Source organism: Daphnia magna, linkage group LG2 (assembly GCF_020631705.1).
Source record: "Daphnia magna isolate NIES linkage group LG2, ASM2063170v1.1, whole genome shotgun sequence".
Classification (NCBI taxonomy): domain Eukaryota; kingdom Metazoa; phylum Arthropoda; class Branchiopoda; order Diplostraca; family Daphniidae; genus Daphnia; species Daphnia magna.
Window position 1 is genome coordinate 2232463 of NC_059183.1, and position 121896 is coordinate 2354358.

Below are 121896 nucleotides of genomic sequence, written 5' to 3' on the forward strand. Positions count from 1 at the left end.
AGGAGTCCGTCGTACATTTTACTGGCCCTCAAGGATTCAAACCCGTGCAAAAAAAAGCTAGGCACCAGCTAACTTCCAGCTTGGCAAGAAGAGCTGGTTAACTTGCCATAACTTGCCGTCCGCTAAGTTGGTTTTGCACCAAAACCCACTAGAGAATCAGAAAGGTGCGTGCAAGGAGGAAATTCCATAGGTGGAATCTTGGTGGAAAGATTTTATGTTGAATTTAAGCTATATAATAAACAGGTAACGGCAACGTATTCTTAATTTTGATTAGCTCTCCTTTAATTTTTATCGTTATATTGGCCAAAATAATACAATGAAACCAAAGAATGGATTTGTTTTCGTCAACTACTTTATTAGAAACCAGCTTGTATCAACTCATATTGCGATGATGATTTATGATGATGCGATCAAACCGCGAAGGAAAAGCAATGGAAAAGGCATAAGAAAAGGCCATACAAAAAAAGGCAAAAGCTGGCACAATGATACGATTCAACCGCGGAAAAAAGCAATGAAAGGCATTAAAAAGGCCATACAAAAAAAAGCAAAAGCTGGCACAATTATGCGATCAAATCGCGAAAAAAAAGCAATGAGGACATAAAGAAAGCCATACGAAAAAAGGCGAAAGCTGGCATTCTGGCCTAACAATATATTAACGATCCGGGTTAAAATTCAAATTGACTTGGGGTGGCATGTGTTTCCTTTACAGGCCCAAGCCTGTCTCATCTTTCTCTTGCGAGTGTTGGTGTGGCATTCAAGCAGGTGATGTCCCACTGCAGCATGGACAGTGGCTTCTTCAATAACTGCTCCGTCGTGCCATGCTGACCAACGACTTGCGATAAAACCTATTTAAAAAACGAAATAAATTTTTTTTACGATTAAAAACAAAGCCAAGCATCCACCTGATGCAACATTTAATATATCGTTGGGAAATTTTTTCTTTGGAATTGTTCCAGTCTTTGTTGGGCACACTTTTCCTGTGCGGGAATACTCAGCAAGCTCGGCCGGGGAATAGAAGGCATCCTAGATTGTTGCAACCATGTTGTTCAAATCCTTTTCGGTCTTTCCGAGCCGCGCCGCAATCAAAATTCTCCGCATTCAGGCGCGGGTAACTGAAATGTTTGCGTGGAAGGGGACCTATGATGTAGAACCATTCCATTAGATAATTCGTCACTTTACATATTAATAAACAATAATTTACCATTAAATAATCCGGATTACTTCCACGGGGACTGCTACTTGCCGTTGGGGTGCTTGAAAAATGCGATGGCTGCTGGCTTACTATCGCCTGAAGCTTCCCCATGTTTTCCTCAAAACCTAGGAAAACATAAACAAAGTGTTATTACCAGGCTGAAAAAAGCTGTATTGCAATGATACCTACTTGATGCGAGTTGAATGATGAGATCATCTGACTGCTTCCTTTTTTCCATCGACTCCATCTTTTCACGCGGCTCCATTGCCTTGCTTTCACGGTTGACTAGTTGGATCGCATCTGGTCCAGCTCTTTTTCCAACGCAGAGATTTTGCTTTTATAAGCCTCCATGGTACTGTTTCCATTTTCTGTCCGCTGTTCTTCCAGCTCACGAATTTTTGCCTTCAGTTCTTCGTTTTCCTAAAATTAAATGATTGCATAAAATTGAGTTTGAGTTTTACAAAATAATATACCTTTTCAAAATGAAAACGCCTAAAGCTCTGGTCTTGTTGGGACGAATAAGAAAGCTGACGGTGGCTTCGGCTTACAACTTTTTTTTTAGGCTGTACGTGATCCATAGCAAGTTTTCCTCCAAGTCCAGTTTCCTCTGTCGGAGGAAATCTTTGTCATCTGTGTGGGTATAGAAAATATTTCTTAAGACAATTTCTGAAAAACTTATAAGGCTAGAGACAATGTTTAAAAAACAATTTCAAGATGTTAATTAACTGTTAAACAGTCGTTTTATAGGCTAGATACTAATCAAACTTACCTGAAAAGCACATTGGAACACCAACCCGGTGATAACAGTCCTCAATATTGTTGATGTACGACTTAAGGTTCCAATGTGATGAATCACCCTTTGGCCGTCTATCAGTAAAAACAAGGTACGTTACTCTTCTGTAAGAACTTTGAAACTAAATAAGTTTAAACTAGTTACCTAACCACTACTTGTCTCTTACTTTCAATTCACAATGACAAAAGAGCCAGGACATCCTTCTTATCTTCGCAGAGTGTTGGTTTAAAAATTGCAGACACTGACGCAATACCAGGTGGCTGCTTAGTGAAATCAAACAACACCATGAGGAAATACACATTTTGTACAGAGGTAGCTTTAGCCATTATAACCTGCATTGTAAAACAAGTTGTAGCATTATATCTACCAAAACCCTAAGCAATGATTTATAGAAAAGATATAAGCACAAGTAAGTCTAAATAACATTTGTTCTTACCCTTGAGATTTATGCTTTGTGATTAGGCTCACAGAAAAGGTCACCTACTGCTAAAACATTCAGAAACTAGCTATTTCTCTTCGTTCACAGAGTTATTTCAGCAACTACACATAACTGGACGCTTGAAATTGCTCTCTAGAGACTTGTATGGAGGGAAATTTAGGCGCCATCCTTTCGAACGTTGCCGGAGAAATCTATTTCTGGTATTAGAATAGAAAGAGACTATGTATTTACATTTTTCACGGAAATTAATTTTTTAATATAAAAAAATTATTATTGTTATTAATTATTTAAATGGTTTATGTAAATGCTCCACAGTAAAGCAGTCACGTATGAATCAGAGTTTGAATATTTCGAATTTTTGTATAAGAGAACATTTCTTTTACTGGCAATGTCGTGCTGTTTGGGTATTGAAATGAGCCAAGACAAAAATAATGTAAACAAACGTTCAAAGAGTTGCCCTTTAACCAGCGAACGAGTAAGTTGTGTCTCAATACACTCACATACCGAGAGATCTATTAAAAAAAAAAAAAAAAAAAAAACGCCCCCATAGTGACGAAGTTGCACAAACCCCCCCTGTGATTACCGGCCCTCAGGGGTACGGCAACCACACGCCACTTACCTCAATCAACAATCAACCTACTCAAAATGTCATCATATCGTCCACCGATTAACAGCCCGACTTCAAGACCATACGCGGAGGGCAGAGAAGAGGATTGGCCGCCCCTCACCAACAACCATCATCACTTAACCCCGGTAAATGTACCCTCTGTTATCCTCAGAGTCACCGATGGCAAAGCAAACTTCCGACAAATGGACATGACCGAACTCAAAAAAATAGTGCAAGACATCATCTGCCAGGTTGGAACGCCAAAACACTCAGATACGCCACGTGGAGGAGACCTGTTCATATTTCCTGTCCATTTTTCCCAACAAGAGGCCCTCCTAAAACTGTCTACAGCAGCAAACAGATCCATCCAAGCCAGTCTACCCAATTCATCCACAGGGAAAAAAGGTGTCATTTATAGGGTCCCTTTGTCAGAATCAGAAGACGAGCTACTTGACGCACTCTGCCACCAAGGCGCCGTAAAAGTCGAACGCTTCTACAAAATCTCGGATGGTGTCAAAGAACCCATGGGTACGGTATGCATTACCTTCGACCGACCAGTGCCTGCCCGACTGACCATTGTTGCCCTGAGCTTCACAGTTTCAACATATTACCCCAACCCATACAAATGTACAAAATGTTTGAAAATCGGACACACGAAGAATCACTGCTCTAGTCCCGACACCAGCTGCAGAAACTGCGGGGAGGCTCACGATCCGTCGGTAACATGCTCCCAGAAATGCGTTAACTGTCACAGCCCAGACCACACCTCAGAAACTAAACTTTGCCCAGCATATATCGAGCTCACATCCATAATCAAGTATGCCACGGACAATAACATCACCATCAAAGAGGCCCGCTCTCGAACATGCAAAACACCCGTTGCCATTGCTAGTCGTCCAAACCAACCCATTACCAGTCAAAGGGACCTTGAGACAATAGACCACTTAAAAAATACCGTCCTACAGCTACAAGAAGAGCTTAAGTCTCTTAAAAGAGACGTCATCAGGCCCATCGAGATATAACTAAACAAGGTATCCATAGACGCCGCTTCCAACAAAAATAGAATCGATAAATTTGAAAAGGCGTTCTCAGATCGCTTTGAGAAGCTAGAAAATCTCATTATATCTCGTCTCCCGACCCCAGCAGCAGCCGACCTTGTCGCGACCATTGAAGATGACCTCATTGGTCCAGACCCAACAAGCCTCAAGCGGCCCACCCAACCTACCCAACAAACTTCGCAAATCCCCCAACCCACCCAACAAACTTCGCAAATTCAAACCAGAAAAAGCTATACGTATCAGCCCATTACCACCGACATGGCCAGCAAAAAGAAAAAAACCACCTAATGCCTAACATCACCTATGTGCAATGGAATGCGAGAGGATTAACAAAAGCAAGACTGGAAGAATTTCGTAATTTTGTAACATCATCTAAGCCATCAATCATCCTCCTGTGCGAAACCTTTTGGAACAAAAATTTTTCAGTGAAGTTCAGATCATATAGTGTTATTAATAAAAATAGATTGGATAGACATGGTGGAGGCGTGGCCATATTTATTCATAACTCTATACCATACAGACAGCTCCCGATCGCCAACACACCAACAATAGAAGCCATCGGAATCTCCATCCACACCAAAGATCTGGGCGTCGTCGACATCATATCCGCTTACTGCCCTCAGGGGAACTGCACTACGGAAGAAATAAACAAATTAATTGACAGAAACAATAACTTCATAGTAGGCGGAGACTTCAACGCTCATCATGGGATGTGGAGCCACCTAACTCCTAACAGAAGCGGCAAATCCATCCACAGCGCCCTAATGAAGTCACCCACAGCCACACTGATCACACCCCACTCACTGGAAACTTATGTCCATCCATCGACAGGTCGTGCATCTACAATCGACCTCACAATAAGCTCCCCTAACATCGCCTGCGACGCATCAATAACCGTCGGCCCATACCTTGGCAGTGACCACCTGCCAATCATTATCAACACCTCACTGTCTCCAAAAGATCCAATTATCCCCGCTCCTAAATGGATTTTAAACGATGACCACTGGCACGAATGGAATGCAGCTATTGCGAATAAACTTAATAACGAAAAGTTTATCGAAATAAAAACCCCGCAAGAATCTTACGACCTTTTCTACAATACCTTATTGGAAACAAGCCACAAGTTTTTCAGAAGGACCAAGCCCACGCATCAAATCAACCCAGAAAAATGCAAACCCTGGTGGACGGAAAACTGCAACGACGCCGTTAAGGAAACACGTCGGGCACTCGCTGAATGGAGATCAGATCCATTTTCCAAAGAAAAAATGATTGCCTGGAAGAAAAAAGAAGCAGTTAAAAGAAAAACCATCATAAACGCAAAAAAAAAAACGCCTGGGAAAAATTCATAACGGGCCTCAACCCCCAAAAAGGGCAGAAAACGCTATGGAACTTCACCAAAGCTATGACCAGCCGGAGTTTCAACAATTCAGCAACCGGGCAAGACCTATACAGATCATCGGGTGCCGTAGTTACCGACTCGAAAGAAAAAGCAAACCTTCTGATTGAGGCATTCCTTGGCGAGGAAAACGTCCGCCCCACAACCAACAGAGATACCGATACCGCAATAACAGGTGCGTTGGAATCAGAGGAAGGTAGTAGCCTGAACTCCCCGATCACTACTGAGGAAATCAACAAGGCCCTTACAAAACTAAAAAGCAACGCAACAGGACCAGATACAATCCACAACAAGATGCTCGCGAACTTATCCCTCACCAATCGTGAATTCCTGCGACACCTCTTCAACATTCTACTGTTCCACGGTATCACCCCACAGGCATGGAAAGAAGCAACAATAATCCCTATTCTAAAACCAAACAAACAGCAAAACGACCCGACATCGTTCCGCCCAATTTCCCTCACATCATGCCTCGGTAAAATCATGGAGCGTGTCATCAACAACCGTTTAAGCTGGCACCTAGAAACCCGGGACCTTCTACAGCCCACACAGGCAGGCTTCCGACCAGGTAGTAGTACCATCGATCATATAAAATCTCTAGAAAACGATGCGATGATGGGCTTTGGCAACAAACTCTCGACATTTGTGGTCTTCCTCGACATGGCCAAAGCATACGATCGCACCAACACTAACGGCGTCCTCTTTAAACTTAGCAAGATGAGCGTAAAAGGGAAAATACTAAAATGGATCAAATCTTTCTTAACAGAAAGGACAGCAAAAGTCAGAGTCGGGAATCAATTCTCAGACGCCCGCACGCTTACCAAAGGAGTCCCACAAGGAGCAGTCTTAAGCCCCACCTTGTTCAATGTCATGATGAGTGACCTCCCAAACCCTCCTCGAAGCATCACTACTCTAACATACGCCGATGACGTTGCAATCTACACTATAGCGAAAACCGCACACCAAGCCGAACAATCCCTCCAACCTTACCTCGACAAACTTTACAAGTGGGGGAAAAAATGGGACCTAGAATTCTTGGCAGAAAAATCCACCCTCCTTACCCTTTCACGCTCACGAAAGTGCCCTAGTAACCCACTCCTATTCATACATGGAAGACGCATACCAGCCTCAACATCCGCAAAATTCTTGGGCATAACTTTCGACAGAAAACTATCATGGCGGGCCCACATCGAGGAAATTGTATCCAGCTGCCTGAAAAAGAAGAATCTTTTTAACATTCTTATTAATCACAGATACAGCCCCGATACCCACACACTGGCAACCTTGTACAAAACTATTATCCGAAGCAAGATCGACTACGGCATAATTGCCTATGGGGGAGCCAGCGCCTCTAACTTATCGAAAATTGACGTAGCCACCCGCAGCATCCTCCGCTTGATTCTCGGTTCTATCAAATCAACACCAACGGAAATACTCTACTCGGATCTCGGGATAGAACCTACCAAAATACGCATGAGCTGGCTAGCGGCACGCTACGTAATCAAATTAGGCAACAAACCCCTAAATTCAACGTACAAACGGGTACAGCCTCACCTCTCCAACCCGAAAGTATGGCCACCAAGAAGCATCCCAACCATGTCCCTCGTGCTCAGAGACATATCTTCACTCGACTGCACCCGATTTTTATTCAAGGAAGACCCGATGTACACACACCAACGTAAACCACCACCACCCTGGTTTACACCGCCCCATAAAACACTATGGTTCCCTATGAAGAAGACAGAAGCTATCCGAAAACCCAGCAAAAGCCCGTGAGATTTTCCACAACATAACCGCCCAAATCCCGCCATCGTCATGGATTGGATACACAGACGGCTCAGTCAACCCGGACTCAGCAGCCTGTGCCTTCACTTTCCCCAAGATAAATGTATACGGAACATTTTTCCTCACCAAAGGTTCCAGTATTTTATCAGCCGAGCTGCATGGTATAAAAAAAGCACTTGAAGCAAGCTACCACCATGATACCACCCCAGAAGAAGTCTACATTTTTAGCGACTCTAGAGCAGCCTTACTGGCAATTAATGCCACATCCAAAGACAGCCAAAACCCAGCCTTACTAGACATATGGGATACCTTACACGCACTAAGAACAGCTGGAACGTTAACATACCTTACATGGATCCCAAGCCACATAAGAATTTATGGCAATGAGCTGGCCGATAAACTTGCTAACAACATGGATGACATCCCGTCTCAGAACCAGATCCATAATCCACTCACATCCTGTGAGATCATAGCCCTGTACAAGAAGAATTGGTCTGGGACAACTCTGAACTCACTTAAAGTATGTGGCAAACCTTGTGTAACTGCAAAAACCAGACTGGGCATCACGGAATGGTACCATCACCCTCACAGACTCATAAACACAGCTCTTCACCGTCTCAGGTCTGACCACAATAGACTAAATGCATACATCAGCAGAATTGACATGGATACAGATCCACTCTGCCGGCATGGATGCCAGGACATTGAGAATGCAAACCATTTTCTCACCACCTGTGAGAAATACACAAACGAATACCTGCCAATTAAGAAGTTCTTCCAAGATAATAACCTTACCTGGTGCTCCAGCAACATACTAGGCCTCAATTTCACACTTAGAAAAAGCCTACAACTCCTCATCCGTGACCAACTAGTGCAATTTATATCCTACACGAAGATCTACCTCATAGTCTGATAATCCAAGAATGCCTGGATCCTAGGGAAGACAAAAACGAAAACACAAAAAAAACAAAAAACAAAAAACAAACAAATAAAAAAAGTTAGTGAACAACAATCACCCACCCAAGAAACAAAGACACACAAATACTCTCCTGCAAAACAGTCGCCAACGCGTGGTCAACACATCATTAGTAGAGAAAAGTATCCAACAACCCATCACACAAACGCACTATAACACAAAAAAAAAAAAAAAAAAAAAAAAAAAAGAAAAGGCCATAGCCACCTAGATCAAATACAAAACTGGTAGTGGTAATGGGCCAACTTCTGCAACACCCGCGCCACCGCTTGGCATCGTCTGCAGAAGAAACCTCTAATTAAAAAAAAAATCGTTCAAAAACAATTTACTGTATTGATTAGTGGATTATGCATTTAGTTTTGTATTTTCTCTAGGCTCGTGAAAAAAATACAAATGGCTAACAACAGTGTGAGGGGGTCAACAAGATGGACAAACCAAAGGAAGGCTATAAGGCTAGCCGACGAAGACTTAGAAAAAATTTGTCAATCTGTCACAATTAACGTACCTTTATTAGTCATGAATACAAACAAAAATTCTGTCCAGGTACATCCCTAACACCAACGTTTGCAAATTCGATTAGTTTCTACAATCAGTTTCATTATTTGGATACAGGTAAACCTATTGGATGTGTGTGACTTAGCTGAAGAAGATGAATCTGTCGGGCTGTCAGCAGAGGCAGTAGAGGCCAACACTGTGATATCAGGGTCCAATAATTTCTCTGAAGTGGATGGGGATGACGAACATTGTTTCCTGCATGATGATGAACCAAATGATAATAATTTTTTTATTTGCATTGCTTTTAATATCCGAGATGGTCTGACCAAAACTGCTTTACAACACCATTTAAATATTTTGACACTTGCAACTGGTGCAACATACAAACGTTTACAAAGCACACATCGTCTACTGTCAAAATACAGCCATCTTAAGACCCAAATTGAGAAGATTAATGTCTGTAAACATAACCTTTGTCAAAAGGTTTTAGTAACTACAAACGGGCTTCCGAATGAAATGCAGCCTTGAGGCCATAAGCAGCTACGAACATTGAATGGACAATGCTACATTCTACGATTGCTGATCGAACAGCAACTGGTTTATTTTATTGCGCACCATGGACTATCATCACTGACAGAATGGAGCAGTGTCGATCCTGAAATTCGAAGTCACGTTTATTCCGGTGGCCTCTATCGCGATATTCGTGAAAAGGGATTAATTGACGGGAATACGGTGACCATACAGATAAATACGGATAGTGCTCGGTGTTTTAAAGTATACAACCTATTATAAATTAGTGTCTTATGAGCAAGATAGGTCCTACTATTAAAAAAAAATTTATTTTTTATAGGTCAGTAAATTTGGATTTTGGCCACTTATGGGTATTATTAACGAGGCCCCGTATAAAATCAGACGAAACTACATGATTCTTTTTGCCCTCTGGTACGGAAATAAAAAGCCACCAGCTGAAGCATATTTTGATGACCCAATCACGGACCAAAAAAGTTTTGAAGCCGAAGGATTCCTCGTTAGCGAAAAAAGGTAAAAAGTTCGTGTGTTGGTAATTTCTACTGATACGGTAGCAAGGCCATTGGTTTGGAATACTACGCAATTTAACGGGGAAATCGGGTATAATTTTTGTCTGATGCCCGGAATGAGAGTACCTAGAAATAAGGGAAATGTCCGCGTATACCCTCTGCCGTCGATGGAATTCATTTCCCCCCTAAGAACCATAGCTCAACATCTTAGTGATGCGGACAATGCCCTTGAGGTAGGAAAGCGTGTAAATGGAATTAAAGGACCTACACCGTTTCAAAACCTGCCAAACTTCGACTTCGTTAAGGCTTGTGTTCCCGAATTCATGCATTCCTGTTGCCAAGGTGTTATTAAGCTAATGATAAGGCTTTTGTTCGGCAAAACATACATGAAGAAACCATGGTACATTGACAACATGATAGGCATCGTGAATGCCCGCCTCAACAAAATCAAACCTCCCTATGAAATCACGCGATCTACTGGGGACTGGCATTCCAAACTGGAAAGCATCCATGTTCCGCGCATTAGGCCTTTATTATTTTCAAATTCTTGAAGGGTTACTAGTCGATTTCTTGTTAATTTACCCCAATCAGTTCTTGATTGGGGTTGTCTATGGACAACATCAACATTTATTCCTGAATGGTTCAACGGGCAACTTCTTACTGTTTGTAATGGGACTCAGTCACAGGCAGAGAAAATAGCACATACCTATCTTTTGAAGCTTGCTGTACGAGACGAAGTCATCACTCTTTTGAATTCAATAAATGCCATTATCCCCCCCCCACAGTATTGAGTCTTTTAATAGAGCTTCTTCATTAGCCAGTAGATACTAGAGAAGAGCTTATAGAAAAAAAAATGCTTGTTAACGAAGGAGCAATTAAACTTTTGGGTACCCCAGGGGAACGGGACTGAGACATTACCGAAAAAAAACGCGCTATGGTCCGTTCTTGCGAACACCTGGCCTTCTCATATGGATTTTGCTAAATTTAATCGGTGTCGATTTTATTCAAGGTTCCAAGTGCAGAATTCTAATTCAATATTCACGACAATGAGTTACACAAAATCTTCGAAAAGAATTAATTACTGCGTGTTACTAAAAGATGGGTGTTTTTTAGCGATTAATGCCACTGTACTAATAGATGCGGTTTCCAATGGGGAGCGATCATTTATAATGGACAAAAAGATGGGAGTACTATCAAAGTATCGCTACGTTCCCCAAAAAATAGGTACAATTGAATTTTCCCCTTTCCCTGGGCATACTGTCAAACTTGTAGATGTCGATAGCAGCTTGACTGCTTACGATGCAAAAGAAATTCTTTCAAAGTGCGTTGTAGCTTTAAATAATTCACTAACTGACACTTACGTACTTACTACCCTTGTAAACCATTTTGAAACAGACTGAGCAATAAAAGATGTTTTCCCGCTATTTCGTTACCTCTTAGTATGTGACCTTTTTTGAGTAAAAAAAGAAACTAAAAAAAAAACAAGTTAAAGATTATTATTTTTATTCATCAAGTAACAAACTAAGTATTGACAAAGCAATAGCATAAATATATATAGAATTTAAAAAAATTACACAACCAAAATAACACCTTGCTGCAAGCTAGGATTTCTGCTTCCATGATCCAGATTGCTAATTTCCAGTTAAGGGTTTCCTATGGAGTGCCGATGACTGAACCAAAGGTGGCGCATGGCATACATACGTAAAAAACAGCTTGTGGCAAGATAGCCGCTCTAAATCTATTTTTGATCATATGGATGAAAATCGTGCTAATGCTAATCAGCTGCCTTAATTTGTGCTCGATCTTGCCGCGAAGTTGAATCATATTTTATTGAGGCAACAATTGGGAGACACGAAGACCCTTTGCAATAGTGAAAGGCACGTCAAGATCGATACCCTCACCTTTCTTTTTTATCAAGAAAAGCACCTTGTATAATCGTCAACTCTGTTCCGTGTGAACGCACCTTTTGACACGAACATCTTCCGGGGTGGAGTCGACCGCCTGTCCTTTTTCCAACGGCTTTGCAAAACGTTTTCTGAATTCTGCTTTCGTACCCAGTTGTCCAGGCTTAACAAACTGAACCATTGTATAGAATTCGAACAGACTATTTAAAGATGTAAGATTTTGAAATATTTCATACCCCAAAATCAATACTCCTCCGATATTCAGCCATTTTTTAATTTTTGTTTCTCTCGTTTTACTCGTTTTACTGCTAGCTAATTCGCAAACGTTCAGAGTCGTGAATGTGTCACCAGGAAGCCAGATCCTGAACTCGATTTCCCAGTTTAAGACCGTGCTAAGTGGACACACCACCATTACACGATTTACCTACGTGAAAATTTAAAAAGAAAGAATTTATAGAAAAGAAAATATTTTAAATACTATATTATTGATCATAATACAACTATGCTTGTTACCTGACATAAAAAAAAGAAAACTAAAAAAAAACTAGTTAAAGATTATTATTATTATTCATCAAGTAACACACTAAGTATTGACAAAGCAATAACATCAATATATATACAATGTATATCAATATACAATCAATATACACCTTGTATAATCGTCAACTCTGTTCCGTGTGAACGCACCTTTTCTGAAATTGGGATAATCACAACAGATCGCCGTCAACGCCTTAGTTATTGAAAGCAGGTCTCCCCGTGCCTATTTCTCGGATCCAAAATTTTAAAATATTTTCTGAAGAAAATTTATAAATATTTCCATGGTTCCTTCGTGTAAAATATTGTAGCGGGGGAAAAAGGAGATTGGTTATCTTTTCACAGAGATGAATGAGACCTCTCCTTGGAGAACGCTGCGATCGTGGTGAAGAAATTATCAGGAGAAGTTCGCTCTAAAGAAGATACGGAGATACATAATCCGGAGGGGACTAATTCGCGTGATGGTATACAAGTTTTTCCCAAATCTGCGTTAGATGAGTCTCCATCGGATGAGCTCCATTAGAGAAGTTTCCTGGTTTCCATAGGGGTCTTCAGACGCTTCTCCAAGTCTGGGTAAATTGTTATTCGCTTTTTGATTTCCGTAAAACATTGTCTAGCTTAAGTCATCACTTGTTGTATTATTTCTTGTTTGTGACAAATACAACATCCCTGTTACAAAATCTTTTTTTATTTAATTTTTGTCAATTTTGGTCGAATTTTAAATGTACTGCTACGTGAATTTTTTGATGTAAAATATTATGTTATTTTTCGAATAACTCGTTATTCTTATTACAAATTCTACTACTCATTGCTGGAAATTGAACCTGAACAATATGTGTACTAAGCAGCGGCGATGTCAATGTGAACGGCTATGTGAACTGTAATGCACCTGAGGGGATTTCACAGGTCTGACATTCTTTGTTGACCATCTTAACTTAATTTACTCTTGAGCCAGCATGTTACACTTATCATCCCATTAAAAAAAAAACGATTTTAATAGCCACAACATATTCTAGTAGCAATGTAATGGGCATAATAATGGTAAAATATACCCACATAATAATTTAATGCAGTAACTCATCCAAAATCTGTCTTACTAGGAAGTGCAGTACTGGACCGTCAAAGGACGGTATAAGGACGTGCTTAAGCCACGGTCGTTTTAAAAAAATAAAAAACGTCCCTCAGAAGACGTCTTATTTTGATTCAGTTCTTTAAAAGCCACGTTGCCACAATTAACAGCGCAGCGTTGGGGTTCAACTTTGTAAGAACTACGTACAGTATCCTGCACAAAAAGGTGAACACCGATTTGTTTTGAAAAAGCCTTCTGTGGGTAGAAAATATGAATAGTTTACCTTTTTAAGGAGAGGTAGGGCGGTTTTGGCGCAAAATCCTCATAAAGGGGGTTGGGTAATGTCAGTCCAGACACTTTTTTTTTGCCCTAGGTGTTAAATGTCTGGAAAAAAGTGTAGACTGTATCATCGGTAGACTCCCCTACCCCCCGGCTAAGTAGAACTATTTTTGCAATACAAAATAGAGTCTTTCCATTACTCGTTATTGTAATTATCGGGTCGGGTAATCGGGTAGCATATGGAAACACAAAATTATTTTTATCAGTATGCTAGCTATCTGTTAATAAATTGTTAGTGGCTTATTGGATACGTTTCCGTCGGCGACGCGAGAGTTCCGTGTTCAAAGCTTATTTGCGTTAATAGTATTCAGAACAAATCTAACTATTGAATATATTTAAATAAAATTTTGATAAGATATATAATATTTAAAATTTTGAAAAAAGTATTTATATACGATTAATGATTATTTCATTCGTAAACAATTACACTTTTTTCATGAACGCAATAATTTTGTAAACAGTTCTCTCATACAAGTCTAGAACGCGGATCTCCCGCGTCGCTGACGGAAACGTATCCAACAACCCACTTTCAATTTGATAACTGACAGCTAGCATACTGATAAAATAATTTTGTGTTTCCATATGCTACCCGATTACCCGACCCGATAATGACAATAACGAGTAATGGAAAGACTCTATTTTGTATTGCAAAAATAGTTCTACTTAGCCGGTGGGGGGGGGTAGGGGAGTCTACCAATGATACAGTCTACACTTTTCCAGACATTTAATACCTAGGGCAAAAAAAAAGGTGTCTGGACTGACATTACCCAACCCCCTTATAATGATTTTGCGCCAAAACCGCCCTAGCTCTCCTTAAAAAGGTAAACTATTCATATTTTCTACCCACAGATGGTTTTTTCAAAACAAATCGGTGTTCACCTTTTTGTGCAGGATACTGTACACTCCCATAAATAATAATCTAGAATCGCTTTTTTCTATACCTAGTGATTGGTTAAGAGGAAGAAGCTCTGTCTACGATGCGGGAGTCCAATGATCGAAACTCATAACAATTATGTTTCTCTTCTGGTATTCTGGTCAAAGAGCGTAAAGTGTCGTTTTATTAAATGTTAAATTTTATTCAAAAATCTATTTCTTAATGATGAAAGCCAAAACTATTTCACCGTATAATTTGTCAGTCTAAAAATACCTATAATATAATTGAATGTTTCGTATATGGTAGACTTTTCGATTGTCATGCGGTAGACCCGTACGATTCCAATAACATGATCAGTTTTTTAGCTTTTTTTTTAGAACCGCAAAAAGTCGTCCTATTGAATGCCAAAATGAGAGCTTTGGTGCAGAGGTGTGAAAAAGCGGTTTTATCTCCCTTGAAACGGTAATCCAGTGTCGTGGCGAGGTAGAAAATAGGGTTGGTTTGAAAACGATTGACCAAAGCGTTTCTTATGTTGGTTTACAATTCAGACATAACCTCTTTGAATTTCTTTCTCTTCGTCGGAGTGGGTTGCAAAGGGGGAACCGCTAATGACTCATCCAATGGTGGACCCATGTTTCCAACGACAAACTCCTCGTATTGGTCATAGTTATTCGTAACGTTCCATGTGGATTCACTTTCATCTTCTGATGGAATTTCTACTTCTAAACTATCGATGCAAAGACCAATAAGAGTGTCGACGGTAGGAATCTTCCACGACAAGGTGGGATTTTTCTCCCCTTGTAGCATATCTGTTGCCGTTTTAAACAGCTCAAGAAAGTTTACAAGAGTCACGATGTTTTTCTTTTCTTTGACAGAGAAGAGAAGCTCCCGTTTGTCCGTCCCCACAAGAAGTGCTTCAATCACAGCGAAATTTAAAGAAATTTACTTCATCATAATACAGGTAGCGTTCCATCTTGTCGGCACACTTTTCTTCAGTAAGGTAGCCGATACCTGGTAATCTTTTTCGATTAGTTCTAAATAATTATGGTCGCCAAGCAGTATTCCAATGCCGGCTACTTCTTCTTCAATCAATTCATCGTCTTCTTCAATGTCGCTTGCGATGTATGTTGGTGGTTCTTCATTCACATTCTCTGGCTCCTTTTTCCGGTCTTTTCTAGTTGAGAAAATTCTCTTTCTATAAGTTCTTTTTGCCCTGCTTCTCTTTTATTTTTTGTTTCTTCCATGAGTTCTTTTTGTATTTTGGCAAAAGCGTATTTCTTGAACCTGAAATGTTTTACGATATCTTTGCTTTTTTCAATTAAGGCTAATACTTCAGGACACTTTTGTAAACCGTCTTTAGCGACAGCTAAGTTTAAACCATGGGCGAAACAAGAGAAATGTACAACTCCCAGTATTCGTAGAGCTAACAGAATGTTAGCACCGTTGTCTGAAATAAAAAAAATTTTCATCAATGGAATTCCGAATTCCTTCAAAATATTCCTGAGTTCATCTTCTATATTTTTTCCGTATGACGCAAAGGAAAGTGACGGGTTGAGAGGACGTAGCACTTTGGTTTTGCGTTTTTCACAAAATGGACGGTCACCGTCATGTATGCAAAATGTTTGTGGTCATCTACCCACATGTCAGTTGTCAGACCTAAAAATCCAACAGACTTCAGTTCATTGATGATAATAACTTTCAAGTTGGCATTAGCATTCAGAATATACGAACGGATAAAAGGTAGTCCTGTGAGGAATTTTGTAGTTATTCAACGTACTAATAAGGCTCCTGAATCCTTCCCCCATTACAACGTTTGTTGACATCATATCTTTGAATATGAAGTGAGTTACTGCTTTGTTGATCTTCTTATTTTCTCCCTTCGAAATTTGGTTTTTCTTTGGCCTAAGTGTATCTGCACTGATCCTAGGTTTTTTGGGTCAATTGCATCTATGTGAACTTTTTTAAGGTGATAACCCATGGAAGTGGTGTTTGTGGATACGGTCTCATTTCAGAATTTGCAATTAGCTACAACCTTGTGGTTTTGCTCTTGGGTAAAATGGTTCCATACCAAAAACTTTTTACTTCTTGCTGGTGTTTCTTTTCTTTTCTAACAGTATACTTTCAGTACCATGCTGTGAACCCTCATTTTGTTCTGTTTCTTCTGCTTGTTGAGATTGTTCAAGTGGGTGAGAATCAATTTGTTCTGCCATGGTTGTGTCACTCTACCAACGATAACAAATTAATAAAAATCTGAGTGTTAGGTGGGATGAACACAAACGAGTTTCATTTCATTAAATGCCTTGCCACACTTTGACACACTAGTGAGACTATTAGTAATCATATCCAATGCTATCAGAAAAACTGTTTAATGCTGCTTTCGCTGACGCTTCGCTGACAAAAACAATGTAACATCAATAAAATTTTGAAAAAAACCTTTTCATAAGTACCTTATGCCTTATCAGCGCCACAGTGCAGCGTATGAAGAAACTAGGCATGGGCGCTAGGAGGCTTGACATAACCGATGACCCCCCCCCCCAAAAAAAAAGATGTTGGTAAAAGGCCATTTTTGGGGGAAATTTAACCATATTAACCATTAAAAAATTGCCGGTTAACGGGGTTAAACATCCCCCCCCCCAAAAAAACAATCCTAAACGGTTTAACTGGTTAAATAAATAAAAACGGTAGGGGAGACCGGACCCATCTTGGACACTGTATCATGTTGGACAGTGACGGGAAAATTAGTTTAAAAAGTTCTAAGAATCCAATTTTTACACCGTATGTTTCCATTTATGAAATCTTCCACTGTAGAAAATTTCATGTATCCCTGACTGTCATTTCACTAGATATTTAGAAAAAAAACACGCGAAAAAAACGCAAATTTTTTTTGTTCTTTTACTGGCGTTGGACCGATTTTGAGTTATATCGTCAAAAAAATTTTTTTGAATCTGTCATTAGACAAATTACTTTCGCCCAATATTTTTGAAATAGTTTTTTACATTTTTTTTTCCCTTTCTGGACCTTGTCTAACCTGGAACAGGGGTTTGTCCAATCCCACCCCGGCTCGGCTCCAAATTACCAAAAAATTGAATTCGATGTAACTTCTACAGTTTTGAAGTTACATCGTTGAAAAAAATCAAGGGGATGCAAAGACCACAATTGATTGATCCTGAAAAAAAAATAAAATTGCTTTAAAAAAAATTGAGATATAAGGGGGAAACCAGAACTGTCCAAGATCGGTCCGGTCCCCCCTAACTGCTTTGGTGACCATAAAAATCCGTGTATTAGAACAATTTTTGTCGATCATTAACACCTGCTAAAATCATCTTTAAGTCGTCCTTGTAGGATTTACGGAGAGAATAAAGAAATTCTAGTGGTGCCGTTAGGATGAATAAATATCCTTTAAAAGACGCCAGTGTGCTGTGTGGGTTTGAACGTCAATACGGAATAACAAGGAATTTTTTTTTGTGAATGAACAAGCCTTCTTTTATGTAATATGGGGAGGAGGTTGCCCCCAGATGTTATGCACGATATTTTGAAAAAGGCATTCTTCCTAAAGTAATCCAAGTAAAAACTTTCATTCATTGCATCAAGTTAAAATGATTTACTTTAAACACGCTGAATTACATTTTGAAGCATTTTAAGTACGGAAACAGAGAAGTAGTTGATAAGCTATGCGCAATTGACTACTAACAACTCATTGAGGGAAAGATGAATCAGTCTGCCGTTCAGCTGTGCCTACTAGCCATTATTTTGCCCTCATTTTCTTGAAGAATCGAATCCTGTATGGCGTTGTTCGACCACGTTTCTCGACATTTATGATGCATTTTTTTAGATTTAGTGTCTGAATTTGAAATGCTCAAACTAGAATTGTCGATCAAGGCATTTTGCATGGCGTACACAGACCATTTTTTTCAATCATTCAAAAGAAACAACCCTAAATCAAAACTAAAATGTAAAATCATTCCTAAAATTCATCATTTTGTGCACAACCCGAGATTCACTAGGTTACTAGGCCCTTAATCCATTAATGCCTTAAAAAGTTTCATGTTAAATATAATTAAACACATCTTCATCTATTGCTAAATACAAGAACTTTGAAACATCATCTATCATTCGTAGAACATACAGTACCCGCCCTTAGTATCCGATCATCCGATTCATTTTTCTCCCCCTTGGAGCTGGATTCGTTTTTTTCTTTTTTATGAGGGACACTTTTTGCATGTTTTTCAAAATGAAAAAATAAAAAATTGCCTTTCGCCTTTCGAGGCGCGAATCCAGCGCCTCAAGTGTAAACGAGGTAAACTATGTCTTACGGGGAAAATCATAGTACCCTCTTCCCTTTAAAAAATCCCCTTTCCCAAAGTATTTAATTTTAAGTATAAATACAGATAAGGGTAAATAGCTGATTAAATATATTATTTGACCTCATAATTTTGGGAACTAGAAAATATTTCAATGTATTAAAGAAAAATTTAATAATTCATGCCACTATGTCATTTGGCAACCCATTGGTAGAAAGCGGTGTTCGGATATTTGTTGACTAGCACGCTAGTCAACAAATCTTGTAAGTAAAAATTTAAAAAAAAAATTCTGTATAGCATATTGTTTATTTAACACTAGAACATTTTTTGTTTCTTTATCTTAATTTTAATTGCCCTATTTCCCTATCCGCGCTACACACGTTGCGCCATAAGACGCTGGGTTAAATGGCCTTAGTGTTCGGATACTAATGGCGGGTACTGTAATATTAATCTAATTGTTTGTTTTTTTTTTTGGGGGGGTTACTCTCCGCGATATATATATTTAAATCTGCATCTATATTGAATGGCAATACCGAAGTTTTAATTTCGCCGTTCTTGCTTTTTGTGGCAATACCGTCGCTTGAGTCGTGATTGTTGTTATTGCAGCTTACATTTGGTAGTTTTTGTTACGTAGAGTTAGATATTAATAGGTATTTAAGATGCCGAAACGGAAAACTAGCGCTCTTTGGGACTACTTTGAAGATATTAAGGTTGATGATAGACGTGTATGGAGATGTGTACTGTTTAGGGGAACCCGTGATTTCAAGGAAAATATAAGTAATCTCTGGTCTCTTCTGGCGAACAGCAAAGATGAACAACACATTGAGGCACACAACTCCATAAAAGATAAATGTCACCTACCCTGAAAAATAACGAAGAAAACTGACCACCGAGCCGAAAGGCTTTTGGATATTGACACAGATGTCGGAAATGAGAATTCCTAAATACCTGAAGATGGCCTAATGTCTGCTTTGACTTCGGCGGCATCAATGGCGTGTAACTCAACGTCGTCGTCAACTGATAAATAATGTTTACATGCTTAATAGTTTGTGTTTCATACAAAATTTAATTTGGTGAAACCTATGAGTTGAGGTATATGCTAAATTTGATTTTAAGTTTGAATTGGAAGTGATTTTTTGCCTTGGGTTTGTATATTTCTCGATCCATGCAACCGTTGTCGTTGGTCGATCAAAAGTATTTTAGAGATTTCGTTCTTCATACCGATCCATGACTGACAATACCGTGTCGTAATACGATGACACATACCATTTTACCAAACTTGTATAGGTATTCCAATTTACATTTATCTTTCGTATTAGTATGGGCTCTGTTATAAGTATAAAATTTTAAATGTAGGGAAGCAAAGGGAAAATTCTTAAAAGAGTTGGAAGGCGTCCAACAAGTTGCGCTAACCACTGACTGCTGGACTTCCATGAATGTTACATAATGAAGGTTACATGGCGGTTACCGTTCATTATTTATCGGATGAACTTAAAATGGTTTCTCGTGTTCTAAACACGATAATGATCGAAGAAAGTCACACAGCAGTGAATTTAGCCATAGCACACAAAAAAATTCAAATTAATGGAATTTGATGAAATATTTCAGCGGTAGTTACAGATGATGCTGCAAATATTGTAAAAGGTAATTTTAAACCACAAATTTTATAACGCTTATTTTTTTAACGAAGAAACCTTTTAACAAGAAAGGTTTTATCTTTTTAGGCTGTAAGTAACATCAACAATTGGAAGCATGTGCCCGCTTTGCTCACACACTGAGCATAGCAGTAAAGGATGCAGTTTTGGAAAACAATGATTTCAAAGCAAATTTAACAAATTATCGTGCTATCGTCACTTAGTTTCATCAAAGCAATCCCGCATCCATGAAACTAAATGCGCTATGCACCGGTGAAAAATCGAAATTTCAAGAAGAAGTCAGCACACGATGGAACTCATCATATATCATGATTCAAAGTCTTTTGACGGGCTATTTTTCTAGCCGGTTTTCGCAAACCTTCATTTTAGAATATCTGTTTTCTACAGTTAAGCGGAGCCCGTTAAAGGTCTCTTTAGCCATTCAAAAATTATGGACACACAAAATATTTAGCGGGTGAAGAAGCGCGACGCAGGATTTTAAAGGTCCTGAACTAGGGAGGTCCGCTCCCTAGGCTCTTCCACAATACAAGTGAAGATAAAAGAGAAAATCAGACAGATATACCACGGATCAAGCCTGTCGTGTTTTGAATGTCACCTTTTCTTCTTCAAGGTTGCAATCCCCCTGGAATAATTAATACCGATTGCGGTAAAGTAGCTTCCGGTTGAAAAGCTGAAAGTCGCTGTTACGCCGAAGTACGGTGACGATATAAAATTTGTACTGCTGATAGGGAATGTAAAGAAAAACGCCAAGTGTTCGAGTCAACCGAGGAAAAACCACTCCCTGAGAAAGCCAGGGTGACGCAAAATTTCGCAGGGTTTTCAAGGGGTTGCGAAGTTTTACTAAACCCACTACCACCTTGCGTTAATGCAGACGAGATCAGTTGCTTCTTCAACTAATTCGGTTAGAACCATCTGTTGATGTCGAAAAAACCATTTCCAAAACGAACCACCCAACTGTTTGGAAACCTTGGTCGACCCGACTCCAACTTTGCGACCAACGATTGCAGAATGAAACGCCCATTCGTCTGAGAAAAAAAGGAAAAAAGTAGAAGAAAGGGGAATCAAATTAAACCCAACCGATTAATCGATCTCCATAAAATTTTCGACTAATTGTGATGCCTTTTCTTCTTCACGTGGAAACTTAAAATTTATAGTTGCAGAATTAATATTGTTTGTCCTTTTCTTTTTCTTTAGGTTGGAGTTCTACTGAAACAGAAGCCCACTGTGTGGGATGAGTGGGTGCTGAGTGTGCCCCACTCAGCTAAAACAACTCAACACATACACACAAATTCTTGCTTGTCAGATTTTCTTCTTCACATGCCATCTAGTGGTTATGGAAACAAATTTTGACGAAAATTGAAATTTCACGAAATACTCCTCAAAACTGAATGAATAACATGTAGTAGTCAGAAATTAAACATTTTTGGGATTTAGTTTCCGTCAGTTTTTACCAATAACTGAACACCTATGATATCTGTCAGTCAAAAACAAATTTATTATTAACAAATTTATTCAAAAATGTTGCCAAAAATTCAATAAAATTCATGAGATATGCCATCAAGTGCTCGCACATGAAAAAGCATGTTAATTTGTCACGAAATCGTTACTTTTCTGTCACCTTTATCCAATAGCGTTTTCACGTGGGCTTTTTTAATCGCTCAGAAAAAAACCACGCTCAGAGCTGAATTCTTCAAAACTCCTCTTGGAGTGGCACACAATCTGACAACGAGCAATTTTTTCGTTCGACCACCGAAATAGTCATTTTAAAGGTCCAAGTGTTTCCAAACAAAAATTAATCAGCTACTTCTACTTTATGCAAATTACAAATAAAAAATTTTTTTCCAAAGTTCATCAAGACCTTTTATTAGCTGAACTCATGACAGCTCCTTATACGCGCGTAATAGTTAATCAGTAATAACTACCTAGCAAATTATCTATTGAAGTATATCCGGATTCTTCGATATCGTTATATTTAACATCCAGTGTGTCTTCAGAAACGGAACAGGTAATGTATTATCAATTGTACTTGGCAAACAGAGCCAAGAAGCCAAAAATTAATAATTATTCGGAAATTCTGTATTTGTGCATTTACACAAATCAAGATGTATATAATATAAAATTTATTTTGTAACTTTGTTGTCAATTCTTTTTTTGTTGTAGTTCCGAAAGATCTTTAGCTTTACAAGAAGTGTTACTTACGACCCGATCGAAATGTTTGCAAGCTCAGATTACTGTACCAAAAATTATAATCATGTAGGGTCCCCAAAAGTAACATTCGAAGAACACATCTTATGATTCTTATGGTAAAAGTATTCTGCAGCTTAATGGTTACAATTGGGAATTGATGTATAGAAAGTTAGAGATACTAAGGTTTGCAGGTAACAAATCCGCAATAAGAGATTTTTTAGTCGTTTTGGAATAGGGGAGAGTACTTAGCATAAATGTATGTATGTCAAAAGTTCAAGATTTCTTGATACACGTCGCACCTGTAATCAAGTTGCCTTCAACTGATGAACAGAAAGAATAGACAGCGGCATCGTTTAAGACAGTATTTAATGGACAGAAATTAATTGTATTATGTGATTTACTGCAGTTCTTGCATTTCCTTTCTGTACATCAGATATGGCAGCGACGTTCAAGTAAACCAAAGAGAAACTGCTATGGTAGCAGATGGTTATTGTGTCGTACGTGACTGCGGTGGATTTTTAAAGCACACATTTTTATATTCTCTAAATTTAACATGGAATTCATGTAAAAATAGGCAGGAAAAATCAGGAAAACCCAAAAGAATTTTTTCGATCTTTAAAAGTAATCCATTCGTGTTTAGGCTAATTTGGGCACTTCTTGTAGGTGTTTCAGTGTGTCAGATTTTGGGTGTGAGTTTCTATATCTATTTGAAATAAGAAGGGCAAGACGGGTCTTCACTTGGTGTTTCGTTACAGAACAATGTTGTAAAACCGGCAAAAATCTGAAGCCAAATCTGTTAGCCGTCCAGTGTTTCGGATTTTCTAAATTTGCCGGATTTGACTCAAATCCAAATCATTGCGTGTGTTTGGAAATCCGTTCCAAATCCTAAGCTCGAAAAAATCAGCAAAATCCAATCCAAATCAAATCCAAATCCAAATCCAAATCCAAATCATTTTAAATTGGAGAAAATCCGATCCAAATCCGATCCAAATCAGATCCAAATCCAATCCAATTCACAATCTATTGTTAATTTTATGATTGCAACATGAAACACATTCTTTTACATATTTCTGTGTCAAGGTAAAAATGTTTAAAGTTTCCTTTTAATTTTTTTGACTTTAATCCCTAATTTAACATCAAATAAAAACCCAAGACTTAATTGGATTAGTTAACTTTTTAATAGAAGTTTTGCTAAAAAGTCTGTTCGACTTTTGATTTCTTACAAAATCCATATTTTAAAAAAAACTATAATAACAGGTTCCTTTAGATTTCTTAAGTTGGATAAAATCTTTTTATTTCTGAGTATTCTGACTGACAATGGTGAAAACTCTGAAAAGAGCAAAAAAACAAAGAGTTAGCCACAATTCATCATTTTTGTTTGACAGGAGTCACAGGACTCATAAGTTTCATATTTCGCTTTATGAAAAGCATTTTTGCGAAGAGAGGAGGCTTAATGCGATTTCTTTTAGCCGATGCAATGTCCGTGGCGGTGCTAAAGACCCGTTCGATCTCTCCTCCCGAAGCGGGCACCCCGAAGAGCTCCCTTGCTATCAAAGCCAACAACGGGAATCGATGGGCGTTTACTTTCCAATAACCCAAGGGACTAAAGCGCAAGTCAGAAGGACAATCATTGTCAGGAGAATCTGGACCACTTGACTGGTACACTGGTTCTGAGAGGTAGAGTTCAAATTCATCAAGGACCTTTGATGCGCTAGCAGATTGAGCCCTTTTCTGGATGACCGTTGAAAATAGAGCCCGAGTCAAGGTTTGGCGCTTAGACGGAGGTGAATTCATTGCCCTACCTGCCGTGCCCTCTTGAATTTCTTGGGAGTCTCCTAAATTATAAAAACCAAATGTTCAATATTATGAATTCGTTTTTCGGTTAAAAATGGTCCTTACGCAAATGTTTGTATCGGTATTCCAGTTCGGATCTAATGGACTGCAAGACATCGTTCTCGACAAGACCAGATGACTGAATCCACTTCGATTTGAATCTTGGGTCCAACGTGGCCCCTAGAGTAGATAATCCATATAAAGATGAAAATTATGTCAGCGACAAAGCCATTAGAAAATTAGGGTTTCTACCTAGAACAAAGAAATTGTCCTTGAGACAACCATTCATACGCTCGACGATAGAAGTTTTCAATGCTTCGGCAACCTTCTTGCATTCTTTCGAGGTGATGGAACTGCAATCTGTATTGAGCTTCGGATCTAGAGTTACTCTATTTGACACATCCAAATAGGCGGGGATGACAAGTCCGATGGTCTCATTGGCTTTCTGGAAAGCATCAGTGGCTTATTTGATTGGTCCAAGAAGAAGTAGAAGCTCTTTAAGCATCTTAATCTGACTCTGGGACAAACTGCCGTGCTTCTTGCAGACATTTAACTTTTCTTGGAGTGAGGGGCAGATTTCGATGGCGTGCATAAGCTTTTCGATGAGATGATATTGAGAGTTCCACCTGGTGTTATTCATCATGGGAAGCCGAAAGTGGACATGCTTGTCAAGTGTTTCGCAGTCCAGAACGCTCTTTCGAACAGAACTCACTATCTTAGAGGCCAGTTTTAAGGCTGAAGAAATTGATGTTCCCTGAATTAAATAAAAAAATTGGCAACAGATTTTCCAGAAAAATATTAAACTAATAGGTCTTACATTTGAGGCTTTTAAACCATCTTTAACACTTAGTTGAATAATGTGTGCAACACATGACGAGCGGAATCGCGAAACCAGGGACGGTCTATTTTCGGAAGTCGTAAAGTATTCATCAAAGATTTCTTCAAGATCAAACTGAAGTTGAATGTATTCTTGATCCTCGCCATCTACCGAAACTACTCCCCACAACTCGGTTTCCTCGTCGAACTCCAATTCCAAGTCAACCCAACCGTCAACATCGTCGTCATCGTCGTCATCATCGTCACACTCGTCAGTGTCGTCGGTCATAGGCATTCCACCGCGAGATGGTGCAGCCTCCCAGCTGGGTAGACTGGTAGAGAAAGCAGACTTCATGTTCGATGCGTTATCTGTCATGACACGGATGACCTAAGTTTAAAAAAAGAAATAATGTAATAAAAAAAAATATATATATATATATATATATCTTCCAAATGCTGTTAGTTTTTATCGTTAAATAGGGGAACATGTATTTACCTTGTTGGTAATATTCCATTCTGTCACAACCGACTCATACTCGGCAAAAATTGCTGCACCGGTATGCCTGCCTAGCATAGGCCGTAGACTTAAGAAAGCGTTGAACGGCTCGTAATCCTCGGTCACGCCCGTGCAGGAAATGTCTAGGTACCCCCGCATAGTTTTCGAAGACCACAAGTCCATTATAATGGAGGTGGAACTGACACGTTCCAGCTTGTCCCTTAATGCAGCCTTCGTTTCTTCAAAAAGCTCATCGATAAGCTTTCGGAGCTTTTCTGGGGACGGTATTTTGTAATCAGGATACAAAGCCTACAATAAAAGAAATAATGTATAAACACAGGTCATAGAAAAGTAATTTTGAGTATGAGGTCTAGTTTTACTTACCAAAATTAACGATCGGAAGCCTTGCCTCCTGACAATATTGAGCGGAAGATTGTCCGTAATCACCATCTGGCACAGAAGCCTATCCAGCTGCACCTTCCTTCCACGGCTGGGAACTCGAGGGGAGACAAATGACCTGATTGATGGTTGCTTCGACTCCTTAGAGGACTAAAAAGAATCCCATTCTTCTTTGTGGAATCTTTGGAGGTGTCGAATAAAGTTGGAAAATGAGCTCTTGATGCCCATGTGGTACTTGTTGTCAAGGCAGAGGTTGCACTTTGCATAGACTCGCTCCTTAGTCTTTCTCCAGTTTGAATAGAAGTGGCAGCGATAAGCTGGCCACTTCACACATTGGCTATCTGGCATGGCCACCGAGTCTTTTGGAGTCTGAGGTGCAGCTTCAGATACAGTTTCAGACTCAGGTTCATCTTATAATAAAAATAATTGTAGTTAATATTAAACGTGTCATAATTAAGATGGTTGTAAATACCTAATAAAGCTTCATCGAGTGTTTCACAATCATCTTCTTCATTATCAGCTCTAGGTTCTGGCATCGAACTCGAGCTAGCCCTGTTGGTAAGGCTGGCCCCTTTATGGGCACGGGATCGTCATTGCATTTAGATGCAAGTCATGAAACTAACAAAAAATACCAAAAAGATTAGAAATGTAAGTACAAGAGTCACAATAACTATTTTTTAGTGACCATAAAATAAAGATATGGCTGCCTAGTGCCTAGTGGAAAAAACGGCTAACTGGTAGCATTCCTTACCTTCTAATAGTTTTAACATACGATGACGAAATCACGAAATTTTTCAATCTAATAAAACGGTAAAGAGTATATGTCTGGTCTTACACACGATGGAGGTAAGAGGATCAAGTGCAGAGTCTGCAGACGACAAGAAAGGTAAATACTAAACAGTGGCTGGGTGGTACAGGAAAAAAATTCTAAATTGGAAAAAAATCTGAAACAAATCTTTTTAAAGGATTTGGATTTGGATTTGAAAAAATCCGGGTTTTTTTGGGGGGGATCAAATCCGATCCAAATCCAAGCCATTGAAAAATAAAGCAAATCCAAATCCCTTAAAAATCCAGGAGGATTTGGATTTGACTGGATTTGGATTTGATTTGAAAAAAAAAATCCGAAACAAACGGCTAAGCCGTCTCAGTCCCATTCCAAATGAATTGAATTCTATAAATTCCAAAAACTTGGAAAATCTATACAGAATATTGCTCTGTATACGAAGGACTCTGAAGTAGTAATACTTTTTTAGTCGCTTATGAATGGAAACGAGTGCTATTTGTATTTAGCTCATGGTCTTTTAATCTTCGAGTTACATGAACCCAGCACTTTAGACGCGGTGGAGCCATTGTGAAAAAGTACAGTAAAGCTACTCAAGGAACAAATTTACGTCGACAACATTTCCACCTAACTAACTAACCCACCTAACTAGGATACAGGAAACAACAACTACCTTCCAGGAGGCGAAGCTGAAAATGATGAAATTAGTTACCAATGACAAAACCGTGTGTCAGTTGCTGCACAAGAACAAGGGGTTCATCAACCCCACCTTTAAAGTTTCCTGCAAAATTGGGAAGAAAGACAACCAAAAGCCTTAGGAAACTGATTGGGCACCAGAGATACACCTTCCGATTTAATCCTGTGGCAATTATTGAAGCTGCCATGGAAATAGAAGACCTAGTTTTCAGGACCTCTGGATCTCAGCCAAAGTGTATGCTTTCATTAGGTTTTTAGCTCTGACAACGCTGCTGCTGCAAATCATTCAAAAAGCTTCGGGAAACTGAGATCGACTGGAATGTCAAGGCATTACCCAAAGCAACCCCCAACCTAAAAAAAAAATCTCCATAATGATTGAGTTGAGTGAGTTGGCTAAATTAAAAATCTCCTGTCGGATGGGCTACTTAAATTCAGTTTTCAGAAATCCATGTAAAGCATTGGAAGCAGCTTATGGAGCCATAGCATATGCAAGGTTTTAAATCCTAAACGACAAAACAGCTATCTCCTTTCTTACTAACAAAACGAAAGTAGCGCCTCTCAGAAAGAAAAAAGTCATCTTACTTACGTTGGAACTCTTGAGTTAATTTTCCCTTCACGAGGAGTCCGTCGTACATTTTACTGGCCCTCAAGGATTCAAACCCGTGCAAAAAAAAGCTAGGCACCAGCTAACTTCCAGCTTGGCAAGAAGAGCTGGTTAACTTGCCATAACTTGCAGTCCGCTAAGTTGGTTTTGCACCAAAACCCACTAGAGAATCAGAAAGGTGCGTGCAAGGAGGAAATTCCATAGGTGGAAAGATTTTATGTTGAATTTAAGCTATATAATAAACAGGTAACGGCAGCGTATTCTTAATTTTGATTAGCTCTCCTTTAATTTTTATCATTATATTGTCCAAAATAATACAATGAAACCAAAGAATGGATTTGTTTTCGTCAACTACTTTATTAGAAACCAGCTTGTATCAACTCATATTGCGATGATGATTTATGATGATGCGATCAAACCGCGAAAGAAAAGCAATGGAAAAGGCATAAGAAAAGGCCATACAAAAACAGGCGAAAGCTGGCACAATTTTGCGATAAAACCGCAAAAAAAGGAATGAAAGGCATACAAAAAAGCCATACAAAAAAAGGCAAAAGCTGGCACAATGATACGATTGAACCGCGGAAAAAAGCAATGAAAGGCATAAAAAAGGCCATACAAAAAAAAGCAAAAGCTGGCACAATTATGCGATCAAACCGCGAAAAAAAGCAATGAGGACATAAAAAAAGCCATACGAAAAAAGGCGAAAGCTGGCATTCTGGCCTAACAATATATTAACGATCCGGGTTAAAATTCAAATTGACTTGGGGTGGCATGTGTTTCCTTTACAGGCCCAAGCCTGTCTCATCTTTCTCTTGCGAGTGTTGGTGTGGCATTCAAGCAGGTGATGTCCCACTGCAGCATGGACAGTGGCTTCTTCAATAACTGCTCCGTCGTGCCATGCTGACCAACGACTTGCGATAAAACCTATTTAAAAAACGAAATAAATTTTTTTTACGATTAAAAACAAAGCCAAGCATCCACCTGATACAACATTTAATATATCGTTGGGAAATTGTTTCTTTAGAATTGTTCCAGTCTTTGTTGGGCACACTTTTCCTGTGCGGGAATACTCAGCAAGCTCGGCCGGGGAATAGAAGGCATCCTAGATTGTTGCAACCATGTTGTTCAAATCCTTTTCAGTCTTGCCGAGCCGCGCCGCAATCAAAATTCTCCGCATTCAGGCGCGGGTAACTGAAATGTTTGCGTGGAATGGGACCTATGATGTAGAACCATTCCATTAGATAATTCGTCACTTTACATATTAATAAACAATAATTTACCATTAAATCATCCGGATTACTTTCGCGGGGACTGCTACTTGCCGTTGGGGTGCTTGAAAAATGCGATGGCTGCTGGCTTACTATCGCCTAAAGCTTCCCCATGTTTTCCTCAAAACCTTGGAAAACATAAACAAAGTGTTATTACCAGGCTAAAAAAAGCTGTATTGCAATGATACCTACTTGATGCGAGTTGAATGATGAGATCATCTGACTGCTTCCTTTTTTCCATCGACTCCAGCTTTTCACGCAGCTCCATTGCCATGCTTTCACGGTTGACTAGTTGGATCGCATCTGGTCCAGCTCTTTTTCCAACGCAGAGATTTTGCTTTTATAAGCCTCCATGGTACTATTTCCATTTTCTGTCAGCTGTTCTTCAAGCTCACGAATATTTGCCTTCAGTTCTTCGTTTTCCTAAAATTAAATGATTGCATTAAATTGAGTTTGAGTTTTACAAAATAATATACCTTTTCAAAATGAGAACGCCTAAAGCTCTGGTCTTGCTGGGACGAATAAGAAAGCTGACGGTGGCTTCGGCTTACAACTTTTTTTTTAGGCTGTACGTGATCCATAGCAAGTTTTCCTCCAAGTCCAGTTTCCTCTGTCGGAGGAAATCTTTGTCATCTGTGTGGGTATAGAAAATATTTCTTAAGACAATTTCTGAAAAACTTATAAGGCTAGAGACAATGTTTAAAAAACAATTTCAAGATGTTAATTAACTGTTAAACAGTCGTTTTATAGGCTAGATACCAGTGTATCGTATTTGAAAAAAAACGAGTATTTTAAAAATACAAATACTATATTTTAAAATACTCGTCCTTCAAAATACATTTTTTCTCCCAAAACCTCAAATACCAAATAAAATAAAATACAAATACAAATACAAATACAAAATACTTTTTTCCTTTATGGAGCAGTTGGACATCCTACGTTGCGCATTCTCCGCAAATGCGAAAATCAAATTTGTGTCCAATCTGTGGTACGCTGTCTACAGCGTCTTATGGGAAAACCAACCATTTCACTTTTAAAATATTGTTTTCTTCTCTATAACTATGTTTTACCTCACTGTTGTACCTAACAGTGGACAAATGGATAGATCTAATCAATAGCTATCCATTCTTGTAATTTTTTTCAAATATAGAGCTTATGGTTTACCGATTATAATTCATTCAGTCCACGATCCGTCAATGATATCGGGTTTTGAAACCGGTTCCACTACCCGAATGCCCATGAGTGGAAATTCACAATTATTATAGTAATTTGAATGAAATTATACCATTAATTAATTAAGTAATATTCTAATAAATGAAAACAAAATTATAAGGTTAAAAGGCATTGTATTACGGAAAGGAAACAGAAAGAAAAATAAACAATAATCATAAATAATAACAAACACAAAACAAAAAAATAACGGCTCGGGGGTTTTGTGTTTTTCCCTGACAGGGTTCAGGTCCCTGAACGAGATGGAGTTGCAACTGAATGCGAAAGGCAAGTTGCGCTAGTAAAGCGAATTGAGCTGCCTATCTCTTGCTGCAAATTGTGGCCAGGGACCTGAACCCTATCAGGGGTTGTCGTCATGTTTTGCCTGACAGCGTTCAGGTCCCTGAACGAGATGGAGTTGAGTTACTTTCGATTCATACACTGTTGCCAATTTACAAACTTCAAATCTTTGAAAAAAAAGTATTTTGTATTTGTATTTGTATTTTATTCACTTTCAGCGTAAACGACCAATACAAATACAAATACTTTAAATAAGAAACAGGCCAAATACAAATACCGAATAAAATACGTATTTTAAGTATTTTATTTTAAAATAATTTTATTTTAATACCCAAATACGATACACTGCTAGATACTAATCAAACTTACCTGAAAAGCAAATTGGAACACCAACCCGGTGATAACAGTCCTCAATATTGTTGATGTACGACTTAAGGTTCCAATGTGATGAATCACCCTTTGGCCGTCTATCAGTAAAAACAAGTTACGTTACTCTTCTGTAAGAACTTTGAAACTAAATAAGTTTAAACTAGTTACCTAACCACTACTTGTCTCTTACTCTCAATTCACAACGACAAAAGAGCCAGGACATCCTTCTCATCTTCGCAGAGTGTTGGTTTAAAAATTGCAGACACTAACGCAATACCAGGTGGCTGCTTAGTGAAATCAAACAACACCATGAGGAAATACACATTTTGTACAGAGGTAGCTTTAGCCATTATAACCTGCATTGTAAAACAAGTTGTAGCATTATATCTACCAAAACCCTAAGCAATGATTTATAGAAAAGATATAATCACAAGTAAGTCTAAATAACATTTGTTCTTACCCTTGAGATTTATGCTTTGTGATTAGGCTCACAGAAAAGGTCACCTACTGCTAAAACATTCAGAAACTAGCTATTTCTCTTCGTTCACAGAGTTATTTCAGCAACTACACATAACTGGACGCTTGAAATTGCTCTCTAGAGACTTGTATGGAGGGAAATTTAGGCGCCATCCTTTCGAACGTTGCCGGAGAAATCTATTTCTGGTATTAGAATAGAAAGAGACTATGTATTTACATTTTTCACGGAAATTATTTTTTTTAATATAAAAAAATTATTATTGTTATTAATTATTTAAATTGTTTATGTAAATGCTCCACAGTAAGGCAGTCACGTATGAATCAGAGTTTGAATATTTCGAATTTTTGTATAAGAGAACATTTCTTTTTCTTGCAATGTCGTGCTGTTTGGGTATTGAAATGTGCCAAGACAAAAACAATATAAACAAACGTTCAAAAAGAATTTACTGTATTGATTAGTGCATTGTGCATTTTTTTTTTGTATTTTCTCTAGGCTCGTGAAAAAAATACAAATGGCTAACAACAGTGTGAGGGGGTCAACAAGATGGACAAACAAATGGAAGGCTATAAGGCTAGCCGACGAAGACTTAGAAAAAATTTGTCAATCTGTCACAATTAACGTACCTTTACTAGTCATGAATACAAACGAAAATTCTGTCCAGTTGCATCCCTAACACCAACGTTTGCAAATTCGATTAGTTTCTACAATCAGTTTCATTATTTGGATACAGGTATACCTATTGGATGTGTGTGACTTAGCTGAAGAAGATGAATCTGTCGGGCTGTCAGCAGAGGCAGTAGAGGCCAACACTGTGATATCAGGGTCCAATAATTTCTCTGAAGTGGATGAGGATGACGAACATTGTTTCTTGCATGATGATGAACCAAATGATAATAATTTTTTTATCACTGATATAGGCAATATAATTCAAGTTTCCACAATCTTATAGCTGTGTGTGTGCTTATTCTTGATTCCCACTGGGTTCTTTAATTTTAGTTAGGAGCACGGGTATAAATCGGAACCATCAATTTATTTACCTTTACTTAGCATTGTCGCCGGATGGCTGGATGAGACAATAAAAATCACGTTTGGTCTCACTTGCACACTTTGTATTTCACGTTTTACGCACGAAAAACCAATTTCATACACGAATTTAGTTTAAACTTTGCCGGACGCTACTACAACACTACCTTCTTCTCTCTAGGTTTCGCGCCCAACTGCCGGTCTCTTCTTCCCTCTCGATCTTTCGGCGCGTCTTCCCCTCCTCCTCTCTCGAGCCTTCGCGCCAAGACTCCTCGCCATCTAGCGGTCAGAGATACGACCGGCCGTTCCGCCACACTCGGCCTTTCCTGACTTTTCGCTCGTCCTCGAGCGATCCCCAACAAACTCTTAGTATTACAAAAACCCACACAGGACCCACACAGGACAACAAATAAACCCACACAGGACAATTATACCCCACAAAAACCCACACGGGACAACTAATACCCCACAAAAACCCACAAAAACCCACACAGGACCCACTTAACTATACAAAAACTCACAGTCATCTTACTACAAAACTTATACATTACAATACTCAACTCATAAATGTACGACAACCCACCCGATACAAAGCTTATTCAAGAAGAACCAATTACATACATTATTCTAGATAATAAACAGTCAAACGGTAATATACTCGAGAAATGATACATGGGGTGAACTAGACTCCTGGTCATTCAAGACGACATAATCCTCTTGCCACCTTGGTGGATTTCTACTCCGTTTCGGCCGTCCAGAAGGTGACACGGACTCATCCGGTGCCATCTGATTACCATTGGCCTCCTTCTCGGCAATCACTAGACCTTCTTCGGTCAACTGCCCCTCGGAGTCATCCTCCTCTTCTACCTCCTCAGACACACTCGATCCGCCGTCCGTTGCTTCGTCTGATCCACCGGTTTCACCTTCTGATGAACCATCGCCCGATTCTTCGCTCCGACTGCAATATCCTGCAAGGTAGGGCTTCATTTGTGAAACGTGTGCGGGAAATACCACTAGTCGTTTCCTGGTACTTTGACCTGGTATATTCGTTACGCGATAAGTAACACTGGTCAGCCGCTTAACTACCTGTAATGGCCCCACATATTTCGCCACGAATTTGCTACATACTCCTTTTCTTCGTATATTGCGCCGTACAAGCACAAGATCGCCTACGGCGTACCACGGTGCCTCCCTCCTTTTTCCGTCATATAACTTCTTCTGCTTTTCTTGTGTCTCCTTAGTTTTGGCTGCAGCATTCATTCGATCTTCCTGTATTCTTCGTAAATATTCTATAAAGGGCTCCTTTACCTCACTATCGTACGGGTATAGTGTTTCCCAAGGCAACACCGCTTGTCTTCCAAAGACCAGCTCGTAGGGCGGTAGACCGGTGGTTTCGTGCTTGGCCGTGTTGTACGAAAAGGCTGCCTGTTGTAGATATTCATCCCAACGCGACTCAGTCTCCGACACTAAACTCTTTAACCCCTCTACGATGGATTGGTTGGTCCGCTCGCACAGCCCATTTGTTTGAGGATGGTAAGCTGCGGTCATCCCATGAACGATCCCCAATAGGTTCAACACTCGCTTTAATTCTTCGGCCGTAAATCCCGTTCCTCGGTCACTTATTATCTTATGGGGTGTCCCATACACCCACAGAATTCTGTTCAACAAGAAATCCTTGACGAGGCCGGCGGACGTATTGGGCACTGGCTGTACCACAACCCAGCGTGTCGCGTTATCTACACATACCAGGATGTGTCGATTCCCATTCCCCGTGACGGTTAACGGACCGATATGGTCAATACCCCAGCGCTCAAATGGCACACTGCTCGGTTCGATCGGATGAAGGAGTCCGACGGCACGTCCTATTTCTCTTTTGAATAGTTGACAGTGCGGGCACTTTTGTACATATGCTCGCATATGCTTACTCCACTTCGCCCACCAACAGCGACTTCCGATCCGAGCTAATGTCTTCGCTATTCCATGATGTCCTCCAGTGGATTCGGCATGACCATTCTCTAGGAATCGCCGACGACTACACCGAGGGACAACCAAGAGCAACTTCCTTTTCCCCCGAGCTACTCTTCTATACAAAACACCATCCTTTATCACATAGGGCCCAGTAGTTTCCTCGTCTTTATTTGCGTCTTCCGTTGACATCAAACGAGTTAGGATCGGTCGCAACTCTTCGTCCGCCCATTGACGTATGCGGATGTCTTCTTCTCCGGGAACCTAGTTAGTAACAGCGCACGCGAAGAGTCCTCCATCATCCCCTTGCTCTTCAGGGTCTCCTACGGGATTCCTTGATAGTGCATCCACAACCTGGTTGCAAGCTCCACGACGGTGTTTAAAGACCGCCCCGTACTCAGCAATAACTGCTACCCATCGGCTGAACTTATTCCCCACTTGAGTCTTTTTCTGCATCCACGCTACCGCCGAATTGTCTGTTACAACCGTGAGTTCCCCGGGTCTTTCGTGAACGTAGTGGCGAAGCTTTTGTAGCGCCCACACGACCGCCAGACACTCAAGTTCATTGCTATCATAGTTGTGTTCAGCGGGATTGAGTCTTCGACTGATGAATGCCACTGTTTCTTCTTTTCCATCCTTGTTTTGAAGAAGAACGGCGCCTATACCCTCCCTGCTGGCATCGGTACGGAGCTCACACGCCCAATCATCACGAAACGGTACTAGGATAGGAGTCGACGACAACATTTCTTTCAAGTGTCGGAACGACGCTTCGGCAACATCCGTCCAACTATCCTGACTCCACACATGAGACTTTTTAAGGAGCGCATGAAGAGGTTGAGCAATCGAGGCAAAATTCTTAATGAAGCGACGATAATAACTCGCCAAACAAACCGCGCAGTTGGCTGATTTTCAGCGGACGCGGAAACTCCTTTATGGCTCGTTGCTTCTCCGGATCGGGATGGAGCCCTGCCTGATTGACAACATGACCCAAAATCACCATCTCCTCCACTGCAAATCTGCATTTGGTGGTTTTTAAGGATAAATTGGATCCCCGAATTGCCTGCAATACGGAGCGTAAGCGCTCTTGGTGCTCTTGGAAATTACTTCCAAACACCACGACATCATCTAAGTAGACTAGGCACTGATCCCATTTTAATTTTGCGAGGACTCGATCCATTAGCCTCTGAAAAGTTGCCGGCGCGTTGCAAAGTCCGAACGGCATTCGATTAAACTCGTAAAGGCCATCGGCGGTAACGAACGCCGTCTTTTCCTTGTGAGCTGGTTCCATCCTTACTTGCCAATACCCACTGGCCAAGTCGAGTTGTGAGAAGTATTTCGATCCTCCTAGTCTATCCAGAATGTCATCAATGCGTGGAAGCGGATATACATCCTTTTTGGTCACTTCATTTAGCCTACGGTAGTCGACACAAAACCGAACTTCTCCCGTGTTCTTCCGGACTAACACTACTGGAGACGACCACGGAGAAATCGACGGCTCAATAATGCCTTTTTCCAGCATTTCACCGACTAACTCCCAAACGACAACCCGCTCACGGACAGACATGCGATGAGGTGGAAGATGTATGGGAAGGGCTTCACCAACATCGATGGTATGTTGGACTACATTGGTACTCCCGAGTTCGTTTCCCATAGGATGGAAACACTCTCGGAATTCCAGTAGTAAATTTTTCACCTGCTTCTTCTTTTCTTCATCCAGGTCACCATTAATACTCCAGTCGGGTAGAGGCAGTGATTCCTCCATCACCGAACCGACATAAGGAAAGTCGTCGTCTACTTTTGGTCCCAATTCTTTCTCGGTTACGAGAGAATTCCCGCACGCAATCTTGCGGCTTGTTCGCAACTTCAGAGTCCTTTGACCAACGTTTACAATTGGCAATTGAAACGCTCCATTCGTGACTTCGGTTATACATGAAGGTACGACCCATTCTTGCCCTGGTTCAGCACTGAATGCAGAGTTGGTTGAGATCAAGCCATTTTCTTCTGTTAATGTTACCACACTTACATAGGCCATCGTCCCAGCTGGAATATCCCGGTCATCTGAGACCAACAAAGGTCCGACTTCACGAGAAGATATTGAATCAATCTGTGGCCACGCATTGAACAGCGTAGGCTTGTCGTCTGATTCATCTGGGGTTTCCCCACACTCAGAACTGGCAATGTCGCTTGAACTTGTCAATACTCGACTCGGTTTTCTCTTTGTGTTCCTTCGTCTTTTCCGGACAACTGATGTTTTTTCTAGGAACCGCTCTTCTTCCGTTTCAAATTCGGTCCGCTCGGACTCTACCTCTGAGGGCTTCGGAACGTTATCCTTATTAATTTCCTCTCTTAAACGTTTTAGTTCAGTCCTCATTTCACGTCTCAACTCTTCGATTGATCCTTCAAGATCCTGCTGCCCGATTTGGACGGTAGTATTCACTTCTGCTGGTTTTAAATCGTTTCTTGATGGTGGACGCGCTGTCAAATGACCGTTTTCTGCCTGAACAGACACTCCTGACTCGATGAGCCAGTCCGCTCCCAGGATTAACGGACTCACGGAGTCCCGGAGGACATACACGGTTTTCAATTCTACCTCTACTTCATCAAAACGGACATTAAACTCCACGGTTCCATAACACCGCGTTACGCTTTGGTCAGCCATCCTTAGGAATTTATCATCCAGTGGCATTATTTCAAAACCCAAAGTTTCCACATCCTGTAAGCGAATTATACTAACGCAGGCCCCGCTATCGACTAAAGCTTCTATCTCTCCTCCTCCATTTTCATTAGTTATTTGTACAGTCACGTTCGGTAGCCGCTTCCTATAGTTGATACCTTTTCTTCCGCATGGCCCGACGGATCCTACTGCCGGTCCGACTTCGTCGGACCGGCCGATCCGTTTCCCGACTGAGGCGTTAAATTACACTCGCGAGAAAGGTGACCGGGTTGGCCACACCTGTAACAATTCTGTTTGGTAGGCATCGGACAGTCTCTTGCAATGTGACCCGTTTGGCCACAATTGAAACAACCTCTGGTTGGGCTATACACGCCATCGCGTACTGTTCCAGCAGGAGTTCGGCCCCCACTATTCCACGGTGTTGGCGGACGACCGATGATTGAAGGAGCTCCCAAAGGGGAAGATGGCATAAATCGAGTAGGGTATCTAGGTCTCCAGCTCGGTGGTGCAGCATAACCATAAGCTCCCTGCAATTGAGACAATACCTTCGCCGTTATTTCCTTTTCCATGGCGCTGGCCGCTGAAGCACCACCAGCAAAGTCCGTCGCCGGTCCCCCGAGTTGTTCCAACCGCTGAACCGTATCAATGAATTCAGCTATGGTATTTGGGGGATTACTCATTAGGGCTGAACGTTGCTCCACCAACTGAATTCCCCGTATTAGGTAAAACACAATTTCGGGTTCTGTTAGAGGGTGAGGGCACAGCCGACAGAGTTTGGCTTTTTCTAACGCATACTGGGCACCAGATTCTCCTGGTAATTGTCGTCTTTCCTCGACTTTAACTCCCCATTCCACTAAAGTTAAGCGTGGGCGGAAGGTTATCCGACATCCATCTAGCCAGTCATCCCAATTTCTCAAACCGTGACCCGTTAAGTCTTGCCAATTCTTTGCAATCCCTCCTAGTTTGGAGATGGCCACTCTTCGCTTCACATCGTCGTTCCATCCTTCGACCAATGCAACCCGGTCGATGTCGGCGACCCAATCATCCAAGTCTTCTGCCGGAGTACCGGAGAACATGGGGATATCGTTCGCGGCTCGCCGATAATCCGGTTGTCCTCGAATAGCTCCATTCTGTGCTGTCATCTGGACTGTAAGAGCCAACAGCGCGTCAATTAGATCCTGTTGATTGGCCATAGTGGATTGATTTTGACAATTATTATTCAGGTTGCACCCACAGTGTAACGAGCACGGGTAATTTCTTTTTGCGCAAACGCAGTTTTTACAATCTCCAATTTTACACCAACAGGGCTTTAGAGACATAGACGAGTGATATTGACTCAATTGTATTTATTTTCTTCACAAGAAGTACAACAACATCCGTCAATACGGCCGAGAACGGTGCGACTTATTAAGTCCGGCAGATTTGCGAGCCACTTCTCTACCTCCACGATCTAGGCGTCGTCGAATGAAACACCCAGCTGAGTCTCGTGGTTGCGGACACACTAAATTCTGACGCTCAGATCTTGCTCCGTTCCTCCGCTCTCTATTTCTTCTCCGTGTCTCGTCGAACCTATTCTCTCGATGGCGTTGTTCTGCCTCGGCGTTCTGGATATACCGCTCGTACAAGAAAGTCGATGGGTCTGGTCGAATAAGTGGTGGTGGTGGTTGAATGTCCAATTCAGTAAATTCCGGACCCCCCAGATCAAGTTCCACCTCTTCTTCTGCTGTTACTTGGGCCGCCTCTGCTGGAGCACCTACGGTAGTAGTCTGAGTGGCTTTCTAGGCCTCAATTTCCTCCGCAGACTTCCACTCTTTAGTTCCCCACGGTTGGATAGTTTGGTGGTAGCGAGTCCGCACGCGTTTGGGATCCAAAGAGACGTTGGCATTCAAATCGGGCGCCGGTACGGAAGGTTTTTCAATAACGCGAACTATGCGGGACTGCCACTCATCCGGATTAGTTACCACTGCCGATGGAAGACTAATATTGGAACTAGTAGATGATACAGACGGCTCTTCCGATATACGCACTACACGAGACTGCCATCCATCCGGAACAGATCCATCCACCTGTTGCTCCTTCGCCTCTCTCGCGATTTTTCTCTTTAACGCTCTCTTCTCCCGGTTGTATTTGTTCTTTCGATCTTTATTTCCCTGGCTTCTCTTCTTCTTTTTCTTTGGTACCGGGGGGTTGCCACATGTGGGGCAGGCAGGCAAAGTTCCTCCGCTTGCTCTGCGGTTAACAACCAAACAATAGCCGCAATTAGTTATAACTAACAGAAATGTCAGCAATAGCGACGCTTTACGTCAGCCACTGCAACATCAGTGCTAATCAACAAATTACCCTCCCGTCAGCCACTACCGCACAACCACCGTTGTCTAACAAATTACCCTTTTACTCAATCTGACGCAATGTCAGCGGTAGTGACGCGTAACGTCAACCACTGCAACATCGGCCACCGTTATTCAACAAGAATGCCCTAACACGCAATCAATAGAGATGTCAGCAGTAGTGACGCTTAACGTCAACCACCACAACATCAGCTACCGTTCCCTAACGAAAATACCCTTTCACGCAGTCAGCGGGAATGTCAGCGGTAGCGACGCGTAACGTCAGCTACTACAACATCAATCGCTGTTACCTAACAAAAATATCCTAACACGCAATCAGTAGGGATGTCAGCGGTAGCGACGCGTAACGTCAGCTACTACAACACCGGCCACTGTTCCCTAACAAAAATACTCGTCCAACCAATCAGCAGGGATGTCAGTGGTAGCGACGCGGAACGTCAGCCACTACAACACCAGCCGCCGTTGTACAACACACACGACAAAAAAAAATGAATAAATAAAACACAAAATACGCACACACACGCAAAAAAATAAGGAAAGAAACACGCCAAGACAACACACACATACACACAAGGGCTTCGACAATATATTTGGAATGGCAAAATAAAAAAAAAATAATAATAAAATAAATTAATGAGAAAGAACTAATCACCGATCCGCCATATTGGATGGGCGCCAAGTCGTCGAACCTCTCCGCGCGTCTCAGAGGGTGGGGGAATCAGCCACAAACACCAGCAAATCGGGATGAAATTCTCTCTTGAAGACGCCGTAAACACTTTCAGCAACAAGTTTCGTTCACGTAAAATGTTGATGAATACAGAAAAGGTGCACGGTAAGTCAGATGTTTGTAATAATGCCGGATAAAAACTCTCAGCAACGCGACCACCACGTCGTCACAGCCCGGGAAGTGAGCACTCGCATCCCTCTTCTGACACCAAATGTCGCCGGATGGCTGGATGAGACAATAAAAATCACGTTTGGTCTCACTTGCACACTTTGTATTTCACGTTTTACGCACGAAAAACCAATTTCACACACGAATTTAGTTTAAACTTTGCCGGGCGCTACTACAACACTACCTTCTTCTCTCTAGGTTTCGCGCCCAACTGCCGGTCTCTTCTTCCCTCTAAATCTTTCGGCGCGTCTTCCCCTCCTCCTCTCTCGAGCCTTCGCGCCAAGACTCCTCGCCATCTAGTGGTCAGAGATACGACCGGCCGTTCCGCCACAGCATTGCTTTTAATATCCGAGATGGTCTGACTAAAACTGCTTTACAACACCATTTAAATATTTTGACACTTGCAACTGGTGCAACACACAAACGTTTACAAAGCACACATCGTCTACTGTCAAAATACAGCCATCTTAAGACCCAAATTGAGAAGATTAATGTCTGTAAACATAACCTTTTCCAAAAGGTTTTAGTAACTACAAACGGGCTTCCGAATGAAATGCAGCCTTGAGGCCATAAGCAGCTACGAACATTGAATGGACAATGCTACATTCTACGATTGCTGATCGAACAGCAACTGGTTTATTTTATTGCGCACCATGGACTATCATCACTGACAGAATGGAGCAGTGTCGATCCTGAAATTCGAAGTCACGTTTATTCCGGTGGCCTCTATCGCGATATTCGTGAAAAGGGATTAATTGACGGGAATACGGTGACCATACAGATAAATACGGATGGTTCTCGGTGTTTTAAACTATATAACCTATTATAAAATAGTGTCTTATGAGCAAGATAGGCCCTACTATTTACAAAAATTTTATTTTTTATAGGTCAGTAAATTTGGATTTTGGCCACTTATGGGTATTATTAACGAGGCCCCGTATAAAATCAGACGAAACTACGTGATTCTTTTTGCCCTCTGGTACGGAAATAAAAAGCCACCAGCTGAAGCATATTTTGATGACCCAATCACGGACCTAAAAAATTTTGAAGCCGAAGGATTCCTCGTTAGCGAAAAAAGGTAAAAAGTTCGTGTGTTGGTAATTTCTACTGATACGGTAGCAAGGCCATTGGTTTGGAATACTACGCAATTTAACGGGGAAATCGGGTGTAATTTTTGTCTGATGCCCGGAATGAGAGTATCTAGAAATAAGGGAAATGTCCGAGTATACCCTCTGCCGTCTATGGAATTCATTTCCCCCCTAAGAACCATAGCTCAACATCTTAGTGATGCGGACAATGCCCTTGAGGTAGGAAAGCGTGTAAATGGAATTAAAGGACCTACACCGTTTCAAAACCTGCCAAACTTCGACTTCGTTAAGGCTTGTGTTCCCGAATTCATGCATTCCTGTTGCCAAGGTGTTATTAAGCTAATGATAATGCTTTGGTTCGGCAAAACTTACATGAAGAAACCATGGTACATTGACAACATGATAGGCATCGTGAATGCCCGCCTCAACAAAATCAAACCTCCCTATAAAATCACGCGATCTACTGGGGAATGGCATTCCAAACTGGAAAGCATCCATGTTCCGCGCATTAGGCCTTTATTATTTTCAAATTCTTGAAGGGTTACTAGTCGATTTCTTGTTCATTTACCCCAATCAGTTCTTGATTGGGGTTGTCTATGGACAACATCGAAATTTATTCCTGAATGGTTCAACGAGCAACTTCTTACTCTTTGTAATGGGACTCAGTCACAGGCAGAGCAAATGGCACATACCTATCTTTTGAAGCATGCTGTACGAGACGAAGTCGTCACTCTTTCGAATTCAATAAATGCCATTATCCCCCCCCCCACAGTATCGAGTCTTTTAATAGAGCTTCTTCATTTGCCAGTAGATACTAGAGAAGAGCTTATAGAAAAAAATGCTTGTTAATGAAGGAGCAATTAAACTTTTGGGTACCCCAGGGGTACGGGACTGAGACATTACCGAAAAAACGCGCTATGGTCCGTTCTTGCGAACACCTGGCCTTCTCATATGGATTTTGCTAAATTTAATCGGTGTCGATTTTATTCAAGGTTCCAAGTGCAGAATTCTAATTCAATATTCACGACAATGAGTTACACAAAATCTTCGAAAAGAATTAATTACTGCGTGTTACTAAAAGATGGGTGTTTTTTAGCGATTAATGCCACTGTACTAATGAATGCGATTTCCAATGGGGAGCGATCATTTATAATGGACAAAAAGATGGGAGTACTATCAAAGTATCGCTACGTTCCCCAAAAAATAGGTACAATTGAATTTTCCCCTTTCCCTGGGCATACTGTCAAACTTGTAGATGTCGATAGCAGCTTGACTGCTTACGATCCAAAAGAAATTGTTTCAAAGTGCGTTGTAGCTTTAAATAATTACACTTACGTACTTACTACCCTTGTAAACCATTTTGAAACAGACTGAGCAATAAAAGATGTTTTCCCGCTATTTCGTTACCTCTTAGTATGTGACCTTTTTTGAGTAAAAAAAGAAAACTAAAAAAAAAACTAGTTAAAGATTATTATTTTTATTCATCAAGTAACACACTAAGTATTGACAAAGCAATAACATAAATATATATAGAATTTAAAAAAATTACACAACCAAAATAACACCTTGCTGCAAGCTAGGATTTCTGCTTCCATGATCCAGATTGCTAATTTCCAGTTAAGGGTTTCCTATGGAGTGCCGATGACTGAACCAAAGGTGGCGCATGGCATACATACGTAATAAACAGCTTGTGGCAAGATAGCCGCTCTAAGAAAAAAAAAGGCAAGATAAAATTTCCGTACGGGAATAGTTCAAATCAAATAGATTCATAACAACAATTTCGGGAAATAATTTGTGTTAGCATTGCTTGGGTCTTCAAATTCCAGTAGATCTCGCCTCACGGACAGCACCGATGGTAACGCTGGTAAATTCTAAACTTTGGTGGACATAGTTTATAATGGCTAAGGGAAGACGAAAGCGAATGACCAGATTAAATTTGTACAGAAGGAGAATCACAATTTTATGATAAAATCCAAGCGGAAGCCAAAACAAAACTCATCATATCTTATCAAGAGTTTTCTTTTGCAGAAATTTTTCTTGTTAGCCTGGGGGTTGAGGAGTATACCGTAGATACAGTAGGTGCCAAAAGTATCCGAACACTTTGCGTTTTCGGACCATTTTAGCATGGGTTCAAATGACGGAGCGCGCTTAGCGCGATTGAGAAAAAGAGGGCAAAAAAATCCACCTAAGTCAATGAAAATAATTTTGTGACCTAAAAATAGATAAAGGTATCTAAACAAATTTTTTTTTAAATTTTTATGACTAACGCGGGTATGCGCCATTCTTTGTGAGATTTCGCGCATTTAGAGACAAAGGCTACCTAAATTTGCATTATTTTCAAGTAGAAAAAGAACACGCCCCTAGTTGCCGCATGTTTAACTATTTTTCTGACGGGAAAAAATCAGAAAATGACACATAACCTGCCACGGAAAAATTTATAACTAAAAAGGGATTTAAGTTTAAGTATAACAAGTAGCCGGAAGGAGTAGATTACGTATTTGTACACATAAAAAGCCTAGTTAGCCTTTGATAGTATTATATTTGGTATATTTTTAAAAATAATAAAGAAGACACGTAGTGCCATAAGAAAGCACGGCGGAAAAACTCGCGTTCGGATACTTGTGCACTGATATGGCGGCCAGCGGCTACAAGTCATAAAAATTTAAAAAAAAATTTTTAGATACATTTATCTACTATTAGGTCACAAAATTATTTTTATTGACTTAGGTGGATTTTTTAACCCTCTTTTTCTCAGTCGCGCTTAGCGCGCTCCGTCGTAAAATGTAAATCGTCATATATATAATATTATATGTAATAAAAATCGTAAATCGTAAAATGGTCCGAAAACGTGAAGTGTTCGGATACTTTTGGCACCTACTGTATGTTCTACACATTTTTCTAGACATTTAACAATTTCTTGGGGCAAAACAAAAAAGGTGTCTGAAATTGAATTACCCAACCCCACACATGATAGTTTTGTGCCAAACCCGCCCTACCTCTATTTAAAAAAAATGAACCATTAATATTTTCTGCTCCCATATTGCTTTTTCAAAATAAATCGTTGTTTTCCTTTTTCTGTAGGATACTGTACCAAAATACTAAGTAACCTACATGCTATCCTTCCTCTCTTGTCTAATAGTTGACGATTTCATATCAGGGCAGTCAACGTGACTGGTTGACGTATCCTTACACAAACCATATGTGTACCACCCAAGACAGGCTGATCGGAATATTCCCCATGTCATGTATGTACTAACCATACTGTGTCTTTTTGTCGTAAGCAATAAACCAGTCAACACTTCGACAACACCACGCCCCCCCACTTCCACGAGTTCACCACTCCTCTTGCTCACCATCTCTCACCATCACGCTCTACCTCCAACACCAGTATCCGGCCCTCTTTGTCCATCGTCAATGAAGACATCGTCAAACCGAGAGGTATCATTCACACCGATACTCTCCGTCTATAGTATAGCGGCAAGCAAACCGGTTCCATAGCAGTCAATCACGTTCGCCGACGCATACGAAAAGAAGTTAATAAGTCTTTTGGAAGCAGGCATAGAGATGAGGACGGCGATCAATACCCCCTGACTCTCACACAAGCAGAACATACTCGAGCAATACTATTTACGTACACACTACAAGGGTTGTCCACCGTACGTCCGTCATCGGCGCTGCAGAAGGTCACCCTATTATCGGTCCCTAAGTAAGGTGGGAAGACCACTTATCCCCCTCTCGAGCGACTTTCACAACCCCGTTCATGTTAAAGTTCCTTCAAGAAAGAAAGAGAAAGAAACTTTCATCTTTTCCTGGTTATGGTTGCATAAAACATTGTTGGTTGTTCAACCCCCTTTTGCCTCATGTGAGAAGCAGATACTTTTTAGTCCTATTCGTGTTTGATCTCTTTTGTTTTTTCATGTCTCCCCTCTGATCGAGTCACAGTTTCTTGTTTCTCCCAATACATATTAGAGAGAAGTAGATTCTCTCTAATCCAGCTTTATTAATAAATCAGTTTTACCCCGCAAGGTAGTGCGTCATTTTCTAATATTAACAACAGTTCACTACATCAGGAAAACATTCCCGAATCAATGCCCCTTAAGGTTTCGTAGCCTTTACTTCAGTAAACCCGCAGCCGAAGTCGAGCAGGCTACAAAATCCTTAGTGGAAAAACACCCAACCATCAACCGCTATTTACCCAGGAAACCCTAGCTCCAGCTGCTCTTAATCAATAACCCAGACGAATGTAACTTTAGACGATAAGATTTGGAGGATGCAACAAGAACAGGCAATGCAAGCCCTCACTTCCGTAGCTATGTTTTTCGATAGGCAGAGGTCCGGTCGTTTCCATGACTGGGTGGCCAATTCGAAGCCACAATAGACTTGGGGAATTTCGAACAGGCACGTAAACCACGTCTCATGTGCTCGAAGCTCTATGGAACGGCTGCGGAGGAGTTCGACAACTTCAAATTAGATAATCCCATTTGAAAGCAGGGTTATTCAGCCGCCAAGGAAAGGTTACTAAAATTACTCCACTCAACCCAGGCAAGATTGCAGAGGAGCGTGGAATCCAACAATATAAAAGGCAGGCGGAAGAAAATATGCGTCGTTATTATTCCGACGCTAACCGCATCGGGAATGCATTCCATTACAAAGCATATTCCATGGAAGGCACCCTAGATGTGGCGACCACAGCTCCTCAGAACAAATGACGATGGATAGGTTCATAGAAGGCCTCCAGCATGACTTCAAATCCCACCTAAAACATATGCAATTCAATTCATTCAAAACTCTGATTGAACACCAGGCAATTTAAGGATGTGAAAATCAACTGTAAAAATAAAATATTACCTTTGGTTGATTGAGGTTGATTATTAGGATTAGGAGCTTGATCTTCCTCCTCTGAATTGGAAATAGTCAACAAACAAAGTCCTTCGATTACTTCTTGTTTTAGAAAATCGTACATTCTTCGTTTTCCTTCCTCAAATAATTCGCCATTTAGTTCTAAAGTTTTACTCGGGTGTAGTATACATCACATCAAGTACGTCTGATCAAATTGAGGATGAGTTCCATCCATAAAATGTTCAAATTTCTTTTTCATTTCAAAAAGACCAAGATCACATAAGCGTTTCAACATCGGTTCCTTTTCTTTATTTGTTGTGAAGTGTTCTTGTAGTGACAAAATTGAGGGGATGACACAGGCGGCTGTTGGATATTTGTCGCCCTCGAGGTAGGTGGTGGCCATGGCTAATGGCTTCAAGAACAGCACAATTTTTTTTACTTCCGCCCAATCAAAATCTATTCCCCATACACGATCTCTGCAAACTTTAATAATTGCTGATTTCAGGAGAAGGACACGTTGCAGGACAAAAAAAAAGCTGTTCCACCGTGTTTTGGCAATTTTTAGAAGCTTTTTCCCAGTTAGCCTCTTTAGCTCCTGATTTGCGGCTACAGACGAACTGATTTTCTTAAGCAGTTTCAACACTTTTTTTCTTAGTTTGCTTAAAAAAGATTTTCGGTCGTCCAGAACTTTATGAAATATCAAGTTCAATGCATGGGCGATGCATGTTAATCGTTTGGCGAAAGCTTGTCGAAAATTTTCTTGGTCATGTAAGAAGGAATCTTCCTCAGTAACATCATCTGCTTGAAGGTCTCCAGATTCTGGCGCGTGTTCATCGTCTGATTCATTTTCAGATTCCAATTGGTCATCATCACTATTTTCGTCCTCTATTTCGATGTCCAATTCTATTTCAATGTATTCATCGTTATGCTCATCGGAATGGGGACCGTCGCAATCTTCTAATGATTGGTCGAGTGACGGGTTTTTTTTTCACGCACTGAACCACTCTGTATGGTTGTAACGCACTTACGAAATTAGCTCCTTTATCGGTTACAAATCGTATCACTTTCTACATATCCAAATAATATTCCCGACCAATTTCTTCAAACAGATTCCGAATCCGAATTCCTGTATGAGGATGGAGGAAATCGCGACATGCCAATGCGGCTACTTCGATGGCGGACGACTTTGGATTAAAGTAAACAGCCTCAACCCCAAGATAAAACTTATCCAGACCTGGTTGGCTCCATATGTCCATAGTCACAAAGTAGTTCTTTACTAGTTTTAAAGTTGACACGACATTTCTCTTTACTTTCATGGAATATTCAAAGACCCACTTCTTCAGTGTGTTCCGGCTGGGAAGGCTGTCAGCTATTCGGCTGTTCAAGTTGAATAGCATAGTCTGGAACTGAATACTTTCCATCATGTTTAATGGGAATGACGTGCAGCCAGCTAGTCGCGTAAGATCACTTTTGAAGGTCTTATAAATTTGAAACTTTTCAGGGTATAAATTCCTTATGTGGTTCTGTTGAGACTTGACATCAGTTGTCTGATTAGGTTTGAAAAAGTCAGCAATAGCAGATCCTGATCCGGAATTTTGATTTTGTTTCTTCTTATTCTCAGCTATATTCTTTTCCTCAGACAGGAACTCCTTCATTTCTTCTTTATGATATTTTCCAAGATGTAGTTTCATATTGGTCGTATTCCTCCCTTTGTTAGAGTACGGGCAATCTTTTCCATCTGACTTTTTAAGAAGACAAATTACTATGAGATTTTTTCCCTGGCCTTTCCAGCTAAAATAATTCCAAATCGGACTCCGTTTCTTCGGCCCTCTGCTTTTTTATTGGGATGATGATCTTCCGGACACTTCTGACTCATCGTTTGAATTTTCGGCTTCGTCAATTCCTTCAACTTCATCATCAAGTAAACTTGAGGATCTTGATCTGTTACTTGTACTACTGCCAGAAATAGGAGTAGAGGTTCGAACACCTGCAACATATTCAACTTCCTCATTCCGAGGGGAAAGGGGCGGCAAAATTTCTCCCATTGTTACATAGACAGCAAATTCTCGGGCTCGAACTTATGGAAAGCTGAGTCAAAGGCCAACCAAACAGCAAGATCTGTGAACTGTTACTGGCCAAATGAACAAAAGAAAATGAGTCAAAAATTTGTTCAAAGAAACATAAATGACATAGTACTCACAGATGATACAGAGAGAGACAGCAGATGCAGATGCAGGATATCATCTGCACACTATAGTACACCAGACAGCAAGATCTCGCAAAGTAATAGTTAGTAAGTCTAAAATTTGTAGTAAAAAAACGTGGTAAAAAACAAGGTAATACTACCTAGTATTGCCACCACTAGACGAGAGCAGCGCGGAAAAAAAGATTCCGCTTCTTAAGCGTTGAGGGAGGTCGTACCGTCAATCCTTCCCATCATTCAGGACGGGCCCAGGACCAAACCAAGCCACAGCAAACCAAAAATACATCGACGAACAATTAAAGAAGTTTGTAGACAGCTGTAAGGGTAGCCAAGGGTCAGGAGAAGGATATTTCACGCCACAGGAAGTACGGGAACACGCAAACGAAGACGAGTGGGCACACCTGGGCGCCCGACCAAAATACCCATACCCTTAACCAACAGCCCCCCTAGTAAATTTCGATATCCTTAACCACACAGACCAGAGGGAAACGCAATACGCACAGCAAAAGAACGTACTCCGGAACCATGCACAAAATTTATTTAAAGAATACAGTGACACAGAGGAGGAGAGAAGAGAGCTGTTACGCCAAGCAAGCACTCTCCTAGACGAAGCAGACCCCTCCCTCACGCCTAGTCACCAGAAAAGGAACCTCCTTTCACAGCCAATATTGACACTCCCGTATCGACGATACTACGGAAGACGAGCTTATCTTCGAGCTCCAGCATCATCTGAAAGCTAACAGCCTAGTCCGCCTAAGTGACGAGCACACAAGGGTCTCGTTGCTATCCCTTCTAGCGCTATACCCCTCCCTCGATACTCCAGCCAAACTTTTCAAATTTTTATACCTGCGGACGGGGTACACACCAATTCTACCTCATTCGTACGATAGCAGTAGTGATTCTACCCCATCCATCGACGACCCAACCCCACCGCTGAGAACCGACACAGTACAGAGATTTCGCCAAACCCGACCCAAACTTACCCGATCCAACCGAGTTCAGCCCCGCGACGACCTCGTATCCCGATCCAGTCGAAAAAACTCTAGGGAAGCCCACTCCCCGCCAAGAGACAGATCAATTCACACCTCCGACTTCGACTAGCTCGCCCATCACCTCGCAAACTATGGCCCACCACCACACCCTATATCCAACACCAGTGTCCGGCCACCCATGCCCTACGTCGATGAAGACACCGTCAAACAGGAAGGTGTCATTTACACCAGTGCTCCCCGTGTATGGGGAGGGTGCAAGCAAACCGTCTCCAGTTCAGCCGAGTACGTTCTTTGAGACGTGCGAAAAAGAGTTAACCTGATTTCTAGAAGCTGGCGTCGACACGAAGACAGCGGTCAGTACCACGAGAACCCTTACCCAAGCAGAGCAGAACCAACCCACGGCAACCACAGACATCCTACCAGGAACCACCAACCCGTACCCGCCTTCAATACTACAGGGTGTCACCCCATTACCAGTACCACAGTGGGGCTATAACACACCCTCCTCCAATCCGTTTGCCCCATCTGGACAACCCTCCCAGAGCATTGCCCACCCAGATTTCGTAGCTTCGACACCAGTCAACCAGCCATCCAGTGGGCAGAAAAACCCCCACTGGCTAAACACACAACCGCCCTCCACCTCACACCCAGGGATCCCAAGTATCAGCTGTCCCTTATCCGTAACAAGTGTAACCATAGATGACAAGATTAGGAGTGCCCAACAAGAACAGGCAATGCAAGCGTTTAGCTCGGTTGCGATCTTTTGTGATAGGCAGAGGTCGGGCCGTTTCGACGACTGGGCGGCTCACCTCGATGCCACGCTAGACTTGGGAAATTTCGAAGAGGCGCCTAAACTCAGCCTCATGCGCTCGAAGCTATATGGGGAGGCCGCGGAGGAGTTCGATAACTTCAAATTGGATAACCCCATACGAGCGCAAGAGTATTCAGCTGTCAAAGAAAGACTGTTTAAGCTATTCCATTCTACCGAGACAAGATCCCAGCGGAGCGTGGAATTCAACAATATGAGGAGAGAACCAGAAGAAAACATGCGTCGCTATGCTAACCGCGTCCGGAAAGCAGTCTATAAGGCTTACCCCATGGAAGGCGTGTTAGATGCAGCCACCACCGCGTCGAGGGAGCAAATGATGATGGACAGGTTTATAGAAGGGCTCGAGCACGACTTGCAGCCGCGGCTAAAACACAAACAGTTCAACTCCTTCGAAGCGTTGATTGACAAGGCAAAACTTGCCGCAATGGCTATTGAAGAAAACCAGACACGCATACGCATACACGTGGCATATGGCTCACCCAATGTCCCGAGCAATCGAAACGAGTTAGCGGGAGTACTCGAGGCCCTTGAAAAACTTAACACCAAGATCAACAGAACCGTCACCGCACAAACATCGGAATTTCAACAGAGCCTCGCAGACATGAAGAGACAACTAGGCCCCGGCAGCCCGGTCCCAGCCCAAAAACTAGTAATCCATCCGGATATGGTGGAGCGCGTGGAGCCTCCAACGGGTTTGTGAGGTTTAACGGAACCCACAAACAACTTACTACTATTCGAATTATTAAGCATAGGAGCCGTCACGCTTATATAGTGGTTCAGGCATGCCACTGGGTCGATGGAGGTATCTGGAAGCCTTTTAACGGAGATCACGTGCAAAGCGCCGTCATGTTGTGCTTTCCTGGGCATATATAAGAAAAAAGAAACGGAAGAGTCGGTAAACTTGATCGAGTCCTTTACGATGGATGCCAGCTCTGAAACTCTTAATAGCGTGGCTAGCGCTAGCAATGTTGCTAATCTGCGAGAGAGAGGTCCAAGTTTAAGTCCGATATTCTGGGAAGATTTAAGATGGTTAAGGACAACCTCCACCTCCCACGTTTCGGGTATACTTCGGTGTAGGTGGTTTCACGTTAAAGATACCCCTCATCAGAGCAATTACGTAGGGGTTTTTCCCAACTGCATGCCATTCTATAGGCTGAAGAGTGACGGACAACATGGATCGATAAATGTTTATAGTACTAAATGCTTTACCTCCTTCCAACACTTTGGTCAAAAATAGCAAGATATTGCCTATATTGTTAAGCTCGGGACTATGACCGAATTTAACACACCAATTTTCCCAATGGATCCAGGCTGACTGATAGGCTGCAAGAGTGGTTGGTCGAGGTCCAGATAAGACCAGTGGGATTACCCGTTCTGGAATCACTTGCTTTCTGAGGCGTCCCCTGATAATTTCCAAGCGGTCAGCCGGAATGACTTCGTCTGGCATAGCGGATGAGGCTCTCCCTGATGGGAAACTAATAGGAGTGGTTGGGGATTGAACACCAGCGGAATTTCGCACGCCATCTCTAGTAACAACGGATAACACACCTGGCTCAGCCAATAGGGGCAAACTAGAACCAGTTCCGCTTTCTCCTGCCTGACTTTCGATAGGCAGTCTTTGATCAGGGAGAAGCGGGGGAAGGCATAGCCCTTGAGCCCTTTCCATGTCAGGTTGAAGGCGTTCATTGCCCAAGCTCCCGGCTGTGGAAGCCAGCTCACGAAGGTAGGCAGCTGGGCGTTCCATGAGGCTGCGAATAGCTCTACTTGCAGGATCCATCTCTGTGCTATCTTTAAGAACATTTCCGGTGAAAATTTCCAGTCACCCCACTCTGGTTTTCTTCTCGACTCGCGATCTGCAGCTACATTAAGCATGCCCGGCAAGTGAGACGCGACTAAGGTGATATTACGCTTCTCACACCATTTTACTATTAATAAAGCTATACTATTCAAGGACTTAGATCTTGAACCCCCCAATCTGTTGACGTAAAACACTGCTGTTGAGTTGTCTAACTTTAGCGCTGTCGTGCAGTCGCGATTGAATTCCGTGAAGCAGCGCAAAGCAAAAAAGGCGGCCTTTAACTCTTAGTCATTGATGTGTTTCGCCCGGTCGATTGGAGTGCATGGCCCTCCTGTACTAATCCCATTGCATTCTGCTCCCCATCCAGAAAGGGAAGCGTCGGAATAAATAACGAGAATAGGGGATGGATCGTAAATCGCCTTACATTTGGCCGCTAAGAGATTGGAGACCCACCACTGTAGATCGTTTCTGGCTTCTTCGTTCAGTTGTAGCTTGGATTTCATAATCCCTTTGAAGAACTTGAACTTTGAAATATAAAGGGGTTACACGCCGCGGTAATGGGACTGAGCATACGGTACTGATGACGAGGACAAGCTTAAGTTGCCTAATATAGGCTAGGGAAGCCAGATCTCTGAGCGAAACCAGTTTACTAGACCATAATTTCTCACACAAGGCTATTAAAAAATGACGCTTCGATACAGGGTGGGAAAAGGTCATCTCTTTGGTGTCTACTAGGAGTCCCAGAAATTCTATTAATTGCGTTGGTGTAGTCCGAGATTTTTCCTCATTAATTACAAACCCTAAAAGTTCAAAAAGGTTTTTAACCCTAACGATATGTTCTATTAATTTTTCCCTGTCTGAATTTAGAATAATAATGTCATCTAGATAGACGATCAGCCTAATTCCTTGTTGACGTAGGAGGGTTACTCCTGGTTTGAGAATTTTCGTGAATGCCCAAGGGGCGGAAGATAAACCGAACGCTAGACAATTAAATTGATAAAGAAGCCCCTCCCAAATAAATTTGAGAAAACGACGACAATCTTTGTGAACGGGCACCGTAAGATATGCATCTTTTAGGTCCAGCTTCCCCATCCAATCATTTTGTGAGACTAAGTGTTTCAGATTACTAAACTCCTCCATTTTAAAGTGCCTGTACACCACAAAGGTATTTAATTGCTTTAAATTGACAATTGGTCTGAACTCTCCCGTTTTCTTAGGGATAACAAACAGACTGCTGATAAACCCCTTAATGGACGTTGGAGAAATTGCGCCTTTTTTAATTCAATCTGATACTTCGTTGTTGCAAATGTCAAACTGTGGACCATTTAGCTGCATATTGGGGGGCTCAAATGCTTTTGTTGGTTCAGATACAAAATCTATTCTAAAACCCGAGCCGACCACATTTAAAACCCACGGGTCCTTTGAAATCCCTTCCAATTCCTTCATAAACAAACTCAACCTTCCCCCAATTTTATAAAGGACAGGCTTAATAGAAGAAAAGGATTCAGATGAGACATACCCGTTGCGGTTATTAACGCCTCCAAATCCGTTAGCTGGGTGAAATTCTTGATGCCCGCCATGTCGACTGCTGTTTGCTCCTCCTCGGCCACCATATCCTGAACTGTTGCCTCCATGGCCATGAAGATTATGGTCTCCGCGACCATTTCCACTGCCACCAACTTGGTTGCTAAAGTAACTCTCTTTTGAGCGAAAATTGCCGCCATGCCCTCGCGGCTGAAGTGCCCTCCTCGTCTAAGATTCCCCAGTTTGGCTTGAGTGTCCGCCGACCGGACCATAGAACGGACGAAAGTGCGCACAAAAAGAGAAACACTCTCTTTGACATCAAAATTTGATTGATCTCCTAATAGATATAAGAAGGATGGGCTGGTTTGACGCAAAATGTTCTTCTGGCGTTGTTGGGTAATCTCGTGGAAGGATTCTGCAATTAAATCCAATGTGTCCCTAATGGCCTCGTGATACTCTTCCTGTTGCATGTCTTCACCGAGTAAAAAAGTGAGTGGACATCCCATCGCGCTGTTGCTGGGTACCCACACGTTCGTTACGGTTTTTCCTATGACGGGATCTTGATGAAGAAACACTCGATCCTGAACTCTCGCTGTCGGAGCTTGTGACTGGCATGACTGAACTTTACAAGAGCTAGAAAAGGTCTGAAGGATATTGAGAAGCGACCCTACCTCTTCAACTCCCCTTTTTTCCCCGGAGCTATAAAGAGCTAATACATTTGGTCGACACACATTAAGTTCAAGTCGAACGAATTTTTCGAAAACAATCTCGCACAACCAGAAGCCTTCAGAAGGGCCCCCGTGTTTAGTGATTTCCACAACACATACGAGTTCCATACGGCGAAAAACTGTTTCACAAAGTACCAACAAAGGAACGACACCTGCACCACCTGTCGGGAAGTGGGTCACCGACACAATTTCTGCCCCACCATAAAAAACCCGAGGCCCCCACCACCCGCCGAAAATCACCAAGAAGCGCCCCAAGCACGAGTGGGCATTCTGCGGTCTCAGTCAGAAAACTAAAAGCCACCGAAACACAGATTGGGCCACTCGGTGGATACCCTAAGTCCCAACAAATAGTCCAGTCCGTATCCAAAAGCCCCACCACACCGAGAATAAGGTTACAAATAGGGAATTGTTCTTTTAATGCCCTAGTAGATAGCGGAGCGGGAAAAAGCCTAATTAATAGCAAGCTTTTCAACAAGCCATGACAGCAGGACGATAACCTACCACATTCAAGGGAGGTAGTCGTAGACCTCTTTGACATCAGTAACAGGCCCCTGATCTGCCAGGGAACCGTAGTAGTTAACGTTCTCGTCGAGTACGAGAGGCCCCGTGAACCCTTCCGACAAGAGTTCATTGTCATACAGGGCATTATGAAGAATGCGTACTAGGTTTATACGCTCTTTATGAACACAATTTCGTGATCGACGGTCGTGAACGGCACGTCTATCGAGTTAAGGAGTCTGATCAACTCCAAAACGTAGACCAGCCGATCATGATGGCGGCTAGTAGATTGAGAATACCTCCATCATCTGCATGCTTGATGGAGAGCGGGAAAAGTGGCTTCAAGCTATCTCCTGACACTACCTGTTGCTTCCTCAAAGATTCCCGACTACCGGGCTCCGAGTAGACCCCTACGTCTCTACGAAGCCAAATGAAAGGTTTTTCCAAATCGCCCTCCTCAATGAGACCAGTCATACCATCGTCCTCCCACGCCACACTACACTGGGGGGACATTTGTCATTTAAACCATGTATCCACGTGGCATCCTGCTCCAACCAATCAAGCAACCTCCCGCTCGATATTCTCGAAGCTTCCCTCCCCAACGTCGCAGAAGTTGTCAAGAACAGCTTGCGCAACCTGCTCTGGGCAAATCAACATGTCTTCGCCTTCAAAACCAGCGACCTGGGCAACACAGGGCTAGTCAAGCATGTAATCGACCCTCAAGGACTGGGCCTCATCTGCCAGAGACCCTATAGAGCATCCCCCCACCAGAAGGAAGCCTCGAAGAAGATCATCGAGGAACTACTAGCTAATAATATCATCCGCCCTTCAATTTCCCCGTGGGCTGCCCCAATCGTACTCGTAAAGAAGAAAACTTGAGACGACCGCCTGTGTATAGATTATCGGAAGTTAAACGCCGTAGCAAAAAAATACTCCTTTCCTTTGCCACGAATCGACGACGTGCTGGATCTGCTGCATGGTCAACAATGTTTTTCCACCCTGGATTTAGCGTCCGGGTACTGGCAGATCGAGATGGAGGAATCGTCGAGGGAGAAGACCGCATTTATCGTAGAGAACAACCTGTACGAGGGGAATCGCCTCGCATTCAGCCTAACTAACGCACCAGGAACCTTCCAACGGCTTATGAACTTCATACTACAGGAAGAAATCGGCAAAAGCTGTTTGGTCTACCTGGACGACATAATCATCTTTTCAAAGACCACCGAAGATCACATCAAGAACCTTAACAGGATTTTCGGACTGATAGACGGAGCTAACCTCAGGGTAAAGTCTCGAAGTGTAAATTTCTAGAAAAATTGGTGCAGTACCTAGGACACATCATCTCTGCGGAAGGCGTCGCCCCAGACCCCAGTAAAGTCGACGCTCTGACAAACTACACGAAATCTCAGGCCGTTAAGGAATTGCAGTCCTTCCTATGGTTAGCGTCGTATTATCGCCGTTTCATCAAGGGGTTCTCCACCATCGCCCACCCTCTGCTGTAACAAACAAAGGCAAAACCGAACGACAAGGTAGCCTGGGGGGCGCCAGAAATGGAAGCCTTCGAGTTCCTCAGGAAATGTCTGACGTCGGAACCGATCCTGTCGTATCCGGACATTTCAAAAGAGTTTTTAATTTACACCGACGCTAGCGATTATGGAGTAGGCGCGGTCCTATCCCAGATGTCCGATGGAAAAGACAAACCCGTCGCTTACGCCAGCAGACACCTTAATAAGGGCGAGGTTAAATACTCTACCATCGAGAAGGAGGCTGCGGCGGTGATCTTTGGAATCAAACGTTTCCGCCACTATCTTCAGGACGAGCCCTTTGCCATCGTCAGCGACCACCGGCCTCTTCCATGGTTACAAACCTTCAAGGACGAAACCGGAAGACTAGGGAGATGGTCGATCATGTTGGCCAACCTTCAGTATTCCATCAAATACCGCCCTGGTCGCATTCACGAGAACGCAGATTTCCTATCAAGGCTTCCGGTCCGATCAGTACAAGTAGCCTCAAGAGCCGATGACACTATGTTCCGCGAACAACAGAAGGACCCTCTCTGCTGCAACATAAAGGACTTCCTGGAGAACGGCACCCTTAGCTAGGAAAACAGCACTCAGATCTGGGCGAAGGAAATCGAGCTGTATTCAATATCTAATAAGTTATTGGTCCGTCACAACGAACCAACTTCGAAGAAGAGGCGGCGTTTCGCGCAAACCCAAGTATTAGTCCCACTTAGCTTAAAGAAACCCCTGCTACAGGAGTATCATGACTCTCCACTCTCCGGTCACCTAGCCTACCAAAGGACAATCCTACACTTACGGGACAAATACTACTGGCCGACAATGTTGTCCGATGTCAAGGAGTATTGTCTAGCTTGTGAACCTTCGGCTCTTCAACGACGATCAAACCTTCGAGCTTTCTTAAACCCGCTAGATATCACATCCAAACCATTCGAACTACTTGGGCTAGATTTCTTGGGCCCTATTCAACCCCAATCTCTGCAGGGAAACAACCACGTCCTTGTCATCACTGACTACTTCACCAAATGGGTAGAGGTCATCGCTCTACCAGATCAGACAGCCTTGACCACGAGCCAAGCGTTAATGGACAAGGTTATTTTATATCACGGCCCCCCAAAAGCTATTGTTACAGACCGCGGCTCGAACTTCACATCGGAACTCTTCTCCTCTCTGTGTAGAAATCTGCAGATTAAGCAATTAAGGACCACAGCTTACCACCCCCAAACAAATGGCCTTACAGAGAGGTTCAATAAAACGGTAGTAGAGATGCTACGTAAGTACATGGATAAAATGTTCCCAAAATGGGAGGAAATGCTTGGTCCGGTAGCATTTGCCTATAGGAATTCTGTGCAATCCTCCACTTTGGAAACACCATACTTTTTAAACTCGCTCCATCCACAAACATCATCACCCCTTCGGATTATAAGAGCCAAATCATGCAACGCTTGCACGAAGCCTTCCTTTTAGGTTTTAACCTGGATTTGATCTCTGCCGTTCTCGGCAACATAGCCATACTCTCGATCGTGGTTGCGGGCGTGACGACGCTGACGATCCGTCTGACGCGAGTAGTCACATCTTCGAAAAACTTAATTGAGAAAGCGATAGCTGTACCTTCTCAAACCGATAGTAAAAAGGTTTGAAGAGGGGCGGACACGATGAACTGTGGGGGAGATATTATAGTATCGGTTACACTGAGTATTTTAAGCCGAAACGAACTGTTTTTAAAGTATCTACCCGTCTAGTACCCGACTGGCCATTTTTCAGGTAGGTCGGTGCGGTTTGACAGGTCTCAGATGATTCTCTTCTCCCTGTAATACCGAAAATCGAAATAACTATTATCGGGAAAACTATTAGTCCGGAATTAACAAATTTTATAGCAACGAATAGCTCTTGACGAGGTCTATTCATTTCTAAAAAATTTGAAAAGAAATTTCAATTTTAAAAAATTTCAGAAGGAAATTTTACTTATGTCTTTTGACTGGAATATATGAATAGAGCGCAAATAGTAAAAAAGTTTTTTTGTCTCATTTTTTTTTCTTTACCAAAATTGTTTTACAAGTTTTACAGAACTGAATAGCCTTTGATGAGAGCTATCCATTTATGTAAAATTTGTGTAATTTGGGTTTATAGTTTTCCCGACAAAAATTATTTATATTTTATGTACGACTAGGAGGAATAGAAAAACAAAAAAAAATGTATTGTTATTATTATTGAAAACTTTAGGTAACTGTATTTTAACAAGATTCCTTCGGTAATGTCCTTCGGGCAATTTTTTTTTTTTAAATTGTCTATAGACATGTAACGTGGGCCAAAGATAAACAGATTTTGGATCCAAGATTTCTAAATTTCAATCAATTTATAGTGTTCATCTGCTGTAGTCTACTGTCCGGAATTAGCAACACGGGAGCTTATGTAAAAAAATGAAAATGCAATAACGAATTTGAAGAATTTTATACAACAAATGTACTACCGAATGCAATAGTTTTTTAAAATACACTTCTGGGAATCTAACCATATCAATATTGGCTAGGATAATGTAAGTTTAAGACCTATTAAGCGACTTTAAAAATTTTTCCAAAAATTAGAAAAACAATGACATTTGAAGAAAAAATGTTTTATTTCCACATGAGTATTGAACAATTAAACTTAATGATGCCAGCGCAACACCTTACCACTACGCTGTTATTGACATAATGCGACTAGTATGAATAGCAGCTTAATTTTACATCATCTGCAGCAGTATACTGTCCGGAATTAGCAACACGGGGACTTCTGTAAAAAAAAATGAGAATGCAATCGTGAATTAGATGAAAATTTTTCCTCAGAAATAGACAACAAATTGAATTGTCTTGTAAAAGCAATTTCAGGGAATGTAACCACATACATATTACTTATGATAGTTTAAGTTTAAGACATACTAAGCGACTTAAAAATTTAACAAAATATACGCATAAAAAGGAAAAAACTAAATAAATTTTGTGTTTCAAAGAGTATTGATCCATTGATCTTGGTGTTATGAGCCCAACACCTTACCGCTGACCTATCACACACATACATGTGGATATAGCATCAAAAATTAGTTATCTTGTCGCCGCTGTGTAACTTTCTTCTCCATAGTCTCCGTTCTGGCAGCATGTTTACTACTGCAATATAAAAAAATATATAAAAATCTACTGCTTAAAACATTTTGTTAAAGAAAACACTTACTGTTTAGTGACTGTTATACAGCCTTCTGCACTGACTGCAATGCATTGACAGTTGTAAGGTTACGCAAACAAAATCAAATTCACTGCCTAGGATTCGGCAATCAGCTAGGTAACAATTACGCAAATTAATTTTTTTAAACTGTAATAGAATCAAATGAAAAAGCCACTATACCACGTATCAAATTTTGACAGAATTTTGTACAAAATTTGGGGACGATTGGTCATTTAGGGAAGAAACTTATATGGAAATACATAATGGACATTAAACCTTCTGAGATCTACTACTACTACCCTACCCCCTATACCCCACACCCTAAAATTGTTATAGTCCTTCGGTAGATATACATATATACCCTCAGGGAAAATTTATTCTAATTATTTATAATGAAACAGAAAGTATTCAAGCGTGAAAAAAAAATATCGGGGAGGTACTGGCGCGATAGTACTAGTAGTGGCAATTAAATTTTAAATCTTTTCTATGAAAACATATTGTTGCGTAAATAATAATATTCTAAGATCATTGTATTCAGAGTTGAAAGAAGCTCACCGATTTTAAAGCACGCTCAGAGCTATCCGCTCACACCCGTAAAACGAGCGGCTCGCGCTCTCCGCTCACCATTTGAAAAAAAGAGCGCGAGCCACTCGCAAAAGCTCTTTTTCCGCTCTTCAAAATTTTGTCGCTGGACGTTCACTGAAAATATCCGTTTATCATATTCATATTCCATTTTAACACGTGTATTATAATTGAATACATGTAGTACTTCACATTTTTGAATTTCAGTTAAAGCTTTTTTAAAGAATTAAATTTTTATTTACTTTAACTTAAAAATCTTGTTAACTTTAAAAGTTAAATAGAAAGAGTAAAGACTAACTAAGAATAATTTTATTTAGTTGGGGATGAGATGAGATGAGATAAGACTATGACTAATGTAAAGAAAAACTCATCAGGATAGCTTTGTCCAAATCTTCCTGTGTTCTAATCTGCTAATCTGCTCGCCTTTTTTATTAAACTTTGGCTTTGTCTTGTGACCTATGAGGCATTTAACTAAAAAGCTTTTGCCATCTTTTTTGTCGTACATGAATTGGAAATAGTTGGATGGCAATTTAATTCTGGATTCATTTCAGCTTGTTGGTTTTTTCCCCCCGGTGTTTCCATTTTCAACTTCAACATGAGAAGAGGAATTTACAATAAGGAGAATTTAAAAATAGACAAATGAATTAGATACGACCATACAGGGAAAGGGAATCAGGGATACAGGCCAAAAAGGATACATACAGCCAGTCAGCCACACAACATTGGAAAACATTACATTGATTCACTATGAAAATAACTTTTTTTTACTTACGAGGAATTTGCATGATTTGATTCTGATTCAGATTCAGAGCCATCAGAGGCTGATAGCGTGATTTGGTCAGCCATGCCTTGACTTATATTTGCACTTGCCATTTCCATTGCCTTAGATTTAGAGGTCAGCCTCCTGTTTTCTGCTTTGGAATTGACGAATTACACTTGGTGAAAATATTGGCTGATAGATGGCGCCACGATCACGAGCTTCCGCTCGTGACTCATCCGCTCCCGCTCTAGCTCGCGATTTTTAAAATAGAGCGGCACTAGCTCGCCGCTCACCGAAAAACGCGAGTGCGCTCGTTTGAACTCTGATTGCAACATAATAAATATAAAGATGATTTGCAAAAATGGCGCCTGAATTCAAACTGCGAATTTGGGTCGGGTTTTTATCGGAGCAACCGGGTCGAACTCCCCGATTTTCATCATAATAATCGATTTCGACTCGATCGATTATGTTTTATGTCGATCGATTGATTGCAATCGGGGTTGCATCCCCGATTAGGCACCCGGATACAACCCCGATTGAGATCGGGGTTCAAAAATTTTCACCCTGAGCCCCGAACGCCCCGCCCCGCCCCCCGAATTTCGAAACCCGATTGGAATAATGCGCCCCGTTTAGGGTCGGGGCCGATCCCTACTTATGATGCAAGCCATGGACTACTCTGTTGTTAAGGACGGGACTGTTCGACATTTCCTATGCCGCATGTAATTTTTTTTTATTTTCTATTAAATTCAGTTTAAAAAAATAATTATTAACTTACCAAATGTCCCTATATTGAAAATTAACCTTTAAAGAGATATTAAATATTTTCTATCAGAAAATAGGGAAATTGGGCGGGCCGCCGGTGCCATCTGGGAGCTAAAAATCCTAACTCATTGCTTGTTTTCTTTCTACAATTTCAAGTTCAGTTGTCAATCAGCAAGATCATGGTCTAAGATTTGGGAGGTCCCCGAACTGTCGTCTGCTAGCTGTTTCGTCTGCTATTTTCGCGGACAAATTTTGGGGCACTCGCTAGGGGCGCTGACTGTCCGGATCAGTCATAACATTTCCCTCCAAAACGTTGTGAACAATGGGGAAAATAGTCGCTTTTGAGTTTTTCTACGCTGTTTTATTGATGATTAAAAATTACAAAACAAAAAAAGAAACTTGAATCAATTCCTCATCAGTTGCCGGGTGCAGAATAATTGGACGATTGACAGTTGGTGAGTCCTTAGCTGATACAACAAATATGACAAGAATTGCTATTATTTATTTTCAAATCTTCTTATTCAACAGCCAACAGACATGGTATACTAGTGCCAAACAGCACAACAGACCAGGAATTGCAACACATTCGAAATTCTTTACCAGATTCTGTCAAGATCCAGCGTGTTGAAGAACGCCTTTCAGCTTTAGGAAATGTAAGTTGTTATGCCAGTAATTAATGGCCTGATAAAAATCTTTACATATTTCATTTTGCATTTTCTAGGTTATTGCCTGCAATGACTATGTTGCATTAGTTCATCCTGATTTGGACAAAGAAACTGAAGAAGTGCTTGCAGACACATTGAATGTGGAAGTTTTCCGTCATACAATTGCAGGCTCTGTCCTTACAGGTTCGTATTGCGCCTTCTCTAACCAGGGAGGTATTGTCCATCCAAAAACTACTGTTGCAGACCAAGATGAGCTCAGTTCTCTTCTGCAGGTGCCTCTAGTGGTAAGTGCTAAGATAGGAAGAGCAGGAAATATGACAACTAACAACAATTTATGTGCTTTCCTTCCTTTTTTGACAGGCAGGAACAGTTAACAGAGGTAGCGATGTAATCGGTGCAGGCTTAGTAGTGAATGATTGGTCAGCTTTTTGCGGATTCGACACGACAGCTACCGAGATTTCTGTCATCGAAAACGTGTTCCGTTTGAATGAAGCCAATCAACCGAGTGTCATTACTGCAGATATGAGGTAATCACTAATCGAGACGTAAGATTACTTCTTTTTATTAAGTAGGTTGATAAAATTCTAACTTTCTTCCCATTCCAACAGGCTGACGTAGATGCTTACAACGGACAACCAAATACTGTATCACACACTGCTTGAATAAACAAGTTAACATACAATGTTGCACACCAAAATCCTCCGCATCTGTAGTCATCTTGACTGTTCGCTCCCTAATTTTTCCTTTGGTAGTCAAAGCCCAAAAAATGACAAACAACATGCCAGAATTGCTAGTCCTTCAGCAAAAGATGACAGATGCTGGGCAATCTGGAAATGCCATTCAATGTTCTTGAGTCCTATGCAACAATAAAACAAACTTTTAACAATTAACTATCACACCATGATCACACTTAAAAGCCACTAACATGAAAACATTACATGATAACGTAACATAAATAAGAATTGTTACCTTTGAGTGGCTTAGTCCAGAAGAAGACTGTGAAAAGCAACTACTTTCCTCGTTGTTAACAACGTTTTGGAGGGAAATGTTATGACTGATCCGGACAGTCAGCGCCCCTAGCGAGTGCCCCAAAATTTGTCCGCAGAAATAGCAGACGAACAGCCAAAAACAGCCCTAGCAGACGACAGTTCGGGGACCTCCCAATTCTTAGACCATGGCAAGATCATGCGATTTTAGTTGATAGATGGCACCCGACAATTTCGAGTTCAGTTTCAATCAGCAAGAACTTGCGATTTTTGGTTGATAGATGGCACCGGCGGCCCACCCAATTCTCCCTCCTAACAAAATTAAAATCGCAATATCTTCTTAAACGATTCGTTTTATAAAGAAAAAATTCGATGGTTACAATCGCCTTTTAAAGCTGCATTTAATGGTGTATTTTTTTTTTTCCATGAAAATAGCCCACAGTGCAGTGTTCTGCCGAATAAAGCTCTTTCGAATAAAAAACGTATTCTGAATAAGAATACGAATAAAATCTTATTCTTTATTTCGAATAAATTTTTATTCGATTTATTCTTATTCTTTATTCTCGAATATTTTTTACCTGTATTTTATTTTTATTTTTTATTCGATTATCCAAAATTTAAATGGAAAAATCGAATAAAAAATAAAGTTCCTCTAAGTTTAAAAATCTTTGTTTCCGCTAGCCGTTGCTCTTTTGTTTGGAAATATTTTTTCCGTTTCCGTTTTCTACTGTTCCATGAATCTGGATTCCGTTGATTTTGAAGTTTTTTTTGTTTGATTTGATTGGACTGGCTGTGTCACCAAAATAAAGAAATATCATTTGCTTAATTATTTACTATTAATTGTTTTTAATTTTATGATTCAAAACTCGAAACATCATCCTTAAATTAAGAAAATCATTAGAATTTATTTTATTCGAAAATTTATTCGAAAATTTATTCGAAATACGAATAAAAATAAATTTTATTTTTATTCTTTATTCTTTATTCTTCATTTTTTATTTTTATTCTTTATTCTTATTCTTTATTCGATTCAATTTTCATTTTATTCGTATTCATATTCAAATAAATTTTTCCTTATTCGGCAGAACACTGCCACAGTGACACCCTTTAACAAGGCGGGATAGGGAAACAGTCCCGTCCTTAATAATAGAGTAGTCCATGTGCAAGCAGACGATCTTAGTTTTTTTTTGGGAAATGGCAAATTGTACCAAGGCCTACTTAATGGTTAAGGCCTGTAAACTTGAATGTTCCCCTATGACGGCGAGAGGATTTGCAAAATTCCCTATCCTTTCCCCAGTCAAGAGCCAATCAGAAGAAAAAAGGAGGCGAAGACTTCGCCGTCTGGCGTTCAAAAATGCCACCTCGTAAGGATGGGAAGATAGAAAGAAAATGGGGGTTGGGACTAACGTTTGACGTCTTCAGCCAAATAATGGTAAGCATTTTGTTATTTAAATTTAAGAAATAGAAAATGCTGCAGAATTTGAGTTTCATTTATTGTTTCAGTGTTCTGGCCCTACGTTCCTTATTGGCTGGACCAAAGGTACTGGTCTTCTTATTTAAACTTAAACGCAACTTTTTCTTGTTAGACAAAATTGGTTTCAAAAATTTTCTCAAAATAACTTCAATTAATGCTTTGTTATTTTCACCAGGACGAGCGATTTCACAGAGAAAAGTGTTACATGTCTCCAGATGGGGCAGAAGGAATTCAACAAGGCCCTTCAACATGAAAGTCGAGCTTGACATCTGTCAAAGGCACTCCTTTACAAATAGATACACCGTCCACAGCCTTGACACAAACTCAACTGTGGGATAGAAAAGGCCACCACAGTCTGTAAAAAACAATAAGGGTAATGTTGTTTATGAGATTTTAAGTTTTGAAATAATATTGAGTAGTGCCCTCTCTCTTCTCAGCAATTGAAGTAAATTTGCATGTCTTAATTTGTTTTTGTTTATCGGAATTCATAAATGACAGGGTTTTTTCTTCCGCACGGCCACCTACTTCATCTGATTGCCAACTTGATAAATCTTTCCAGTCATTGCGAGAGTTATATCGTCTTGTGATTGAGGGACGGATTTGCCTTTCCCTTGGACGACCTTGCTTTGCAGTTACTTCACTCGGCACATTTAAGGCGCATCGAGGAATTACCGTGCATCTAATAGCTTCTAACACCGTTCCCTGATTCCATTCTCAACCCTTAATAACAGTTCCCTACCTTTTTTATTTCCGTTTAAGTCGTGAACACACGCTGAAACAAGATTTCTGTACATTCGACAGGTTCGAAAATAGAACGAATGATATTTATTTGATTGTCATGCATGTAAAAAATATATCCGTTTCATAACTAATTTCCCTTAATTTTTTGTTTATTTTTTCATTTCATGCCTCAATATTTATTTTTCAACGAGTTTGATTCTGAACGCCAGATGGCGAAGTCTTCGCCTCCCTTTTTCGTCTTATTGGCTCTCACAGGGGCAGGGATAGGAATTCTGGCTACACCTGTCGCCTTCATGGCAGTAGATACATGTTTACAGGCCTTAACCATTAAGTAGGCCTTGATTGTACCCACTTTTTAGTTTTCACGGGCAAACAAATCGGTCGTAGTCCATTAGTTTGTTGTAGATTCCTAGCCTTGGTAATTGATCATGAGACAGTTTAATAGTCAGAGAATAAGTGAATTGCAAAACAATCCTTCGCATATCAGGAATATATGGTAAATTTTTCATGGCTGCCGTTTTTTGAATTTTCTTTCATATAACATTTAAAATGTCAATGCAGTATTGTGGCACATGTGGATCATGGAAAAACAACGCTAGCTGACTCTCTTGTTGCAAGCAATGGCATCATTTCTCAGAAATTGGTAGGAAAATTGAGGTAAATAATTATTTCAATAATCATCATTAATGAAACCATTTTGAATAAAGAATATTGCAATTGTGAGCGCATGGTATTATAGCAATGAATTTCAAGAACACCATTTATTTTTTTTTTTATTTTCTTCCTTTCTTTTCTTTTTTGTTATAAAAAATAACTCTAGGTATATGGACAGTAGAAAAGATGAACAGGAAAGAGGAATAACCATGAAAAGCAGTAGTATTTCATTATCACATACATACAACAATGAGGAATTCCTAGTCAACCTAATTGATTCACCTGGACATGTGGACTTTTCTTCAGAGGTTTCTACTGCGGTGAGGTATGATTGTTCAAAATATATTAATATTTCTCTTCTTAATTCAGCTTTATTTTCAATTTTTTGGTCTGAAGGTTATGTGATGGTGCAATAGTTGTTGTCGATGTAGTGGAAGGTGTCTGTGCCCAAACCAAAGTTGTGCTGAAGCAAGTATGGCTTGAACACATAAGACCAGTCCTTGTATTAAACAAGATTGATCGTTTAATAATTGAAATGAAAATGCAACGTAAGGATAATGTTTATCTTGAAAAACTTGGTACTCTAAACAAATCCTTTGTTCTTAGCCTTAGATGCCTATGTCCGTATGGTACAATTGCTTGAACAAATGAATGCACAAGTTGCTGAACTTTTCACTGTAGATGTGATGAGTAAGAAAGAGAACATCACTGATAGCAGTTCAGGCTTGGAGGAAGCAGATGATTCCAATATTTATTTTACTCCAGAGCAAGGCAACGTTGTCTTCGCTAGCGCTGCAGATGGTTGGGGATTCTCGTAGGATTTTACAAAAGCAATGGCTTCTGAATATTTTTTATATAAAGCAATTGTTCCCTTATCGGATTAGATTACAAGATTTTGCGCGCATGTTTTCTTCGAAGCTAGGACTCCGTGAAGAAGAACTTCAGCGTTCGCTGTGGGGTGATAATTATTTCAACACAAAGACAAAAACTGTCACTGCTGGGGCCCAAGAGAAAGCCAAAAAGCCATTGTTTGTTCAAGTTGTATTGGAAAATTTATGGTCTGTCTACGATTCGGTCGTCATCCGTAAAGACAAAATTATGACGGAAAAGATTGTTCAAAATCTTCAACTACAAATAAACCCACGAGATCTCAAGCATTCTGATCCGAAAGTCCAAATTCACGCTATACTTAGCAAGTGGCTTCCACTTTCAGACACAGTGCTTCGTAAGTGTGATCTCCGCCATCTATATTTAACCATTCTTTGATTATCTAAGTGTACTTCAATATTTTCTGAAGGTATGGTTTGCGAAAAATTACCGTGTCCGTCTTATATGAGTGAAGCAAGAGCTGAAAAGTTGATGTCTTCCCTTTCGAAACCATTTGAATTACTTCCAGAAGCTACACAGCAGTTGAAAACAGCCTTCGTTGCATGCTCTTCTTCCGATGATGCACCAACCATCGCTTTTGTTTCCAAAATGATGGTGGTAAGATTTTTAAAAAATTTAATAAAATAACCGTACATCCCTAGAATCAATTTATGCAGTAACAGTAGTATAATTTGCTAATTTTGTACAACAAAGGAAAACTTATTACTTAAAAATTTCAGAAAAATGAACGAGTTTTTGTTTTAGGTGGATCGTCATTGCCTGCCGAAAAATAAAGTTCGGTTGTTGAGCAGCGAGGATATCGCCCTTCGTCGCCAACAAGTAAGGGAAAAACTCGCTCAGTTCACTATGAAACAAGAGCAAGGAGACAACGTAGCAGTTCAAGAACAACAAGTGAAATCGGAAGATGTGCTCGAAGATGGCCCGATATTTATAGCTTTTGCCCGTGTTTTCAGTGGGACATTGAAGCGGGGGCAGGAGTTGTACGTGTTGGGACCGAAATATGATCCCGGTGCAACAATTGATAATTCTGTTGAACCCAGCGGTGCCTTAAAAGTAAGCATTTTTTTTTTAGAAATGCAACCGAATATCTAATTGCTTGACTGTTTTATGAGTATAGGATTTAAAAGCGGGCCAATATGTTACTCGTGCCAAAATTGGTGACTTATACTTGCTGATGGGCCGGGAATTGGAATGTTTGGAGAGCGTTCCCGCTGGAAATGTGGTAGGAATTGGTGGTTTAGAAGAGCATATCCTTAAATCGGGAACGCTTAGCTCTTCCCTGGCTTGCCCAGCATTTACCGAACTTTCTCAGATGGTTATGCCTATTGTGCGTGTCGCAGTAGAACCTGCTCGTCCATGTGAAATGCCGGAACTTATTAAAGGTCTGAAACTATTGAACCAAGCTGACCCCTGCGTTCAGGTTAGTGTTTTCTTTCCGTGTCATGATGGTTATAGCTGTCTTCAGTACATTAATTATTGAAGGTGGTTCTCCAAGAAAGCGGGGAGCACGTTCTTATCACAGCTGGTGAAGTGCATTTGCAGCGGTGTCTTCAAGATTTAGAGGAATGTTACGCGAAAATTCAGATAAATGCATCACAGCCCATAGTTCCCTTTCGCGAGACTATTATGGCTCCACTGGAACCCATTTCAACCAGTAACGCTGGGCGCGTCCAAATAGAAACTCCAGGGAAACGGTTCTCAATGCGTCTTCGAGCTGTCTCCCTTCCCGAGGAAATCACTAACGTTTTGGAAAAAAATGTGGAAGTAATCAAAACTATGCCTCAAATTCAAGGCCCCGGTCATCTAGATCAAACGGAAGAAGAAATTGAAACAAATAAAAAACTCGGTTTGCAGTGGCGAAGTAAAATTACCAAATTACATCATCGATTGAATCATGTATTCGGAATGAATGGTTGGGGAGATAATGCGGCGGATAGGATTTTGAGTTTTGGTCCCCGTCGATGTGGACCCAACGTTCTGCTGAATTACACACCAATAACCTTACCCTGCCTATGGAATAAAAACCCAACTGACATAGTGTTCGAACGCGTGACTTTGGAGTGTCTCAATAGCGTTATCAACGGGTTTCAGTTGGCCACCTTAGCTGGTCCAATCTGCGAGGAACCTTTACATGGAGTGGCGTTCATCATAGAAGATATAGCTATTGCGGTCGACCAGCTAGCACCGTTATCCCATGGAGAAGATGGAGATAGCAACCATAATGGACAGTCTCAGCAACAGTGCCGTTCGTTCAGTGGCCAGATTATGTCAGCCGTCAAAGACGGGTGTCGGCGATCATTCACAAATCAGCCTCAACGGCTCATGGCTGCCATGTACAACTGCTCGATACAAGTCAGCGGCGAAGTTGTTGGTAAGTAATTTCAATGAGTTGAATCCTCTGCGTTGCCTTAATAAGTTTTAAAATCAAAATAAGTAAAGTAAATCCAATAAGCATTCCGTGTTTACAAATTTGACATCAAGTCAAGTAAATTAAACTAACCTAATGAAGGAGATGGAATTTTTAGAAGCACTTCACATCCACTTTAGTAGCAAATCTTGCAATATTGAACAACACGAGAAGTTGAGTGTGGCAATTATTCCCAAGCCCTAGTAGACGCAAGTGGTAAAAAATGTAGGAACATTCCATTCATGCCATTCCTGGTCTTGATTGTTGCTAGAATATTTTAGCAGTGTGTAGAGGTATGACAAATATTTCCATAGCAAAGTAATTCGTGTGAGTTCTACCTGTCGTCTCATGTTCATCTGAATCGACCACAAGAATGATTTGTAACTAGTGACAATCGCAAACATTATTACAAAATTAGAAACATTCTTGCAATTTTAGGCAAAATCTATGCAATCCTCAGTAGGCGTCACGGCAAAATTTTGGAAGGAGACTTGGAAGAAGGATCGGCTTCCTTTAGTATTGCCGCTGTTTTACCAGTTGTCGAGTCCTTTGATTTAGCCAACGAGATACGAAAGCAAACATCTGGTCTGGCCAGTCACCAGCTTACTTTCAGCCATTGGGAGGTACAGTAACCATCAAAATTGTTTATATATATGTTTTATTTATTTTTTCTATAGCTTATTACATAGTAGGGAATTTGGTTGTTTCAAGAGAAATGTTATAATATATATAATTAAAGTAAATATGTATAGTAGATAACCGAAAATTGGTGCATTGTTTGATTAATATTCAATGCCTAATTCTATGAAATATTCCTTGAATTAATTTTTGCTCGTTATTTTAGAAGTATTCGGTGTCGTGCCTGCTGCCTACCAATGTATTTTTGTATTAGCGATATAAATGTAAAGAAATATATACGTTTGACCAGAATATGCGGGTCGGAGTCGTGCCTTTATACGTTTAAAACGTTAAGTGAATGTGATTATTTGTATGTAGATAACCGAAAATTGGTGCATTGTTTGATATAACTTATCAGCCATACTTTTTCATCTGAGTATTAGGCCGAACTAAATATTTGCTCGTCATATTAACCAAGTCTAAGCGGTGCCAGATACTAGCTTAGGTAACAGTAGTTAAATGTTTCTATGCAAACAAATTTGTCCTTGTCGAAAAAAAGGAGGAGGATAAACATCCTCCTTCGGCCACCTCTAACATTGAGGATCTTCTAGTTACTTTATTCTGGCATTATATCTTTTTAGTGGAACAAGCAACCGGTTTTCAGAATTTGCTATAGGCCTTATGTACACAATTTTCTTCTTTTACTTTTTTTTTTTTCGTTATTTTATTTTATAATATTTTCAGGTGATCGATATTGATCCGTTTTGGGTTCCAACGACTGACGAAGAACTCGAACTTTATGGCGATAAAGGTGATTCCATCAATCGAGCACATGTTTATATGAACTCAGTCCGACGTCGGAAAGGTCTGGCTGTGTCTGAAAAAGTTGTCGAATTTGCTGAAAAACAACGTACCCTTTCACGAAAAGTTTGATTTTGAACTGTGTGCTGTCTCTTTCGTCTGATTCTTTGGTGTTTTTTTTTTTTTTACAAGCGGATGATACATTTTTGGGGGAATTTTCTTACGATTTGTTAACAGCATTCGTTCATTAAGGACTTCTTTCTACTTGTTAAAATACAGAGATTAAATTTTTCCTTAGTTTTACCCCTCTGAATGAGGAAGTTGAACATGAAAAAGATCAAAACCATGAAAATAAACATGTGCGCCCAGAGAAGAAAGGGAGATGGGTTACTCCGTGCTAAAAAACCTTGGGCAGTTTTTGCAGCCTGGCTGAAATTCCGCCATAATGGAATACGTATGCCTAATACGGTGCGATCGTTTTCTTCATGGCAGTTGCTGAATATGAGTGCCATCTCATCACATAATTACACTTTTATTGTTTGTTTTCATTTAACTGTAACGCAATACAATCAGAGTTAAAACGAGCGCGCTCTGAGCTAGAGCGGAATTCGAGTGCGCTCGCGTTTTTCGGTGAGCGGCGAGCTAGGGCCGCTCTATTTTAAAAATCGCGAGCTAGAGCGGGAGCGGATGAGTCACGAGCGGAAGCTCGTGATCGTGGCGCCATCTATCAGCCAATATTTTCACCAAGTGTAATTCGTCAATTCCAAAGCAGAAAACAGGAGGCTGACCTCTAAATCTAAGGCAATGGAAATGGTAAGTGCAAATATAAGTCAAGGCATGGCTGACCAAATCACGCTATCAGCCTCTGGTGGCTCTGAATCTGAATCAGAATCAAATCATGCAAATTCCTCGTAAGTAAAAAAAAGTTATTTTCATAGTGAATCAATGTAATGTTTCCCAATGTTGTGTGGCTGACTGGCTGTATGTGTAAAGGAGTACACGACGTTGTCATGTTGTCTCCAATACGGAAAAGTTTAATTTAATGCGGCGTCTTTACTCACAATGTCTTGTATACTTAGCAAGCATAAAACAACACGCACGCAATAAATAAAAAGCCGTGTATTATAAACCCATTTGCGACAGGTAGCCGTAGAATAATTAAACAAGCTCGTAAATTGAGGGAAGAAGACTCATGACACTTTAAGGTTACCAATGGGTACTAACTTCAAGGCATAGACGTAATAAAGTAATAGTCAATCAGCTACTTAGTGATTACTTAAAGGGTACTTATTCTGCGGCTTGCAAGAGTTACGGTAGCGGGCTCGGCGGGAGAGCTGCAGAGGCCTAAGTTGGCACACGGAAGAGGCAGAGTAGATCTGACTGCCTTTTGGGAGTTTGCGGTGGCTTTTTATATGTTAGTTATCATCCCGTGGGGGACATACGGGACAATGTTAAGGTATAGGCGGACAAAATCGGGCGGTATCGGGCGAATTTGGACGTCACGAAGAGGTATAGGCGGACAAATTCAAGCGGTATCGGGCGAATTTGGACGATTGTTAAAAATAGGCCGGGCAGTTTCGGGCCGTTTCGGGCAATTCCCAACAGACAAAAATATATCTATTTTTAGCTACGGCAGGTTAAGGCCGTTTTGGGCGGCTTTGGACAAATCATAAAAGTTTCTATTTATAACGGGCGTGCCGAGACTTGTTCTCTCCGCTTGTTATATTTTCTAGAAAGTCTAATAACTAGGTCAACTAGTGGGGTGTTAAGTTAAGGGGAGTTTAAGAAATAAGGTCTTAGTTTAATTCAGCAAAAATAAAAGGGGCAAGAAGGGGCTTCGCTTGGCGTTTCGTTACATCGCTCCCCGTCATACTAGATTGCGTCCCGCAATCCAAAAGAAAATTCAGGGACCTGTGGGTCGGCTGCTTCTCGGCTGGTAAACCGCCGTAGGGGGAGGACGTGGGGGCTTACAGCAACATTTCCATATCAAACCACAAAATCCGAGGGCGTAACAAACACGAGCGATCAGTAGGAAAATAGCGATGAGCAGTATGATGAATGAGTAGACTTTAAAATTCTCGAACCAATTGGTAAAGGTTCCGAGACCTGCTTTCTCGGCTGCGGATACGACGATAGCCGATGTCCCTGTAATTTGATTGGGGACAGTCAGGGAATGTTCGTTCATGGAGGCTGTGATATCGGCCATTATATCCATTGGGCTAATGAGGGCTTCCGTATAAGCGGGGTTTGTTTGATGTTGATATTCGAAGAAGTTGACGTCTTGATATCGGAAAGCGTCAGCCAAATCACGCTGTGGGATGACGACGGATGCTTCGACCGGTTGCCACGTGTTATTGCGATAGGCGTGAGGTTTGTCGTTAAAATTCACGATACCTCCAGCCCAGTAGCATGGCGTAAAAGCAGTGAGTTCCCAACCGGACCGGCCAATGGTGAAATTGTTGAACCGCGGTTGAGGTCCACAAGTGGTTGTATCCGTCGTGAAATTTACTGTTGTAGGGGTGCATTGTAGGGCTGAGACGATGTTTCCGGTGGCGATCAGTTTGATGCATTGCCGAAGACCCAGCTGTGCGGCTGCCAGCCATCCATTGTATTGGGCAGTTGACACGGCTTGTGCGTGCTTAGCACGTCGTTGGTCACACTGCATGCTCTGGATGACGCGGATAAGTTCATTTTCGTGACGGATGGCGGCGTCCTCCAAATACTGGATTCTTGCGTTTTGTCGGATGTTGATATCTAAAGGGTCATTTCTTTTTGTCACAATATCCTTGATGATGGATGGTACGGTAACTGCGGAAGGTCCCAATGGGTATTTAATGATGAACAAATGGTTGTCTCCGATCACGGTCCAACTGTCTATTTTTTTGTCGCATTTCACGGTTTGGCAGCGTGACGTCAACCGTACGTGAAAGTCCAACTGTTTGGAGTCGTCTTGGAGGATCCAAGTCCCGTTCGTTGAAGATTCGTACCAGAATCCCACGCCTTTCTCTAATTGTCGGATTACGATATCAGTTGGTTTTCCGTAGGTGTCGATCCAAAATAATGTTAGATGGTTATGGGATAGAGATCCATGAGATACGTTGGTTTTTCCTAGTGGCGTGTTTATCATGTCTCCTTCGTCAATTCGGGAAAGGACGACTTCTTCTAACATACAGTTGACTGTAACCACAGTGGTGGTTCTTAGCCAATAACCGAAGTCCTCCGGTTCTTGGTTAAATATCCATTTGTTTTCTGATTTCATCATTGGGCTCTCGTTGCATCGCCTCGATTGTCTCATGATATCACACTCTACCGCCGTCGTTTCCATGGCGATGCGTTCCGGAACGGTAATAACTTGTCCTACGAAATTGATCGTGATATGCTTAATTGATTTCCATCTACCACAGATGTATCCCGGGAAGTTAAAAGCTGCCTTTTTGTCGGTCATGACTCGATAGTCGACTTTCGTATTCGAATTGCGTGGGGCAGGTTCGCAGGAGCCATCGGAAAAATGGAGGAGTCCGACTCCGCTTGGTTTGTTGCAGTCGCCTGTCGTGGTCTGGAATGCATTGGTCGAGGAGAGTAGTAGGAGTAGCGCGGGTCGGCATAATACTTATAAGGTTGGGTTGGACACATACATGGAGAACAATGGGGTAAACCGAGCATATGGGGCCGTATACGTTGCTATGCCGCTGAGTGGTTGAATATTTTTATCTATCTATATCTTAAACATCCTATCTTACATGGGATTATTAGTATTAGGGGTTGATGTTTGGGTAATGGAAGTTACAGGGGGAAACATGGCGTTGTCGCGGGGAGGGAGGGGCAATGGGGGAAAGTGAGTAAGATGAAGATGGAGGGAGAAGTGAAAGATGGTGAAATAGACTGCCGCAACGTACGCTTGCATACGCTGTTTGTATCCGGTTTTATTCCCGACATCCTAAATTGTGGGGGGGAGGGAGGTGGTTGTGGTGGGAGTTCGTTTATCGGGGGGTTTACGCGAAGAAAAGCGATTCACTATTGCAGGAGCGTGCAGAAGGGTAAGGAGTGGGGTTGGGCGGGTTATAGTATCGGATGGCTGAAAATGTAGCCTATTGAATCGTATAGCTGTTGGAGCCTTATCCGTTTTTATCGGAAGCATCCTATGGTATGAAGGGGTGGGGAACAGTCTACGTGACAGTCGTGTCACGGAGGGTTATTATGGAAATATGGCAGGTTTATTTTTCGTTCACCCTAGGAGTGGGAAAAAGGAATACAAGGGGAGTGCTATATGGCTATATGAATAAAAGGGGTGAAAATATCATAGAGGGCGCACCATATGGTTGCCTGGGGCGTTTCCCCGAGATATATGTACGGCAAAAATTTTTACGGGATGGAAGTTGGGTAAGGGCAGAATGAGCAAGGGTGATATAGAGCAAGGAGATGGGGAAAACGGTAGACGAGCTTAGAGTTCGCGTATCAACTATAATTTTATTGCAAGTTTCATCCGCGTTTATCGGGTTCATCCTATATGATGGCCGATACGGACTTTTGGGACCTTATGCAGCATTAGTAGGGTGGCCCCCGAAAACAACACACCAGTTATACTTTTACTTTTAGATTGGGTTCCATCGGTTTCTTTTGTAACTATATATCATGGTATTAGTATTATTATTATTTATTTTTTTTTTTTTGATTTTTTTTTGATTTTTTTTTTGTCTGTTTGTTTTTTGTGTTTTTTTTGTTTTTTTTGGCTTTGTTTATCCTCATTGATTTTGTTTTGTTTCTTTTTTTTTGCATTGTTCTGTTTCTTTTGCTTTGATTTGTTTTTTGTTTCAGTTTTAGTTTTATTTTTATTTTTTTTCCTTATTATTATTTTTTGTCTTTGCTCTGTCTCATTTTGTGCATGTGTATGATTGTTTCTATTTTTTTTTCCAGACAACTCTTCGAATGTGACTCATTGATCTTTTGGGATAGTTCACAAATGAATTGTATTTTTAGCCAATTCCAACATTTTTTCTTTCCTCTAGTCAAGGTTGGGCTGTAGATGATTCTTCAAGTTTGAATTTTCTAGTGCTTGTGGCAAGATCAAACGTTATAATACGTTTTTCCGTAAAGCTTGTTCAAAGTTCCATCGATTCTTTATTGTGGAAATGAAACTCTTTTCGTAAAAATTATTGAGCTTCCTTTGATTGCTTCGAAACAAAGCTCTCTGTTTTAACAACTAAATTTACTATGTCCATCCAGCGGGATCCCATTGCATTTGAATGCAACATTTCTTTAACCCATCGTTTCAATTCTTACTGGCCTTGGCCCGTGTAATAAGGTCAAAGTTGAAAAGATTGTTTCTTTTCGGTGTCGATAGAAGTTTACTTTTTATTTCAATTCGTATTTTTTTTTCTTTTTTTTCTAATTACTTTTTTTTTCGAGTGTCCCAATCTAGATTCTGTCGCAATATTTTAATAGTTTTTTTTGGAAGCGAAATATTTGTGTTTTTTTTTATATTTTATTCTAGCCGTTTTCTTTCGTTTCTGTTTAAAAAATTAATTTTGAAATTTCCTTCAGGGAAACGAATTCTTGACCTGGAGATACTTTGCCTGCCAGTTGACAAGATAATCGGTTTTCCTGAGTCAAACTAATTCACACGAGTCCGAGCGATTTCTTTTTTCCGCAAAAAGAAATATATTTTTCGTTTATTGTTTGTAGCACCAAAGAATTACGTATCGTATACCCTAGGGCAAATCCTCACTCTGGGAAGATATAAAAAGGTGAGGTGATGACTACACTGTCACCTGGCTCTTGTATTGCAACCTCATCCATTTGAGAAAACCTGGGAGACGTACCCACTAAACCATGTTGTGCTCGTTTTATATTAGTCTTTCTTCTGTTTCTGATTTAAACTCGATTTCTGACATTTACTTCATGGAAACCATCTCTTGACTTTTAGATACTAAGCCTATCAGCTGACAAGAGAATTATAATCCACCAAGGGGACTATCTCTCGGTAGAGTGTGTGCCATATTATAATTGTTTTCTACAACAATCTGATATTTTCTGTTTTCGTTCGTAGCGTTTACGAAATTGCTTATATATATTCCCTCGGGTAAATCCATACTCCGGGAGAATAAAAACAGAGAGCTAGTGCCTAATTTATCACCCTGCTCCTTTATTGTGGCCTCTACAACTTAAGAAGATCTAGACTTATAAAAATCTACGTTGGACTCAGTGCAATTGTCATTAATGTTCCGACGCGCTTTCATTAAAGATATCTATGGGTAGAGTCTTCTGGCTGCGGCAGTATCGAATAACTTCCACGCCTTCCGCTAAATCCATATCGGAAATAATAGAAAATGAGAGCCGGTGACTAAACTATCACCTTGCTCCCAGATTGTGGTACATACTACCTGACAGTTCTTTGAGATATAAAATACCCTTTTAACTGCGATAGTGACTGTATAAGCCGTCGTTTCGCAGCCCGCAGCGAAGTAAGAAACGGCAAGGGAAATTATTCAAGGTAATATTTTCTTATCGTTTCCCTCATATAATTTCTGTGTTGGACTCAAAGCCATCTTATTGATGTTCCGACACTTTTTGTTTGCGTTACAAATATTTTTGTGTAACGGTTTTTCTCGTCACCAGGATCTAATGTTGCTTTGATTGAAGTATACCTTAGTTTTCCATAGAGTTCTTTGAGCTACTTGTGAATTTGATGCTGTATTATTATTATTTTTATTATTTAAATAAATGATTTTTTTTTGCGACTGATTTAACTTTCTTGGAATCCATTTTTTAAAATTTTTATTATTAATTTTTGATTTGTTTAAACTAACCCTATTTTACAGCTGGTACTACTTGTTTTTCTGGTTTACTAAAGGGTAGATACGTTAGACCTAATCAGACTGTCTCTACCTCGGCACGAATTTGCTTTATGTCCTACTTGTGGACAAAAATAACAAGAAGGTGGTTTTTCCCGTACTTTATTTTTTCTTGAATATTGAAAACACATTTCGATGTTGTGGTTTGCAAGGCCGCAATTTGCACACCCTATGGCAGACTGCATAAACCTATTGTTTTGTCTAAAACTATCTTGACCTGAGTTGTTTCGGTTAGTCTTTCTGAAAGGCTTTACGTGTATCTGTCGGTAGCCGTAGGCTTGTTTTTGTCTAGTGAAAATTTTTGAGGAGGAGGGCTTTGAAAAATTGATTTGTTTTGATTGGTTCGACGCATAATTGTGCCTTCCCTTTGGTGGGAGAACCGTCCCGTTTTCTTGCCAGAGGTTAGACTGTATCAAGCTGTCTAGATTTTCCATGAGGTCTATTAATCTGTCTATTTTATTGTTCAAATTTGTAAATTGTTTTGTTTCGTGCATAGTATACTCGGTTGTCTCAGAGACAGAATTTGGGGCGTGATAGAAACTGTAGGATTGAAGAGTATTATTAGTCGATTGTAGAATCGGAAAACATTCTATGGTCTGGTCGACAACATCGGAAAACGAATCTGACGCTAAAGAGGAATAACTGGGATTCTTTGAAATTACACTTTCTCTTGTGGTTTTGCCAATCTTCCTGTTTGCAATATCTAAATTTTTTATTGTGTTGTCTGTTAGAATATTGTGGGATGTGATAGACAGGTTTTCGTTGTTAATGTCATCTCCATTCGGCTTATCATTGCTCTGAATTGTTACTTGGTCAATTTTCGATTTTACGTTTAAGCTACTTAATTCGGAAGCAATGCTACTTTGGGGGAAAAGATTGACGGAACTTTGTCCTTCCGTTAAGGGTTCGAATTTATGAAAAGAAACGTTGCTACTTGTTGGTAACTTAATTTGTTTGGTTGATTTTCTAGACGTAAAAAAATAGCAATTCTTTTTATAAACGACGTTTTGGTTATTCTAGTTAGGTTTGACTGCGTGTCAGATAAAAGAGTCTTAGGTCTATCCACTTGGGTCAAGGATACATTGTTCATAGTAAAATGAGTTGGCCTTTTTTGAAAGCCTGTTTTCCTTTCGGACAACAAGAAGTCATGTTCAGCATTATTAGCTGAGATTGGTAATATTTCCATTGACTCGATAGACATATTTTCAGTCTTAGTTGGCTGTTGAAAAACCAAAAAAAGGTACGTCTTGTCTTAGGCTTAACACCAGTACACAACGACACTGTAAGTGAGTTCGAAAACCGCTGCCACCAGATGTAAAGGAGTACACGACGTTGTCATGTTGTCTCCAATACGGAAAAGTTTAATTTAATGCGGCGTCTTTACTCACAATGTCTTGTATACTTAGCAAGCATAAAACAACACGCACGCAATAAATAAAAAGCCGTGTATTATAAACCCATTTGCGACAGGTAGCCGTAGAATAATTAAACAAGCTCGTAAATTGAGGGAAGAAGACTCATGACACTTTAAGGTTACCAATGGGTACTAACTTCAAGGCATAGACGTAATAAAGTAATAGTCAATCAGCTACTTAGTGATTACTTAAAGGGTACTTATTCTGCGGCTTGCAAGAGTTACGGTAGCGGGCTCGGCGGGAGAGCTGCAGAGGCCTAAGTTGGCACACGGAAGAGGCAGAGTAGATCTGACTGCCTTTTGGGAGTTTGCGGTGGCTTTTTATATGTTAGTTATCATCCCGTGGGGGACATACGGGACAATGTTAAGGTATAGGCGGACAAAATCGGGCGGTATCGGGCGAATTTGGACGTCACGAAGAGGTATAGGCGGACAAATTCAAGCGGTATCGGGCGAATTTGGACGATTGTTAAAAATAGGCCGGGCAGTTTCGGGCCGTTTCGGGCAATTCCCAACAGACAAAAATATATCTATTTTTAGCTACGGCAGGTTAAGGCCGTTTTGGGCGGCTTTGGACAAATCATAAAAGTTTCTATTTATAACGGGCGTGCCGAGACTTGTTCTCTCCGCTTGTAATATTTTCTAGAAAGTCTAATAACTAGGTCAACTAGTGGGGTGTTAAGTTAAGGGGAGTTTAAGAAATAAGGTCTTAGTTTAATTAAGCAAAAATAAAAGGGGCAAGAAGGGGCTTCGCTTGGCGTTTCGTTACATATGTATCCTTTTTGGCCTGTATCCCTGATTCCCTTTCCCTGTATGGTCGTATCTAATTCATTTGTCTATTTTTAATTTCTCATTATTGTAAATTCCTCTTCTCATGTTGAAGTTGAAAATGGAAACACCGGGGGAAAAAAACCAACAAGCTGAAATGAATCCAGAATTAAATTGCCATCCAACTATTTCCAATTCATGTACGACAAAAAAGATGGCAAAAGCTTTTTAGTTAAATGCCTCATAGGTCACAAGACAAAGCCAAAGTTTAATAAAAAAGGCGAGATTGAACTTCTGACTATTACCAACAATTCTGGCTACAATGCCAAGAGGCACATAAGAGTAAGTTGTTTTCTATCGTACTCATCCATTCTGAAAAAATTCTAATTTTTGTTCGTTCTAGACAATACACCCTACACACCTAACAGAATTTAACTCTGCTTGGCAAATAAGAAACCAAGAACCAAGCGAAGAAAGACAGTCATCTAATCCTGTTCAGGCTAGACTCTCTACCACGAGAAAAGTAAAAAAGGCTAATAAGCCTTCTATAAAGAATCATTTGGATAGTTCTTGGAAGTATAAGCAGATTAGAACACAGGAAGATTTGGACAAAGCTATCCTGATGAGTTTTTCTTTACATTAGTCATAGTCTTATCTCATCTCATCTCATCCCCAACTAAATAAAATTATTCTTAGTTAGTCTTTACTCTTTCTATTTAACTTTTAAAGTTAACAAGATTTTTAAGTTAAAGTAAATAAAAATTCAATTTTTTAAAAAAACTTTAACTGAAATTCAAAAATGTGAAGTACTACATGTATTCAATTATAATACACGTGTTAAAATGGAATATGAATATGATAAACGGAAATTTTCAGTGAACGTCCAGCGACAAAATTTTGAAGAGCGGAAAAAGAGCTTTTGCGAGCGGCTCGCGCTCTTTTTTTCAAATGGTGAGCGGAGAGCGCGAGCCGCTCGTTTTACGGGTGTGAGCGGATAGCTCTGAGCGTGCTCCAAAATCGACGAGCTTCTTTCAACTCTGAATACAATGTTCTTAGAATATTATTATTTACGCAACAATATGTTTTCATAGAAAAGATTCAAAATTTAATTGCCACTACTAGTACTATCGCGCCAGTACCTCCCCGATATTTTTTTTTCACGCTTGAATACTTTCTGTTTCATTATAAATAATTAGAATAAATTTTTAAAATACAGTTACCTAAAGCTTTCAATAATAATAACAATACGTTTTTTTTTGTTTTTCCATTCCTCCCAGTCGTACATAAAATATAAATAATTTTTGTCGGGAACACTATAAACCCAAATTACACAAATTTTACATAAATGGATAGCTCTCATCAAAGGCTATTCAGTTCTGTAAAACTTGTAAAATAATTTTGGTAAACAAAAAAAATGAGACAAAAAAACTTTTTTACTATTTGCGCTCTATTCATATACTCCACCCAATAGACATAAGTAAAATTTCCTTCTGAAATTTTTTTAAATTGAAATTTCTTTTCAAATTTTATAGAAATGAATAGACCTTGTCAAGAGCTATTCGTTGCTATAAAATTTGTTAATTCCAGACTAATAGTTTTCCCGATAATAGTGTAGCGAATGGTTTCTTGCTAGTTCAAGAAATACGAGAGTGGCGTGAGAGAGAGAGCTTCGACGCCCGTTCTCACCCTCCGTTATGGGTGTAACGGAGAGACTTGCCATCTGTCAGAAATGGTCATGTTACATCCTCCAATCGCTTTAGCCTTGAATGGACGGAAGAGTCGAAGGATGAAAAACCCGGGGAGAGGAGTCAGACGGGGGGAGTTGAGTAGGCTAGCAGTCTTGTGTTAGTCGTGAGTTATTTTCATTCTCTTTGCTAAGTGTAGTTAGTCTTGTGTACTTATGAGTGTTGATCGAAAACCCCCTAATAAATAGTGTTACCCCGTGATCGCTCGTGACATGGTGGAGATGCAGGGTAACACTATTTATTAGGGGGTTTTCGATCAACTCACAAGTACACAAGATGCAATAGAAGAGGGTAACACCAAGACAGAAAAACTAACTACACTTAGCAAAGAGAATGAAAATAACTCACGACTAACACAAGACTGCTAGCCTACTCAACTCCCCTCGTCTGACTCCTCTCCCCGGGTTTTTCATCCTTCGACTCTTCCGTCCATTCAAGGCTAAAGCGATTGGAGGATGTAACATGACCATTTCTGACGGATGGCGAGTCTCTCCGTTACACCCATAACGGAGGGTGAGAACGGGCGTCGAAGCTCTCTTTCTCACGCCACTCTCGTATTTCTTGAACTAGCAAGAAACCATTCGCTACAATAGTTATTTCGATTTTCGGTATTACAGGGAGAAGAGAATCATCTGAGACCTGTCAAACCGCACCGACCTACCTGAAAAATGGCCAGTCGGGTACTAGACGGGTAGATACTTTAAAAACAGTTTGTTTCGGCTTAAAATACTCAGTGTAACCGATACTATAATATCTCCCCCACAGTTCATCGTGTCCGCCCCTCTTCAAACCTTTTTACTATCGGTTTGAGAACGTACAGCTATCGCTTTCTCAATTAAATTTTTCGAAGATGTGACTACTCGCGTCAGGGATATCGTCAGCGTCATCACACCCGCAACCACGATCGAGAGTATGGCCACGTTGCCGAGAACGGCAGAGATCAAATCCAGGTTAATCCCGCCCATCCACTGGTGGCCGTGGATCAGCTCTTGCCAGTGAATGCAGACGAACAACCAGCAGCGGTTCAGGGACAAGGGGGAATTCAGCAGCAACTGGTAGGAAGGCCCAAGATTGGAGATGGTCTCGACGGACAGCAAGGTCCGGCTGTGGCTCAGCTCAATCGCATGAGTCTGGTTGGAAGAAGGTTGGTCCGTAAAGGAAAGAATGGAGAAAGTTGGTAAAGAGGTTGAGAAGGGAGGTAAGCAACAAGCGTTTTTCCAAAGTCAAGAAACGCTATTCGGTTTTTTTCAGGGACAAGTTAGATTTTAAAGTGTCTTCAATAGACTTTCCTATCAGGGGGGGTTCCTCTTTTTTGTGGAGGATACTGTACTTGCTGCTACATTTGCCAGGATATCATGGGAAAGCGGTTAAGGATTTATCCAGCTTGGCGGGCAGGGTTTTTTACGACATGTCGGACATGCGTCGCAGGATATTTTATTTAATTAATTATTTAAACTTATGATTGACTAATTCTGCTTCGATTAGCGAATGCATCAGCAAACGAAGTGCCGATTAGCGAGTGCATTCGTTAATCGATACCAGATTAGCGATTGTACTCGCTAATCCAAAAGTCTTTTAAATAGAGTTGATTAGCTAATGAAAAACATCTGTTAACAGATCTACACTCGTTAACTTAGCCAAAGAACCAGACCCGTTGTTGCTGGACCTCTCTTGCGGTGTTCCACGAATTTTCCACCTGATCCCGAATTTTCTATTATTGGCGGAGTGGGAGCGGAATCCGTTATGCGAGTTGACCAGTTTCCGCGTTGTCACATGGATGTTGTCCGTGGAAGATCCGAAAGGCAGGGGTTTTCGAGTGACGTGGTCGACTTATTTATGGCAGTGACAGGAGACAATACAAACTCCGCCTACGGCGAGTTTGGTCGCATTGGTGCATGGGAAGGGGTGTGGATCCCCTGTCTAATGATGTGACCATGATGTGACCGACCGTATCCGGGCCGGTACGCCCAAGTTCACGAAGTTTTTGATAACCGCCTGAGAAACCTCTCGCGCCGAAGGGTCGTGGCGCCACTGGTGGATGATAGGCCTTCCGGAAAATCGATCGGTGTTAACCAAGAAATGGAGAGAGCCGAGCTGGAACAAATCATCGGAGACGTCCTCGAACACCCGGGTAGATTGCAGTTCCCTCATGAGGGGCTCCTGTTGTTGAGCTGGTAACCGCTCCTGACGTGTCTGGCAGCTTTCCACTAGCATCGTAACATCGTTAGAGATCCCCGGTCACAACACAGTCTGGCGTGCACGCCGCTTCATCCGCACTATCCCTTGATGCGCTGCGTGTAATTTATGAAGCACGTCATGGCGGGCCGATCTGGGGATGGCGATTCTTTGGCCGAATAACACGAGACCGTTGTCAACGGACAGCTGCTCGCGTATAGTACAATAACGGCGGACACACTGTGCTGTGTGGTGCCGAGCAGTAGAAAAGCCGTCTGATATAGCTGAGATGAATGCAGAATAAATCGCATCTGACGAAGCCATGGCCCGTAGGTCATCGAGCAAGGGGTCTGGCAGATGTTTTCCGGTGTTCTCGGCCCCCGGTTCCTCCTCTTCGCCGCCGCTGCGCTACATGGCCACGTCTTGTCGAATGACCAACAGGTTCGCGAAGGATTATACTTCCGAATTAACGGTTTTATCCTCCGGCCCCAGGTCGTGTACCAGGGCGCAACACAACGCGTCCGGGATGGCATGATCACGCCCTTTCCGCCATTCGGTAATGAAAAACAAAATTGGGACAGTTGCTCCTTCAAACGCTGGAGCTTGGGGTTCTCCACAGCGTCGAGGATGGTAACGAGGGGGGATTGATGTGTTGTGGTCTCCCGTGAAAAGTCGAACTTGGCCAGTACGGGAGGTTCTAGCAAGGCCACCTTGACGGAGGTAAATGTGGTGCCATGGTCGGAAATCCACATACAGGGATTGTGATGAAGTTAACTGAGCGGAGAGAGTCAGGTTACGGAATCTGTATTGAGTTGACGTTACCGTCGGCCAAGGAGAACTACATAAGACTCGCGGGCAAAGACAGCTTTGGGGCTGAACAAGATTCTGCAAGGGGGATGGGGTTGTGGTGCCAGATGGCGTCATCACACGCCCCTTTCAACAAGCAAAGATAACTAACACAATGTTAACTTTGCTCTTAACAAAAAAGAGAAATAGATAGGACACAGGGTGTACAAGTTGTAAACAAGGCTATTGTGTCCAATCTGTTGGAAAGAAGTGACGTCTCGGCTGGCGGGGACGCGTTGACCGACGTAGGGTGGGCGGTGCTGGGCCGTTTGTTGGTGGAAGCTGGTCGGCCGGCGGCTGGACGTCTTGTTGTTGTTGTTGTTCGGCTGGTGGCTGGACCGGTTCCGGTGGAGTTGCTGGAGCTGGTTCAGGCTGGATTGGAGTAGCAGTTGGTGCGCTTCCGGTGCCCGGGAAAATCGGGATGCGCGGGCGGAAAAACGCCGATTGCGTCGGAAGATTCTTCCGGCCGGATTCTTGATGAGGTAGTCTCGGTGCCGGCCAACTTCTACGATTATTCCGGGGGTTGCCCACTGCTTACTAACGGGATGCTGGATCAGGACGTGGTTGCCGACGACAAACGCGGCCAATGGTCGAGTTCGTTTATTGTAATGGGCAATCTGCAGCTCCTTTGATCGTCTCGCCCGTTTTTCCAGCGTGTCAGCTGCTTTTTGCCACTCGGGCGCGAACGAGCGACGGTGGGCCGGCAAACAATCACGCACCGGGTGGTTAAACACTAACTGCGCTGGTGAGGCACCACCTGAGCGTGGCGCGTTGCGGAAAAGCAAGATACTTTTCGCGAATTTTGCTTCGTCAAAAGCACCCGATGTCCATGAGCCACGAATGAGGGTCTTCATGGTGTTGATCTCGGCCTTCGCGCGGCCGTTCGACTGGGCGTAATATGGCGAAGACGTCAGGGGGATAATTCCCCAATCAGCTAGGAAGCGCCGGAATTCTGCTGCGCCAAATTGGGGCCCATTGTCGGACCAGAAGGCGACGGGGGCTCCTACACTGGAGAAAAAGGTACGGATGTGACCGATGATAGCGCGAGCGGAAGTTTTGGTGTCGCGAAATGCGACCACGTGAGGCCAACCACTAAAACTGTCAACTATGACGAGGAAATGACGGCCGTTGACTTCACCTAGGTCCGCGTGAATTTGTTCAAAAGGGCGAGTTGCCAGTGGGCGCGGACGAAAAGGTTCAGGTGGTAACGACGGGAGATGTTTGCTGCACTCGTCACAATTTCTGGCGGCATTCACAATATCATTGTCGATGCCAGGCCAATACACGGAGAGTCGGGCTCGCTGACGCGTTTTTGTTGCGCCTTGGTGCATCGCCGACAAATCACGCAATATGGCTGCTCGAAGAGATTGTGGAATCACTACACGGGGTCCAAGGACGATCATATCGTCCGATTCGTCTATTGTCAGCCGGTTTTTCACACACCAATACCGACGCAAGTCAATGTCTAAATTGCACTTGTCGTTCGGGAAGCCTGCAACTATTTGATTTCTTAATTTGAGCATGATGGGGTCGATGGCTGCCGCGCACTTAATTTTTTCGAGCACAGGGTCGAGAGTTGGGTCGGCCGTCGACAATTCGGCTCCGATGAGACTCATCATGGCGATTTTTGCAGCGAAAGACGGCAATCCTTCCCCCAGTTCATCACTCGTTGTCACGTGATCAACTGGGGCCCGTGAGAGGGCGTCGGCGTCAGACTTCTGCTTGCCGGGCACCCAGCGGGCGACGAATGAATAACGCTGCATTTTCAGACGCAAACGCAGGAGGCGGGGATTATCTAACTTATCCATCGCGTAACTGCTTAGGATCGGGATTAACGGCTTGTGATCCGTCACCAATTCGAAAGACGGGAGTCCTTCTAAAAACTGTCGGCACTTATGCATTGCCCACGCAGCACTCAGGCACTCGAGTTCGATCATTGCGTAGCGGGATTCGGCGCTTGAGATGAATCGCGAACCTGCTTGTACGATACGCCATTTTTTTGGGTCGACGAGTTGCTTGAGTAAGAATCCGAGTCCATTTTGACGCGTCGCGTCGACGTGGAGACTGGTCGGCCGTTTTGGGTCGTAAAACGCTAAATCGTGGACTGTGGACAGGAGTTTTCTTGCCGCACAAAACGTTTCGTCATGCCGCGTCGTCCACTCCCAAGCATACCCTGCTTTGAGCAGTGGAGATAGAGGGTCTAAAGCGGCGGCTAACTGGTCGGAGAAATGACCGACTTGCTGACACAGCCCGAAGAAAGAACGGACGTCGGTGATTGATTTAGGCACTGGGAATTCACTAATTGCTCTTCTGAGCGCCGGATCTGGCCGAAAACCGTTTTCTTCTACGACGTAACCGCCGAAAGTCACTGCGGGTTGGGCGAATACTATTTTTGACGTATTTATCGACACGTTGTGGGCAGCTGCTCGGGCGAACACTGTTCGCACTGCTTCGACGTGCTCGTCGTAGGTGGCGGAGAAGATGAGAACGTCTTCGACAATGCGCCTACAATTTGGGAGATCGTCAACAATCTCTGACACACGTCGGCAGTAGTCGTCGCCGGCGTGTGTCACTCCGAACGGAAGCCGGAGGTATTGGTACCGTCCAAAAGGCGTGGAAAACGTTGTCAAGTCGATCGATGGATCGTCCAGCAGCACCTGATGATATCCTTTCAGCGCATCAATAACAGTAAAAAATCTCTTTCCGGGCGGAATGGTGCGCACGGCCTGAAAGGGTGTGGCTGTTTCAAAGTTTGGCCGGATTATACACTCGTTAAGCTCACGAAAATCAATAACGAGCCTGATGTCACCGTTTTTCTTCATTACCACCAATGAAGGGTGAACCCATTCAGTCGGCTTCGACACTCGGCGCACGATGCCGGCGGACTCGAGAGCGTCCAGCTCGGCTTTCAGCTTCGGCAGCAGGGGGACTGATACCGGACGGGAGCCTTGCATGGCCACCGGCTTGGCATTTTTTACTAACTGAAAATGGCAGGGTGGTCCAGTCATCGGTCGGCATGTTCCGTCAAAAATTTTCGGCTGCTCGCTCATAAGCTGGTGGAGGTCGGCTTGTCGTTGGCTGGCGCTAGGTGGCGTGTGCGCCACTTATCCGACACGGATGTGCGGGTAACCGGATGGAAGCATCCCTAGCGCCTGCTGGCTCTTCTTTGATAACACTGGCTGCTTCAACTCACGCAAAACGTGAACGTCGGTGCTTAATGAGAAGGAATTTTTGTCATTCGTTGTCCACTCAATAAGCGTGCTGAAAACGCCAACGTTGACGATTGGGCTCCCGACGGCCGTGACTGGCTGGATGCCTTTTCGCAGCGACACGCTACTAAACTTCTGCATGTAGAGCGATTCCGGGATGGCATCGATGTCAGCGCCTGTATCGGGAAGAGCATGAACCACACCTGCGGCGTGCTCGCCGTTTGCCGTGGGGAGTTTTTTCGGTGTTATCGATACTCCCACTAGATCTGAGGTTTTCACTGCCCCCACTGTCGGAGGAGATGGCTCAACATTAATGCTCTGCTTCTTTGGGGTAGGCTTTGCATTACGACACACTTGAGCATAATGATTGGGCCGACCACATTTGTTGCACTTCCTGCCTTTGGCCGGACAGGCCGTCAAGGGTTTACACTGCGATTTCGAGCCGCAATTTCCGCAGCCCGTAAACTTGTCGTTTGCCGGTTTATTGTCACGTGCGAGCGGCTTGCCCGTTTTGTCACGGGGTGGTGGACGGCCTGAAGTTTGTTTGAATCGCCTGTACGTTGAAGTGGCGCCTTGGATCGCTGCTGCGTCTCCGGTCTTCAAGTTGATTGACTGCTTGTTGGAGGCTTCAGCTGTCCGTAAAATTGTCAGTGCTGCATCTAGCGTTAACGCATCACCTTGCTCAAGGAGCTTTACACGAACTTCGTCACTTTCTACGCCGAATATAAGTTGGCCTAAGATACGGGTGGGTTCACATCGGGCGCAACAATCGGTTTGGAATTCACACTTTCGGGCCAAGTCACGTAACTCGCACAACCAATCGTCAGCTGATTGCTGGGCACCTTGCTTCTTTGCGGAGAACTGCTGGCGCCACACGTGGCGGTTGCGGCGGGCATTGCAACGAGCACGGAGATGGTCGATGACGACCGTATGATTGTCGAGCTGTGTGTCGGTAAGGCCCATGGAAAGAACAGCTTGAAGTGTGTCGGTTGATAAGCACGATAGCAGAGTGTGAGCCTTGTACACGGCCCGCTCACCCGCGTCCAGTGCCGAGTCAATCGTCGACAGGCTAAGAAAAATCGTCCATTTCTTGTGCCATAGATCGAAGAAATCTTTGTATTCCTCCAAATCAAAAGGTGGAGGTTTACCATATGGCTTAAAAGCCGGAGTCGCCATGTTGGTGTGATTGTCCCAAAGCCAGCCAATGTCAAGCCGACTACTCTCGATCTCCAGCTTGGAAACGAGATGGACGCTTGTTGCTGACCACTAACGCTGTAACGTGGGGACAAAAATTCAAAAAGCTCAGTGGCCCATCGATCACGATAGCTATCATGAAAAGGACCAACTCTGATCAACAAGTTAAAGTCAGATGCCTTGGATGAGCACGGATGTAAGAAATTCTTTTTCGGATCAAAACGAAACAATGGCGGGCAGAATGTTAGGCCGAACAATAGTCATGAGTCAACTAGTAGCGACAAGCGTGGCCATGCGGTGGGTTGACTGGGTGTCGTTTCACACCCACGATGGCACGCGTAAACTGAGAGTCGGGTAAGTCAGTTTTTCAACAAGAAAATGCACAAACATAGAAACGTAAGTTAGGTAGAGAAAACGAAACCATCTGCGCCATGTGATGAAGTGAACTGAGCGGAGAGAGTCAGGTTACGGAATCTGTTTTGAGTTGACGTTACCGTCGGCCAAGGAGAACTACATAAGACTCGCGTGCAAAGACAGCTTTGGGGCCGAACAAGATTCTGCAAGGGGGATGGGGGCTGTGGTGCCAGATGGCGTCATCACAGGGATTTCTCGTGCTCAATAGAGGGCGCAGCGGTATTTTAACAGCGGCCGCCAACGTAGAAACCCTGCCAGCTGTTCTACCAGTCCCATTAACGAGCGAAGCTCGATGATGTTCGTTGGCTTGGGGAATTCGGATATGGCGCGAAGCCTCTCGGGGTTCCCCGTAACGCCTCCCATTGAAGAGTGTGCCAGCTGAATTGGAACTTCTTCCAGCTGAAGGTGATTCCCGCCTTCTTTGCCGCTGACAGAACTGCGCACACCCCCGCAACATGGTCGGGAAAGGACGCGTCGAACTGCAGGATTTCTCCCACTACTGGAACCACATTGGGAACTCCCTGGAAGGCCATATCGGCCCGCCTATTGTATTCGTCACTCGAACTTCATAATCCCATTGACGCGCGAAGAAATTTGTACCGACTCCATGGTGTCATGAAGATCGTGAGGTGTTGGGAGCTGGGATGAAGGGGAATTTGAAAATAACTGTTAGCATTGTCGAAACTTGTAAAATACTGGGCGTACCCGGCTATTTCTGCCCCAGTGTCCCACGGTGTGCGGGTGGGTTGCGTTGGGCACTGGACATGCCGGTTGAGCCTCGTATGGTCGATGCATAGCCGCAGTCTTCCGTCTGCTTTCCGAGTTACAACCAACGGGGCTGCCCAGTCTAATGGTTCTGTCACAGGAATAATGATTCCCTTCTCCACCATCCCGTATAACAGGCGTTTGACGTTTGAGCGGTCCGCAAAAGCAACCGGGCGTGCCTAATTGACGTTTTAAGTGTAAAGCATTCTCCCTCTTGGATGAATGGCTTTACGAATTAAGACAATTTGTTGTGTAAATAAACTCAGAGGCGTATTTACCCACAATGATGATTATGTATTATTAAGCTGAGGCCAAAGGTTTACAGAACGAGTAGGGATACATGGACGTGAGTCCAATCGGGAAACTGAGCGTGAGAATCGAGACCAAGTAATTTGATCTTACCGTGGTAGTGCGAGCGTACACGCGTGAGGGAATAATAAGAGAAAAACGGGAAACAATACTACTTGCCGGCACGTATAGTATTTGGAATACATGTTGGGAAGCAAAAGAAAGGGTAAAACTAAGCGCGCGGGTGTGTAGGGGATCCGTGAGTGAAACAAACTATTTCACAGATTCGTACAAACTTTGGAAAAGAGTTAAATGTATAAAAAATGTAGAACAATTCAATTTAATAATTTGTGAATTAATAAATCTGAATGCGCAGCGAGTAATCTCTTTCATAAAAATAAACGGTTCAGTTCTCGGGTCAGTTCGGGTTGTTGGGTAAGCCATGTGAACCGGGTTCGGTTTCGGGGTATCGGATCGAGCCGGTTCGTCTCCGGGTTGGTGGTCTGAACCAAGCAATCCGGGGCGCCCCGCCACGCAAATGACGGTTCTGGCCCAATAAATTGGTGTTGGACATGTTTTTTCTCAGACCTTGCTCACATTTTATTGTGTCTAATGATCGTTTGAGTTGTTTGTTCTGTTTTTTGTTTAACTATTGTGTTTATTTAATCAAAATGTAAAATACTCTTAAATGTAAAGATAGAATGATAGGTAAGATAGGAAAGAACGAGAGTAGGTGGAATTGATAGAACGTAATTGGAAGTAAACGCAGATTACGATGGACAGGGGAGAACATGTAAGTAAGAAGAGGTGAGTAATTATTTTGTTTTCCCGATCCTTTGTTTTTCTTCTTGTGTTTTTCTTGCGTCATTTGCACACCTTTTTTTTCATTCTTGGGTGTGTGTGCGTTTTTGACGTTAGCCTCCTGGTCCCCATTGGTGCGGGTGCCAGTTGTAGAGTGGAGGGTGACGTCTGGTTGGATTCTAGTCCAGGATCAGTTTAAGGGTGTGTACAGCGCTGCTCCAATCTTCTGTGAAGATCTGCTCGCTAAGTTCCTACGACAGCTGGGCCATTTTTTCTTCCAAGCGTCGTTCGTAACGGTTGTGTTTCAGATCCCACGAATTACCATTCTCGGAGTCTGGTGATTGCGGTGTCTGGCTAACGACGGGGACGTTTCCTTGCTGGAGTTGATCCCAGCTCAGGTCGTGTAGCTGTACTATAGGAATTATGTTTTGTTGAGAGCTTTCACCACGGGTGTTTGCCGATGTTGTGCTTGTAGCCCATGCATCGATTTTTCGGTAGTCGAGTGGGGGTAGCTGTTGATTTTGGTCCATCTTGAAAACTTAACAATTTTTGGACGATTAAGAACGGTTATTTAAGGGTTGATGTGTTGCTTTTGACAACTGAAAACGGTTTGCTGTTCGACTAGGATTTGGTCGTCTCTTAAATAGTCGGTTGTCCGCTTTACAGAATTGTTTTGCTTGCGTTATTGGACTCCATCCGCACAACGACTTTGTTTTCTTCGAGTTTTTTGTGAGCGACCGGCAACATTTGCATGTGCATTTGCATTCGCCGACACGTCAACATTGAACTCTTTTGGTTTTACGGAGTCGTTTTGATTGTTTGTGGAATTATTTTTTGAAGTTGGTGTAAAGCTACATCGACTTGGAGAAGTTGATTTTGTTTCAGCGGAAGTTTGTTTTTCTTTTGATTGCTGAAGCTGAGTGGCATGGTGTTTTTTATTTAGCGTGTTCTTATTTGACTCATCATCTGAGGAGTGATAGTCAGACGGAGGTGCCTCCGTATCAGTCAGTGTATCCGAATCCTCATTTGTCATTTCTTTTGATTCATTTTCACTTTTATTGACGGAAAAATCATCTCGTCGTTGACATAGATTTGCGAAATCGATTTTCAAATTCCGATGGGGTTTCAAGAGGGGGGCAATGTTCTGTTTTCCACAAAATTGTTTCATAAAGGGGTTTTAAACGGTTAACGTGCGTACGTTCACAAATATAAGAACAGTCTGCTATATCTACAGTACTATTATTGTGTACTTTTACAATTCTATAAGGGCCTTTATATTTTGAAGTGAATTTTCTACTATCACCTTCTTTAACTACACGACAAAGATTTACAAGCACAAGACTTACTTTTCAGCACAACTGATCCAGGTACAATCCCATAGGGATTTTTCAAACGAGTCAAAAAGGCCTAGCCTACACTGTCACAGTGACCCTATTTTCACAATCTCATAGAGATTTCACTATTACATTCCCATAGGGATTAGACTTCTTATTATCTCATACAAATTTCATTACTAAAATGGAACAGAGATTAATTATAACTATTTATCATTCTCATAGGTGTTCGCAGAATCCTTCTGGAATGTAACACATCACATGAAATGTGGGCCAGACTCACACAGCAATACGAACAAAACGATGCCGAGAATCTTTTTGTTTCCATCGATCGTTACTACTAGTATACACATGCAGGAAATGACAACATGATGACACATCTTTCGAAGATTGAAGGAATGGTGGGCCAATTAAGAGATTTAGGATCTCCAATCGATGACAACCAAGTGGTCTCTTAAACGTTGATGACACTCCCACCACAATATGCCAATTTTCGAAAATCATGGGGCTCACTACCGAACGCAGCGAAGACTAAGGCCAACTAAATTTCCAAATTATTGCTGTTAGAATCCATGTTGGAACATAGAACAAATCAAGAGGGGACTGTCCGAAACAAAGAACAAGATGTTGCTTTGCTAGCAAATTTAAGATACCCCCGAGGACAAGAAAGAAATGCTGGATCTTCTAAGATGTGGTGCTCAACCTGCCGTTCGAATAGTCACCACCATGCTGACTGTAGAAATAGATCCAAACATAACGAGATTCGACCTGATCACCAGCCATCCAAGAAGATGCGAGTTAAATGTACCTACTGAAACTTCAACAATCATGTTCGTGAGCAACGTCGTTCACTTCAGAGACATCAAAGAGAAGCACAAGCGCAACGTGACCAAGAAAAGAAAGGCTCTGTGGCTTATTTGGCAATCAATGAACAGGGTGGAAAAGAAACCCCTAGCAAAAGCGCGTTTGACCTCGAACATGCTTTTGCTGCATTTGATCTCAGCCAACTTAACTTAAATGATTGGTATGCTGATTCCGCCTCAACTGAACACATGGCAGAGCATCGCGAATACTTCACTCCTTTTGAACCTGTCTCCCACCAATGGAATGTTAAAGGTGTTGGCAAAGATAACCAACCATTGGTTGTTAAAGGGAAAGGTGATAACAAAGTAACGATTGGCGCTGACGTCCATTACGGAATTCTTCAAGACGTCCTCTATGTTCCTGGTATCGGAGTAAACTTATTCTCCATTGGAAAAGCAACTAACCGTGGAATCACAACCGTTTTCGAGAAACAATCTGTCAAATGTACCGTGGTAACAACCTTGAACTGACCGGGACTCGCACTGACAAAGATCTCTATCAACCCTAACTTCAAAGCTCTGTCCCCAGAAGGATCACATTCGATAGCTGCATCATCAACTGTGCCAGGCCCAAATTCTTCAACAGACTGATATCTAGCCTTACCAACAATCAGAGAAATCCCAGAGCCTAAATACGGAGCCCTGAATTCATTATTCATCCTAATTTTGTTTTCCAGTTTCCGGTTAAGGGGAAGTGTTGTTTGTAACCGTCACTCTTCTTTGTTTTTCCACCACTAGATGGTGTGTGTTGTCACTTATCCCTTTTTCACGGTCTACCCTTTTTGAGTGTTGCAGACGATCTCTCTCTCTCTGCCTTATTAAGACCCAAAACGTATCATCTCTCTCTGATCTAAGAAGTATTAAATAAAAGAATCATTTCCAACTCAGGTTAACCTTATTGTATATTTACTGAAATAACCAACATTGACGAGTTCGTGCTTTTTCGCTTTCCTCACGGACTCGTTGAAAATTATATCGTAATCGGTCGACCAAATTACCAACATAGTCAGAAGCTGATTTAAATGTTTATGGGGAAGCATCTAGGAACTCATTAATGGGAATATTGGGATCTCCACCATGTAGTAGAAAATAAGGGTAATCAAGTGTAGAAGAATGCACAGAACTACGATAAGCAAATAAGACATATCCCAGCATATCTTCCCAGTTGGAATGCTCACCATCTTTTAATTCTTTTCGTAAAATTGATGTCAATGTACGATTAAATCTTTCTGTTTCACCATTGCTAGCTGGGTTGTATGCTGTCGTCAATCTTTGGTCAATTTTAAATTTTTTACAAAAATGTCGCAATAATTTCGAAGTGAAATTGGTTCCTCGATCAGAAACAATAGCTTTAGGCATTCCATGCCTCACAATAATTGTTTTGTAAACACATTCCGCTGTCGTGTGAGCAGTTTGATCTTTTAACGCAACTGCTTCCACCCAGCGGCTAAAATAATCACCCAAATAACACATAACTAAACTTTATTCAAAAATTCATTTCTTAATGGTGGAAGCCAAAACTATTTCACTGTAATATGTGTCAGTCTACAAATGTCGGAATATAAATGAAAATTGCGTATATGGTAGACCACTCGACTGTCATGCTGGAGACCCGTGCTCGAATCCGATGGTGGAAAACTACGCTTTGAATATTTTTTTAAAGAGCAAAAAGTCGCCGTAGTGAACGCCAAAATGAGAGCTTTGGTGACCATAAAAATACGTGTATTAGAGCAGTTTTTGCCGGTCATCAACACCTGCTAAAATCTTCTTTAAGTCGTCATTGTAGGATTTCAGGACAGAATAAGGAAATCCTAGTAATGCCGTTGGGATGAATAAATATCCTTTAAAAGACCTCAGTGTGCTGTTTGGGCAGTAATTACTAATATATAACTGTTACCATTTTGGGAAACCGGAGTGATAGGACCTAAAAAGTCCACTCCTATTACTTGAAAAGAGGCTTTCGCAATTTCATGTGGGTGCAAAAGTGCTCTATATGTTGAAGAAATGTTGGCCGTGCAGATTTCACAAGACTGGCAATATTCTTTAATATCAGCTCTCATAGTCGGCCAATAGTAATGATTTTTCACTTTTAAGTAAGTTTTATAAGAAGCTAAATGTCCTCCCATCGGTGCATTATGTAATTATTTTAGCACAAAATGACGGAGTGACAAAGGTAAAACTAATTTGTGATTTTATTCGTTCCGCTTGCTATTTTTAGAAGGCAATGGCGATAAAGTTTACCTTCTAGAATTTCAAAGTATTCAATTTCTTTCACCAATATGGCTTAGAGTGGTGTAAGGACGGGGAATGAAAATAGTTTTCCTTACTTTTAATATTGAATATGGGGAATAGTTGTGTGTGATGATGGTGAGTTTATTGTTGCACAGAGTTTTTGGTAAAGACCGAGATAACAGTTTACAAGACGAGTTCGATTAAAAAAGACTTACTGATGAAGACTGCAGAAGACTGCAAAAGAGACTGACACAAGACTGACTCAAGACTGACTGAAGACTGACTGAAGACTGACTGAAGACTGACTGAAGACTGCCTGAAGACTGACTGAAGACTGACTGACAATCGGGGAAAAGGGCAACATTTATACGAAGGAGCAAGGTCACTTAGGGTCAGGTGTCGCAAAGGGAATTAATATTTTGTGTGTAAATGTAACACCTATGTGGAGAATTCACACGTTTGAAGGCCAGGTAGAAGGGAGATTGGAGGCCGGAGCCATCGGTAGATGACCTATCGGTGGAAGAGGGGAAAAGGGTTGTAAGCGTGGGAAAGGAGAAAGGGATGTAAGGAACGCGGCTGACCGTTCCTTACAGTGGCAAAGTTTTTCTTCGAATTCGCCTATTTCTAAATAATTTTTAATTTTAACACAAAGAAAGTCTTCCATTTGCTTTTCGCAAATGAATTTGATATTGGTTGACACTAGCTGAGTACTAGCAATTTTTAAGCGTGACAAACAGTCAGCATTTTTATGAATACGACCCGGCCTATATCTTAATTCATAATTGGTCGCTGCTAAAACTATAGCCAATCTTCCTAATCTTCCATTGTTATCTTTTTGGTTTTTCAACCATTTCAAAGGTCTATGGTCACTTATAATTTCGAACGGTTTATCCAAAAGATAATGTCTGAAATGTTTAATTGCATAAATTAAGGCCAATTCTTCTTTTTTTGTCGTCTCATATTTCGATTCAGCTTTAGTCAGTTGTCGACTTGAATATGCAATTGGATGTTCATTACCATCCTGCATTTGAGAAAGTACAGATCCTATTCCTAATCACATGCATCAGTAAAGAGTAAAAATTTTTCATTGAAATTGGGGTAAGCGAGAACTGGGGGTGTAACTAGAGAATTGCGCAATTTATCAAAAGCACGTTGTTCCCAGTTCCCCAAGCTAAAGGTTTTCTACTAAGATCTTTATGAGTTAATCTAGTCAGTGGTTTAGCAATTGATAACCCAACTCTTTAATAAATCTTCTGTAATCCAGTAAATCCAAAAAATGACTAAACTTCGTCAACATATGTGAGTGTTTTATAGTTCACTATCCTATCAATTTTTCCATGGTCGGGTTTAATACCGTCTGTTGAAATAACATGACCGAGATAGTTTAACGATTTTTTTATAAACTGGCATTTTTTAAGCTTTAATTTTAAATTAGCGGTTTTTAATAAGTCAAACATTTCACGAATATCACGTATGTGATCTTTAAAAAAGTCCGAAAAGATGAGGACATCATCCAAGTAAACTAATGCTTTTTTTCCTAAAACGTCTTTTAGTACATAATTCATTAGTCTTTGAAAAGTAGCCGGTGCATTGCACAGACCAAAAGCCATTCTTTTAAATTCATAAAGGTTGTTTTCTACTACAAATGCAGTTTTTTCAATAGCTGAGTCAACAGTAGTCACAATAGTTTGAATTTGCCAATAGCCAGAAGCTAAATCAAGAGTTGTGAAAAATTTCTTTCCGAATAATTTGTCTAGAATTTCATTAATTCGTGGCATTGGAAAAAAAAATCCTTCTTTGTAATACTATTTTATTTTCTATAATCGACGCAAAATCTAACTTCGCCGTTCTTTTTCTCTACTAATACCACGGGTGAAGCCCATGGTGAAAGTGAATATCGGATTACATCCGCTTCAACCATTTCTTGCAATTTGTCCTCTAATAATTCTTTTGATTATTCGTTACTCTATCTGGGTGTTGTCGAAAAGGGCTTCGTCCTTGTGTATCAATTGTGTGTTTAATGAGATTAGTATTCCCTAATTCCGAATCTTTTGAAGCGAACAAGTCGTGAAAGTCATTTAATAATTTAGAGAGCGGTACTTGAAATTTTGGGTCGACATCCGAAATTACAACAGGCTCAAATTTATCGTTAGGTTTTTGTCTGATTTGTTTAAAGTGACTTTTTCTAGTACTTGGCGAATTATTTCGATTACTCCTAACTTAGTGTTTCTTGGTATGTTGACTTCAGTGAATGAAGGATTTTCGACCATAATATTATACATTCCATCTCCCGATACTTTTCCAATGAATTCTTCGATATAAATTCCTGCCGGCAAATTTTCTTCTGGGGTAAATATAAATGCTGTTTGAGGGGGTACATACGGAAATGAACCTTTCCTTTGCGCTGCAATTACCAGCGACATCTGAAGAAGTAGCGACGTCTTTTTGACCGTTGTAATTGCCATGTCTGGTACCCTAGAGATAGCTAAAGGGCCCTGCTCATCTCTTGCTAAATAAATGCTCTTGGCTTCTCCATCAAGCTGAAATCCATGTTTTTGGATTGCATCCCATCCAAGGATACAGTCTTCTGTAACACCGTTTGTAACAATAAATTCTTGTCTTAAAACTGACTCTCCGTATCGAACGGGCAATGTCACTCTTCCCAGTGTGTGTAACTTTTTCTCCCCTACATCGTATAAATCAAAATCAAGCTGACTGCAGATCACTTGACCTTTAGAGGGCAACTTATTAAATAATCTCTCTTGTATAATACTTTTAGATGCGCCTGTATCAAATAATACTTGTAAAGGGATTTGGAAAATTTTTAATGGAATTCTTGGGGTCGATTCATTTGTAATGGTGGTTAATTTTGCGACGTGTCGGGATTTTGAAGGAGACTCGATATCAACTGACTCGAAGCTACAGTTGATTCCTAGTGGTTTTCCTGACGTTGAGGGGGACCTTGAATGTTAGGTCTAATTGGTTCTCTTATCTTAGGACAATTGTTAGGTTTGTGAGCTATTTCACGGCAAGAAAAACAAATAGGGGGTTCTACCTGTTCCAGATTCTGGCGTTGGAGTTTGCGACAAGTAGACTGAGTGTGGCCTCGATATCCACAAAAATTGCAAGTCATCAAAGGTTGTGAGGGCCTGTATGGGGAATCAGTAGAAGGTCTTGAAAAGGACGATGTAAAATTTCTACGTCTTTTCGGAAATCTCGAAAAGTGCTGAGTGGTGTTGTCGTTACTACTAAAACTTGAGGGAGAATAATTCCAATTCTTTTCGCGATTAAAAGTGGGGGTTTGGAACGAAACTTGTTTACGAAATGGTGCGTTGGGTGAATACGAAACGCCATCTTTTGCATCAAATTGCAGTTTTTTCACGGCCTGTGTTAGTTCGTGAAGAACATTTCTAATCTCATCGCTTTTGTTTTTGGGTTCTTCCACCTGCCGATTTTCGAGGCGAATGTTGGCTACCGCACTTTTTGATCAATTATGATTTGTTTAATTTCTTTTAATTCAGCATCCTTAGAGTCGTAAGACCCGTCAATTTTCCTAATAAACTCATTCTTATCCCCGTCGGTTTCTAATGCTTCTAATCGAAGGGCATGAACACGAGTTGATGCAACAAGGTCATTGAAATCTTTAAATTGTTTATATTTTACTTTCGACTGTATTAGAATTCAATCCCTCAATAAATTTTTGTATCAAAATAACCATAAATGACTTTTCGCCATAGCCCATGGGATACGCACGTTAAAAAATTTCCTGCAAACGATGAGCATAATCTACCATTTTCTCTCCTGGCTTACGTTTTGCTTCATTAAACTTTTTAAGATATAAATCAATATTTTCATCACCATGAAAGTGATCAAGCAAGGATTTCTTAATGGAAGCATTGTCGTCTGGATTTTCTTTTAAAATGGCTTGGATAACCGGAAATGCTCGATCAGTAAATTTTGCACGCAATATCTGAATTATTTTTTCGTCTTACCATCCAGATCCATCTACTATACTCTCAAAAGATTCGGGCCAAGAGTCAAAGCGGGTAATTGCGCTTCCAGAGAAAGAAGGAAGTAACTGCAAACGAGATAAGGCATGTTGATTGTTTTGGAAATCATCCAAATCTTTAACAGTAGCTGCTCTAGTGTGGAAAAGAGAGTAGGCCATTTTGCTATTTCGATTGGGAAATTTATAGGTTAAAGTTCTCTTTTGCGGATTCTGACGAAGTTCTGGAATGCTAACTGGAATTGTTCCAGATTCCCAAAAAATGTTTGTGGCGGATACGACTGTTGTTCCAAGAAAGGTGTTGTCGATTTGGGTACCGATTGAGTTACAGCCGGATGTGACGTCAGTCTCTGTTGTGGCGATGGCCTTGGACGTCGTCTGGGTCTCGACTGCGGTGGTGCTGTGTTTGAGTGTTTGTTTGATCTTCTCCGCCAACTGCACGTTGTTTGGTCTGATGGCTGCTGGGAAGTTGTCGAGTTTTGTCAGAAGGGATTTTATCTCCGGGATCAGTGGTTTCAATAGCGTAAGTCACTGAAGGTTTTTTAGGTATAGGACAAGGCTGTGAATTTATGCCAAAAAGGTTTGTTGGTGGGTTAGTAATACATGTTCGAAATGGAAGGACAACTCTTTCACTTCCAAAATGAGGTGGGAGGTAAGTTGTCTTACGTCTCTTGCCGCAATCCGTACATTCGGGAGTATCGCACAATGGTTTGAGGGAGTTTCCTTAAGTCGGTGATGTTGTAAATCTGTCTGAAGAGGAAGGTCAGAAACTGTCTCGCATATGCCATGAAAATTGCCGTAAGTTCGGACGCCTGCTGTTCAGTTTTTTTCGTCTTCTTCGCCCGTATGGTGAGTTTCACGTCTAGAATCACCGTCAAGAATTTCAGAATAGACGTTGGCTTCTTCCACTCCGTTATCTTTGGGGTGTCTGGATAAAGATGGGTCAATCGGATGTCCTTTAGCAACCAGATTAGTTGGGTTCGGATCTTTGGATCGTTCGACTGGAAATCCGCTTCTCTCTCCTTCAGGCTCCTGATGGCTAGTATTAGAGATGGCAACCAACCTGCTCGTCTGAGTCTGGTAAATTTTCTCCTGATTCTTCATGATCTTTTTGTATAGGTGATGAAAACTCAGTGTCAACTGTTTTTCCATTAGTTGTGTTCTTCCTCTTGAAAAAACTTAAACTGGTGCTCGAGAGAAAGCTGGTTTTTGACCTAGATTTAGGAGTAGGATTAACGGGTGACAATTTTGATGTAAAGCTCGCAGCCAGTTCTGCGTGTAGCCGACTCGTGGCTGCTGTCAGCGGGCTGGCCTGGACTAAAATGAAACATTCGTTTCGGTCATCAGACTCTCCACTCTTTGGATTATTCTTGCTCTGGTTGCCGCACGTGATCTCGACGTCATTTAACTAGATGTGAAGACGGCGTTTCTCTACGGATGGCTTTAAGAGGAAGTTTACATGCGTCAACCGGAAGGCTATGTGGTCTAAGGTCACGGTAATGATGTCTACCGCTTGATCAAAAGTATCTATGATATGAAGCAGGCGCCACGAGTTTGGCATATGGAGCTTAATGATGGCCATCAAGTACGACCTCACTCGCTTTCAGCACGACCCGTGTCTCTATTTCCGTCGTCAAGAAGAGGAATGGATGGCATTCTTATTCTTCGTTGATTACGCTATTGTATGCGGAAGCAACAGCAGAGCACTGGAGGACTTCGTGACTTATCTCAAGAAAAGGTTGCGGACTCTCCCTGCAGGCCGATTCCTAGACCTCACAATTAAGCGCGACAGAAGCAAAAGCATGTTGAGTCTTTCCCAGCTGGACTTTGTGGACGGTCTGGTGGCAACATTCAAAGTGGAGAGCTGTCATCCTAATGTAATTCCTGCTGAGCCAGGTCTGCAACTCCGTTGTGCCATGGCGCCTCAAAACAAAGAGGAGGAAGCAAATATAAAGTTCCGTATCAGAGCGCAGTTGGAGTTCTACTGTACCTCAGATATTGCTTATGCTGTGAGAAAAGTATCAACGTTAAATCAGAATCCAGGGGTCCAACACTGGATTGCTGTCAAACGCATCATCCGCTATCTTACCGGAACCAGGGATTATGGAATAATTTTCTCCCCAACGAAAGAGGAAGGAGCGCATGGATTCACTGATGCTGACTATGGTGGAGATCCTGACAACAGGAAGTTAACATCAGGATGTATCTTTCTCCTTCAAGATGGACCTATCTAATGGTTCAGTTGCAAGCAATGAATGCAATGAAGTAAGGAATGCACATCTACCTCTACCACCGAGGCGGAATTTGTGGCCTGGAGTGAAGCTGTCAAGGAGGGAAAATATGGATCAAGTCACTGCTGGAGGAAATTGGGCAAGGAAAATCTAGTCTTATTCAATTATTCTGTGACAATCAAGGGGCAATCAAAGTGGCCTACAACCAGGAAATGCACTAAAGAAGAAACATATCGGTATCCGATACTGCTACATCAGAGAAGCCCAAACTAGCGGATCGATAAACACCAGCTACGTGAGCTCCCAGGAACAACTAACGGATATCTTCACGAAGCCTCTGGCTAATCCACGCTTCAAGTATCTTCTGGCATAGCGGGACTATCAGTATTTTATTCTCTTTTGATTCGCCCATAGTCGTCAGGAGTGTGGGACATGAGCATTTCTTTAATTGTGAGTGTAATATGCTGCTTACTTTGTATCGATGTCCCCAGAAAGCACACGACGTCGTTAGGACGCCCCATTAAGGTCCCATCGTCCGAAACCCAAATAGGACGTTCTTGCAACGCTCCAAGAACATCGTGTTATTGGGCTCGTAGATTAGGTTTTTTTTCTAAGTCCATAAATATTTTTTAGTTGCAATTTTTGCCGCTAGATGGCAAAGTGCTTGTGCGTGTGTCAATTATAGAATACTCAAAATTCTATTACATTTTTATTTTGTTATTTAAAATTAAGTCGTACACATGTAAACTAAAAAAAAATAATAATTATGTTCATTTCAACGAATTGTTTAATATATTTTTTTGTTACATTTCAAAAGTCGAACTGGCAACGGTAGCCCCAGTCTTACTTTTTTTTTCGTTCTGCTAGAGTCTCCATGCTGTTAACAAGTGTCTGCATTTCTTCATTAAAAATCGAAAGAAAATCTCGAGCCGTAAGTGTTTTACTTAATATTTGTCTACGGCTTACATTTTAATATGTTTATGTTTTCATTTTTCAGTTTACCTGCAGAAAAATTCCCTGCATAGGTATAGTATTTGAAATCACAAGTCTACCTCACAGTGTAAGGTAAGATATTCTTATCTAATTTTCATTTAAAGCATGGTTGTTTAAATTGTTTTGTTTCTTTTGGTATAGAAATTTACCTCTTGTGTTCTTCAGTCGTTTGTTACCTACAACATGGATTCATCAGCTGAAAATCAACAGGTACAAAATCGCAGTCAGAGCAATGGTATTCGTAGTAGTTTGAGAACCGAACCGTACAGCTCCCGCCATAGAAGGCGCTTGATCGGCCAAACTATCCAACAATTGGATGTTTTTTTCCAAGCTAGTGAAAACCATGTAAACGAAGTCAATGCAATTGACCTCGTCTCTAATACTGTTGTAGAAAATCCCCTACTCAGTGACAAACCGGCTGAGGATGATTTTCAAAGTTGTTTTTCTTATTTTGATGATGAAGAATGTCACGATAGTGACGCTTCTCCATTACCAACTGCTTCAGAATACGAAATGAGTGATGACGACAGTCGTTTATTAGATAAACTAGCAGAATTTGACAACGAAAGTGATTCAGATATTGACGACGACAGAAATGATTCTTTGACTTTTAAGCAAGCGATAGCGTTATGGGCTGTAACACGTAGAATATGCCAAAATGCTGTCGATGAACTTTTATCGATCTTTCGTAAATACCCTTGGGGGAAAACAATGCCAAAGTCTTGTAGATCACTTGTTAAATCAATGAGAAAAATTCCCCCAAAGACTTGCGCAGGTGGTCATTTTTTCCATTTTCGCATTTTCGCTCCATTGGTAAGGATTTTTCCACTTATCAATGATGATAGAGTTCCAGAGGAAATTCAGCTTGTCGTTAGTACGGACGGTGTTCCTCTTTCGAAGAGTAGTAAGAGTCAATTTTGGCCATTGACAGGTTTAATTGGAAACATCAATTTTCAAAAAGTGTTTATTATTGGCTTATGGCATGGGCAGTCGAAACCTTCAGTGGCAAACGAATTTTTAAAGGAATTTATTTGCGAAGCAAAGCAACTTTCAGAAGATGGTTTTTCTTATCGTGGGAAACGCATTCGATTTAAAATTGTTCTTTACGTTTGTGACGCCCCAGCTAGATCTGTAAAGTATCTAATCTGGAGATTTGTAAAGTATATTAAATCACATTCCGGATTCCTCGGGTGTCCGTACTGCGTTCAAGAAGGAGAATACCATGGACGGACTGTATTCTTAGAAAATGACTCTAAAGTTGTCGACTCGTATGGTTGAGTTAGAAAAATTAATTCCGTTTGAATTTGCTAGAAAACCACGGTCTATCGATTTTTTCCCTCAATTCCAATCCACTGAATTTGCTTTATTTAATTCATACGTCGGCCCTGTAGTGCTACAGAATATTTTGCCAGAACGAGAGTTAAAAAATTTTCTAGTTTTTCATGTAGCTGTAAAACTTATGTCCTCTAAGAAATACTGTTACTCTTTAAACGACTATATCAAAAATCTCTTGCTTTTCTTTGTCGATGACTGTTTAGCAATTTATGGCGATGAATTTATATCGTACAATTTCCACAATCTGCTTCATTTGGGAGAACAAATACTTCGCTTTGGCCCCTTGTATAAATTTTCCGCGTATCCCTTTGAAAGTTATTACCAAATTTTCAAAAAAGTATTGCGGAAGGGAAATCAAGTTCTGCAGCAAGTCGTAAACAGGATTTTTGAGCTAAATGTTACACTATTTCAAGGTATACGTGTGAAAGAGAAAGGTTCGTCTTATTTTCGTTTTGAACACACAAACGGGCCCATGTATTCTAGTCTCAGGCCAGCACAGCAATTTCAAGATGTTGTATTTCACCCTTGGCGATTCAGTATTAAGACTAAAGCTGACTGTACTGTTTATCTCAAAAATGAAGCTGTAGTTGTCATTGAAAATTTTTTGAAGCAGCAAGATTGTACGTTAATGGTGTGTCGCGCATACAAAAAAAAAGAAAATTTTTATGATTATCCCTTTGAATCGTCCAACTTAGATACATTTGTAGTTAGTGATTTGTCTCAGTCACATGAATTTTGGGACATGAAGGAAATCTTGTACAAAGTAGTTCGACTCCCTATTCCCGAGAAAAAAGGTTTCTTTGTGGTATATCCCTTACTAATGGAAGACTGTAATTGCAAATGTGTTTTGTTTCATTAAAATCGTTTGACCTTCTAAACATGTATTTATTTAATTATTCTAGCTCCCCTATTTGATTTGCGAGGGAACGGATGAACCTTGGGTGGAAACTGTGCATGGCTCTTGGTATGACGAGGAAAAAAAATTGTGTTTTTGGCCGCCAAACGTCAAAGATAGTAACAAATTAAGAGGTTTCGTTTTGAATGGCTACCAACCGGATTCCGATTGGATTGGTTATCCAGCCAAAATAAGGAAAGCTTACGGTTTGTATGATCTATTGTTCTTTCTAAAATAATTTTTTAAAAATCAATTCATATTCTTTCAGAAACCTATGAGAAAGCCATGAGTCGCATGAGAAGAGCAATTCAAAATTCGTATGATCTGCTGGATACAACAGATACAGAAATTGCCAAGAAACGCATTCGTGTGTCTAATCCGAGATACCATCATAATTCTGAACCTGGTGTATTAAAGGAGAAACATCCATCAAGACAAAAAGTTAAGAAGTTAGATGATGTAAGACGAGGCCCGATACCGGCACCACCTCCTTCTCCATTTCAACCCGTTTCCCAAAAAACAAATGCACCTAATTCAAAAAACAAATCCATCATGGCTCCTGCAGCAGTGTCAACATCGACAGCTTCAACTTCCTCGAAAGTAACAGTCTCGAAAGGCTGTTCAAGTGCATTGGTCATACCGAAAAATCCAGCTAAGTTACCAGAAAAAGGTTTCGTATTAGTATTTTTGGGGGTTTACTTAAAATTTTTTTAGAAAAAACAAAAAGTCGCAACATCGACTTCATTGATGAAGAAGAAGGAGATGAAATTGAATGTGATAACAACTTCATACTACCACGGCCAAACTGTGATGGAGTAAACCAAGAAAATGGTATTAAATACCCTTTAGTTTCATTGCCAAATAGAATGTCAACTTACTTTTTTTAGGCAAGCAAGTTGCGCTTCATGTTGATTTAAAAAACGGGAATGTGCTACCAGAAGGAAGGTTGTTAAAACCAAACGAACTGTTGAAACCCCTGAGAATTGGTACCAACATACATTAATTATAACAACATTTCATTCTAGAATATTGTTATCCGCATTTAGAAAGTAGAGAAGCCTTTCACACACGAGGGATTGTAAAACTCCACCATGGATTAGGCGAGAACAAAATTTTCTGTAAGAAAATATTTGAGAGAATCGATGCATTGAAGCACATGTTAAAGACCTCAAAAACCCCAATATTAAACGACACCGATTATGAGGAGGACGGTTTTCCAATTTCAAATATGGAGGACTAAAATTCTTTAAACACGAAGCTTCAAGACAAAAACAGTCGTAAACGACTGGTATGTGCATTTAAACAAACCAATATATTCTTTTATTGTTGGGAAGTAATTTCAATTATTGTTTCTCATTTTTAGAAAATCCGCCTTGCATCCACTGGAGGTAGGGATATCGCTGATGTGGCCCGTAAAGTTTGCGCTTTCTGCTTAACTAAGAAATTCGCCCGTAACTTCAGTTGGGAAGGAAAAAAGGAAATCTCTGTCTGAAAGATTCAATGCTTGGCAGGGTATAACTGTTTGTTTAAAATGCATAATAGATTAGCGACTATATTGCTCTTTATTTATTTAATTTTATTACAGCCGCAGTCTGCAGTAGTGAAAAACCAAAAATTACAATGCACCAAGTGAAATCTAAATTTCAAGATTGGCTGAAACATGCTAAGGATGGTATGAAAGCTAAAGCGGCGGCAGCGGCGAAGGCAGCCGTGGCGGCGGAAGCGGTGGAAGCGGTGGCGGCGGAAGCGGCGGCTAAAGCTACTGAAGATACGCTGGACGAAGAAAGTGGAATGTATTCCAGCTCCTCTAACACTTCTGATGATGAATTGAATTACTAAATATTGCATTTGTTTTTCTTAGACCGCTCGGGGTCATTTTTGTTTGTTTTACACATTATTGTGGAGTATCTATTTTTTGTTTTTTTGGAAAATAAAACAATTATTTGTTCATTTACAAAAATGCATTTTCATTTTTTTTAAATATTACAATAACAAAGACAAAATGGGCCCAATTCCTGTTCGAAATTGGTCCGATTGCAGACCATCTCTAACCGGAAATGTGTCTTTTTCCACGCCTGTTGTTGTTCGGGAAAGGTGTTATTATAGGCAAATTTCAACGCCCATGGGACGTACGTTGGCCGTCGCGTTGGGCCGCTTAGAGGACCATACCTGAATAGGACATTTAACCTAAATGGGACGTGAATTGGCACAAAAAATAACGTCCTTTGGATGTCCTTACATCCCGACAGGAACGTCCTAAGAACCGCCCAAGGACATCTTAGTGCTATATGGGTCCTGATATTTTTTTCCCTCAGTCTGAGGGGAGATGTAAAGTATAAAAAGAAACAAACGGAGAAGTGGGGCAATGCTACACGGAGAGTCTCGTCGGGGAAGAAGTTTTAACGAATTCAGAGATTCTCACGTTACAGCGGATGGAAAATACACGGTGCCTTGAGAGTGAAGATTAGCGAAAAGTTACTAAACTAACACTTAGTACGCTTAGATTTGTCTTTCTTCAGATAGGTGGCTGTTAACATTAAATCGGATGCTTATTCCAATGTTTAAAAAAAATGTAAGTGTGTGGCATTTTACTTTTGCTTTCGTTAGTTTGAAGAGGAGCCTTTCTATCCATGCGTTGTCGTACGCTTTCGAGATGTCTAGGAAGATTACAGTTGTTGAGCATCTGCTGTTGGACTCAGATTTGATTGCAGTTACAATTTGGATTAAGTTGCCTGTAAGAGTACAATCTCTTCTGAAGCCAGTTCGTGCCTGTGGTAGTACGTTTAGATAATCTAGTTGCCAATTTAATCGGTTGTTGATTATTTTTTCCATTGCTTCCACCATGCATGACATTAGGTAAATTGGTGTATATGGTTCTGTTACTTCTGGGGGTTTGTTTGCTTTGAGGATGGGCGTCATGATGTCGCACTTTCAGTCTTTTTGGACGAATCCTTAGCTGAACATTATGTCGAGTATTATATGTTTTCAGCGTTCAATCTTTTTCGCATTTTGTTGTAGATTCTGTCAATATCCATCGCTTTTTCTGATAGGTAAGTGAGGCTTTAGTGAGGCATAAATTAATTTCAATTTCGTTTTCTTGATCTAGGTTGGTTTTTGCAATGATATCGTTGTCGCTTATCGGGGAGAACTGATCTAGGAAGATGTTTGCCTTCTCAAAATTTTCATATTTCGCTCGGTGGTTTGTGCGTTATGGTGTTTATTCGTAACTTGATAATAACGGGTAGATGGTCACTTCCTCAGTAAGTTCGTATCATAATAGTTGTGTTGGTTGGGTGTGCGCAGTGTTGGATCTATTGTTGCCTTCCGGTTATCGGTCATGCATGGTCTTCTAGCAAGATTCTTTGGTGTTGCTTGTATACATTTTCTTTCGATATATATGAACTGTTTCACGTTTCTTTCAGATGTGTTTGCAGAATATCCGTCTTCCCATAGATCTGAGTGGGCGTTAATATCGCCTTCGACGATGGCGCTATTTCCAGTGTGTGGCAAAACGCTTTCTAATTCTTCGTATTTACGGTGGTTCCCGTTTGGGCAATACACTGCTATCACTTCAATTTTGTTGTCGTTTTTTAGTTAGATTGTAACTTCGATTTTTTCTAGGTTTTCATGCGATGGGACGTCTAGTAATGTAGCTTGGATGTTTTTCTTGGTTAGGATTGCTTCTCTTCCTCCTTGTCTTACATGGTTTAAGCAAAGAGTTCTATGCTGAAAAAAAAACCTTTGTAGTCGTCTTTCCAATGGGTTTAACTGAGTAATACAATATTTGGGTTGTGGTATCGTAATTGATTTTTTAATTCTTCCAGTCTGGATATATAGTTAGAGTCCCTAGCTTTCCATTATTCTATTTTGAGAGGTGTGGTCAATGCTTTGTCGTTTTCTTTCAAGTTTCAGTTCGGTTTTTCTTTCGTGGTGTTGATTGGGTTTCTGATTTTTTCATTCGACGCTTGGTTAGTCTCGTTTCTATGGCCTTTATCTTTTTCTCGGCCATCCTATAATTCTTGTTCTAGATATGCTCGATAGCTAGATCGTACATCAGTGGTCGATTGTCAAGGCTGGTGAAACAAGTTGTCATCTTAGCTTCTTGTTTTAAGATCGTTTCTATTAGTTTCTTAATCATACTGATCTCTTTCTCACCTTCAGTCTCCCCTCGACTGTACTTGGGATATTTGGGCTTTCTGCCGCTCGTTTAAGTTCGTCGACATTTGTTTTGAGAAGATTGATTTCTGATTTGATTGATGCGTCTTTTATGTCTTGGTTTTCATTTCTGTTGTTTTCCTTACTCGTTGCGGTTGATTAAAGTGGAATATTCCGGCTTTTGTTACCGAAATGTTGTTTTTGTATGCGTATTTGATGATCCTATCATTGCTTGCAAATATATAGCATTTTGCTGTTCCTGCTGCGTGATTCCTTTTTCAGTATGTCGGGCACTTAGTTTTTTTTTCGGGGAGGGTTACAACACTGGGTGTTTGCATGGTGGCATCAGAATAGTATCTGCATACTGATTCGTCTGAGAAGATTTTCTCGGTGTGGCCGAAAATCCAGCACTACCGGAAAATGGATGATCTTATGATGTATCTCATCACAGCAAAAATTTCATGGGTGATGATGACTTTACGTGGTAAGGAAATTCTATGTTCCGGAGTAGAGATTTTCTTCATATTGGTTACACCCTGGTTGAACAGTTTATACAATAGCTCTGTTTGTTTACACGTTATACATTACACCTTTCATTTATTGTTCCGATTTACAGAGCAAACATGAGATCTCATATGCTCTCACCTTTTTCAGTTGGATGGGGAGGTTTTTCTGTTTTTTTGTGGTGAGATAGGTGAACAGTTCTCCGCGTTGTATCCATTTTGTTCAGGCTTTCACTTGGTCTTCTGTGTCGACGAGTCCCATGATCAAGCCCTTCTCTATGAAATTCAATTATCGGAACGAGCATGGATCTCTGGCTAGTTGGATGATTATTGGAGTTCCACTGGCTTGACTGGTAAAAAAATCCGAGAATCTACGGTGCAATTTTACGTTGTGCTTGTCTAAGCCTTTCCGTTTTAGTTGTATCGTTGGTGCGACTGTGTCTTCAATGCAATCGGAATCGCGAACGAGGCCGGACGCATATTCGTACTCTTCGTTATCCTCTATTCTAGCACGGAATTGATTAATTTCACAGATTTATGAACCTTTTAAGTCCTACATAACCGATCGGCGCTCGAAGTGTGCTGCCGTAAGACATCGATATCTATAACTAGTCCGGTTGGAACTAAGCAGTTGTCCCAATAATGCGTGTAAGGTTGATATCCCAGTAATCCAGTTTTGGGACAAGAGATAAAACGTGACTATAGTGACTCTAACTGGATGTACCATGGATTGAGAATTTTCACGAGTTTGGGTTTTACTGATTTTGTCTAGGTGGAATAGTATGGTGGTATTATCACACTGGACTTTAAACACTGTATTTACTTGACACAGAAAAAAAATACACGGAATTCAAGAACGCCCTCTCCCTGAGGTTATCCGATTTTACTGTACTTTCTAAGGGTATTCTGAAATTTCAACTTAATAAGGAGTAATGCCAGATGACATCACAGACCATTTTAACAATCGTAACTACAGCGTCGATTGTAGCGTATTCTAGGAAAAGATAAGCACAACTGCTGTTGTCCCCCGCAACAGGTCCCCCTACATTAAGACAGGCGACCCGACTGTACTTCAAAAAGTATTGAAAGCGGAATAATGTGATAAAAAATGGGAATAGCAAAAGAACTTTCTTTTGCTTGCTTTGAAGAATTTTCTAGAGTTATTAAAGGATAGCTGAAGAGAGGTAGCAACGTGAGATGAAACAAGGTTACGATGAAAGTCGTAACCAAACATTGATAAGACATTATCGGAAAGAAAGGAATGAATTACACTATAAAATAAGATTACTGTGATGACTTTATGCGACATTGCAACAACGCATTGCCCGTTGGCTACGTGACAGCATCCCAACCTCCCTACCTGCAGAAGCAGCTACTCAACAAGCTACAAATTTAAAAACAGGTGATGCGGCAGCAATTCAGATGTTAACCAAATCATCATACAAGAAAAGGCAGATCACAAAGACAATCCGGTGCTTAATCGTTAGCCGGCAAAGGACAGACAGTCCAGTAAGCAGCCGAAAGAAGACAACAAATCAGATGGATGTTGGAATTGTGGCAATCAGACTCGCCATCAACGTCAGCAGTGCCCAGTGAACGGAAAGGAGTGCAGCAAGTGTGCCAAGATCGGTCATTTTGCAAGAGTATGCAACGCCAAGAGAATTGAATTCCTCCTCAAACAGGAAGAATCACTCTCGAAAAACCTCCAGCACGTATCACCAGCATGGAAAAAACAGATTTCGTAGAAGCGGGTATTCAGCCCAGTGGAGTCAAGAGAGAAATTTTAATTTCAATTTTGCCAAACACAGTTGCACAAATCGACGCCATTCCGGACGATATGCATCACAACGAAATTCCTGAAAGAAAGCTTTTGCCCAGGGGCACCAACGCTATTACAGCCATTAGAAGCCCCATCATCATGCCCCATCAAAGCAACTATCCGGTGGCCAACGGGTAACAGCAACAACAGGAATCATACAAAAAAATTAATTTTGATCACAGGATTGACAGCGTAAGAGATTGCTTAATATTTGCTATTTAGAGTCAGAACTTTCAACGGCTGCATTGGCTTTCACGGTTTTTGAAAGTTTTAACAGAGAATCGGGAATGGTTATAGAACCAGCCTTTGCACCATTATTTTACAGCCAGATCTTTTTTTTTCTCCAGAAAGAGAGCACCACTGCCATCTTATTTTTCGTTCATATACAGTCATACATGCAAGTTTCTTTAGCAGGCAAATGGGTCTATATCCTTTTATTTCGTTTGGACGGAAGGGATACTATGGTGCCTACCATACCCTCGTTTTCTTTCTATTCTTCTCTTCCTCTACGTTTCTGTCAATTTTCCCACTTTTAATGTTGCACCTTTTTCGCATGTTGAAAAGAAAGAGAAATAGGTATAGCATAAAGGGGTTACGGTATGCACCATACTATCCCCTCCATCAAAAAGAAATTTAAGAGCATTTCATGGTTTATGTCAACAGGTCGGCAATTTTTTTACCAAGTTTGCAGAGTTGCTGAACCCGCATTCACTCCTTCTGAAAAAAGGCCTAATGTGGGAGTGGACGACAACGCATGAAGACGCGTTCCTCAAAGCAAGAAAAGCTTTATCAGAAACACATGACCTAGCCTTTTACTACCAGAAACGACCGACAGCATTGCAAGTCGACGCATCACGCCTACGGTCTGGGATTTATTTTGAAGCAAAAGGATGCCGATGGGAGCTGGCGAATGGTCCAAGCAGGCTCCAGGTATTTGTCTGAAGCAGAATCTCGTTATGCGATGATAGAACTAGAGTGTAGGAGCAGCGTGGGCGATGCAAAAATGTCACCAGTTTATTGAAGGTCTTTCAACGTCGAACTCATTGCGGATCACAAACCGCTAGATCCGATCCTGAATGATCACAACCTCGACAAACTTGACAATCCACGTATTCTACGCCTTCGACTCAAGATGCAGCGCTAACAGTTTAAAGCCCGGTGGGTATCTGGAAAAGAAAACTTCGACGCTGACGCCTTATCCAGAGCGCCGATTGAGGTTGCATCCCGAAAGATGAACTAGCTGAAGGAGAAAATTTTTTCTCCGCCAAGCTGGTTTTTATCAGCGCCATCAGTGGGTCCGATGCATCAGAACTGGACCCTGTGCTTGACGCGTTAAAATGTCTGCCAAAAAGGATACACAGATGATCGAGTTGAGGGAAATCATCATCAACGGTTTCCCAAATGAGAGTGTTCTTTCAGGCTCCACAGATAAATTTTCAGCTAATCTTCGGGTTTTCGAGTGCGCTCTTGTGCGTTTGTTGACGTGACGTTTGACAATAACCGGACTCGTTACAGTCGACTTTATCCAAGCGATCGTTTGTCTTTTTTTAACGTGCTTGCTCAAGTTCAACGGACTAAAGCGTGATTGAACTTTTCTCCATCCGTAACTCCAGTTTGGTCATGAGATTTTTACTTCAGGTAAGCTACAATTCCTTTCCTTTTCTCTTGCTTCTTTTTAGTAAGAAGATTTTTTTATTTATTCCCCTGTAGCACGTATTCCGGATAAACCAAGTATCGCGAGGTGTTTTCTTTGATTCATGCACGCCTCCTTTGGTGGTTTGAGTCAGATGAAGAAATTATTCACCCAACTCCTCATCGCTCCGATTTGTACTCAAAGATAACGCAGGCTGAAATGGACAACCGTCTCACGATGCGTCAGACGTGGAACGGCATTGCATTGTGTGCATTGTGTGTTAATTCTTGGTGTATCGTTCAAGAACACGGCTAATGCACAGGATTTTCAAGCGGTTCTTTTGCTGTTACCGGTGTAGAACTTGCAGAGAGGGCGCCCTATCTTGCTACAGTCTTGAACATCATCTTTGGAAAGTTAAAAAATTTTTTCGAGATCTACTGACACAGCAAGGTAATCTGGAAAATTTCCGAACAAGACGCCATGAGTTCTATTATCTGTTGCTCCTGGCAGGTTGATGATCTGGAAGAGCTTGTATTGCTGGGCGTGGTTAAAAATAAGGAACGTGTATGAAGAGACAAAATGAATTTTCTATGACTGCAACTGAGATAGTAGACTCTGGGTAGGCGACCCATTGTTTTTCGCTAGAAATAGACCATCTTATTCTTGGTAATTGACCATTAATTGTTTTGATGACTTTGTTGAATTTAGCTGGAGAGACGATTTGATGGGCCAAATGCCCGTTGGCTAGAAGACTAAAATTGACGTCGAGACTATCAGCCAGTTGTTGTAGCCACAGCAGGATTTGAATCATTGCTTCAAATGTTTCATCCAGTTGGGAAAAATATTCGAAGTGATTCAGTTCTAGGCCTTCCATGTCAGTTTTTTTTCCCCGTTATGTTGGTGGTGACATTTTTCAGCATGGAGTATTGGCCTCGTAGTTCTCTAATTAATTTTGCGTTAGTTATTGTTTCCCACAGTGATTCATTTAAGACTGTTGCTTGCTTTTCGACAATGTGGATTACTTCTCGTTGATTTCTGGAGAGAAGTTGTATTTGATTGTTCAGTTCTTCCAAATCTTTCTGTGTCGACACCCCAAAAAACCATTTAAGGATTGTTCCTTCCCCATCAACGTGACTTCGGCAACTTATTTGGTTTGCATTCAAGGCTTTTTTTATGTTTGTTACTCGATCTGCCGCGTTCTCCATTACTTTTAGGAAAGATTGCATTCTGCTGGTGATTCCTTTTACGGCTATTTTTTGAGGTCTGGAACCTTGATTTTTCCACCTTTCTGTTACTTCTTGCGGTTGTAGGACTTTTTCTTTAAGGTACGCCGTGGCCGTATCAGCTAGTCCAAAATCAAGGTCAGTCACGATTATCCACGATGATTCACTAAAAACGACATCGGCTTGTTGTTTAAAATTGGTGTTTTCTCTCAGAATCAGTGAACTGCTTGTTGAGGGGGCCAGCAAGAAAATAAAGAACGGCACTAGGAGAGTGAGATATCTAGCTGGAGGTCTTCTGTTTCGTATGGACCTTCATGATGCATTTGAAGAGATCTGGTCCGGAGGGAGGTGATCACTTCGTTACACACGTTAAATTCTTCGGGAACTGCTACCTCCTCTTCAGCCTGAGGATGTGGATCAATCGAGGCAGGTAAGTCTTGCGCTTCTTCTTGTTGTTCATTTTCGTTCTGTTAGTCTTTTTCTGCGGTTGTCTCAGCGTTATCTGAGATTGATGTTTGCGGTGATTGCCATTCTAAAGTGGGTTCGTGAAAGGACTTTATTCGAGCGATGCGAACAATATCTGATTTCCCTCGGTCAGTTGCCGATAAAACTTCGTAATTCACGGGTGTAGTTTGTCTCAGCACTCTGAATGGTCCTAACCACCGGTGAAGAAGCTTTTCAGATTTTCCGAATTTGCGAAATGGCTTGTAGACCAGCACTAGATCTCCTGCTTGAAAGGATAGTTCTCTATAGCAAGCACCGTAGGCTTCTTTTTGTTTTTCTTTGAATCGCTCCATTCTTGTCTTTACAATTTCTTTTGCTTCAGTTAGATCAGCTTGTAGGCGTCCACACACCACACTGACGTCTTTTAAAGGATATGTATTCCTCCTAACGGCACTACTAGGATGTCTTTATTCTGTCCTGAAATCCTACAATGACCACCTAAAGACGATTTTAGCAGGTGTTGATGACCGGCAAAAACTGCTCTAATACACGTATTTTTATGGTCACCAAAGTTCTCATTTTGGCGTTTACTGGGACGACTTTTGTTCTATAAAAAAAATTTTTTCTACCATGGGATTCGAACACGGGTCTCCCACATGACAGTCGAGTAGTCTACCATGTACGCAAAATTCATTTGTAATAAGACTGACGCATGTTACAGTAAAATAGTTTTGCCTCCATCATTAAGAAATGAATTTTTGAATAAAATTTAGCATTTAGTAAATCTACACCTTGCGCTCTTTGACCAAAATACCAGAAGAGAAACATAACTATTATGAGTTTCGATCATTGGACTCCCGCATCATAGACTGAGCTTCTTCTTGTTAACCAATCACTACGTATTGAAAAAGCAATTCTGGATTATTATTTGATGTGATGTACCAAGTTGAACCCCAACGCTACACTGTTAATTGTGGAAACGTGGCTTTTAAAGAAATGGATCAAAATAAGACGTTTTCAGAGGGACGTGATTTATTTTTTAAAAGGACCGTGGCTGAAGGGCGTCCTTATAACATCTTTTGGTGGTCCAGTACTGCACGTCCTAGAAAGACAGATTTAGGATGAGTTCCTGCATTAAATTGTTATGTGGGCGATCTGCATAACTCATTGCAGCGTCTTCTTCTATCAGCAATGGGTTGGGATCGTTGTCCAATTCCAGGTCAATAGGAAGTCTGGGTTCACATCCATAGAGCAGAAAAAATGGTGAGTACCCCGTAGACTTGTCTTGCCGTGTTGTATGCGAAGCATACGTTACGTATTGTAGAGTGCGATCCCAATCACGTTGGTCACTGCTGACATACATTGAGAGCATAGCTGCCAATGTATGGTTCATCCTTTCCACCGCTCCATTTTCCTGAAAGTGGTAACTTGAAGTTATCTTGTGGTTTGTGTGCAATTTCTTGACAACGGCTTGCGTTAGATCTGATGTAAAATACTTTCCTCGATCCGTTATGATTTGCTCTGGAGCTCCGTGACGTAGAAGAATTGGATTGACAAAAAATTCTGCGACATCATCTGCTTTTCCAGTGGGCATGGCTTTTAGTTCAACCCATTTCGTTAGATAGTCGACTGCGACAATGATCATCTTGTTTCCCTTAGTAGACAGTGGGAATGGACCTAGTAGGCCAATGCCTACTTTTTGAAATGGGCTCTCTACTTTGATGCATTGCAGGAGTCCTGGGAGTTTGTCTGGGATTCCTTTTCTGCTTTGACAATGTACACAGCTCTGTACGTGACTAGTTTTGTCGAGTTCCATCTTCGGCCAGAAGAAACGATCACAAATCTTGTGTAGTGTGCGATTTATGCCGAGATGACCAGAAACAACGTCGTCCTGGTATGCCTGTAGAATTCTTTCACGGTAGTCAACAGGTACGCAAAGTCTTCTGTAGTTTTTTTCCATTTTTAAAAGTTTCCTGGTAAAGCTTTCCGTTTTGAATAACATTTTTGAGTTTCACCATTAGCCGATTCCAATTATGACAGGCTTTCTGTTTTTCGGCAAATGACTCGTCTTCGTCTTCAGAAAGGCCAGGGGAAGGGATTACTCCCACGATGAAACAGCGATCATCTTCTAGTTCTTCTGCAATTGGTAGTGGATTTCTTGAAAGACAGTCTGCATTGCCATGCGTTCTCCCACCTATATACAATAGTTATGTCATACTCCTGAAGCGACAGGCTCCAGCGTGCCAAACGGCCTGCAAGGTCTCTTTTGCTCATTAACCAGCATAGAGCTTGATGATGGGTGACCACTTTCACTTTGCAGCCCCACACAAAACATCGGAACTTGGAGAGACACCAAACTAGTGCAAGACACTTTTTTTCGGTAATTAAGTAGGTCACTTCTGATTTGGTTAGAAGGCGGCTGGCGTATGCAATGGGACGTTCTGCTCCTTCAATGCATTGGGCCAGTATGCCTCCTATGCCATAACCACAGGCATCGAGAAAAATTTCCATTGATAAGTCGTAGTTGGGATGCACCAATACCGAAGCCGAGGTGAGTGCTTGTTTCAGAGCGCTAGCTAGAGTGCTAGCTTGATCTTCTCCCCGCATAAATGGAATTTCTTTCTTCGTCAGCGTATTAAGCGGGCGTGCAATTGATGCGAAATCTTGGATGTGACGTCGAGAATACGAACACAAGCCGAGAAAACATTGTACTGATTTGACTCTGTTTGCGGTTGAATGGCCCTCATGGGAAACTTTGAACTACTTCGAGTTTTCCAAGATCTGGCGCCACACCTTCTTTTGAGATGAGGTGTCACAACACTTTTAACGTGTGATCCACGAATGAGCATTTTGACCATTTCAATTTCAACCCAGGTTGATCAAGGGAACTCAGCACTAAACGAAGTCGTTCCAAATTCTGTTGGAAGGTTGCTGAGTAAATTATGGCGTCGTCCAAGTATATGAGGCATGTCGCCCAACGAAGCCCAGCTAAGATGATGTCCATGGCTCGCTGAAATGTACCAGGGGCGTTTGTTAGACCAAATGGAACAGTGCAAAACTGGTACAATCCGTCTGCAGTGAGGAAGGCTGTCTCCGGTCTATCAGTGTCAACAACTGAAACTTGATGGTATCCCGATTGAAGATCCATACTTGAGAAAAAGGTAGCTCCTTCTAGCCGACTCAATGTATCGGCAATACGTGGTAAGGGATATGAATCCTTTACTGTTACTGCGTGAAGCTTGCGGTATTCCACGCAGAAGCGCCAAGTGCCATCTTTTTTCTTGACTAAAACCACTGGGGAAGACCAAGAGCTATCAGAAGGTTCAATGACTCCTCGACGCAGAATTCCTTCCACTTGATTTTGGATAACAGCTCGTTCTTTCCAGGCATTCTTGTTAGGAAGTCGATAGATTGGGGGAGCATTAGCGGTATTAATGATATGTTTGACTACTGTGTGGAATTTCAGGTAGTATTTGTCAGGGTAGTTTCTGCACATCTAAATGTTGAGTATGGATTGCGACTAGAATTATATATATGTATATAAATATAACAAAATTGCCTCTACGGGGCACAACTCTGTCCCTAACACTACATCAGCAATGTCCAGAATCTGGAAACACAAATCTATCTCGGAGTTCCATTCATGGTGGTTCATCCTATCAAATTTGGGAACGTGAGAAACTGCCCGCAAGGAGCTGTAAGTAGGGACTTGTAAAGCATGGTCTGCCATTATAAATCTTGATGCACAAACGTGAACATGGGCCCATAACCTGTGGAATTTGAAAAAAGCTAGCAGTTACAGTAAAGACACGGAGTGAGCAAGAAACAGTTTCCTTTATTAATAACAAATACCTTTTAGATCACTGTAATAAATAAGTAACCTCAACTAAAGAAACCTGTGAGTAATAACGTTTAACGCTGGAGTGTGAAGAAGTACACACCATGTCATACAGAAGACGAAGTTACTTTTGACAGCAGGTTGGGAATGGGTTTTGGCAACAGGAATTGGGTTTGGCAACAAACGCGCTTGGATTGGAAAAACAAACTCAATATACTGAACAGTATCCCAAATCATCCTCGTTTAGCGCAAAGCAATGAATGAATTGCCTGAGGATGCTTACTGTCTCTTCTTTCGTTAGTTTTTTCCGAATTCTTTCTTCGAGATGTTTCAACAATTCTTTTTTCTCTGCGTCTGAATCTTGGTCGTCCACCGAAGCATCTATTGTTAAAAATTTTTTAGTTTCTTCCATCTCTTTAGCTTCGGGGTGTTTTTCAAGGATTCCCAATGTCACTCCTTTTTCTAGCCATACTGATTTTGGAGATAGATTGGCAACTGGAATACTTTTCAAATCGGTTTGTACGAGCACGTGACCAGTAGACAAGCTTGTTGTCGCTAACAGTGAACCTGATGGTGTCACGATATAAGAACCTCCCATTTTGTTGGATATAATTGCTGGAATTTGCTGGACCGTGTATGCTGGTATTTCTTGACGATATCTTGAAACCAGCCGGCTTTTTTTTTATTGTTCTGCGTGGAGAGAAGTGATTTTTGCAAGCGGCGATATCCTTGTCGTAAATGATGACTCTTCTGATTCGTAGTCAATGTGGATAGCTCGAAATTTTTGTAGGAAATCGTTTCCTAACAGTAGATCAAAACCTGACATTGGCATAACTATTGCGTTTCCTTTTATAGTTTGGCCCTTGTGGGTTACTACTATATCTGCCGTACTCTGTGGTGACAGGGTTTGGCCGTTTATGAGACGAATCTTCGGTCCACGGAAAAATTACTGCGACTACAGCTCCTGTATCGGTGCTGTTGCAGTTACTTTTCCACACTTTACTGCTTCCTTGATTAATCTTTAATGATTCAGGTTCAACACGTACGTTTCTGGGTGGTCCGATTTTTCTTCCAACGTATCTGGAACTCCTAAATTGATGGGATGATTTCCCTTTGAAGTCAATCCTGTGGCCGCATCTTTGGCCGACCCCTCGTAGTGTTCTGATTCCGGATTCTTGAAGCAGTTACGAGTGATGTGTCCTCATTTCTTGCAATAGAAACATTGCGGTTTTCCGTTTACAGTGCGATCTTTTGGTTTAAAAGGTCCCTTTGATTTCACTTGCTCGTTTTTCTCTTTTGAAATTAACTTCTTGCAAGTCTCTTGAATTAATTCACGCATTGTCTTCATAAAATCTGCTTACTGGTCTATATAGACCACAAAAAAGTTTGGCAACTGCTCATGAGGCTTCTGCGACTCCGCTGTCGTATCTTTCCATCCTCGTGTGTCTGACATGAGTGATGCCTCTGTATAGAATTTTGCTAGCGCCAAAAATTCTTCGCATGTTTTGGGCTTCAGCGGATAAATTTTTCTGAAAAGCGTTGGTTGAATTCCTCGAAAAAGATGTTCCAATTGGTGCGTTTCTGACATGTTCGGGTCAACCAGTCTGCAAAGGTTAAGAATTTCGTAGTAGTACCTAATGGTTGGCTCGTTCACTCCTTGGGTTCTAATTCTGAGTCTGGTCTCTTGAAAAAGACCGTAGTTATCTGGCTGAAATTCTTTCAAAAACACCGAACGTAGATCGGGTATTGCAGGCGTAACCGGGTTTCCTCCAGCAGCCGGTTGTGCTGCCGTGTCTTCCCAGTCATTCGGGAGTCTTGCGCACAGGAACAAATTTCTTACAAGTACAGTATCCTACACAAAAATCCGAACACCGATTTAATTTTTTAAAGCCACTTATTGGCGGGGTAAAGGGTTTTTGTTTGTTTTTCTTTAAGAGGGTAGACACATGGACACATGGACACATAGGGCAGGGTTGGGTAAGTCTAGACATTTTTTTAATGCCTTAAGGTATTACGCTTTAAGGCAAGTAACAGTTCGGGACATTTTTGCAACCCCCAGGGTGATGTGTTTTTTAAAAACGACAGTGGGAAATGTTGGATTTAGGCTGTGTAATATTCCTTACCCAAAATAAATTAGAAAGCTGCCTGTGCACAATTACGCCAATACCGAAGGCGGATGTGTAGAGCCTCTGATTGCGACGCCGTAGATCAGTGTTCGATTCCCGATAAGGAATTGGGAAATATTTCGTATTTTTAGAATATTCTTCATTCGAATGACCTGGAAATATTAATTTTTTTAGAACGAAGTGAATTATTATTTTTTAAGTTATTTAATAAACAAAACAGCACTTATTGCTCGATGAAAACTTGTTTTATTTATGAACGACAATTTCTCGTAAGGTAACCACAATAATTCATCACCTCATCTGGAATCGAACACCGATTTCCAGCATAACATTCAGAAAGGCTACACCTACGCCGAAAACGACGTAAACATTCACAGGCAACTGGAACATAAGCTAAATTGTTTCGGTAAGCAATATCACCAAGCCCAAGCCCTAAATTTCCAACTGCC

At 41.3% G+C, this 121896-nt stretch overlaps 6 protein-coding genes, 1 long non-coding RNA gene and 2 pseudogenes across 11 annotated transcripts; 6 read left to right on the forward strand and 3 right to left on the reverse strand.

Moving 5' to 3' along the window:
* Positions 1 to 35731: 35731 nt before the first annotated feature.
* LOC123469583 lies at positions 35732 to 37534 on the reverse strand. Its single transcript, XM_045168600.1, has one exon. It carries the CDS (start codon positions 37532 to 37534, stop codon positions 35732 to 35734), a length of 1803 nt encoding a protein of 600 aa, XP_045024535.1.
* A 1581-nt stretch (positions 37535 to 39115) lies between these two features.
* Positions 39116 to 40701, reverse strand: LOC123469804. Its single transcript, XM_045169133.1, has 2 exons — positions 40550 to 40701; positions 39116 to 39778 (listed from the first exon to the last, which is right to left on the reverse strand). The coding sequence occupies exons 1-2, from the start codon at positions 40558 to 40560 to the stop codon at positions 39328 to 39330; spliced, it is 462 nt and encodes a 153-aa protein (XP_045025068.1). The 5' UTR covers positions 40561 to 40701; the 3' UTR covers positions 39116 to 39327.
* A 9917-nt stretch (positions 40702 to 50618) lies between these two features.
* Positions 50619 to 56793, forward strand: LOC116934591. Its single transcript, XM_045168603.1, is given in 8 exon segments — positions 50619 to 51374; positions 54803 to 55021; positions 55150 to 55152; positions 55357 to 55438; positions 55441 to 55674; positions 55677 to 56152; positions 56453 to 56575; positions 56617 to 56793. Coding segments are annotated over 8 exon segments (2040 nt in total). The 5' UTR covers positions 50619 to 50648.
* A 5732-nt stretch (positions 56794 to 62525) lies between these two features.
* LOC123469584 lies at positions 62526 to 63668 on the forward strand (annotated as a pseudogene).
* Positions 63669 to 64972: 1304 nt separating this feature from the next.
* LOC116917446 (elongation factor-like GTPase 1) lies at positions 64973 to 71638 on the forward strand. 2 transcript variants are annotated; one of them, XM_045168608.1, is made up of 15 exons: positions 64973 to 65196; positions 65268 to 65304; positions 65414 to 65611; positions 65737 to 66475; positions 66541 to 66636; positions 66800 to 66958; positions 67030 to 67181; positions 67240 to 67447; positions 67518 to 67858; positions 67931 to 68118; positions 68266 to 68574; positions 68639 to 68941; positions 69004 to 69892; positions 70367 to 70551; positions 71291 to 71638. In XM_045168608.1, exons 4-15 carry the CDS (start codon positions 66408 to 66410, stop codon positions 71477 to 71479), a joined length of 3087 nt encoding a protein of 1028 aa, XP_045024543.1. In that variant the 5' UTR covers positions 64973 to 65196; positions 65268 to 65304; positions 65414 to 65611; positions 65737 to 66407; the 3' UTR covers positions 71480 to 71638. The 2 variants fall into 2 exon arrangements, with proteins under 2 accessions (XP_045024543.1, XP_045024544.1); XM_045168609.1 differs by lacking the exons at positions 64973 to 65196; positions 65268 to 65304; positions 65414 to 65611; positions 65737 to 66475 and having other exon boundaries at positions 66800 to 66953.
* Positions 71639 to 73127: 1489 nt separating this feature from the next.
* On the reverse strand, positions 73128 to 75996 carry LOC123469590. Its single transcript, XM_045168610.1, has one exon. It carries the CDS (start codon positions 74790 to 74792, stop codon positions 73251 to 73253), a length of 1542 nt encoding a protein of 513 aa, XP_045024545.1. The 5' UTR covers positions 74793 to 75996; the 3' UTR covers positions 73128 to 73250.
* A 4470-nt stretch (positions 75997 to 80466) lies between these two features.
* LOC123469591 lies at positions 80467 to 81079 on the forward strand. The gene is made up of 2 exons (XR_006642775.1): positions 80467 to 80722; positions 80784 to 81079. It is a non-coding gene; the product is annotated as an uncharacterized LOC123469591 (long non-coding RNA).
* A 1714-nt stretch (positions 81080 to 82793) lies between these two features.
* On the forward strand, positions 82794 to 83587 carry LOC116918581 (annotated as a pseudogene).
* Positions 83588 to 103339: 19752 nt separating this feature from the next.
* Positions 103340 to 107646, forward strand: LOC116917443. 4 transcript variants are annotated; one of them, XR_004391145.2, is made up of 9 exons: positions 103340 to 103414; positions 103481 to 103548; positions 103618 to 103686; positions 105714 to 105912; positions 105975 to 106537; positions 106594 to 106692; positions 106753 to 106994; positions 107070 to 107218; positions 107292 to 107646. XR_004391145.2 is itself a non-coding variant. In XM_045168705.1 (3 exons), the coding sequence occupies exon 3, from the start codon at positions 103660 to 103662 to the stop codon at positions 104752 to 104754; it is 1095 nt and encodes a 364-aa protein (XP_045024640.1). In that variant the 5' UTR covers positions 103340 to 103414; positions 103481 to 103548; positions 103618 to 103659; the 3' UTR covers positions 104755 to 105276. The 4 variants fall into 4 exon arrangements, 2 of the variants coding, with proteins under 2 accessions (XP_045024640.1, XP_045024639.1); XR_006642874.1 differs by having other exon boundaries at positions 103481 to 103543; XM_045168705.1 differs by lacking the exons at positions 105714 to 105912; positions 105975 to 106537; positions 106594 to 106692; ... (1 more) ...; positions 107070 to 107218; positions 107292 to 107646 and having other exon boundaries at positions 103618 to 105276.
* The last annotated feature ends 14250 nt before the right edge of the window (positions 107647 to 121896 follow it).

Coding starts and splice junctions, on each gene's coding strand:
- LOC123469590 (XM_045168610.1), bottom strand. CDS start 74,792: ATGACCGACAAAAAGGCAGCTTTTAACTTCCCGGGATACATCTGTGGT.
- LOC116917446 (XM_045168608.1), top strand. CDS start 66,408: ATGAGACAGTTTAATAGTCAGAGAATAAGTGAATTGCAAAACAATCCT. Junction 67,859..67,930: donor ACTTTCAGACACAGTGCTTC/GTAAGTGTGATC, acceptor TATTTTCTGAAG/GTATGGTTTGCGAAAAATTA. Junction 70,552..71,290: donor TTACTTTCAGCCATTGGGAG/GTACAGTAACCA, acceptor TAATATTTTCAG/GTGATCGATATTGATCCGTT.
- LOC116917443 (XM_045168704.1), top strand. CDS start 103,358: ATGCTGTTAACAAGTGTCTGCATTTCTTCATTAAAAATCGAAAGAAAA. Junction 103,415..103,480: donor TCGAAAGAAAATCTCGAGCC/GTAAGTGTTTTA, acceptor TTCATTTTTCAG/TTTACCTGCAGAAAAATTCC. Junction 103,544..103,617: donor TCACAAGTCTACCTCACAGT/GTAAGGTAAGAT, acceptor CTTTTGGTATAG/AAATTTACCTCTTGTGTTCT.
- LOC123469583 (XM_045168600.1), bottom strand. CDS start 37,534: ATGGCTGACCAAAGCGTAACGCGGTGTTATGGAACCGTGGAGTTTAAT.